General features: G+C 41.2%; 1 protein-coding gene and 1 long non-coding RNA gene across 2 annotated transcripts; both read left to right on the top strand.

Moving 5' to 3' along the window:
* The first annotated feature begins 25,465 nt into the window (after nt 1–25,465).
* On the top strand, nt 25,466–100,131 carry LOC141127596 (uncharacterized). The gene is made up of 6 exons (XM_073614206.1): nt 25,466–25,991; nt 27,671–27,732; nt 78,083–78,164; nt 94,914–95,597; nt 97,753–99,307; nt 99,987–100,131. Exons 1-6 carry the CDS (start codon nt 25,466–25,468, stop codon nt 100,129–100,131), a joined length of 3,054 nt encoding a protein of 1,017 aa, XP_073470307.1.
* An 83-nt stretch (nt 100,132–100,214) lies between these two features.
* LOC141130024 (uncharacterized) lies at nt 100,215–102,766 on the top strand. Its single transcript, XR_012241951.1, has 2 exons — nt 100,215–100,276; nt 101,943–102,766. It is a non-coding gene; the product is annotated as an uncharacterized lncRNA (long non-coding RNA).
* The last annotated feature ends 41,413 nt before the right edge of the window (nt 102,767–144,179 follow it).

Consider the following 144,179-nt stretch of genomic DNA (forward strand, 5'->3'; position numbering starts at 1 on the left):
CAAAAAATGTAATGTCATGGTCTGACCAGGGGCATGGGTGTATTGTAGCTTTAGAGGAGTTAGCTAATAGAATAGGCGTGCAGTAAATGTAATCTAATCTAGCGTAGACGTCATGGGGGTGTGAGTAATGTGTGTAAACTTTTGCACCTATATTATGCGCCCTCCAGGAGTCAATAAGTTGAAATTTATTAAGGGATCGGTTTAAAAATTTAGGGAAAGCTTTGGTGGATGGGGAGATTTTGCTTCTATCTAGAGCTGGGTGTGCTGTTAGATTAAAGTCACCACCTACAATCAGATGGGGAGAGCTAAGTTTTTCCAGAGATTCAAAAAAGCCCTGGAAAAAGGAAGAATGGGAATCATTAGGTGCGTAAATTGATGCAATAGTGATTTCTTTGTTATTTATCTGACCTTTTATAAAGATATAGCGGCTATCTAGATCTTTATAAATATGTTGTGAGTCAAAAATAATAGTGTTACGTATAAAGATAGCAACTCCACAGGTTTTATTGTGGTATGTAGTATAATAAAATTGATTGTATGTTTTATCAAAATAGTTTGGGTGTTTAGAGGAAGAGAAATTAGTTTCCTGTAATAGGATAATATCTGCGCCAATTCTTTTGTAGTGTTGGAAGGCCTTTTTCCTTTTGTGGGGTGTATTGAAGCCATGAACATTATGAGATATTACTTTAAGTACCAATGGTAATTTGTAGAGGGGTCTGCTTATGAAAAAAGACAATCCTAATTACACATAGTGGAATATAAATGAAAAGCATATGAGAGTATAAGGGAAGGTTAAAGCTTGGCACTCGAAATAGGAGTGGCACCTTATACCATATTAGTAGAAAAATTATAGTCAAATGTGTACCAAATTTAAAACATGAGTATTTGAAACAAAGAAGAATATAACATTGGATCATTAGATGAGATTGAACAGTCTTACTGTAACTTCCATTTTTAAATCTAAAAAAGGTATCGACCATAAAAGCAGAATTGGTAAATACTGTAATGAAAAATAACAAAAACAAAGGGACAAGAAATATCTTGTCACAAAATTTTAAACTTGAATCAGGAGGACAAATGTGTCCTGATCCTGCGAATGCCATCAAGTGTGCCATCCTCCAAATTAAGGATGCAGCAGTTAACCGCATGGGCAGGTGGGGAGACAATCCAGCGATGACGGACTTAGCAGGCTATTTGAGTAAACTGGAAAAAAAACATTTAAATACCAACCAGAGGGGTTAATGTAACAGCAGAGGTAAATACCATCTATCTTTGGGGGTTGAAAGACAAGGAGAATATATCTCATTTTTAACAGACCCCAAGTTCACCCATTTAAGAGTTACCATTTAAACACTGTTAAAAAACTCATTTTAGCCACATATATACCATTTAGTGATAAAAAAAAGGGGGGTTGGGGGGGAAAGGCAAAATTGGGGGGATAGGTGGGGGGGATGGGTGGAAGGGAGGGAGGGAAAAGGAAGGAGTAAGGGAAAGAGAGGGTTTGAGATAGAGTTGTGGAAAGTTTGTTCCTCCATTCAATTTTTAGGAATCTCGATGATGTCCAAGTTCCAAATGTGGGGGAAGTTCAAATGTTAGCAAAATGATGAGTAGGACTGTGCTCAAAATGATCCATTCAAATAGGGAATAGTAAAGAAGAACCAAAATTCAGTCCGGAAAGGACATCAAAACAAATGGAGCCTTGTGTGGAAAGTAACGTCAGTTAATTAAAGTGATCAAGTGGCTTGGTTCTGGAAAGGTTGTTGCCATCTTCTCTGTTCAGCTGTATTACGTCTGGAAGATGGAGTTGACCAGATTGGGGAGGGTCTTGGAGTGGATGGAAATCTGTTCGGTGGTTCTGGATCAAGTAGGCCCAGTTTGACTAGCAGTTCCTTGCCTTCAATTACATTATACACGGTGTATGTAGAGCCATTATGTGGGATTGTAAGCTTGAAAGGAAATCCCCATCTGTATCTTATGTGAGCTTTTTGGAGGATGTTTGTGACTTCCTTCATTCTGCGCCTTCTGTCCAGAGTGGCTAGGGAGATGTCAGGGTAGATTTGTAGCCTGTTGCCCTCAAAAGCAATGTTTGGGGAGGTTCTGGAAGCACGCATGATTTCCTCTTTGATAAGAAAATCCTTCATGCACATGATAATATCTCTAGGTGGTTTGTCAGGTGGGGGTTTGGGGCGCAGGGCTCTGTGTATACGGTCGAATGTGAATGCTGACATTGGTTTGTCGGGGAGAAGATTATGGAAGATCTTGGAAACCGCTTGTATCAGATCAGTGACTGTTTCAGGGACAACTCGCAGTCTGATATTGTGGCGTCTGTTCCTATTATCCAAATCTTCCACTTGTGCTTGCATAAAGGCAAAGCTATCAGCCAAAGATTCATAGTCTTTCTTAAATCGTTATGAGCAAGTGAAAGTTCATCGTGTTTGGTTTCTAATATGTCAGTGCGATTTCCTATGTTGGCTATTTCCTGAGATAGGGCCGTAGTGGCTTTATGCACTTCACTCTCTATTTTATTTACCAGCTTATCAAAAATTGTGGTAAGGCTGGCATCCAAATCAGCTTTAGATAATGGGGATGAGTACTCACAGTTCCCATTGTTGAGAGGGTGGATGGATGGATTAGAGAGCTGTTTCATTGCAGCCGCGTGTGTGCCGGCGCCAGTGCCATCTTGGGACATCTTCCTGGCCTGCTTGCCTGCAGCATTCAGAAGATAGTGGGTTAAGTGGTGTTGTGAACGGCAAAAATGCCCGGTTCTTCTTACCGGCATGCACGGAGGGTTCCCCGAGGGATATGGAGTATTTTCGGCGGCGTAGTGTTTGTCTGGCTCTGGTTATTCAGCCCGCTCTGGCCAGGTCAGACGGAGCTGTGATTACTCGCGTCCTTCCCGCATCGCGCCGCACATGCGCCCCCCAAATTCTTATCATTTCTTAACCTTGACTCCACCTATCAGTCACTATTACCCTGGTCATGTCATACTATCAATATAGTCAGTCCAAATATTTCATTAGTTTTAATTTTGTAGTCTTCCCACAAAGTTTGCTAAACCCAAAACCATTTCACTTTTTGTCCATCCCTGTACATACTATACTGCAGAATATTATACAATAACAGTCAGCATGGGTCTCTTCTGTCAGTCACTGCTATACTGTCTAAGTTAGTAGCCTACCTCTCCTATGTCTTAAAACATAAATTATAAAACATCATATTAAATAACTCTGCAAATATCAAGATAAATAACATAACGTATCTTATAAAGCATCAATAATATACATTCTTATCAAAAACGTCATACTCATTACATTACACCTCCCCACTTTTTTTTTTTTTCAAAAAAATGATACAGTAAAACTATTTGTTTATAATGATTGAACATTTACTCAAAGTGGAACTCTAACATTGACACCAGAAAAGATAGCGAAATTAGAGACTCCAATAACGCCAGAAGAACTGACATTAGCACTTAATTCGGCCAAACCTGGTAAAGCCCCTGGACCAGATGGTCTTACCCTTCCATATTACAAAACACTATTCCCATCTCTCAGCCATCACATGGTATCCTTCTTTAATGAAATAGGACGCAAGGCAGCCTTTGCAAATGACACCACGCGGGCACATATCACGGTCATACCCAAAGATGGCCAGGATCCCTTAGTCTGCAATAGTTATAGACCCATCTCCCTGTTAAACACAGACCTCAAGCTGTTTACTAAGATCCTAGCGACCCGCTTAGCCCATCATGTGCAGTCCCTAGTTCACTTAGATCAGGTGGGCTTTATTCCCACTAGGGAAGCTAGAGACAGTACCATTAAAGTACTAAACCTGATATATGTAGCCAACCAGACCCATACACCCTCAGTGTTTATAAACACTGACGCAGAAAAGGCATTTGATAGGGTCAATTGGAATATATGTTTGCAGTTCTCAGACATATAGGATTGGGAGAGAAGATGATGGGATGGATTACCCAAATATACAAGACCCCCACAGCTCAAGTCAAAGTGAACAGAATCCTATCAGACCCCTTCCAAATTACAAATGGGACAAGACAGGGGTGCCCGCTGTCCCCCCTTCTTTTCGCCCTCTCATTGGAACCATTTTTGTGCAAAATTAGAAATAACCCAGATATTCAGGGCCTAACGGTTGGGGATACCCAGTACAAGGTCTCAGCATACGCGGACGACATGATGTTTTCCCTTTCAAACCCAGCAATATCTCTCCCAAACCTCCTTAGGGAGTTTGAGGAATACGGTAATATATCCAATCTCAAAATTAATTATAACAAGTCGGAGGCCATGAGTATAGAGGTTTCGCAACTGACAATGCAAACACTTCACTCCAGTTTCAATTTTAAATGGACATCTACAGCTCTGACATACCTAGGTACCTTGGTCCCAGCGAACCTCAACCATATCTTTAATTTGAATTTCCCTCCCTTATTAACCAAAACACGAAATCTAATGACATCTTGGTGTAAAGGCCTTTATTCCTGGTTTGGTAGATGCAATCTTATCAAGATGTGCATCTTACCCAAATTCCTCTATCTGCTACAGGCACTCCCAATCGCGATCCCTACATCATTCTTTAGAAAAGTACACAGCCAATTCAACAAATTCATATGGGCAAACAAGAAGCCGAGACTATCTCGAACCCTTATCTCTCAACCCAAAGTCTCTGGAGGTCTGGCTATTCCAGATGTGAAAAAGTATTACCAAGAAGTACATCTTGGTAGAATTATAGATTGGTGCCATCATCAAGACCTTAAATTATGGACACATCTCGAACAAGCCCAAGTGCAGATACCCCTACGGGGAGCTGCTTGGTGCTATGAACACCTTCGGGCACAAGACAAAAGACACCCATTGATAGGGACGACGCTTCGTGTGGGGTCACAAACTTGCCTCTTGCAGTCATTATCCACGTATAATTCTCCGCTATATCCTATTATAGGAAATCCGCAATTTCCTCCAGGCTTGGACCCTCAGGTTAAGAACGCCTTAATTGGCTTAAAAGGTACACAAGCATGACACTTCCTAATAAATGATTCCTGGCCCTCCGTAGAGACACTAAGCAACCAAACGGGTCCCTTTAAGTTACCATTCTGGACAGCCGTACAGTTAAGAATTAATTTGTTTGCGTCTATACCTAACCCGCAAGGGTTCGCCAAACCTCTGACTGTGTTTGAAGACTACTGCTCTGAGGAGGGTGTACTTGCAAGAAGTCTGTCCGTAATGTATAACCTTTTAATCACCCCGACGGATGATACACATCTAACCTTCTTAAGTAAATGGGAGAAAGATCTGAACTGCACGTTCACTTCGAGCCAGGCTCAACGTATGGTAACTTTTGCATTAAAATCCTCTATCTGTACAAAAATACAGGAAACTAATTATAAACTCCTAACGAGGTGGTATTTAACCCCTCAAGCCCTACATACCTACTACCCAAACACCTCGGCACTTTGCTGGAGATGTCGGGTGGAGAGGGGTACGTTGTTACATGTATTTTGGTCCTGCTCGAAGTTATCACATTTCTGGTCCACTGACCGGGCAACCATCCAAATGTTCACGGAATACAACATCCCAAAGGACCCGGCCTTTTTCCTTTTACATGTAAATACAATATCAATTAAAAGATATAAAAAATCCATTGTACGCCACTTGGTTAATGCCACTAAATCATGCATCCCACTTCAATGGAAGAGTCAAATCCCACCAACGGTGGTGGGATGGGTTTGGTGGGTGGAGGAGATTAGTAGAATGGAAGACCTGGTGCTCACTGCGAGACACCATCAGGAAAAGTATAAAAAGACCTGGGCACTGTGGCATCAATTCATTCTGTCCTCAGAGGGCATCACCCTTAGAACTACCTGATAAGTTCAATTCTCCACTTACTACAGCATGCAGGGCCATCCTGAATCAACCAGTGTTCCCCCCCCCCCTTTTTCCCTTCCTTCCCTACAACTGCCCCATTTCCCTCCCTTCATCTTTTTCTTTCCTTCCTATCCCCCCTCCCCCTATGTATTGTCTATGGTCCTTCTGTTGCCCCTCCCCCCTTAGGCACTGAGGTGTAGCCTGGGTGGGATGAGAGGCGATTGGAGGTCGGTGGAAGGGAAGGATGATTGAGGATTCTCTTTGTTTACCTCTTACTGATGGAAATTATCTGATGTACACTAATAATTTTGAAATGTGCATGAACTTGCCTCCCCTTCCCTTCCTATGATGTGTTAACCGTGCCCCTCCCCCCTCCCCTCCTAGTCACTCCCATTGTGTGTATGTATTGTATTGTATTGTTTTGTTCAAGCCCATGTTGGGCATTCTAAAAAATAAATAAAATTTATATTTGAAAAAAAAAAAAAAAGTGGAACTCTACTCATAAAAATGTGATAAAATAAGGTTCATTTAGCAAGAAAAATACATTCCACATTAATTATTATGCTACCATTTTACTGAAGCCCAGAACTTTTGAGCAGCAGTAGAATTTCACGCTGTCAGCAGACTGGCCTCTAGATTTTATTCATTGCAAAAAAATAGAGCACAACTGAGCCTTTGTAGAGCAGGGTGGAACAGTGGATTTTAAACAGTATAGGCACTTATTTTTTACTGTGTTTCATAGCTACACCTGCAAAAGGGGTCAGCCTCAAGTAACCCAGCAGGAATTAATTTTCTGACCAAAGTTCCACTTTAAGGTGTTCACAATAATACTGCTTATAACATATATAACAAACAAAACAACAGTAAGTCTCTACATACAAAGTATCACATATAATTATTTAGCATTGTCCATTACTGAAATACTTCCAATGTCTTTGTCTGCAACAGTCTCTTGTATGTATTCCACTTGCACTTATGTGAATAACATTCATGCTAATCTCACTCAGACTTTGACTACTATAGAAACTGAAAATGTCACTGTCACAAATGTGTATTTAAATGGACACTTGAATTGTGAATTCTTCCACTTCCTTTTATGATCTTTAATGTACTTGCAGTCATCAAGGTTTACTGATATACATTCCTTTAGTGGCTTTGATTGGAACAAGAGATCACATCTAAAACAAGGATCTGTTTAGAAACAAAACTACACCAATTTGGTTAATTATTTTAAACACATGAACATTTTATCTCCCACTGTACAGCATGAAGTCTAAGCAACTATGATCTGCCTCTAGAACTCCTAAATTTAGTGACAAATCTATCCAAAGTTTCATATGGCCCAGTAAATTGTATTTAATTTGGTCTACAACAGCCCATACAACCTATCCACCAATGAATATGAGTGTGAACACAAGGTTCTATCGTCTATGCCAAGCATAGAGCAGAATGGAACTGATTTTTCATAAAAATTGGTACAGTGCTGTATACACTCCAATCCTGGGAAAAATTTCCCACATCAGTCACTTAGCTGTTGTCTCGTACATTTGCATGACCATTTGAAAAACTTTGATTTGCTTTAAAAAGGAACAGACATTTATTAAAGTATATCTATATCTACAGCTTTGTTCTTTCATTGCAAAATAGTCTATATTCAGGCACACAAAATAGACTTTGTAGAACTACATTTTGTGAAACTACATTGTGATTGTTCATAATTAAAAAGAAATCAAAATAAAATGACATGGTCACTTGCACAGTCTGTTAAATCTAAAGAGGTTAAGAAAATGTGCATTACTATGTCCCTTCCTTAAGAATAATTATATACACATTTTATTGTTAATTAGATCATATTAATGCAGAGTGACCCTAATCCAAAAACTGACTTTGCCACCTGTAGTAGCATAACTAGGAACTTGAATAATAAAAAAATCAAAAGGAGTGAAATTTTACAAAGTATAACTTTACATATAAAAACGTGCTGGCTGCTCCTGGAATAAAGAAACAAATTATTTCTTTAGGCAAACTAATAATCAGCCTGATGATTACTAAATATTGTAATCAGGTAGGACAAAATAGGTTATAGCCAATACCAATAAGGGACCTTGCTCACCAGAGCTTACAAGCTAAGATTAAAAATTAAGACTCTAATTATCTAATTCACCCCCCTGTATGTGCTACATATAGCACATATAATAAAATGGTAGCACTGTTACCATGCATCACTCTTCACTATTCTTTTTAGAAAATAAGAAACAAATATAAATTTGGAGTTCCCTTTTACCAAATAAATAAATCCCATTGCTATCTTTGTGAATACTACTAAATAGACAAATATATAAAGATGATAAATAAAGTGGAATACCGCGCTGTGAAAAATAAATAAATTGAGCTAAATACAAAATTAATTGAGCTAAATACAAATACCCAGAAAAAAGCTGCTGCTAAAAGTGAGATACAAACAACAATAAAATAAAATAAACCAGAACGAAGCAGCTCTAAACCCACCAAAATTAAGATTATACAGTGAAGACCAATATGGAAATAATGTAAAAATGATCAATACTTTAAATAGGAATTAAATTAAAATAAAACTAAAAAGTCCATCTTCTTAATTCCACAGTGCTAGTAGTAGAACCAAACTTGTGATGTAATCGAAAGTTCAATAATACCCTCCACCGCACCACCAGTGCTAAACACCCAAAATGCTCGCTTACCAGACAGGCAAGCAATAGAAGCTTGCGACCTATACCCGGCCAGGGCCTTTATCCGGTCAGGAGCCAAACAGATGGATACCAGGAAGAACCCTCAGGCTGATCTATAGACCAGGCAGGGACCGCCAAACTCATGGTTCACAGATACCAAGTGTGGGTAGATGTGGATAACGTTCAGATGTATCCCAAAATGAAAGAAGGGTACCATAGCGTAATACTGACAGACATATTTATTAAAAAATGAGAAAGCCACTTACAAGATTGTCGTATTTAACAGCAGATTAGCCGGCTCGTACAAATTGATAAACATGAAGTAAAAAATAAAAATAAATACATTTATGTAAAAAATTTTTATATAATAAAAACCATCAGTTAAAATATAAAAATATAAAAAAATTTTACATTTATTTATTTATTTATTTCAGGTACTTATATAGCGCCGTCAATTTACGCAGCGCTTTACATATATGCGTACAAATATTATATATTCACATCAGTCCCTATACCCTCAAGGAGCTTACAATCTAAGGTCCCTAACTCACATTCATACCTATACTAGGGCTGATTTAGACAGGATCCAATTAACCTACCAGCATGTCTTTGGAGTGTGGGAGGAAACCGGAGTACCCGGAGGAAACCCACGCAGACACAGGGAGAACATGCAAACTCCAGGCAGGTAGTGTCGTGGTCGGGATTCGAACCAGCGACCCTTCTTACTGCTAGGTGAGAGTGCTACCCACTGCGCCACTGTGCCGCCCATATAAATTTATTTATTTTTATTTTTTATTTCATGTTTATCAATTTGCCTGTTTTATTTTTAGGATATTGGTTTTTGATTAATCATAACCAAAGTTCTGTCTTTAGGCTATAATATTACCATCTTTAGATCTTTAGTTGCCACTCCCTGGTACAGAAGGTACACATGACCGATACCTGTAGGTTGTGGGCTTAGTGCTAATTTAAAAATTCATTTTTTTTTCTTTGGTTTTATTCATTTTGTCCAGTCCGCTGTATGGGATTATTTTTCCAGCAGTCAAAATGGCCGACAAGGACTTCCGCCAGATCTTGAGGTGGAACGCGGATGATTTCCAGATCTGGTCTCACATCGAGGCTTGGTTCTTCCTGTTTATCTATTTATATGCGACACGTCAGTGCATCGCCCGTGCCCCAGACGACGTCATTGTATGACGAAACACGCGTCGGGAGGAGCTGACGTGCTGACGTCTTGCGTGTGCCGTTCGAGGGACGGGTGTTTGTACGAGCCGGCTGGCTAATCTGCTTTTAAATACTACAATCTTGTAAGTGGCTTTCATATTTTTTAATAAATATGTCTGTCAGTATTACGCTATGGTACCCTTCTTTCATTTTGGGATACATCTGAACGTTATCCACATCTACCCACACTTGGTATCTGTGAACCACGAGTTTGGCGGTCCCTGCCTGGTCTATAGATCAGCCTGAGGGTTCTTCCTGGTATCCATCTGTTTGGCTCCTGACCGGATAAAGGCCCTGGCCGGGTATAGGTCGCAAGCTTCTATTGCTTGCCTGTCTATTAAGCGAGCATTTTGGGTGTTTAGCACTGGTGGTGCGGTGGAGGGTATTATTGAACTTTCGATTACATCACAAGTTTGGTTCTACTACTAGCACTGTGGAATTAAGAAGATGGACTTTTTAGTTTTATTTTAATTTAATTCCTATTTAAAGTATTGATCATTTTTACATTATTTCCATATTGGTCTTCACTGTATAATCTTAATTTTGATGGGTTTAGCGCTGCTTCGTTCTGGTTTATTTTAAATATATAAAGATGACAGTATACATAATACTGTACAATAAGATAGGGACATGACAAAATAAACAACAAAAGCTACAAGGGAGAATAAGCACCCTACTTACAAGAGTGATACACTAAAAATAAAATGCACCTTTCACTACTACAGCCCATAATATAAAAGAAAAATACCTACTATAATCTACAGTTTATATTCTAATAAAAAATCAACAAATGTTTAAGAATAAGAACATATTTTGAGATTTTATTTATTTATTTATTTTCTGGTCAGCTCATCCAGTTTCTGTCTAAAGGCACCAGACATAATTCCCCTAAACGTGCCCCTTTCATCTTAGTACAGAGTAATTTAATGTTTTTGCACATACGTGCAGACAGCTATTTCTAAAATGGTGGTTAAGCTTTCTACGCTCATACTGAAAGAAATACATTATCTTGTCTAACATGTAAAACCTACAACTGTAAAATCATATTAGGCATGACATTTATTATATTAGCAGCACTGAATTTATCTACAGATTCGAGCTATGCTGGGACTTGTGGTTCTACAACAGATAGTACTCAGAGAGCAGCTACAACAATGAGATATATACATAAATTTTATCTAAACACCCAATAAGGGGAGAGATCATTACAGACATCTGTATCATCAAAACGCCTAATATTCTTATAACTATAAACCTCAGTATTATTTATGTCACATTGAACCCTCTGCCTATTGCAGTATTTCAGCAAGAAAAAGGGGCCAACGACTATAAAACAAAACAAACCCTTTGTTTTCAGTTTAAGATTCTATGATTACCTACATAAATTATTTAAAACAAACAACTTTCTTTTTTTTTTTTCTACAGTTTAAATAACTTCTAACTCCTCAGCCCATTCATGGCGCTATCCAGCTGAGGTACATATTCAAAAGAATTTAAAAAAAAGATTGATGAATTGTGCCTTCCACACACACACTCACTCACTGCCAATAACATTTGGAACTTTGACGCTAAAGTCAATCGGTCACCATAGATGTATCAATCCCTAGCCTCTCCACGAAAGACACATACAATCATTCACTTAGGGATTCATTTCACACCTCATGCAAAAAAAAAAACACACACACATTTAACTCATATAAATATAAATCCTCCTATCAAATACTAATACCAAGTGTCACAAAATCAAAGATATGACACAGAAAGTTCTAATTGTATTTGTATGGAGGATACATACCATTTCCCTATTAATAATACACTATGCAGAATTCAGCATCAGTTGCATACTTCTTACAATTCACTCATAGAACTAACACACAGGGTCCTTCCACACCAACGTTTTTACGACCACTACAGACTTATTCTAACCTAATTTGGGAGATGATCAGTCTCCCTCACACATACAATATTCCCTAACAGTCTACAAAGATTACAAAGAAATTAACTTACATTTGTGAACATTCAATAACAAAATGTCATTATCTTCTGTTTTCTATATAGCAATACACAGTCACTCCACCTAGCAAAGTATGCATACACATGAACACAAATTCCTGACTATATATAAATATACAAATATTCACAGAATTATTAAAACTGACAGGTTAGTTAGTAATTACTTATGGACAGAAGTGCTCAGAGTAAAGCCAATAGGCACCGTACGTGCATACGTCTCCTTACCAAAGCGCTTGTCTCAAGACACAAAGAACCGCCAAGCCCTGCTTGCCACGGCGATCAGGAATGTCTCAACCTGATCTTAACTCAGTTAGTACACAGTTATAACAGATACATATAAACACATACACTTATAGCACAAAGACGATACATACCTTTTAACTTTGTTAACAAATGGAGCTCAAAAACCTTCACCTTATTTACCTGTCAAGACTTACATTTCCTGACATTTCTAAACTTATAAGTATTATTTTACACCACAAAGGTACCTTTTTCCACTAGTAGCTACATATCAGTACTGTTTTTGTTTTTTAACTTAGGCTTTCCAGGGATCTGATAACCCCAAAGCCTTCTCCTGATTGATTACCAATCCAGGAAACCAACATGCATGTTAATGCAGGTTCTCCAGGGGTCTTTAAGTCCCCAAAACCTCATCCAGACAAAATTTTGCAGTCAAGGTAAACAACATGCATGTTACGCAGGTTCTTCAGGGGTCTTTAAGTCCCCAAAACCTCATCCAGACTTAAATTCGCAGTCCAGGGAATCAACATGCATGTTAACATAGGTTCTCCAGGGGTCCTAAATCCCCAAAACCTCTTCCTGACTAATTTTTGCAGTCCAGGGAACCAACATGCATGTTAACATAGGTTCTCCAGGGGTCCTAAATCCCCAAAACCTCTTCCTGACTAATTTTTGCAGTCCTGGGAACCAACATGCATGTTAAACCTAGGTTTACATAGAGAGTAACTAACCCTCTACAGGGGTACCCCTTTGGAAAAGAAAGAATTGAAAGAAAAGAAAAAGAGAAAAAGAAAAAAAATATATAATAATACATTTTCTACCCAGGGTATCTCATCCTGTACAATGTACTTTAAGGCACCTACAGTTGAGAAAACCCAACCTGCCATCACAAAGATCTGCCTGGTGGACAGCGATACCCCAACAACAACTACCTGCCTCTCCTAGCGCTAGCAAAACACGGCACAACACAATGCAGAACTAATAATAGGTGTCTGCTAACCTGATATAAATTGCGCAAAATTGTGTTGAGCTCAGTGCCTCACCAGCATGGAGTTAGGCAAGATCAGAGTTGAGGTTATGCTGTCCCCGTACGGGCCACCAAATGAAGTAGAATAGTAAAGTATCGAACCAGGCAGAACTTCAACAATGCAGGTTTATTAACAGCTGATAACATACAGGTTTATGTTCAAAGTATTACAAGATACAGGTCTAATTTACACAGTTTCTTACAATGCAAGCATATTAGATATAGGTATTCTTATCCTCTAACCAAATTGAAACAATTGTGAATTGTTCTCACCTTGAACCAGAATGGGTCTTTTCTGCCAATTCTTGGGAACCCCTCACCTGATAGGGACCAGTCGATCGGCCAGTGGTCTGGTCCCCTCACAGAGTTCTGGGTTCCAGCTCGACCAAGTTCGTGAGGGAAATTCACCTCACAAGACCACATTCTGGAACAAGTTAAGAAGTCTTCTCTGACTCGTACGAGGAGACAAGTTATGGACAGATACTTGCCCATTGGTTCTGACCTCTATGACCCGTGCAATAGGGCAGCATACACAGAGTTCAGCCTTATGAGCTCCTATCTGACTTGTCTGTGTAACAATTGTAGAGCTTGCATTTATATACCCTTTTACAAGTCTTATCTCAACCATCTCTCTTACATATGATTGGTCGCTAAGATCTACGTCAGTGTAACTAACCATAAATCTGACACCTGTTCTACAACCAGATAAACTTAATTATTCCCAAAATTCCTATATGTTCATTAAAGTGATTTATAACTGGTTTTGTCCAATTAAAAACACCTGTGTAGAGACAGTCTGGCACCCAGCTGTGTTATCAAACTCTTCTCATCTTGATAAGATTTAACTAAGTTCAAGAATTACAGATTTATAACTTTTGGGAGAATGAACTTTCAATAACCCCACCAGATGTTTTATATGTTTCACTATATGCATGTATTTTAACAGTTTTAATGAGGGCACAAGCAGACTATTGTTTGACCCTGTCAAACTTAATTTAATGTGCTGTACATAACTTTAATTATTTCTAAACCACCTGTTTTCTTATCTTTATCTGTCTGATTTATTTGCATTTCAGACTTGAGACAATTCTATATAACTTGAATCTATTCTAATTAACTTTCACCCAGTAGACTATCTTAATACATTTTCGAGAACACCTGTGTCCAAGTACTTGTCATAAAGCAGAGGTCATTTAAAGTTCAATACTTAAAAATGAAGACTTTCTAAATCTATGGAAAATACAGTATACATTATTAAAGATTAATAATTGTTGCTTTACTTATTGAATAATATTGATAAAACCACTACTATATAATAATATGAATAATAATAATAATAATTATAAATAAAATATATGCATATCAATATGAATAATATGAAATACATTGGTTATATGAGATTCTACAACAGGTTGAAGGGCAAAGTAACAGACTGAACAAACACAAGTGGCTCCTACAGGGGTAGCACTACATGAATATCCATTAGCCTGAATTAATTTTGGCCAGAAAATTGCATGTGAGGGGGGCCAACCTGTCCTTATGTACCACCTAATATCTCTATTTTTATGTGGAATATCTCTGAAATTATGTGAGATCTAACGTTTAACCCACTTAATCTTACCGGATCTAACGAATATCCATTAGCCTGAATGATTTTTGGCCAGAAAATTGCATGTGGGGGGGCTAACCCGTCCTTATGTACCACCTAATATCTCTATTTTTATGTGGAATATCTCTGAAATTATGTGAGATCTAACATTAAAACCACTTGATCTTACTGGATCTAATGAATATCTATTAGCCTGAATGATTTTTAGTCAGAAAATTGCATGTGGTGAGCTAACCCATCCTTATATACCATCTAATATCTCTATTTGTATGTGGAATATCTCTGAAATTATGTGATATCTAACGTTAAATCCACTTGATCTTACTGGAACTAACAAATATCTATTAGTCTAGATGATTTTTTGCCAGAAAATTGCATGTGGGGGGGCTAACCCATCCTTATGTACCACCTAATATCTCTATTTTTATGTGTAATATCTCTGAAATTATGTGGGATCTAATGTTAAAACCACTTGATCCCCCCTCATTAATCACTTAAAAAGTCTCCAGTGGTTAAAACCACTTGATCTTACTGGATCTAACAAATAGCTTCCAAAATAGCTAAATGTTTGGTCAATTTTTTGATAAGGGGGGGCTGATGATGGGTTAGACCCCCCAGCAAATAACTGTTAATATTGCTTCTTCTGTGTGAGATCTAACACAAACAATGGTTGATCTAACCTAATCTAACAAAGATCTAACAAACTGAATAAGATTTTTTCAAAAATTTTGATATGGGGGGCTAACCCGGCAGAGGTGCAGTAGTCTCCTTCTCACCAAGCTTCTTGCTGATGGTCTTGTAGCCCATTCCGGCCTTGTGCAGATCTACAATCTTGTCCCTGACGTGCTTTTGGAAGCTCTTTAGTCTTGCCTATGATAGTGAGATTTGAATGGAAGAAAGAGATTCTGTGGACAGGTGTCTTTTATAGACATAACGAGTTGTTGTTAGGACCCCCTTCTAAATTGACAGGACGAATATGTGTACCACATGAGCACAAACTGTAGCCAGTCTGTGGGAGCCAGAATTAATGTTGGTTGGTAGGGGACCAAATACTTATTTTACTCACTAAACTGTAACTCAATTTATAACATTTATATCATGTTTTTTTCTGGATTTTTGGTTGATTATCTGTCCCTATCATTTAAAATACACATATGATAACAATTATAGACCCTTCATTTATTTGTAAGTGGGCAAACTTACAAAATCTGCAGGAGATCAAATAAATATTTTCCCCACTGTGTATGTGGTTACTATATCATCAGTGCAACCCAGAGGCCATAATACGTTTTTTTAAAATAAATACCTCAATCAGGAAAAACTACAATATGGGCACTAGGTAGCGCTGACAATATTGGAAACAAATATATTAGAGAAAATATTGCGATATCTAAGTCTATGAATGATTGTCACATCTGCACAACACATATTTTATACATATACCTTTAAAGTGGTCGTAAGGGGTTTTCTTTTAATTAAAATAATAAACATGGTATACTTACATGCTCTGTGCATATGTATTGCAGAGAGCGGCCCCAAACCTCCTCTTGTGGGTTGTCCCACCGGCGCTCTTGGCTCCTTATCTTCTCTGTGTGCCACCATAAGAAGCCGGTTCCTCTAAGAGGCAAACCTGCAGACTCACTCCCAAGCTGGGCTGTGTGCATCTATTGACACATACAAATTGGCCCACCCCCACCCACTCCTCACAGGACGTTATTGACAGCAGCAGGTGCCAATGGCTCCCACTGCTGTCCTTAAGTCTGTGAAGAGAAAAAGAGAGAGAGAAATACAAGTGCTGCTGCAGGCACAGCGCTGGATCGAGGTAAGTATAAACAAAGTGTATAAAAAACCAAAGGTTAACGCTGAAACCTAGTGATTAATTGATAGCTATAAAGGATTAACCCTTACAGACTAAAACAAATGAATACAAAAATAAACAAAAGAAACAGGGATTTTAACCTAGATTACCAAAAGCAGCCATCATCAAAAAGTCAGACACAAACTTCAGATATTAGTAATAAAAAATAATGCAGCGCTAAAGGTAACCAAAAAGTGAAAAGAAATTTTTTTTGTTTTGTGAACAAAAAATTATTATGAAAAATTTGTGAACTATAATGTCATAAATGATACCACATAAAAAAACATACCATAAAATTATTATACCACTGAAAGATTGTGCAAAGAATTGTGCATTCAAATAATGTATCAAACAAGCCAAAAAGTGATCATAAAAAAAGTCCCATCACAATTAGTGCAAATTTATATGTAAAGTTCATAAAAAAATATAATAAAAAATAATCCAAAGTCCGTGATGAAAAGATCCAATCTCCCAAGAGGTGAGTACACCCAAGTGAACGGTGATCTCCGTTCCCAGTGGATGCCTGTTAAGGGGAAACAAGTCGGGTGGAGCATGAGCCTGAGACATGAACAGCTGACTGATTCCTGGATAAACCGGTGGATTCCTCTCTGCTTTCAAGCACTGTGAGTTCACCTGCCGGCAGGCTAATGCACAAGCACTTCTGATCTCTATCATTTGAGATCCAACAGATCTGCCATACAGCTTTAGCCGCAGATCCAGTTGCTGATATAGGTTATTGGGAAACCTTTAATCTCCCATATGCCTGGTCAGACCGTTGTGGTCTTTTGAGTCGGTAAGGAGCCTCATATTCACTTGGGTGTACTCACCTCTTGGGAGATTGGATCTTTTCATCACGGACTTTGGATTATTTTTTATTATATTTTTTTATGAACTTTACATATAAATTTGCACTAATTGTGATGGGACTTTTTTTATGATCACTTTTTGGCTTGTTTGATACATTATTTGAATGCACAATTCTTTGCACAATCTTTCAGTGGTATAATAATTTTATGGTATGTTTTTTTATGTGGTATTATTTATGACATTATAGTTCACGAATTTTTCATAATAATTTTTTGTTCACAAAACAAAAAAAATTTCTTTTCACTTTTTGGTTACCTTTAGCGCTGCATTATTTTTTATTATAAGTATAAACAAAGGTGAGGGGGCGATACAAATATTGGTACATTTTTTACCTTAATGCAGGGAATGCATTAGGATAAAAAATGTCTAGCCTTTAGAACCACTTTAAGCGTCGGTAGGATTTATATCAGCTAGTCTGGGCTTCCAGTATGATAGCATCTTTAGACTCCAATTAGTTTTGTGGAAACTGGTGCATTTTTAGAATCTCCTCCTTACACAGGAGAAGAAAACATCAAGAAAATGTATTTATGACTTTTAAGTCATAAATTTACTAAGGAATGATAGTTGACCTTTTATAGTGTGAGTTGCACACATAAACAACAAAATGCTAACAAGAAATGCCTTTTCTCGCTTTAAGCTTCCCGCACATGAGCAGTTCAACAAAATATAAGCCATTATTAATAGATATCTTAAGATACGGTCCAAGTCTGACTATGAACATTTGTAGTGCCCCCCTTACTACCTAGTGGCTGTTAGGTGGCCAGTTGGGTTGTCATTTTCCCTCAGGATTAAATTTATTACTTTTAATGGGCTGTAATTAATTGGGCACCAATCATTTTTTAAACGGTTAACAGAGTTTATTAGATTTGAATTACTCTTAGGAGAGAGGGATTGTGCACAGAATATCAGAAAAGAACAGAGGGAGACTCTGAACCTAACCATGGCCATACAGAGAGAGCATTTTAAACCACACTGAACTCTGTATTTAGTCCTCCAGGGTAGACCCTCAGCAAAGGTAACACAAGCTTGTAGACCCCCTAAGCTCAGGCCTAGTTTCCTCTAAAAGCATGTATCTGCCTATGGCAACAGGTCTGGGAGATCAGAAAGAGTTGTCTTTCCATGCAAAACTTGGGAGGCTACAAGAAGGTTCCCCTAAATATTTATATCCTCCCCCAGCATGCATCACTGACGGTAAATCTACCAGTGGTTGCCAGAGATATATATATATTCATAACTGAGGCCACTGAATATTCTCCCACTATTGCCAGGGAGGGACACTCCGCAGCAGCAGGCTGAAACAAACAATGACCTGAGCTGAAAGAGGAAAACCAACAGAAAGCAGAACTGTCAGAGAAGTTCCCATAATAGACGCAGTGCTGGCCGCTCTGGTGCGTGCTGGTGTGCGGGCGAGTGCGCGTGGGTGTGCGCTCGCGGCGCTTGGCGCCAACTAGTCTATTTAAACTGACAGTGAACCTTGGATCGGTGCTGTCTGATCTGCAGCTCCCTGTGACCCCACTCCTGTTATCTGTTTGAACATTTGGGATATCAAAAGACTGAAAAAGTTTTGGGACTTTAAAGGCACAACTGTAGTGGACTACACAACGTATAAAAAAGAGTTGAATTTTATTGATAACATACAAAAAACAAAGAGGATAGACAGAACATCATTAAAACCACATCAGTTCTAGACATACAACGCATATCATGACACCATTGAGGATCCTATCCTGCAGTTTTGTGTGTATTCCTATATATTCGTATACAATTAGGTCATAATCCAAATAAAGGAAAAAGGTAAACTTCCCCTAAAGAGTTGGAATTGGGGGAGCACTGCAGGTCTGGTATTCCCAGAATGGTGTATTCTCCAATTGCTCTACATGTTTCACGTTGACAAGGAACGCTTCTTCAGGAGCTAGAGGTTCAAATAAGTGTGTAAAGGGAAAAATTGTTCACATAGACGAATTTAGGTCAGTAAGTCGCAAAAAGCGATCGAGGTAAGAATGTATTGGTAAAAATCAGGCGGGCAGCAAACGGACACCAGGGACTCCCAGATATATCACATCAAGTGGTTGTAGATAGGGAGAGCTCATATAGGCTACAGTTCCCACGATAAAAGTGATAAGAGACAGGAGGAGAATCCGGGAGTACACCGTTCTGCTGGACTGCTGCCTGTTGTATGTCTCTATCAGTCTTTTGATATCCCTAACTCAGTATCGGGGACGTTGGCACAAGTGACTTTTAAGTACCTACAGAGTCACCCTGTATATCAGGTACTTTAATACTAGGACCCTCCCTTTTGCTGTTTGAACATTTGATCTCCTGACTCTCCGGCTTGCCCTTTGGATTATCCTTTGTCTTCTGCCTGCACCTGACCTCGGCCTGCCTTTGACTCTGAACTCATCTGCTCCTCTGTACCTCGTTGCCTGCCTGTTGCCAACCCTGCCTGTGACCCGACCTGCCTGCTCTGCTCCTGCTCAGCATCTTCTGCCAGTGTACCTGCCTGCCTGTCTGCTGTCCAGTGGTCTCCAGACATCATGCACCTGGATCCAGAGCTGTCTCTTCTGCTACTACTTGCCAGGCTCTTGTACCACTCTCGTACCACTCTGCACTCCCATACCTCCTGCTCATACTACCAGGGGCGGCGAGTCAGACACGTAAGGGAGGCCTTCCTCTGCTCCATTGGGCTCAACGGCCAGGTACGTGAAAGTTTGAAAAGAACTATCAGTTCAGGCATAGGCTGACTACAACCAAGCAATAAAAGATCATTCTATTGCACATCGTATGTGATTCTTCCAAACTTTTATACGGTGTGACTAGAGATGGGAAGGCCTGGAAAAAAATGGAAAAATTGGGGAGGGGGTGTTTTTTCCCCATTTTATTTCAAACCATTTTTTGTTGTTTTGTTTTATTTTTTGGAAAAAGTGGGGGAAGAGAAAGAAGTGTGAGATGTGTTATTTTACAATAAATAAATAATAAGTAATATATCTATTACTATATAGCATGAAGACCGTAATGAAAGATTTCTGAGACTTTATGTAAAGTCTTAAATTATTGCAAGTTCTCTTAGCTGAAGAACAAAATCCTGGAATGTAGTTCAAGTAACTCTGTACTTCTTAAAGCAGTTCTCAAACAAGAGAAATTCGTATTTCTACCCCTAGGAGACACTGCAGGGGAAAGGCTCCTGTTTAGTTTGCTTGTGCACTCCATCTTGTACTTCCTACAGTTGGGTGATTGTTGAGATAGAGCAGATGATACTATCTGTCCTCTCAGGCCTTAATGGACAGGTAAGAGGGTACATTTGTCTGGCAACTTAGTTTATTTTTTTTAACTTTAAATGATCCCTATGTTCTTCACCGTCATAGGCTAAGGTTTACCTATAGTCTGGTCACTAAATTGCTTTTTATTTTCCTCCTTTCACTAAAATGGTGATACCAACATCTTTAAAGTTTGGAAACAATATTGTGACAAGAAATATGTCAGAGGTGCCCTAAAGGCATTAAAATACTTTATGGAATTAAATGATGGAAGTACAAGTAGCTTTTCCCTCCAGAATTCTCCTTCCAGACACACTCTTTCTGCTGCTTCTGGATCATCACAAAGTGTTTGTTCACCAGCAGTATGTTCAGTTTAGAAAAATGTTGCAAACCCCGGCCTCCCAAAAATGTACAATCCTTTCATTTATAGATAAAATGACACCTGAAAATCAGGAGAAAATTCATCAAGCTCTTGCAAGAGCAATATACTGTATGCTTCTGGATCACAATTGTAAATAACTGAAAATGCATATTGGCAGTAAGCTTTTAACCACTTGACGACCGCCTCACGCTGATATACGTCAGCAGAATGGCACGGGCAGGCAAAATCACGTACCTGGTACGTGATTGCCTTCCCGCAGGCGGGGGGTCTGATCGGACCCCCCCGGTGCCTGAGGCGGTCGCCGTTGGTCTGGCAGCAATCAGAGATGAGGGGGAGGCCATCCGATCGTGGCCCCCCTCGCGATCGCTTCCAGCCAATGAGATGCTATCCCCTGCCTCTGTGTAGTACACAGAGGCAGAGGATGTGATGTCATCTCTCCCCGGCTCGGCAGTTTCCGTTCCGGCGCCGAGGAGAGAAGACTTCCAAGTGAGTGCACAAACACAACACATCCCAGTAGAACACGCCAGGCACACATAACACCCCCCTTTACCCCCCGATCACCCCCTAATCACACACCCCCTGTCACACTGACACCAAGCAGTTTTTTTTTTTCTGATTACTGCATTGGTGTCAGTTTGTGACAGTTACTGTGTTAGGGCAGTTAGTATTGCAAAAGAATGGAGGGGACACTAGGGAGAAGAAAGTTGCTGCTCACCCCTTAAAGACTGGAACAGAAGATAGAAGGTTTCCCCACATTGGGGTTTTTAGGCAGCGCAATAATGGATATAGACTCAGTTGTATGAAAAAAGTATCACAATTTTTATTAAGTAATAATAGACCATCAAAGTTAAAAAACAGTGAGCTTCAGTGGGAATTATTTAAAAAGTGAGCTGAACATACACAAGCAGACATTTGTTCATAATCATAACTTTGAAACATGAACATTAAACCTGACGCGTTTCAACCCCTACAATTGGGGTCTTCTTCAGAGGATCAGTCTGCTGGGGAGAACATGAAAATGAAGTTGATATACATATACATGTTCCATTAATATAAATATAGTATGAACTACATTGACTATACGATATTTTAGTGCAGCATAGTTACCAAATATAGGTATGTTCAACAAAGAACACAGATTCCCACATGAAGATCCCTTTAAAAAGTAAGTTGCTTTGTCCTCTTCTCCAGTGGAGGGCTCCAACCACCCCTATCACCGCTGCGGCCCAGACCAGGATTGTGAGGTATAGCGTGGCTTACGAGAGATCACACTTTTAAGACGCCGCCCGTCAAAAAGGATGACCGGCCGGAAAACACCAGAACACCTGTGATGAAGGTTTGCAGGGAATAATCAGTAAGGACCCATATGGGAATAGTCACAGTTGATTGGTGGGCTGAGAGAGCCGCTATAAGATCAGAGGTATTGTGAATATGATATATAAGGCCCAAAACCAAGAAATGTTCTGAGCCGTAGCCCTCTGGTGCATGTTCAAATTGAAGAAGAGACGAACATGCACGAGGCAAGACTGCAAGGGATTAAGAAATATTGTGCAAGTGCTGGAAAAAAGATGGTGATGCCAAGGTGAAAAGGAGTGATGTAAAAAAGACTAAGGAGGTGAGAAGAGACATAGAGTCTGTGAGTGATGAAATGAACAACAAAAACAATAAGTGCAAGTGAAAGGGAGAGAGGGGGAGGGGGGGGAGGGAAGGAAGGAGGGGGGGGGGGGAGGAAGGGGGAAAAAGGGGTGGAGGGGAAAGGAGGAAAAGGGACAAAGAAGGGAAGAAAAGAAGGAGGAAGGAGAAAGAAAGGGAAAGGAAAGAAAGGAAGGAACCGTTAGGGGATGAAGGTGTAATTATTACCTCAAGGGGTGCTATATAGCTCATGTGGATGCATCGGATTGTCCCATGTGTCTAGACTGTTGTTTTATTGGCCAACCCGGGATTGGTCATAAGCTGTGTGAGACTCAGGTAATGGCAACCAAGCCTGAGTCAACCAGTCTAAGAATAAACAAAGTATATAATTATAAATATAAAGTATATGACCACATGTGTTGTCAGTGGTCAAAAAATATTTAGCAAGCCTAGTAATCAGTAAATCCCAACTATTTTGGGGTAATGCGATGCTATAACAACACATGGCTTGGAGGGTGTACTTACTGTGTGGTAGCTGAGTGTAGCAGCAAATGTGATAGCAAGCAGCAGAATGTGTTTGCAGTTAGCCAGATGGAGGAGGATTGAGGGAAAATATATCAGGTGTACCTTTATATACCAATAGTTGGAGGATGTATCCGCCCTGTATCCCTCCCCACAGGTGTATGTAATCCGCCGATAAACCAACGACGGGCGGTAAGGCGGCCAAACGTGGCAGCCCAGTGTGATCTCCCCGGCGTTCCGGAAGAGCGGAGCTCCGAAATCTCGTCATCCTCGCCGAAATCTCGCGATGTCTGTGACGTCACGTCGCTCGCGCGGGGCCCCGCGCATGCGCAGTGACGAAAGGCATCCGAGGATGTTCCGGAATGCCGCCGGCAAGGAAGGAAAGTCCCCAATGTGGCGCTCGGTGGCCAACCGAGCGCCCAAGGGGAAACATGGGGGGGGAGGGACCGCCAAAATGAAGGCAGGCCTGTCCCCTCCCCCTTACCTTGCCGGGAAGGCACGTCATAGGTCACTCCCGCCTCCGGGATAACAGCAGAGAGGGTGCCAGAGCTCCCCCAGTGGAGGGAGAAAGCAAATCTACAGAAAGGGGAAAAAAAAGGAGAAATTGAATAAATGTGAACCATGAGCATGTCAGTTCCCCATGGCTCAAAACTATCATTATTAATACATCTCTTAGAATTATTTACCCACGTGGAGAGCCTCAATAAAAAATGGGAGAAGATCAGTCATATGCATAGATATCTTCACACCATCAATTTAATAATGAAAAAGAACAGCAATATCAAAAATGATAACATATTGTAAAATAAAATAAAATAAAAGATACAAATGGATCAGCACAGGGGAAACGGGGAGAGGGTGACATGGAGGAGGGGGGGGGGGAGGGGGAGGAAGGGGGAAAGAGAAGGAGGGGGGAGGGGAAGGAAAACCGGGACATAGTCAATGATATCAGTTATTTTAATTCTTTTGGACTATATTGAATTATACTATAGCCCATCAGAGGAGGGGACAGGACTATTGTGTTTTGCCAGAAACAAAGCCTTTTAGAAATGGGGCAAACGAGATGGCCTCGTTCAATCCTGGGAACGAAGTGGAATTTAGTTTAAATATCCACCTCTGCTCGTGCTGCAATAGAATTTTATTCCAGTCGCCGCCTCGCACTGGTATATGAATTCGGTCGAGCGCGACGAAGGATATTTTAGGCATTCTATAGTTGTGAGTTTCCATCACATGTCGCCCAAGTGGCACATATGGGTTGCCAATTTGCATGTGGTAGATGTGTTTAGATATGCGCTGATGGAACTCTTGTTTGGTCTTTCCGACGTAGTGTGCTCCACATTCGCAGGACATGAGGTACACTATGCCACGTGTTTGGCAGTTGGTGAAGTGTGATGGTTTAAATGTTGTCCCATTTGGGAGGGTAAAGAGCTTTTCACGTCTTATGTAAGGGCAGCAGGAGCAGTGTCCACAAGGGAAAGTTCCCAGGATAGAGCAGTGCCCTCGTCGTTTTTGTGCAGTTTTGAACTCACTTTGAACCAATTCATCCTTTAGTGAGGTTGCTCGTCTAAAGGTAATTGAGGGAATATCTGCAATGAACCTACTAACTTTTGGATCATCTCGGAGTATGTGCCAATGCTTACGAATAATGTTTCTAATCTCGTTATGTTGTCTAGAAAAACGCAGGATCACTCTAGTGGAATCCATATCGGTGTTGCCCTTAGTTCTTTCCCCAAACAACAGGGTATGTCTGGATTGTGCCACTGCACGATTGTACGCTTTACGCAGAGTTGAGCGACTATAACCCCGTGCTAGTAATCTGGTTTGCAGTTTATATGCTTCCTGTTTGAAGAGAAACTCATCTGAGCAGTTCCTGCGTAAACGCAGGTACTGTCCGTATGGGATAGATCTCTTCAAAAATGTAGGATGAAAGCTATCCGCATGGAGGATGGTATTTCCTGCGGTGCTTTTACGAAATAAAGTGCTAGAGATGAAGTTCTCAGGGGTGCGTCTCAACTGTACGTCTAGGAAGTTTATTTGATCACGGTCATATGTCATAGTGAACTTCAGATTGCGTTCGTTCTGATTGATATGATCAAAGAACTTCAGTAGTGATTCTTCAGTTCCCTCCCAAACCAGGAGGATATCGTCGATGTAACGTCGCCACATACGTATACTACTTACGTATGTGGCTAAATCCTCATCTTCCAATCATATCATATCAATCAGAACGAACGCAATCTGAAGTTCACTATGACATATGACCGTGATCAAATAAACTTCCTAGACGTACAGTTGAGACGCACCCCTGAGAACTTCATCTCTAGCACTTTATTTCGTAAAAGCACCGCAGGAAATACCATCCTCCATGCGGATAGCTTTCATCCTACATTTTTGAAGAGATCTATCCCATACGGACAGTACCTGCGTTTACGCAGGAACTGCTCAGATGAGTTTCTCTTCAAACAGGAAGCATATAAACTGCAAACCAGATTACTAGCACGGGGTTATAGTCGCTCAACTCTGCGTAAAGCGTACAATCGTGCAGTGGCACAATCCAGACATACCCTGTTGTTTGGGGAAAGAACTAAGGGCAACACCGATATGGATTCCACTAGAGTGATCCTGCGTTTTTCTAGACAACATAACGAGATTAGAAACATTATTCGTAAGCATTGGCACATACTCCGAGATGATCCAAAAGTTAGTAGGTTCATTGCAGATATTCCCTCAATTACCTTTAGACGAGCAACCTCACTAAAGGATGAATTGGTTCAAAGTGAGTTCAAAACTGCACAAAAACGACGAGGGCACTGCTCTATCCTGGGAACTTTCCCTTGTGGACACTGCTCCTGCTGCCCTTACATAAGACGTGAAAAGCTCTTTACCCTCCCAAATGGGACAACATTTAAACCATCACACTTCACCAACTGCCAAACACGTGGCATAGTGTACCTCATGTCCTGCGAATGTGGAGCACACTACGTCGGAAAGACCAAACAAGAGTTCCATCAGCGCATATCTAAACACATCTACCACATGCAAATTGGCAACCCATATGTGCCACTTGGGCGACATGTGATGGAAACTCACAACTATAGAATGCCTAAAATATCCTTCGTCGCGCTCGACCGAATTCATATACCAGTGCGAGGCGGCGACTGGAATAAAATTCTATTGCAGCACGAGCAGAGGTGGATATTTAAACTAAATTCCACTTCGTTCCCAGGATTGAACGAGGCCATCTCGTTTGCCCCATTTCTAAAAGGCTTTGTTTCTGGCAAAACACAATAGTCCTGTCCCCTCCTCTGATGGGCTATAGTATAATTCAATATAGTCCAAAAGAATTAAGATAACTGATATCATTGACTATGTCCCGGTTTTCCTTCCCCTCCCCCTCCTTCTCTTTCCCCCTCCCTCCCCCCCCCCCCTCCTCCATGTCACCCTCTCCCCGTTTCCCCTGTGCTGATCCATTTATATCTTTTATTTTATTTTATTTTACAATATGTTATCATTTTTGATATTGCTGTTCTTTTTCATTATTAAATTGATGGTGTGAAGATATCTATGCATATGACTGATCTTCTCCCATTTTTTATTGAGGCTCTCCACGTGGGTAAATAATTCTAAGAGATGTATTAATAATGATAGTTTTGAGCCATGGGGAACTGACATGCTCATGGTTCACATTTATTCAATTTCTCCTTTTTTTTCCCCTTTCTGTAGATTTGCTTTCTCCCTCCACTGGGGGAGCTCTGGCACCCTCTCTGCTGTTATCCCGGAGGCGGGAGTGACCTATGACGTGCCTTCCCGGCAAGGTAAGGAGGAGGGGACAGGCCTGCCTTCATTTTGGCGGTCCCTCCCCCCCCATGTTTCCCCTTGGGCGCTCGGTTGGCCACCGAGCGCCACATTGGGGACTTTCCTTCCTTGCCGGCGGCATTCCGGAACATCCTCGGATGCCTTTCGTCACTGCGCATGCGCGGGGCCCCGCGCGAGCGACGTGACGTCACAGACATCGCGAGATTTCGGCGAGGATGACGAGATTTCGGAGCTCCGCTCTTCCGGAACGCCGGGGAGATCACACTGGGCTGCCACGTTTGGCCGCCTTACCGCCCGTCGTTGGTTTATCGGCGGATTACATACACCTGTGGGGAGGGATACAGGGCGGATACATCCTCCAACTATTGGTATATAAAGGTACACCTGATATATTTTCCCTCAATCCTCCTCCATCTGGCTAACTGCAAACACATTCTGCTGCTTGCTATCACATTTGCTGCTACACTCAGCTACCACACAGTAAGTACACCCTCCAAGCCATGTGTTGTTATAGCATCGCATTACCCGAAAATAGTTGGGATTTACTGATTACTAGGCTTGCTAAATATTTTTTGACCACTGACAACACATGTGGTCATATACTTTATATTTATAATTATATACTTTGTTTATTCTTAGACTGGTTGACTCAGGCTTGGTTGCCATTACCTGAGTCTCACACAGCTTATGACCAATCCCGGGTTGGCCAATAAAACAACAGTCTAGACACATGGGACAATCCGATGCATCCACATGAGCTATATAGCACCCCTTGAGGTAATAATTACACCTTCATCCCCTAACGGTTCCTTCCTTTCTTTCCTTTCCCTTTCTTTCTCCTTCCTCCTTCTTTTCTTCCCTTCTTTGTCCCTTTTCCCCCTTTCCCCTCCACCCCTTTTTCCCCCTTCCTCCCCCCCCTCCTTCCTTCCCTCCCCCCCCTCCCCCTCTCTCCCTTTCACTTGCACTTATTGTTTTTGTTGTTCATTTCATCACTCACAGACTCTATGTCGCTTCTCACCTCCTTAGTCTTTTTTACATCACTCCTTTTCACCTTGGCATCACCATCTTTTTTCCAGCACTTGCACAATATTTCTTAATCCCTTGCAGTCTTGCCTCGTGCATGTTCGTCTCTTCTTCAATTTGAACATGCACCAGAGGGCTACGGCTCAGAACATTTCTTGGTTTTGGGCCTTATATATCATATTCACAATACCTCTGATCTTATAGCGGCTCTCTCAGCCCACCGATCAACTGTGACTATTCCCATATGGGTCCTTACTGATTATTCCCTGCAAACCTTCATCACAGGTGTTCTGGTGTTTTCCGGCCGGTCATCCTTTTTGACGGGCGGCGTCTTAAAAGTGTGATCTCTCGTAAGCCACGCTATACCTCACAATCCTGGTCTGGGCCGCAGCGGTGATAGGGGTGGTTGGAGCCCTCCACTGGAGAAGAGGACAAAGCAACTTACTTTTTAAAGGGATCTTCATGTGGGAATCTGTGTTCTTTGTTGAACATACCTATATTTGGTAACTATGCTGCACTAAAATATCGTATAGTCAATGTAGTTCATACTATATTTATATTAATGGAACATGTATATGTATATCAACTTCATTTTCATGTTCTCCCCAGCAGACTGATCCTCTGAAGAAGACCCCAATTGTAGGGGTTGAAACGCGTCAGCTTTAATGTTCATGTTTCAAAGTTATGATTATGAACAAATGTCTGCTTGTGTATGTTCAGCTCACTTTTTAAATAATTCCCACTGAAGCTCACTGTTTTTTAACTTTGATGGTCTATTATTACTTAATAAAAATTGTGATACTTTTTTCATACAACTGAGTCTTTATCCATTATTGCGCTGCCTAAAAACCCCAATGTGGGGAAACCTTCTTTCTTCTAGGGCAGTTAGTATTAGCCCCCTGTAGGTCTAGGGTACCCCCCTAACCCCCCTAATAAAGTTTTAACCCCTTGATCACCCCCTGTCGCCAGTGTCGCTAAGTGATCATTTTTCTGATCGCTGTACTAGTGTCACTGGTGACGCTAGTTAGGGACGTAAATATTTAGGTTCACCGTCAGCGTTTTATAGCGACAGGGACCCCCATATACTATCTTATAAATGTTTTAACCCCTTGATTGCCCCCTAGTTAACCCTTTCACCACTGATCACCGTATAACCGTTACGGGTGACGCTGGTTAGTTCGTTTATTTTTTATAGTGTCAGGGCACCCGCCGTTTATTACCTAATAAAGGTTTAGCCCCCTGATCGCCTGGCGGTGATATGCGTCGCCCCAGGCAGCGTCAGATTAGTGCCAGTACCGCTAACACCCACGCACGCAGCATACGCCTCCCTTAGTGGTATAGTATCTGAACGCATCAATATCTGATCCGATCAGATCTATACTAGCGTCCCCAGCAGTTTAGGGTTCCCAAAAACGCAGTGTTAGCGGGATCAGCCCAGATACCTGCTAGCACCTGCGTTTTACCCCCTCCGCCCAGCCCAGCCCAGCCCACTCAAGTGCAGTATCGATCGATCACTGTCACTTACAAAACACTAAACGCATAACTGCAACGTTCGCAGAGTCAGGCCTGATCCCTGCGATCGCTAACAGTTTTTTTGGTAGCATTTTGGTGAACTGGTAAGCACCAGCCCCAAGCAGCGTCAGGTTAGCGCCAGTAGCGCTAACACCCACGCACGCACCGTACACCTCCCTTAGTGGTATAGTATCTGAACAGATCAATATCTGATCCGATCAGATCTATACTAGCGTCCCCAGCAGTTTAGGGTTCCCAAAAACGCAGTGTTAGCGTAATCAGCCCAGATACCTGCTAGCACCTGCGTTTTGCCCCTCCGCCCGGCCCAGCCCAGCCCACCCAAGTGCAGTATCGATCGATCACTGTCACTTACAAAACACTAAACGCATAACTGCAGCATTCGCAGAGTCAGGCCTGATCACTGCGATCGCTAACAGTTTTTTTGGTAGCATTTTGGTGAACTGGTAAGCACCAGCCCCAAGCAGTGTCAGGTTAGCGCCAGTACCGCTAACACCCATGCACGCAGCGTACACCTCCCTTAGTGGTATAGTATCTGAACGGATCAATATCTGATCCGATCAGATCTATACTAGCATCCCCAGCAGTTTAGGGTTCCCAAAAACGCAGTGTTAGCGGGATCAGCCCAGATACCTGCTAGCACCTGCGTTTTGCCCCTCCGCCCGGCCCAGCCCAGCCCACCCAAGTGCAGTATCGATCAATCACTGTCACTTACAAAACACTAAACGCATAACTGCAGCGTTCGCAGAGTCAGGCCTGATCCCTGCGATCGCTAACAGTTTTTTTGGTAGCGTTTTGGTGAACTAGCAAGCACCAGTGGCCTAGTACACCCCGGTCGTAGTCAAACCAGCACTGCAGTAACACTTGGTGACGTGGCTAGTCCCATAAGTGCAGTTCAAGCTGGTGAGGTGGCAAGCACAAGTAGTGTCCTGCTGCCACCAAGAAGAAGACCAACACAGGCCCGTCGTGCCCATAATGCCCTTCCTGCTGCATTCGCCAATCCTAATTGGGAACCCACCACTTCTGCAGCGCCCGTACTTCCCCCATTCACATCCCCAACCAAATGCAGTCGGCTGCATGAGAGGCATTTTCTTTATGTCCTCCCGAGTACCCCTACCCAGCAAACCCCCCAAAAAAGATGTTGTGTCTGCAGCAAGCGCGGATATAGGCGTGACACCCGCTATTATCGTCCCTCCTGTCCTGACAATCCTGGTCTTTGCATTGGTGAATGTTTTGAACGCTACCATTCACTAGTTGAGTATTAGCGTAGGGTACAGCATTGCACAGACTAGGCACACTTTCACAGGGTCTCCCAAGATGCCATCGAATTTTGAGAGACCCGAACCTGGAACCGGTTACAGTTATAAAAGTTAGTTACAAAAAAAAGTGTAAAAAAATATATATATATACAGTATATAATAAAAAAAAATAGTTGTCGTTTTATTGTTCTCTCTCTCTCTCTATTCTCTCTCTATTGTTCTGCTCTTTTTTACTGTATTCTATTCTGCAATGTTTTATTGTTATTATGTTTTATCATGTTTGCTTTTCAGATATGCAATTTTTTATACTTTACCGTTTACTGTGTTTTATTGTTAACCATTTTTTTGTTTTCAGGTACGCCATTCACGACTTTGAGTGGTTATACCAGAATGATGCCTGCAGGTTTAGGTATCATCTTGGTATCATTCTTTTCAGCCAGAGGTCGGCTTTCATGTAAAAGCAATCCTAGTGGCTAATTAGCCTCTAGACTGCTTTTACAAGCAGTGGGAGGGAATGCCCCCCCCCCACCGTCTTCCGTGTTTTTCTCTGGCTCTCCTGTCTCAACAGGGAACCTGAGAATGCAGCCGGTGATTCAGCCAGCTGACCATAGAGCTGATCAGAGACCAGAGTGGCACCAAACATCTCTATGGCCTAAGAAACCGGAAGCTACGAGCATTTCATGACTTAGATTTCGCCGGATGTAAACAGCGCCATTGGGAAATTGGGAAAGCATTTTATCACACCGATCTTGGTGTGGTCAGATGCTTTGAGGGCAGAGGAGAGATCTAGGGTCTAATAGACCCCAATTTTTTCAAAAAAGAGTACCTGTCACTACCTATTGCTATCATAGGGGATATTTACATTCCCTGAGATAACAATAAAAATGATTAAAAAAAAAAAATGAAAGGAACAGTTTAAAAATAAGATAAAAAAGCAAAAAAATAATAAAGAAAAAAAAAAAAGCACCCCTGTCCCCCCCTGCTCTCACGCAAAGGCGAACGCAAGCGTCGGTCTGGCGTCAAATGTAAACAGCAATTGCACCATGCATGTGAGGTGTCACCGCGAACGTCAGATCGAGGGCAGTAATTTTAGCAGTAGACCTCCTCTGTAAATCTAAAGTGGTAACCTGTAAAGGCTTTTAAAGGCTTTTAAAAATGTATTTAGTTTGTCGCCACTGCACGTTTGTGCGCAATTTTAAAGCATGTCATGTTTGGTATCCATGTACTCGGCCTAAGATCATCTTTTTTATTTCATCAAACATTTGGGCAATATAGTGTGTTTTAGTGCATTAAAATTTAAAAAAGTGTGTTTTTTCCCCAAAAAATGCGTTTGAAAAATCGCTGCGCAAATACTGTGTGAAAAAAAAAAATGAAACACCCACCATTTTAATCTGTAGAGCATTTGCTTTAAAAAAATATATAATGTTTTGGGGTTAAAAGTAATTTTCTTGCAAAAAAAAATAATTTTTTCATGTAAACAAAAAGTGTCAGAAAGGGCTTTGTCTTCAAGTGGTTAGAAGAGTGGGTGATGTGTGACATAAGCTTCTAAATGTTGTGCATAAAATGCCAGGACAGTTCAAAACCCCCCCAAATGACCCCATTTTGGAAAGTAGACACCCCAAGCTATTTGCTGAGAGTCATGTCGAGTCCATAGAATATTTTATATTGTGACACAAGTTGCGGGAAAGAGACTAATTTTTTTTTTGCACAAAGTTGTCACTAAATGATATATTGCTCAAACATGCCATGGGAATATGTGAAATTACACCCCAAAATACATTCTGTTGCTTCTCCTGAGTACGGGGATACCACATGTGTGAGACTTTTTGGGAGCCTAGCCGCGTACGGGACCCCGAAAACCAAGCACTGCCTTCAGGGTTTCTAAGGGCGTAAATTTTTTATTTCACTCTTCACTGCCTATCACAGTTTCGGAGGCCATGGAATGCCCAGGTGGCACAAACCCCCCCCAAATGACCCCATTTTGGAAAGTAGACACCCCAAGCTATTTGCTGAGAGGTATAGTGAGTATTTTGCAGATCTCACTTTTTGTCACTAAGTTTTTAAAATTGAAAAAAGAAAAAAAAATGTTTTTTCTTGTCTTTCTTCATTTTCAAAAACAAATGAGAGCTGCAAAATACTCACTATGCCTCTCAGCAAATAGCTTGGGGTGTCTACTTTCCAAAATGGGGTCATTTGGGGGGGTTGTGCCACCTGGGCATTCCATGGCCTCCAAAACTTTGTTAGGCAGTGAAGAGTGAAATCAAAAATTTACACCCTTAGAAATCCTGAAGGCAGTGATTGGTTTACGCAGATAGGCTCCCAAAAAGTCCCACACATGTGGTATCCCCATACTCAGGAGAAGCAGCTAAATGTATTTTGGGGTGCAATTCCACATATGCCCATGGCCTGTGTGGGCAATATATCATTTAGTGACAACTTTGTGCAAAAAAAAAAAAAGATTTGTCACATTCCCGCAACTTGTGTCAAAATATAAAATATTCCATGGACTCAACATGCCTCTCAGCAAATAGCTTGGGGTGTCTACTTTCCAAAATGGGGTCATTTGGGGGGGTTTTGTGCCATCTGGGCATTTTATGGCCCTCAAAACTGTGATAGGTAGTGAGGAGTGAAATCAAAAATTTACGCCCTTAGAAATCCTGAAGGCGGTGATTGGTTTTCGGGGCCCCGTATGCGGCTAGGCTCCCAAAAAGTCCCACACATGTGGTATCCCTGTACTCAGGAGAAGCAGCTGAATGTATTTTGGGGTGCAATTCCACATATGCCCATGGCCTGTGTGAGCAATATATCATTTAGTGACAACTTTTTGTAAATATTTTTTTTTTTTTGTCATTATTCAATCACTTGGGACAAAAAAAATAAATATTCAATGGGTTCAACATGCCTCTCAGCAATTTCCTTGGGGTGTCTACTTTCCAAAATGGGATCATTTGGGGGGGTTTTGTACTGCCCTGCCATTTTAGCACCTCAAGAAATGACATAGGCAGTCATAAACTAAAAGCTGTGTAAATTCCAGAAAATGTACCCTAGTTTGTAGACGCTATAACTTTTGCGCAAACCAATAAATATACGCTTATTGACACTTTTTTTACCAAAGACATGTGGCCGAATACATTTTGGCCTAAATGTATGACTAAAATTGAGTTTATTGGATTTTTTTATAACAAACAGTGGAAAACATCATTTTTTTTCAAAATTTTCGGTCTTTTTCCGTTTATAGCGCAAAAAATAAAAACGACAGAGGTGATCAAGTACCATCAAAAGAAAGCTCTATTTGTGGGAAGAAAGGGATGCAAATTTAGTTTGGGTACAGCATTGCATGACCGCGCAATTAGCAGTTAAAGCGACGCAGTGCCAAATTGGAAAAAGTCCTCTGGTCCTTAAGCAGCATAATGGTCCGGTCCTTAAGTGGTTAAATTATTATGAGGTAAAGGGGGGGAGGTTACCTATTCTCATGTATAGGGGAAATGTTCCTAACATATACAGTCCTTGTTATTACATTTGTAATAGAAAAATAACATTTTAAAAAACAAGTTTAGTTTATTTACTGAAAAATATATACTTTTACTGTATTTCACGCATAATGTTTTTTATATACACTGCATTTCACCATCCCAGTGTAACAAAACAACCTTCAATTTGGAAAACTACTCTAAACTTAGTTTTATTTTTTTATCTTTCCATAATTTCCATTTATTTCTGGAAATAGACATTTTGTTTTCCCACGGCTTAAAAATTTCCAGAAATCTCTAATAAATCTCTAATAAATCTGTTTTTTTTTATATTCATATGTTGGATTTATATCCCTGTTTTCCACCCCAGAAAGTCTGATGTTTTTTCTCCTTGGTTAAACTAGATGGATTTTGTGCCTTTTTTCAACCTGACTAACTATGTAACTATGTAACACAGGAAATTTGGGCCAAATGTGACATTTCCAACTTCATCAAAATATTTTTGGCCATAGGGGAGGGGGCAATGTTAACTGACAGGACTTCCTCAGCTTTTGTATAATCACCAAAAAAAATTCTGTTTTAAGGAACATATCTGCATATTGCAAGAAACATTTATTATATACAAATTCAATTTATTCATATTAATAAGCTTGAAATTTTCCACTAATCTGTCTTTACTGAAAAATGAATGTAATGATTTGGCATGGATTAGGGTTACGATCACAGTGGAACCACAGATTGCGAGTAACGCGGTTAACGAGCGTTTCGCAATATGAGCAATGTATTTTTGAAAATCGGAACTCGGTTTGCGAGTGTTGTCTCGCAAAACGAGCATGATTCAGGCCAAAGTGCTGTGCAGTACCGCTTTTGGCCTGAGGTGGGGGGGCCGGAGCCGAGCAGAGTCGAACGTCACGCTCGGAAATGCACGGAAAGGCCCGAGTACAGCACGGCTGACCTTGGCAAATCTCGGGTAGGAAGTCTTTCCGAGGTTTGCCGAGGTAAGCCGAAGTGTGCTCAGGCTTTTTTGGCCATTTCCGAGGCTCTCCGGCGCCCCCCGCCTCTGGCCGCATGCGGTATTGCATCCCATTGAAGTCAATGCAGAACAAATTATATTCGTTTCCATTGACTTCAATGGGAAAACTTGCTTTGATATGCGAGTACTTTGGATTCCGAGCATGGAACTCCTGGAACGGATTTTGCTCGTAATCCGAGGTTCCACTGTACTGCACTTTGTGTTCTCATCTTAGCTCTTGCACTAACTTACCTAATAAAACTGCCACCTTTATTTTTATAGATTACTTGATAATGAGAAGGTGAGCTGCCTTTAAATGCAGTGGAACGGATCTGCTGTGCATAAATTGTACCAAATATAAAATAGGAATCTATTGTACAGTACATATACATAACAGTACAAAACTCATTGGATCTTCTTAAATGGCATTGTATATGCATAGTTTACTCATTTTAATGCTCCTCATTTCCCCCAACCCTATTCTGGCAGCAGTGAATGGTGTGCACAAGTGAAGGCATAACATGCTTGTAATGACTATACTCAACTTAATTGTCATGCATGTGTGTCTTTAAGTACAACTAAAGGCAAAACCTTTTTTTTTTCTAGTTTTGGAAAGAGTGGAGATTGAACACCTGTTAGTTTTTATTGTTGTGCCCCCGTCAGGGAGATTCGCCCTCTCTATTTGTCCCGTTTACCATTATCATTGAAAGTAAATGAAAATCCCAAATTTTGGGTTGTCCCCGGAAAAGTAATAGAGGGGAAATCTTCCAATGGTAACATTAGTTCTGGTGATCTGAGGGTCCCCAAGGGAGTCCCTTAATTTGCAGGGATTTCTTCTCATGTCCTGTTTTGTTTATGGGACAGAGATCTCCCCAGTGGGGCACAGATGGCAAAAAATAAACTGACCGGGGTTATGACCTTCCCTTACTGTATCCGAAATGAAAAAATGTATTTGCCTATAGTTCTACTTTAAGGTATACAAAAAGAGAGTATCTTCCATCACGTGAGTTTCATGTTAGCAATAGTAATTCATTTTTTATATAACGCATAAAGTTGCTGCCATGATTTCAGAATTTAGTGGTAGTTCATGAATAGCATTAAGGTATTGGAGGTCCACTACATGTTGATAGTCTTGCGGTTTCTAAATTATAATGATGATAAATTACCTATAATTTCATGTTACATATTCTGTTGGGCCCATATTGGAGGCTTTCATGCTGTAAAAGCGTATTTTTATCTAATAAAATCACAAATATTTAAACAGTCTATGAACAAGTAGAAACTAACTAATTTTAGGACATTCAATTTTAATCGATATAGATTCAAATGGAATTCAAATCGAATTTGAATCAAATTCAATTAGAAAAAGGGTGGAAAAATCGAATTGAAAACTAAATGAAAACGAAACAAATAACAAATACGAATCATTCTAACATAACAACTGTAATTAAACTAAATTTTTAACCTAAAGTGGTTGTAAAGGCACAAGGCTTTTTACCATCATGCATTCTATGCATGAAGGTAAAACAACCTGTGTGCAGCAGCCCCCCTAATACTTACCTGAGCCCCCTCTCGATCCAGTGATGTCCAAGAGAGCCTTGCCTCTCCGGGTACTCACACTTCTGATTGGCTTTTGACAGCAGCAGAAGCCATTGTCAATCACAACCAGTGAGCCAATCAGGAGACGGAGGGGGCAGGGCTGAGCCACTGCTCCATGTGTGAATGGACACACAGAGCCAGGGGTTGGTAGTGTGCCTGCTTGGGTGTCCCCACAGCAAGTTGTTTGCTGTGGGGGCACCCGGCAGGAGAGAGGTGCCAGGAGCACCATTGTGGGACCCAAGGAGAGGAGGGTCTGGGATGCTCTGTGAAAAATCATTGCACAGAGCAGGTAAGTATGATATATTTTTTATTTAAAAAAAAAAAAGGCTTTAATATTGCTCTAATTAATCCAATTGAAACAAAACAAAACTTTTTTTTCATTCTGCACATATCTATATCCCATCACACACTGCCTTACTGCATCACAGAATAGATCGTGTTTTACCACTCTAGACTATACCTCACTCATTACTATAGCACCTCTTTTTTTATTTACACCCACTTCTTCCTTTAATGTGGCCATACACTGTAAAATCTGACTGTACAATCTCCTTTAGATCTACCATCTGTGCAAGGGCCTTTCTGATTTAATACAAATTGAATAGATTGTTCAGTTTGGTTATCCTATTCCATAGTTTTGGTAAATCTAAAATAAATTGTACAGAGATTGTACAATTAGATGGCATAATGTATGGCTAGGTTTATACAAGTACTAGGGAGGGAGTGGATAGAGACACAAAGCTGTCATCGTTCTTATGTAAACACACCAATTTCACTTTCAGGCCCCATTCACATCTAGCATAGTAGGAGCGCACATTCTTTTCCATGACACGCATAGGGCTTCCCTACACGCAACAAATAGGTCAAAGTAGCTCATGAACATTTTGGCGCGTTGCTGTTTGCACATTTTTTTCACACGTTTTGTTGCGTTTGTCACACATTTTTGCATGGGCCAAAATACATGTTTGAGTCCGCGTTTGGGGTGCCATTAGCAATTAATGGCACTGAAAAGCTTGACTAGTTCATTTTAGGTGTTTAAATGTGGCCATGCACTATACAATCCAGTTGTACAATCTCTGTACAATCTCTTTAGATTTACCAAAACAATATAAAAGAAGGACACACCTTTCTATCCAATCACTCTGTATCCAGTCAGAAGGGCCCTTGCATTACATAGTTGATGGTATATCTAAAGGAGATTGTACAATCAGATTGTATAGTGTATGCTGAGCTTTACAGACTTCCAAGGACACACTTCTCCTGTTTCAATACTACAGCTCTGCTCCACATAGGGCCCTTATGTGATCGCTCAACTCCTGCACACTCTGCCAAATGAATGATCTATGCAAGATGAAGGTAAGGTACAAAACAATCGATCAGCAGAGGAAGGCACTGCTATGTATTCAGGGGGGATGGTGCTCATTGATAATGTCTGCATTGGAGAAGCATATAACTACAGAGGTGGGCAGGAGCAATCTCCTGGAGGGGGGAGGCAGGTGCACAGTGTTTGTTAATGAGGCCAGCTACTAAAGGACATATACCAGGAAGTAATGGAGGAGTTTTCTATAGGAGACACTGGAGGCTGAGGAAAGCCTGCCCTATTGTTCTATGAATATGATGGGATTTCTGATTAAACATTATGATAATGACAAATTGAAAGTCGATAAGCAGATTCAAACGCTCTTGTCAAAAATAGTCATTTTCAGCTATGTGAAACAAAATAATGATCTTGGTATACATTTAGAATGGTATATTATAAATATTATCCACAAAAAAAGGGAAAAAACGTTGTGAGAGATCAACTGGCCTTTCAAATTGGAAAAGCATACAAGTGGGACAGCAGCCCAAATAGGAAATGGTTTAGACAGAGCCCAAATAATTACAATGTTAGAAACTTTGAGGCTGGTGATAACTCAGATACTGCTTTGTTCTTGCACCAGTCCATTGATGGTTAATGGCACTGTGGTAAAAGGTGGAGGGAATAGTAACAGATCTATACATACAGATAATGGTAAGCAAAAAAATATGTCACCCACTGATGACGAAGTCACTGAGATAATTAACAGTGGACAAGATACAGGTTTGGATGCAAATAATGAGACTAACAATAGTCTCAATGTTTATAAGCATTCACTTTATATTATGGCAGGGGCAATTCCCAAATATAGTTTAACACTATGAAACACAAAAGAACACAGGCACATGGGCTATACTCCACAGAAAGGTTCAATATGGACCGATATCTAACCAGAAAGCCTTGAATGTGAGCAGTGAAATGTAAATGATCAATATATCATCTTATGAGCTGTCTAATGTTGAAGTATAAGTTCTAGAATTAGGCTTCTGTCCATCTAAAAATGTTGATAATTTCCATCTTGCACAGGAAATTTTACTATTTGCGCACAGAAAATTGAGTACTGTCCGTGATACTTTTTTATTTGCACTAACATACAATTTTTCAGGACAAGCTTTCGGGGTATGTCCCCTTCTTCAAGGTCCAAGCAGTACTGCTTGGACCTTGAAAAAAGGGACATACCCCGAAAGCTTATCCTGAAAAAATTGTATGTTAGTGCAAATAAAAAAAGTATCACGAACAGTACCCAATTTTCTCTGTCACAACTGCACTAATACGGCTACAATCAAATCATCTATTTGCGCACAAATTTACCAGGTTGAACAACCATTTGAAATATTTACGGAGAAAGATTACATTTACCTGAGATTGGTGTCTGTTGAAATGCTCAAGTGTTTGAATAAGGGGGTTATAGAAACCAACTCCAAATTGTCTCTAGAAATCACAGGAAAATAAAATAGCCCAAAACACTAGTATTTTGATTGAAAATTACTTGAGGACACTTGTAGAAAGATTGCCATCTTGCATTATAAAGCGGGGGAATTCCAATGCGCTACCTTATACTAGAGGGAAATTTAAAAGTTTAAGCGTATATAAAGTAAATAAGATTTCCGCGCTCACAGACCTAAGGCTTGCAGCCTCCCCTTACTCACCCCCCACAGGGATGAGATAAGCAAGAAAAATGATATGTGAATAGGGGCAAATGGCGCTACCTAAATTGGATAAGTAAAGTTGTGTGTTAGCTAGGAAACTATATATCCTGTGTACTCTCCTCAAAGTAGGCTAAACAGTGCATTTGTTCAAAAAAATAAAAATAAAAATATAGAGTATACTTAAAAAATGTGTGTATGTGTGCCCAATGGGATTAGTATCCCATACCTATAAGTGCAGACAAATATATACAAGCATACAAAAGAAATATATGTATAAAACAAGTATGCAAACAATTCATCAGTGGTGGTGACACCAAATTGCAAATACTACATGTAGCACTAACACAGCCCCCCTAATGATGTATAAGGGGTTAACGTAGACCAAATCCTCCTTCCAACTGTTATACTAGCTGGAAATGACTATATAATCAGTCCACGGCCAGTGCCATATATTGGTTGAATATTCACACTATATCTCTGCTGTGCACAATATATAAAGCTGGTGAGGCAAACCCAGCCCTCTTCTTCACCATGAGAACAGACAATTGTAAATTGTGACAGCATATAAAAACCAAAATATGCCAAAGATATATCAAACGTGTCAAAAATTAAAATTGAAAAATGCAAAATAATTAGTGGAGTAATAAAAGACAGTGTTGTGAAAGTCCTAATTAACAATCAGTTCATTCAGGAGTTCCTGCGTAGAGTGACTTTAGTGATGGCAACGATAAATCTCCAGTGACTTAGGTGCTCCCCCTCAAGGGTCCCCACTCACCAGCTCCCCGCACCCCTGCAGGGGTAATAGGTATGTAATATCACCGGTGTTGTCTTGAAATCCAACGGAGTTGTTCCTAAAGGGCTTCTGCTCCGGGTGTGAGTGTCCTTCACGATTAGGTTTTTTCCTCATACAAAAGAAAACAGGGCTCCCATAGTGTGATACCGTATAAATTTTATTAAAAATATGCTAGGTCCAAGACCAAAAATAAAAAACAAATAAAAGATGAAATAAAGTTTAAAAACCAGTTAACCACTCCAAAAGGAGTGTAGGTATCACACTGCGCAAGCCCGGAGAAGAGCTCGTGGATGCGAACTGTCAGCTGAGCGGCGTGCAGTCGGCGAGAGTGTGGAACGCAGTTGGGGCGCACGCTGCTCAGCTGACAGTTCGCATCCACGAGCTCTTCTCCGGGCTTGATCTCCCTTGCGCAGTGTGATACTTACACTCCTTTTGGAGTGGTTAACTGGTTTTTAAACTTTATTTAATCTTTTATTTGTTTTTTATTTTTGGTCGTTGGACCTAGCATATTTTTAATAAAATTTATACGGTATCACACTATGGGAGCCCTGTTTTCTTTTGTATGAGGAGAAAACCTAATCGTGAAGGACACTCACACCCGGAGCAGAAGCCCTTTAGGAACAACTCCATTGGATTTCAAGACAACACCAGTGATATTACATACCTATTACCCCTGCAGGGGTGCGGGGAGCTGGTGAGTGGGGACCCTTGAGGGGGAGCACCTAAGTCACTGGAGATTTATCATTGCCATCACTAAAGTCACTCTACGCAGGAACTCCTGAATGAACTGATTGTTAATTAGGACTTTCACAACACTGACTTTTATTACTCCACTAATTATTTTGCATTTTTCAATTTTAATTTTTGACACGTTTGATATATCTTTGGCATATTTTGGTTTTTATATGCTGTCACAATTTACAATTGTCTGTTCTCATGGTGAAGAAGAGGGCTGGGTTTGCCTCACCAGCTTTATATATTGTGCACAGCGGAGATATAGTGTGAATATTCAACCAATATATGGCACTGGCCGTGGACTGATTATATAGTCATTTCCAGCTAGTATAACAGTTGGAAGGAGGATTTGGTCTACGTTAACCCCTTATACATCATTAGGGGGGCTGTGTTAGTGCTACATGTAGTATTTGCAATTTGGTGTCACCACCACTGATGAATTGTTTGCATACTTGTTTTATACATATATTTCTTTTGTATGCTTGTATATATTTGTCTGCACTTATAGGTATGGGATATTAATTCCATTGGGCACACATACACACATTTTTTAAGTATACTCTATATTTTTATTTTTTTGAACAAATGCACTGTTTAGCCTACTTTGAGGAGAGTACACAGGATATATAGTTTCCTAGCTAACACACAACATTACTTATCCAATTTAGGTAGCGCCATTTGCCCCTATTCACATATCATTTTTCTTAAAAGTTTAAGCAGCTACTCACATCTGTATAATGTATCCCCACAAGAAATAAACAATTCAAGTTACTAAGCGATGTGGCGCTTTGCCTGTACAAGCAAAGCTCCACATCACTTAGTAACTTTAGTCATCTTGCATTATATATATACTATACATTTACTTACAACAACTGATGGAATCTGTTTATGGGATGAGACACTTGGTGACAACTGATGTTGAGACGTTGTATTCTAGTATACCTTATGAAAAATACTTGGAGGTTGTGACAGCAAATGGAGATAGACTCACAGGCATGCAGTGCTTATATTGTTTGCCTTTTAAAGTTTATCCCAATGCATAATATTTTCATCTGTGATGGCTCCCACTACTTCTAGGTGCACGGAGCAGCTATGGGGACAACTTGTGCCCTATTGTGCGCTAACCTGTACCTGTGGGAGTGGGGGCATTGGCTTTTCTCTTTTGAGGACTTGCCAATGTGCCTGTGCCACATTTAGGCGAGGAACAGGTACATTAGAGATACCCTGATCCTTTGGGGGGGTCCACTGAATTTATTATTTGAATTTTTGGAACACCTAAAAAGCAATACCCCAGGGGACATACATGTGTGTATTATGTCCATACTCCCAGTGTATAGAGAAAGATAAGACAGTGGTTTTACCTAATGGAAAAAAATCTAATTATGAGGCATTTTGTGCATTTAAATATAATTGAGGTTATTTATCTTTTGAGATGTGGGTGTTTTTAAGAGTTCAGGGCTTACTACGCATGCACAATAGCGCGTTGCTGCAAGAGGAAATCCGTGCCAACTGAGCATGCGCCAAAGACGCCTCAGTGCACCAACCCACACCTGCGCAGAAGACCTGATGGAAAAAGGCAGGAAAATGCCCAGAAGGTGCACAGGAAGTGACCTCAACCTGATGGAAATAGGCGGGAAAATGGCCAGGAGGCGCACAGGAAGTGACCTCAACCTGATGGAAAAGACGGGAAAATGCCCATTAGGTGCACGGGAAGTGACCTCAACCTAATGCGAAAAAGGCGGGAAAATGCCCAGGAGGCGCACAGGAAGTGACCTCAAACTTCCCTATATAAGCCCAGCCCAGACACTGCCAAATTGCTGGATTATCTTCAGTCCCCCTTGTTCCTGTGCTAGTATGTGATCTGTCTGAACTTGTTGTGACCTGGAAACCTATTTGACTACTCTTGATTGCTGCTTGCCATTGACCTCGGATTTGTACCTTGACCATTCTACTTCTTTGCCTCTTTTGCCAGATTGAAACCGACTCCGGCTTGGATCTTGACCATTCTTCTTCTGATTAACCCTTTTATACTTCATGCCAAGCTCGGATCGGAATTTCGGCCCGTAAAAGACGAGAGAGATGAGAGTTTTTCGTTGGAAAATGCGACCGTGTGTATGCTCCATCGGACTTTTGCTGGCCAAATTCCAGCCAGCAAAAGACTGAGAGCATGTTTTCAATTTTTCGGTCGGGAAAAGTTCCTATCCGAAAATGCGATCGTCTGTGGAAATTCCGATGTGCAAAATTCCTATGCATGCTTGGAAACAATTCGACGCATGCTCTGAAGCATTGAACTTAATTTTCTCGGCTCGTCGTAGTGTTGTACGTCACCGCGTTCTTGATGGTCATAAGTTCAGTGAACTTTTGCGTGACCGTATGTATGCAAGGCAAACTTGAGCGGAATCCTGTCGGAAAAGCCGTCATATCTTTTTCCGACGAGAAGTCCGATCGTGTGTACGCGGCATAAGGCTTGCATGGTGCTCCGCACCCATACCACTCGGTGTCCACCAAGTCTCTGTCTCTATCTCCAGAGGCTTCAAGGACCTGAGGTGCAAGGGAGGCCTCCCCTCTAATTCAGTCTCACCTAAAGTACGTGGCCCACGTGACAGTGTTGCTGTTTCTATATCGGTAAAACAGAGACCACTATGGAAGTACATCTGTAATCATGCATTTGCAATTTATAATGGCATCATAAGTACCCCCGGGGGGGGGGGGGGCATTTTGCAACTTGCGTGTAAAAGGGCTTTCATTTGTTGCCCTTGATCAAATTCACCCCCGTACTCATCAGGAGTGATTTCATTAGGAAGATTTTACAAGTGGAGTTTAAATAGTGTTACCTGAGTACTATTTATAAACCAGGATTGAGCCTAGGTTCACATTGGTCTGATTTCACATGTCAAATCGCATGCCGAATCGGCTGCTATTGCCGACAATGGCAACGTCCGAATTGGTGTGGTGCCGATTCCCAAAAGTAGTTGCTGTATTACTTTTGGGGACTTCAGGGGGCAATTTGTATAGACATCTGTGCAGGAACCCACACAGATGTCTGTCAAATCGTCCTCGAAGTCGGACTGCATTGTACTGTAGGAGTTTTTATTTACCCATTCTCCTACTTAATAAAAACGTAGGTATTCAGCCGGTATTGACATAATAGATTTTTTATACAGTGAAGTTAATTTACTAAAACTGGAGAGTGAAAGATCTGGTGCAAAAGCTTCTTACTTCAGCTTGTTCAATTAAGCAATTAAGTTATGACAAAAAAAACTGGAAGATGATTGGTTTCTATGCACAGCTGCACCAAAATTTGCACTTTCCAGTCTTGGTAAATCAACCCTATTAGATCTATGAGTATTACTATGTATAGGTGATGATGTTCTACGAAATTATGTTTTTCTTATTATATAACATATTTTGTTTTTTGAGTATTGATGGTTTTGTATATATTGTATGTTACAGTGTATTTTGCACTATTATTTGATGGTTATCCCTATCCCCCTCCCCAGTGGAAGACGAGAGTGGTTACCTACATTTATACATAGAGATCTTGCTTTTAAGATTATTTTATCATTGAATCAATAGGGCTATTCTAAGTGTAGCATGCCAGTTTCTATATTGGGGATGATTGCTGTTAGCCAAGTTGTGGTGGCCTGTTCTCCCCAAAATAGCATTCTCATTTGATGTGCAATGCTCATTTGCGCATGCGTGCGTTATGCGCATAACATAATGTCATCATTATACTTGGCAGCACTACTAGGGAAGGTATTTGCTCACCTCCTCCCCATCCTCCATTGGTAAATGGCAGGGGGTTTGGGGTTTGTGAGAGGTATTTAAAGAGGTATCGGAAAGGAGGCTTGTCTCTTTGTTCTTATTTCTATTCTGTGGTTTGAAAAGGCCTCCTTTCTTCTCCTATCTTGTGACCCTTTCAATTACAGTTGTGATAAAGGGGAACTATCTACAAAATGTGTTGATCACAATTTGTTATTTGTGAAATGGGACACTCAGTATAATGAAAAATATGTGGTCTTTGGAGTGTATCGAAAAAATATTGTATTGTGCATCATATGCGATTCTTCTAAACTTTTATATGTAGTAATAGTAAACCTGGATTTTTTTATTCATGTGTTACATTTACAGTATATCTATGGGGCCATCCTAGAAAGTCCCTATTTCTTTTCCTGATGTCATTTGCTGGTTTGTGATGATGGCACTCTAAAGTAGGTTAGCCTATGTTTCTCTCCTCTACAGTTGTGAAACCATTGTACAGCCCAGCAGCACAAAAGTTAGAATAGGGACACTGTGGAATAGGACAGAGTCCCTATACATTTCTAATAGTCCAATGGATGTGTAATTTAATTACTGTTCTATGATCTGATCTCTGCACTGACATAGAAAATCATATAGCCTAAATGGTAAGAGCTTTCAGTGAAAAAGGATTATCCTTGCCTGGTTTTGGAACCCATTATGTCTGAATGCACTTTTAGTAAGTAGAGTGTAAAATGCCTTGAAAATCTGCCTTTTAACCTGCTTCTATGTTATACAGAATGAGCAGTACTTTACATGTTTTCATTTAACTAACTGAAGAGCCCAGACTTTCAATCTGTCCCCTACAATTTTGTTATAGTCATCGTGTGGTTAAAAATTACCATTCGCATTCAATATTTCTCTCTTGTCCTGATTTCTATAAGCAACCAGTTAGGTTAGATATGATATTTTTTTTACTTTCTGTGAGTTGAAATATACTTTGATTAAACCTTGCCCAATTAGTTACTTGACATTTCTCTTGCTTTTCTTTGCCTTGCTTAAATCTTGTTATCGTTTCACAGAGGATTGTTCATTTTGAGCTTCTATTTCTAACGTCTATGCCAAGTCTTATCAATATATATATTTTTTTCAATTTGAAATATTTCGAGGAGAGGCAATTTATGATTATAAGGTATTATGAAGTAAAATAAAATATGTAAGCAGCCACATTTCAAAAAATGCATTATTGATATGAGTTTAAATTAATTTATCTCAACTGAAAAAAAAAATAATCTTTTTGGTACACCATTATAAATTAGCCCATTTTTAGTGTTTCATTTACAATTCTCTTTTTTTTTGTTGCATGTCCTTGCTAGTTTTTTTTTTACATATTCATATACTGTACATCTTGTACATGTTCTTAGTAATAGGCTAATTTGAGCAAGTGTATGTCATTCATTTTTGTGAAATCCAAACTTATAACATCAAAAGCATTATCAGCTAGACCGTTGAAAAATATTTACTGAAGATCTCAATATTTAATTTGTCTTCTACAATTATCTAAAATGTATTTTGTACCCAATCCTGGGGAGGGGGCTTAATCCTAATATTTATTTAAAAAAAAAATAATTTATACATGTGTTGTTGGTATCTTTCTTTGTGCTAACTCTTCTTTTATCTAGTATGTATCTATATCCAAACTTTCTTTTAGTTATAGGTATAGTTTGGTATGGTTAAAATCCCTATCAGATTTTTTCTGCCTCTGTCCTGTCTGTGAAACACAGCAGGAATAGAAAGGAAATCTCTCCAAATCCCTTCCCACTTTTGTAACCAGAACAAGGGCAACATTTGGAGCTTTCCTCTAACCACCTCTTCTAGCTACATAGCATTTTGGATTTCTTATCATTTCCAATCCCAGTTACAGTGACAGCAGGGCAACTAGAGAGTGTTAGTCTCCCCATTATGGACACAGATAACAATTACAACCTGACAGTGGTTTCTAACCATTCCCCACTTTATTCTTTTTTGTATATTCTCTTTTTATTGGTATAGGTTATTCAAGTTAAACAGCCTTGTTAATTATTACATTTTTACAAAGTTGGTATCTCCGACTTACATTTTCAATACATTAATCTATATTAGACATAATATCCCTCTTCACAAAACCTGAAAAGAAAATTTCAAAGTTTAGTAGATAATTAAATAAATCCCATTACCACCCCTCCCTCCCCCCTTCTCTCTCTCTCTCTCTCTCTCTCTCTCTCCCTCCCCCCCCCCACCCCCCATGCATCCACCTTCATGACCCCTCTTAACACTCCACCATCATCATATATTCTGATGATTTTTTAAACTCTAGCCACCTCTCCAATACACTGTTATATGTTTTCATGGAGTCTTCACTTCTATATATTGTTTCTTCTATTGATCTCAACCAATCTATTTTTACTATCCATTCTTTCATTGAGGGGGGATCAGGAGTTCTCCACACTCTTGGGATCGGGCTTTTGGCTGCATTCAGAAGGTGGGGTACCAAGGTATTATTGTATTGAGCTACTGTTTTACAGTGACACCAGGGCAACTAGAGAGTGTTAGGGTCCCCATCATGGACACAGATAACAATTACAACCTGACAGTGGTTTCTAACCATTCCCCACTTTATTCTTAATACGGTCATACCACTGTTAAAAAGATTGGCAAATATAAAACACAGTATTGTGCGTCACAAATGTTCTTATTGCCTTACTTGCTTCAAGAATCCAAAGTAAATAAACTCCCATTTATTTCAATGAATACTAAACTAAAAGTACAGGAAGAAGAAGCCCATCTTCTCCATGTATTACATACTGTTTTCTGCAGCATGATGGCCTTAAAAATTTATTTGTGAAATGCTGTGGGGTGGTTTTCATAAATACTATGTTGTTAAACAGAGAACGGACAGAAGTAGCTCAATTTGGAATGCTCCCCTAATTAACAATATACCTTTTCCTTATGTAAGCAGTAAAGGGTGAACATTTCTTGCATATAGATATGCCTTCTATTTTCATCAGTATGTGCTGAAGGCACTACAGAATACAGACATCTTGCCATTTTTTTCTATTTGTTTAGAGCACTACAAATATCTATAATGCTTTTTATAATGATGTTGCTAAAAAAAAAAAAAATTGAATATGATTGATGGTTCATTTTTAGCTACAGTTACCCTGAAGCAACTTGCTATATCTGAAAATACCTGTAAACTTCTACAATTTTTTTTTCTTTTCTACTGTACTCATACGTAAGGAATGAACAAAGTCTTAATGTAGGTGCGTCAGACAAAAACATTTTTTTTGTAAGTGTTTCCTTGTAACTTAAGTGTTTTGTTAATCTTTTTTTTACAAAAATAAAAATGATATGTGTAAAATGTACAACAATTGGTCAATTACAAGTATAAATGGTGCAACAAATTATTACAGGCACCCTAATAGTGGTTCCCATTAAGAACCACTTACCTGACCTATAAATGGCACAATTTTGTTTTATGACCTGACTGTCTTTATCATGAGTACTGTAAAGATGACATTTGAGCAAACAGAAAATGTGATGTGAAAATACAGTGACATATTAACGTTTGTATTACAATAAAATGAAGTCAGTATTTGCATTTCTAGTGACTGGCAAATGTCATGGCTGACTTTTTTGGTTTAAACTACAGGATACTACAGTTGCTTTACAGCATGTTTACAGCATGCATTAGTACTGTTTTATTATCATTGAGTCTGTTTGGGATTACATGAAGAGATAGAAGCATTTGAGGCAGCCTACATTCACAGAAGATCTGTAGTTAGTTCACCAAGATGTTTGGAACAAACTACCTGCCGATTTCCTTTAAAAACTATGTGCTAGTGTAGAATGTGCGCAATTGAAAAAAAGAACGAATAACACTTCTATTTCTGAAATCATTTTTAATTTACAGCATTTGTCCACACCTGTCTAAAACTTTTGCACAGTACTGTACACCAAAGTCTCTGTTTTATTTTCTAAACTTTATTTTGTTTTAAAAGGACATCTGGAATATAACACTTATCATATGACTACATATTTTTTAATAACTGTATGTTTGAAACTAAGGACAGCAGTACACCGCCCAATATTTCTTAGTAAAGTAAGCTTTCTAGGAGTCAAAATAATATGTTACGACCAGCAGAAAATGATTATTATTAGTCAGGATTTACTGTATATAGTGCCAACAAACTATGCAGCACTTAACAAAATAAAGGGAGAAAATACAGTTACAATACCATTGAATAGAACAGAGCTAGGAGGATCATTCTTGTGAAGCTTACAATCTAAAGACTCTGAGGGTTTAACCACTTGACCACTGGGCACTTAAACACCCTTAATAACCAGACCGATTTTCAGCTTTTGGTGCTCTCACATTTTGAATGACAATTACTCATTTATGCAACACTGTATCTATATGAAATTTTTGTCCTTTTTTTCACACAAATAGAGCTTTCTTTTGGTGGTATTTAATCACCGCTGGGTTCTTTAATTTTTGCGCTATAAAAGAAAAAAGACCGAAAATCTGTAAAAAAAATGCATTTTTCTTTGTTTCTGTTATAAAATTTTGCAAATTAGTAATTTTTCTTCATATATTTTGGCCAAAATTTATACCGCTACATATCTTTGGTAAAAATAACCCAAATCGGTGGATATTATTTGGTCTTTGTGAAAGTTTTAGAGTCCAAAAACTATGGTGCCAATATCTGAAAATTGATCACACCTGAAGTACTGACAGCCTATCTAATTTCTTGAGAACCTAACACGCCAGAAAAGTACAAATACCCCCCAAATGACCCCTTTTTGGAAAGAAGACATACCAAGGTATTTAGAAAGATGCATGGTGAGTTTTTTGAAGTTGCCATTTTTTCCCCACAATTCTTTGCAAAATCAAGGTTCTTTTTTTTTTTTTCACAAAATTGTCATATTAGCAGGTTATTTCTCACACACAGCATATGCATACCACAAATTACACCCCAAAACACATTCTGCTATTACTCCCGTGTACGGCGATACCACATGTGTGAGACTTTTACACAGTGTGGCCACATACAGAGACCCAACATGCAGGGAGTACCTTCAGGCGTTCTGGAGCACCCAGGCCAATTATGACATTTCTCTCCTACATGTAAAAATCATCATTTATTTGTTAAAAAATTACATAGAACCCCAAAACATTATATATATTTTTTAGAAAAGACCCTAGAGAATACAATGGCGGTCATTGCAACTTTTTATCTCGCACGGTATTTGCGCAGCAATTTTTTGAATGCTTTTTTTAAAAAAACAAAACAGTTTTGTGCTTTAAAAAAAAACAAAACTGTAAAATTAGCCCAATGTTTTTGCATAATGTGAAAGATGAAGTTACGCTGAGTAAATAGATACCCAACATGTCACCTTTCAAAATTGCGCCAAACTTCGCTACTTAAAAATCCCCATAGGCGACGCTTTAAAATTTTTTACTGGTTACATATTTTGAGTTACAGAAGAGGTTTAGGGCCAAAATTATTGCTCTCACTCCACCGATCACAGCGATACCTCACATGTGTGGTTTGAACACTGTTTTCATATGTGGGCGGGACTTACGTATGCGTTCGCTTCTGCATGCGAGCACATGGGGACAGGGACGCTTTAAATTTTTTTTTTTTTATTGTTCATTTTAGTTTATTTATTTTAGTTTGATGCTTTTTTCCCCCCAAAAATTTTTTTGATCACTTTTATTCCTATTACAAGGAATGTAAACATCCCTTGTAATAGGAATATGGCAATGACAGGTCCTCTTTACAGTGAGATATGGGGTCAATAAGACCCCACATCTCACCTCAAGGCTGGGAAACCTGAAATAAAAAAAAGATCCTGGCTTCGATCGTAGTGGTGAGTCGGTAGAAGCAACGGAGGGTGGCGGGAGGGGGGGACGTCGCCTCCCGTAAGAACAATCAAGCAGTGGAACAGCCACTATGATCATTCTTATGGTGTAGGGAATCACTGGCTGAAAAAGCTGATATCTCAATGATGCCTGTAACTGCACCCATCATTCAGATATCCCCGCACAAAGTCAAGGACGTTGTATGATGGCCGGCGGGTGGGAAGTGGTTAAAACGCATTTTTTTTTTTTAACACAGTTGTCCATTTATACAATATTTCTAACACATAGCATGCACATACCAAAAATGACACCCCAAAATACAGGGGCGGACTGACAACTCATGGGGCCCCCGGGCAATAGGAGATCCTGGGGCCCCCTGTCCCAGCTCATGTGTTCCCACCCACACTCAAGCCACACCCACACAAATCCCCACCTACATTTTGCACTGCCCACACTACATGCGTTCGTCACAGAATTACATTAAAGAAAGTGCAACAACGGTAACTTTCCAAAACTAAAGTGATTGTAAAGGCTCGTTTTTTTTTTTTTTTTTTTAATAACAAACATGTCATACTTACCTTCACTGTGCAGCTCGTTTCGCACAGAGTGGCCACCAATGTAAGGAACATTCTTCCCACTGACCACCAATGTAAGGAACATTCTTCCCACTGACCACCAATGTAAGGAACATTCTTCCCACTGACCACCAATGTAAGGGGCATTCTTCTCACTGATCACTAATGTAAGGAGCATTCTTCTCACTGATCACCAATGTAAGGAACATTCTTCTCACTGATCACCAATGTAAGGAACATTCTTCTCACTGATCACCAATGTAAGGAACATTCTTCTCACTGACCACCAATGTAAGGAGCATTCTTCCCACTGACCACCAATGTAAGGAACATTCTTCCCACTGACCACCAATGTAAGGAACATTCTTCCCACTGACCACCAATGTAAGGGGCATTCTTCTCACTGATCACCAATGTAAGGAGCATTCTTCTCACTGATCACCAATGTAAGGAACATTCTTCTCACTGACCACCAATGTAAGGAACATTCTTCTCACTGACCACCAATGTAAGGAACATTCTTCTCACTGACCACCAATGTAAGGAACATTCTTCCCACTGACCACCAATGTAAGGAACATTCTTCTCACTGACCACCAATGTAAGGAACATTCTTCTCACTGACCACCAATGTAAGGAGCATTCTTCTCACTGACCACCAAAGTAAGGAACATTCTTCCCACTGATCACCAATGTAAGGAACATTCTTCCCACTGGCCACCAATGTAAGGAGCATTCTTCTCACTGATCACTAATGTAAGGAACATTCTTCTCACTGACCACCAATGTAAGGAACATTCTTCTCACTGACCACCAATGTAAGGAACATTCTTCCCACTGATCACCAATGTAAGGAACATTCTTCCCACTGACCACCAATGTAAGGGACATTCTTCCCACTGACCACCAATGTAAGGAACATTCTTCCCACTGACCACCAATGTAAGGAACATTCTTCCCACTGACCACCAATGTAAGGAACATTCTTTTCACTGATCAATAATGTAAGGAACATTCTTCTCACTGACCACAAGTGTATAGAAACATTCTTCTCACTGACCACCAATGTAAGGAACATTCTTCTCACTGACCACCAATGTAAGGGGCATTCTTCCCACTATTTATTTAATCCATATTGTGCACTATATTTGGCTGCTTCTGCTTGGCACACACGCACAATCACAATCACGCACATGATGATGAAGTCATCATCATGTGCGACTGTGCGTGTTTGCCAGGCCTAAGTAGAAGCAAACAGCCAATCAAATATAGTGCTTAATATGGATTCAATAAATATGCATAGCCATAGATATCATAAATGACTACAGGAGATGACCAAAGACTGCAAATGCAACTACAGGAAATAACCAGAGACTGCGAATGCGACTACAGGAAATAACCAGAGACTGCGAATGCGACTACAGGAGATAACCAGAGACCGGGGATGCGACTACAGGAAATAACCAGACTGCGAATGCGACTACAGGAAATAACCAGAGACTGGGGATGCGACTACAGGAAATAACCAGACTGCGAATGCGACTACAGGAAATAACCAGACTGCGAATGCGACTACAGGAGACAACCAGAGACTGGGGATGCGACTACTGGAGATAACCAGAGACTGCGAATGCGACTACAGGAAATAACCAGACTGCGAATGCGACTACAGGAGATGACCAGACTGCGAATGCAACTACAGGAAATAACCAGAGACTGCGAATGCGACTACAGGAAATAACCAGAGACTGCGAATGCGACTACAGGAAATAACCAGACTGCGAATGCGACTACAGGAAATAACCAGAGACTGCGAATGCGACTACAGGAAATAACCAGACTGCGAATGCGACTACAGGAAATAACCAGAGACTGGGGATGTGACTACAGGAAATAACCAGACACTGCAAATGCGACTACAGGAAATGACCAGAGACTGGGGATGCGACTACAGGAGATAACCAGACTGCGAATGCGACTACAGGAAATAACCAGAGACTGTGAATGCAACTACAGGAAATAACCAGACTGCAAATGCGACTACAGGAAATAACCAGAGACTGCGAATGCGACTACAGGAAATAACCAGACTGCGAATGCGACTACAGGAAATAACCAGAGACTGGGGATGTGACTACAGGAGATAACCAGACACTGCAAATGCGACTACAGGAAATGACCAGAGACTGTGAATGCAACTACAGGAAATAACCAGACTGCGAATGTGACTACAGGAAATAACCAGACTGCGAATGCGACAATAGGAGATGACCAGAGACTGGGGATGCGACTACAGGAGATAACCAGGCTGCAAATGCGACTACAGGAGATAACCAGACTGTGAATGCGACTACAGGAGATAACCAGAGACTGCGAATGCGACTACAGGAAATAACCAGACTGTGAATGCGACTACAGGAAATAACCAGACTGCGAATGTGACTACAGGAAATAACCAGAGACTGCGAATGCGACTACAGGAAATGACCAGACTGCGAATGCGACTACAGGAAATGACCAGACTGCGAATGCGACTACAGGAAATGACCAGACTGCGAATGCGACTACAGGAGATAACCAGACTGCGAATGCGACTACAGGAGATAACCAGAGACTGCGAATGCGACTACAGGAAATAACCAGACTGCGAATGTGACTACAGGAAATAACCACAGACTGGGGATGCGACTACAGGAGATAAGCAGAGACTGCGAATGCGACTACAGGAGATAACCAGAGACTGCAAATGCGACTACAGGAGATGACCAGAGACTGGGGATGCGACTACAGGAGATAACCAGACTGCGAATGCGACTACAGGAAATAACCAGAGACTGGGGATGCGACTACAGGAGATGACCAGAGACTGCGAATGCGACTACAGGAGATGACCAGAGACTGGGGATGCGACTACAGGAAATAACCAGAGACTGCGAATGCAACTACAGGAAATAACCAGACTGCGAATGCGACTACAGGAAATAACCAGAGACTGGGGATGCGACTACAGGAGATAACCAGAGACTGCGAATGCGACTACAGGAAATAACCAGACTGCGAATGCGACTACAGGAAATAACCAGACTGCGAATGTGACTACAGGAGATAACCAGAGACTGCGAATGCGACTACAGGAAATAACCAGACTGCGAATGTGACTACAGGAGATAACCAGAGACTGGGGATGCGACTACAGGAGATAACCAGACTGCGAATGCGACTACAGGAAATAACCAGAGACTGGGGATGCGACTACAGGAAATGACCAGACTGCGAATGCAACTACAGGAAATGACCAGACTGCGAATGCGACTACAGGAAATAACCAGAAACTGGGGATGCGACTACAGGAAATGAACAGACTGCGAATGCGACTACAGGAAATAACCAGACTGCGAATGCGACTACAGGAAATAACCAGAGACTGGGGATGCGACTACAGGAAATGACCAGACTGCGAATGCGACTACAGGAAATGACCAGACTGCGAATGTGACTACAGGAAATAACCAGAGACTGGGGATGCGACTACAGGAAATGACCAGACTGCGAATGCGACTACAGGAGATAACCAGAGACTGGGGATGCGACTATAGGAGATAACCAGAGACTGCAAATGCGACTACAGGAGATGACCAGAGACTGGGGATGCGACTACAGGAGATGACCAGAGACTGGGGATGCGACTACAGGAAATAACCAGAGACTGCGAATGCAACTACAGGAAATAACCAGACTGCAAATGCGACTACAGGAGATAACCAGAGACTGCGAATGCGACTACAGGAAATAACCAGACTGCGAATGCGACTACAGGAAATAACCAGACTGCGAATGCGACTACAGGAGATGACCAGAGACTGGGGATGCGACTACAGGAGATGACCAGAGACTGGGGATGCGACTACAGGAGATAACCAGACTGCGAATGCGACTACAGGAAATAACCAGAGACTGCGAATGCGACTACAGGAAATAACCAGACTGCGAATGCGACTACAGGAAATAACCAGACTGCGAATGTGACTACAGGAGATAACCAGAGACTGCGAATGCGACTACAGGAAATAACCAGAGACTGGGGATGCGACTATAGGAGATAACCAGAGACTGCAAATGCGACTACAGGAGATGACCAGAGACTGGGGATGCGACTACAGAAGATAACCAGAGACTGGGGATGCGACTACAGGAGATGACCAGAGACTGGGGATGCGACTACAGGAAATAACCAGAGACTGCGAATGCAACTACAGGAAATAACCAGACTGCGAATGCGACTACAGGAGATAACCAGAGACTGCGAATGCGACTACAGGAAATAACCAGACTGCGAATGCGACTACAGGAAATAACCAGACTGCGAATGCGACTACAGGAGATGACCAGAGACTGGGGATGCGACTACAGGAGATGACCAGAGACTGGGGATGCGACTACAGGAGATAACCAGACTGCGAATGCGACTACAGGAAATAACCAGAGACTGGGGATGCGGCTACAGGAAATGACCAGACTGCGAATGCGACTACAGGAAATGACCAGACTGCGAATGTGACTACAGGAAATAACCAGAGACTGGGGATGCGACTACAGGAAATGACCAGACTGCAAATGCGACTACAGGAAATAACCAGACTGCGAATGTGACTACAGGAGATAACCAGAGACTGGGGATGTGACTATAGGAGATAACCAGAGACTGCAAATGCCACTACAGAAGATGACCAGAGACTGGGGATGCGACTACAGGAGATAACCAGACTGCGAATGCGACTACAGGAAATAACCAGAGACTGGGGATGCGACTACAGGAAATGACCAGACTGCGAATGCGACTACAGGAAATGACCAGACTGCGAATGTGACTACAGGAGATAACCAGAGACTGGGGATGTGACTATAGGAGATAACCAGAGACTGCAAATGCGACTACAGAAGATGACCAGAGACTGGGGATGCGACTACAGGAGATAACCAGACTGCGAATGCGACTACAGGAAATAACCAGAGACTGGGGATGCGACTACAGGAAATGACCAGACTGCGAATGCGACTACAGGAAATGACCAGACTGCGAATGTGACTACAGGAGTTAACCAGAGACTGGGGATGTGACTATAGGAGATAACCAGAGACTGCAAATGCGACTACAGAAGATGACCAGAGACTGGGGATGCGACTACAGGAGATAACCAGACTGCGAATGCGACTACAGGAGATAACCAGAGACTGCGAATGCGACTACAGGAAATAACCAGACTGCGAATGCGACTACAGGAAATAACCAGACTGCGAATGTGACTACAGGAGATAACCAGAGACTGCGAATGCGACTACAGGAAATAACCAGAGACTGGGGATGCGACTATAGGAGATAACCAGAGACTGCAAATGCGACTACAGGAGATGACCAGAGACTGGGGATGCGACTACAGAAGATAACCAGAGACTGGGGATGCGACTACAGGAGATGACCAGAGACTGGGGATGCGACTACAGGAAATAACCAGAGACTGCAAATGCAACTACAGGAAATAACCAGACTGCGAATGCGACTACAGGAGATAACCAGAGACTGCGAATGCGACTACAGGAAATAACCAGACTGCGAATGCGACTACAGGAAATAACCAGACTGCGAATGCGACTACAGGAGATGACCAGAGACTGGGGATGCGACTACAGGAGATGACCAGAGACTGGGGATGCGACTACAGGAGATAACCAGACTGCGAATGCGACTACAGGAAATAACCAGAGACTGGGGATGCGACTACAGGAAATGACCAGACTGCGAATGCGACTACAGGAAATGACCAGACTGTGAATGTGACTACAGGAAATAACCAGAGACTGGGGATGCGACTACAGGAAATGACCAGACTGTGAATGCAACTACAGGAAATAACCAGACTGCGAATGTGACTACAGGAGATAACCAGAGACTGGGGATGCGACTATAGGAGATAACCAGAGACTGCAAATGCGACTACAGAAGATGACCAGAGACTGGGGATGCGACTACAGGAGATAACCAGACTGCGAATGCGACTACAGGAGATAACCAGAGACTGCGAATGCGACTACAGGAAATAACCAGACTGCGAATGCGACTACAGGAAATAACCAGACTGCGAATGTGACTACAGGAGATAACCAGAGACTGCGAATGCGACTACAGGAGATGACCAGAGACTGGGAATGCGACTACAGGAAATGACCAGACTGCGAATGCGACTACAGGAAATAACCAGAGACTGGGGATGCGACTACAGGAAATGACCAGACTGCGAATGCGACTACAGAAAATGACCAGACTGCGAATGCGACTACAGGAGATAACCAGAGACTGGGGATGCGACTACAGGAGATAACCAGAGACTGGGGATGCGACTACAGGAAATAACCAGAGACTGGGGATGCGACTATACGAGATAACCAGGTAGCCAGTTTTAAAATTTAAACTTTCAGCAATGCACAGCTATACAGGGGGCTAAACAACATTTCCAGGGATGGTTTAGGGAAAAAAAGGGGTCTACAGACCGTGTATATACAGTAGGCAGAAGGACCTACCTGACCAGTCGGGCTCACCTCCCGCTCTCAGAGGTCCAGGGGCGGAGCTTTCGTCGGTAGGGGGCGGAGCTCTCGTCGGTAGGGGGCGGAGCTCTCGTCGGTAGGGGCGGAGCTCTCGTCGGTAGGGGCGGTGATCTTTGTGGTCCAGAGCGGAGCTCTCAGAAGTGCAGGAGAGACGCTCTAATTAGGAACAGACTCAGACTACATGAGGAGGGGAGGGGCAGGGCAGGGTCAGAGCGTCAGTGGAGCTCCCTGCCCCGCCCTGCTGACAGAGCCTCTCTTTCTCTCCCTAAGCCGAGGTCTGCTCGGGCAGCAGGCTGGCCGCGGCGCCGGGAGCTGTTATAATCCGGGAGGACGGGTTTTCGTGCGGTGCGGCGGGCGGCTTTTTTCCGCTGCTGACTGAGCCGCTCATGGGGCCCCTCCTGACGTCGGGCCCTCGGTCGGCGACCGAGTGACCGAATGGTCAGTCCGCCCCTGCCAAAATAGATTCTCCTACTCCTCCTGAGTACGGCGATACCACATGTGTAAGACTTCCACAGCCTGGCCACATACACAGGCCGAGTATGGCCGAGTATGGCTGGGTATGGCTGAGCATGGCTGGGTATGGCTGGGCATGGCTGAGCATGGTAGGGTATGGCTGAGCATGGCAGGGTATGGCTGAGTATGGCTGGATATCACTGAGTATTGCCGAGTATGGCGGGGTATTGCCGGGTATTGCAGAGTATTGCGGGGTATTGCTGAGTATTGCCGAGTATTGCGGGGTATTGCAGAGTATTGCACACTATTGTGGGTTATTGCACAGTACTGTGGGGTATTGCAGAGTATTGCACAGTATTGTGGGGTATTGCAGAGTATTGCACAGCATTATGGGGTATTGCAGAGTATTGCACAGCATTGCAGGGTATTGCAGAGCATTGAGGGATGGCTGAGCATGGATGGATGGATGGCAGTTGTCACAGAGCAGCACTGTGGGCACTACAGATCCAGCCCACAGCGCTGCTGCCATCCGATCCCTCCCCCTCTCCACTCACAGTGTACCGATCGGTACAGAGGGGAGGAGAGGAACCGGCGTCATGACATGACGCCGGTATGTTTACATGTGATTGCTCCGTCATTTGACAGAGCGATCACATGGTAAACGGCCGCGATGATGCGGATGTCCTAGGGTGCGCGCCCCAGGGTGCGTGCCCCAGGGGGCGCGCAAGAGTGGAATTCTGGGAGCACATCACTGTACGCCCTCCCACAGTTAAGAAACCGCCCTGTAGCTGTCATTCAGCTATGGGCCAGTTGTTAAGTGTTTTTTTAAACAAGAGAAAAAAAAATTACATAATAGGATATCCAAAATTTGTTTTAATATGTGATAGCCAGAGTTGAGAGTATAAGCCTAGGAAAACTGATAGAAAAAACTAATGTCAAGGCCAACAAGAGTCATCTGAGCAAGAGATTAGAGCTAGAAAGACTCTCAGAAACGATGCCACTGAAGCAGTGAGGTAGCTGACACCAAACCACGTTTACTGCAAGGATCCATTGACCCAGCAAGCACTATTACTTATAAGTAGGGATGAGCTTCGAGTTCGAGTCGAACTCATGTTCGACTCGAACATCGGCTGTTCGCCAGTTCGCTGAACAGCGAACAATTTGGGGTGTTCGCGGCAAATTCGAAAGCCGCAGAACACCCTTTAAAAGTATATGGGAGAAATCAAAAGTGCTAATTTTAAAGGCTTATATGCATGGTATTGTCATAAAAATTGTTTGGGGACCTGGGTCCTGCCCCAGGGGACATGTATCAATGCAAAAAAAAGTGATTTTAATAATGCTTAAAGTCAAACAATAAAAGTGTAATATTCCTTTAAATTTCGTACCTGGGGGGTGTCTATAGTATGCCTGTAAAGGGGCGCATGTTTCCCGTGTTTAGAACAGTTTGACAGCAAAATGACATTTCAAAGGAAAAAAAGTCATTTAAAACTACTCACAGCTATTAATAAACACCTCACAGTTCCTTTTGAGGATGTCCCCTCTTTCAAGGAATCTGCTGATAGGCACTTTGAAGCCCTCTTAAAGGCTTCCTTGGAACTTGAAGGACTAGTCCAGCATCCAGAAATTGCTGTCATGTCTATTTGCCAGACTGTTGCTAACAGGACCAAACAAATGAATAGAGAACATAAACTTGTATTTGAGAACAGTATTGTTTTGTATGTACGTTCCAGTGAATTTCACCAAGTCTCTAGACTCTCATCTCTGTGCAAAAGTTTAAAATTTGTGGCTAAAAACATAAAGCCTAGTACACATGATCAAAAAATTGTACAAAAAATACCGCTTTTGAATAATCTGATTGTTAATAAACAGCTTTCGTTGGAAATTATCTGAAGGGACAAGGGACAAACACAAAAGATGTTTGTACGATTTTCGTTTAATCGGTATAGTTTTCGTCTGAAAATACAATACAATACAATACATTCCATCACTTCTGAATTTTTATTCTGTCAAGCGAGAATTTTTGTAAATTCAGTAACCTCTTCATTATCCATATGGAGACTAGCATGCAAAAAAAAACAGGTGATAATCTCATCATGTGTACCAGGCTTCAGTCACCTACTCCTTTCACTTTCCCTAGAAGTCAACCTCAAAACCAAGGTTTAGTACTTCCTTTTGTCACAAGACCTGGACTCCTAAGTCCACAAAGCCTGTCCAGGAGCCCTCCTTACAATGAAGGGAGTGGGGTGACATCAATTTGCATTTGCTTCAGTCTAGATCCAAAACTTCCAGGACTTTCTGGATCCAATCAGTCATTTCAGAGGAGTACATAAAAGAATTTCTATCTCTGCCCCCTCCTCATTTTCTACCCTCTAATCTGCCAGCATCATCTCAAAACATGCAGATTTATTGGCCGCCACGCACTTCAGTTATAAGTGATGATTGTCCATGTTCCCTCAGTGGAAAGGTTCCAAGATTCTTATTTAAACCTATTCACAGTTCCCAAATAAAATGTAGGGATCTGCCTCATTCTAGATTTTAAATCTGTAAACAGATATCTTTTGTGTACCAAAATTCTGGATGTAATCAGCAAGCTCTGTAATTTCTTCTCTTAGTCGAGTGGAATTTCACACATTAGTAGGCATACAAGATGCCTATCTACACATCCCAATCTTCCCCCCACATCAACACTAATTTGTAACACTGCCATTTGGGCACTCCTCTCCACTGCTCCTTGCTCTTCTGCGGACCCAGAGCATTTATGTCACAGGGTACTTAGACGGCCTTCTGCCACAACTAATCCTATTTTAAACAAAATTAGTCTGGCCTTATACCTTTGACCCTGACATTGAAACAAACCTAGATCAAACTATGATATAGCTTTCTTTTTCTTTTTTTTTCTTTTCTTTTTTCTTTTCTTTTCTTTTCCTTTTCTTTTTCTTTTCTTTTCTTTCCACCCTTTGGAGGGTACTTCAAACGCAAACACAGGTACACACATACACAGCACCATGGAAGAAGACTTCACTTCAGGGAGTCTGCATATGTGCGTCAGCAAGGGGTTAAATATATTTTTGAATAGCGCAGCGTAAGTACCTGGATTTGACCTGGCTTCAGTGTCTTGTGATCCCTGTACAGCAAAACTTGAGTGTGAGAGGAAGAAGTAATGCAAGTAGCCAATCAATATATGTACTGGCTAGTGAGGAGCCAAACATACCTGGGTTCAGTTTGAGCAGTGACAAACATGACTAACATTTAGGTGCTAAATCCAGACCTCAGTGGAGTCGATGGGCACTGAATGTTAAAAAACAGTTCTAGGGCATTTTATAGGCTAATAGGCAAGAGATCGTTAAACAAATGTTTGTGAGGGGCTGAGCATTATCATGAGGACATGTAGCAAAGGAAAAAAACTTTTTTTCTTTTAAGTTTAAATTTGCAGCAAAAGCTGGTTTTGTTCATTTATGTTTTAGCGGGCTATTCATTTTTATCTTTACTTTTGGCTGACGTTCTGTTTAATATTTATAATTTCAGTCTATATATTCCTGATATTTGGTTTGTTTTCTTAACAGCAATCCATCAGAATGGCGACTGTACTTTCATATTATTGGCTCCATTATTAGCTAATAATTACTTTATGAGCTGCATAGGCAATCCAATTACCAATGCTTGTTACGTTGAAAGAAGACCAAACCATGGAATACTTTTTTACATCTAGCAAACATGCCAGCTCTTTTCTATTGTACATGCAAATTACTAAAAAAAGCTGTCAGCAATAATTCAGTCACACATAATATTATATAATTTTTTCAAGAAGAAGCAATATTTTCCAAAATAGAACACCAAGCAGTTTTCTTTGGGGTGGGTAGACTAGTAATGATGAATTACGGTTATAGAAAAGAGTTAAGGGAAAGTACAGTGAAACCTTGGTTTGAGAGTGACTTGGTTTGAGAGCGTTCTGCAAGACAAGCAAAATTTTTAAATGAATTTTGTCTTGATATACAAGTAGCGTCATATCACAACTGTGTATAAAAGAGAAGCGAGGTGCCTCTAAGTGTAGCAATATGGTTACATTTAAAGAAGGTACAACATTTAGCAACTGACATGATTGATGATTAAAACAGGCGCATCTAAGTATGCAGGCATCCGGGGTAAAGCTGTTCACATAGACCATCCTCTGGACCGCCATTGATGTCATCTCTTCCACGATGCGCTCCACGAGTGCTTCAAGCCTCGCTTTCAGATCGTTCTACTGCAGGGTAGTCTTCCCGGTCACCATTGCAGACTGACAGCGGTGAGAGGATGGTCTATGTGGACAGCTTTACCCCAGATGCCTGCATACTTAGATGTGCCTCTTCTAATCATCAACCATGGGAGTTGCAAAATGTTGTACCTTCATTAAATTAACCATATTGCTACACTTATGCCCCGTACACACGGTCGGACTTTGTTCGGACATTCCGACAACAAAATCCTAGGATTTTTTCCAACGGATGTTGGCTCAAACTTGTCTTGCATACACACGGTCACACAAAGTTGTCGGAAAATCCGATCGTTCTAAACGTGGTGACGTAAAACACGTACGTCTGGACTATAAACGGGGCAGTGGCCAATAGCTTTCATCTCTTTATGTATTCTGAGCATGCGTGGCACGTTGTCTGTCGGATTTGTGTACACACGATCGGAATTTCCGACAACGGATTTTGTTGTCGGAAGATTTTATATCCTACTCTCAAACTTTGTGTGTCGGAAAATCCGATTGAAAATGTGTGATGGAGCCTACACACGGTCGGAATTTAGGACAACAAGGTCCTATCACACATTTTCCGTCGGAAAATCCGACCGTGTGTATGGGGCATTAGAGGCGCTTCTCTTCTCTTTTATACTCTGTTGCTCCTCTTGGATTTTGCTTCTAATCCCCTTGTGGAGGCTGCCATTTGTGGATGGACATTTTATGGTTACACAACCTATCACATTGCTATAGTCTTTTTATATGGACTATAAACTGAAGGATTTAGGAATAAATGGTTGTATAACGAATCATCTGAGTTTCCATTATTTCTTATCGGGAAATTTGCTTTTATATACAAGTGCTTTGGATTACAAGCATGTTTCTGGAACGAATTATGCTCGCAATCCAAGGATTTACTGTAGTTTAAAAGAATGTTAGAAGAATGAAGTCACCAGTAAGTGACAATTTCATGTGTGTTTTTTAACCACTTGCTGACCCCCTAACGCAGATATTATGCGGCAGAATGGCACGGGCAGGCAAAATCACGTACCTGGTACGTGATTGCTTGCCGCGGGCAGGGGGTCCGATCGGACACCTCCCCCGGTGCCCGAGGTGGTCGGCTTCTGTCTGGGAGCGTTCAGAGATGAGGGGGTTGCCATCCATTCGTGGCCCCCCCCTCGCGATCGCTCCCAGCCAATGAGATTCTTCCCCTGCCTCTGTATAGTACACAGAGGCAGAGGAAATTATGTCATCTCTCCTCGGCTCGGTATTTTCCATTCCGGCGCCGAGGAGAGAAGACATCCAAGTGAGTGCACAACACACACACAGTAGAACATGCCAGGCATACTTTACACCCCCCTTTACCCCCGACCCCCCGATCACTCCCTAATCACCCCTCCCCCATCTGTCACACTGACACCAAGCAGTTTTTTTTCTGATTACTGCATTGGTGTCAGTTTGTGACAGTTAGTGTGGTGGGGCAGTTAGTGTTAGCCCCCTTTAGGTCTAGGGTACCTCCCTAACCCCCACTAATAAAGTTTTAACCCCTTGATCACCCCCGTCGCCAGTGTCACTAAGCGATCATTTTTCTGATCGCTATATTAGTGTCACTGGCGACGCTAGTTAAGGAGGTAAATATTTAGGTTCGCCGTCAGCGTTTTATAGCGACAGGGACACCCATATACTACCTAATAAATGTTTTAACCCCTTGATTGCCCCCTAGTTAACCCTTTCACCAGTGATCACCGTATAACTGTTACGGGTGACGCTGGTTAGTTCGTTGATTTTTTATAGTGTCAGGGCACCCACCATTTATTACCTAATAAAGGTTTAGCCCCCTGATTGCCCGGCGGTGATATGCGTCGCCCCAGGCAGCGTCAGGTTAGCGCCAGTACCGCTAACACCCACGCATGCAGCATACGCCTCCGTTAGTGGTATAGTATCTAATATACTCAATATCAATATCTGATCCGATTAGACCTATACTAGCGTTCCCAGCCGTTTAGGGTTCCCAAAAACGCAGTGTTAGTGGGATCAGCCCAGATACCTGCTAGCACCTGCGTTTTGCCCCTCCGTCCGGCCCAGCCCAGCCCATCCAAGTGCAGTATCGATCGATCACTGTCACTTACAAAACACTTAACGCATAACTGCAGCGTTTGCAGAGTCAGGCCTAATCCCTGCAATCGCTAACAGTTTTTTTGGTAGCATTTTGGTGAACTGGCAAGCACCAGCCCCAAGCAGCGCAGGTTAGCGCCAGTACCGCTAACACCCACGCACGCACCGTACACCTCCCTTAGTGGTAAAGTATCTGAACGGATCAATATCTGATCCGATCAGATCTATACTAGCGTCCCCAGCAGTTTAGGGTTCCCAAAAACGCAGTGTTAGCGGGATCAACCCAGATACCCGCTAGCACCTGCGTTTTGCCCCTCCGCCCAGCCCAGCCCAGCCCACCCAAGTGCAGTATCGATCGATCACTGTCACTTACAAAACACTAAATGCATAACTGCAGCGTTCGCAGAGTCAGGCCTGATCCCTGCGATCGCTAACAGTTTTTTTGGTAGCGTTTTGGTGAACTGGTAAGCACCAGCCCCAGGCAGCGTCAGGTTAGCGCCAGTAGCGCTAACACCCACGCACGCACCGTACACCTCCCTTAGTGGTATAGTACCTGAACGGATCAATATCTGATCTGATCAGATCTATACTAGCGTCCCCAGCAGTTTGGGGTTCCCAAAAACACAGTGTTAGCGGGATCAGCCCAGATACCTGCTAGCACCTGCGTTTTGCCCCTCCACCCGGCTCAGCCCACCCAAGTGCAGTATCGATCGATCACTGACACTTACAAAACACTAAACGCATAACTGCAGCGTTCGCAGAGTCAGGCCTGATCCCTGTGATCGCTAACAGTTTTTTTGGTAGCGTTTTGGTGAACTGGCAAGCGCCAGCGGCCTAGTACACCCCGGTCGTAGTCAAACCAGCACTGCAGTAACACTTGGTGACGGGGCGAGTCCCATAAGTGCAGTTCAAGCTGGTGAGGTGGCAAGCACAAGTAGTGTCCCACTGCCACCAAGAAGAAGACAAACACAGGCCCGTCGTGCCCATAGTGCCCTTCCTGCTGCATTCGCTAATCCTAATTGGGAACCCACCTCTTCTGCAGCACCCGTACTTCCCCCATTCACATCCCCAACCAAATGCAGTCGGCTGCATGAGAGGCATTTTCTTTATGTCCTCCCGAGTACCCCTACCCAACGAACCCCCCAAAAAAAGATGTCGTGTCTGCAGCAAGCGTGGATATAGGCGTGACACCCGCTATTATTGTCCCTCCTGTCCTGACAATCCTGGTCTTTGCATTGGTGAATGTTTTGAACGCTACCATGCACTAGTTGAGTATTAGCGTAGGGTACAGCATTGCACAGACTAGGACACACTTTCACAGGGTCTCCCAAGATGCCATCGCATTTTGAGAGACCCGAACCTGGAACCGGTTACAGTTATAAAAGTTACAGTTACAAAAAAAAGTGTAAAAAAAAAAAAAAAACACAAACAAAAATAAAAAAAAATAAATAGTTGTCGTTTTATTGTTCTCTCTCTCTCTATTCTCTCTCTATTGTTCTGCTCTTTTTTACTGTATTCTATTCTGCAATGTTTTATTGTTATTATGTTTTATCATGTTTGCTTTTCAGGTATGCAATTTTTTATACTTTACCGTTTACTGTGCTTTATTGTTAACCATTTTTTTGTCGTCAGGTACGCCATTCACGACTTTGAGCGGTTATACCAGAATGATGCCTGCAGGTTTAGGTATCATCTTAGTATCATTCTTTTCAGCCATCGGTCGGCTTTCATGTAAAAGCAATCCTAGCGGCTAATTAGCCTCTAGACTGCTTTTACAAGCAGTGGGAGGGAATGCCCCCCCCACTGTCTTCCGTGTTTTTCTCTGGCTCTCCTGTCTCAACAGGGAACCTGAGAATGCAGCCGGTGATTTAGCCAGCTGACCATAGAGCTGATCAGAGACCGGAGTGGCTCCAAACATCTCTATGGCCTAAGAAACCGGAAGCTACGAGCATTTTATGACTTAGATTTCGCCGGATGTAAACAGCACCATTGGGAAAGCATTTTATCACACCGATCTTGGTGTGGTCAGATGCTTTGAGGGCAGAGGAGAGATCTAGGGTCTAATAGACCCCAATTTTTTCAAAAAAGAGTACCTGTCACTACCTATTGCTATCATAGGGGATATTTACATTCCCTGAAATAACAATAAAAATGATTTAAAAAAAATGAAAGGAACAGTTTAAAAATAAGATAAAAAAGCAAAAAAATTATAAAGAAAAAAAAATAAAAAAATTTAAAAAAAGCACCCCTGTCCCCCCCTGCTCTCGCGCTAAGGCAAACGCAAGCGTCTGGTGTCAAATGTAAACAGCAATTGCACCATGCATGTGAGGTATCACCGCAAAGGTCAGATCGGCAGTAATTTTAGCAGTAGACCTCCTCTGTAAATGTAAAGTGGTAACCTGTAAAGGCTTTTAAAGGCTTTTAAAAATGTATGTATTTTGTTGCCACTGCACGTTTGTGCGCAATTTTAAAGCATTTCATGTTTGGTATCCATGTACTCGGCCTAAGATCATCTTTTTTATTCTATCAAACATTTGGGCAATATAGTGTGTTTTAGTGCATTAAAATTTAAAAAAGTGTGTTTTTTCCCCCAAAAATGCGTTTGAAAAATCGCTGCGCAAATACTGTGTGAAAAAAAAAAAATGAAACACCCACCATTTTAATCTGTAGGGCATTTGCTTTAAAAAAATATATAATGTTTGGGGGTTCAAAGTAATTTTCTTGCAAAAAAAATAATTTTTTCATGTAAACAAAAAGTGTCAGAAAGGGCTTTGTCTTCAAGTGGTTAGAAGAGTGGGTGATGTGTGACATAAGCTTCTAAATGTTGTGCATAAAATGCCAGGACAGTTCAAAACCCCCCAAATGACCCCATTTTGGAAAGTAGACACCCAAAGCTATTTGCTGAGAGGTATAGTGAGTATTTTGCAGACCTCACTTTTTGTCACAAAGTTTTGAAAATTGAAAAAAGAAAAAAAACATTTTTTCTTGTCTTTCTTCATTTTCAAAAACAAATGAGAGCTGCAAAATACTCACCATGCCTCTCGGCAAATAGCTTGGGGTGTCTACTTTCCAAAATGGAGTCATTTGGGGGGGTTTGTGCCACCTGGGCATTCCATCGCCTCCGAAACTGTGATAGGCAGTGAAGAGTGAAATAAAAAATTTACACCCTAATGCCGCGTACACACGAGCGGATTTTCTGGCATACTTGGTCCGACGGTCTTCCCGCCGGACTGTCCGGCGGTAGCCGCCGGACTTTCTGAATGGACGGACTTGCCTACACACGACCGGACTTTCCGGAAAGCTAGGTCCACCCATCTTTCCGACGGACTTTCGCCGGAGTTACGGCGGACTTTCAGAATGAACGGATTTGCCCACACACGGATAAGTCCGTTCATTTTGAACGTGACTCGGGTACGACGGGACTAGAAAAGGAAGTCAATCTCACCGCTTTTATCGGCGAGATTGACACCTTGCAAGCCCCGTCGTGGGGCATACCAGGCCCTTAGGTCTGGCATGGATTTTAAGGGGTACCCCTACGCCAAAAAATCGGCATGGGGTCACCCCCAAAATCCATACCAGACCCCGATCCGAGCACGCAACCCGGCCAGTCAGGAAAAGGGGTGGGGACGAGCGAGCGCCCCCCCCTCCTGAACCATACCAGGCCGCATGCACTCAACATGGGGGGGTGGGTGCTTTAGGGGAGGGGGGGCCCCGCAGCACCTTGTCCCCGTGTTGATGAGGACAAGGGCCTCTTCCCGACAACCCTGGCCGTTGGTTGTCGGGGTCTGCGGGTGGGGTGCTTATCGGAATCCGGGAACCCCCTATAATAAGAGGGCCCCCAGATCCCGGCCCCCCACCCTATGTGAATGAGTATGGGGTACATGGTACCCCTACCCATTCACCTAGGGAAAAAAAACACACTACACAGGTTTTTGAAGTAATTTATTAGACAGCTCCGGGGAGTCTTCTTCCGACTTTGGGGGTCCCTCCGGTTCCTCTTCTCCCAGCGTCCGGTTGGTTCTTCTCCGCTCTCTCTGTCTTCTCCCGGTGTTCCAGTTCTTCGGCCTGGCTCCTCCGCTGTCTTTATGCCGCTCTCTTGCCAGCGGAGGTCCGGACTTCTGAGCTTCTTCTCTTCTTCCCATGTCGACACGACACTCTCTCCATCTGGAATGGTCTCTGAGAGCTCTGATGTGACTTATATAGGCGGAGACCCCGCCCCCTTATGCTGTCACAGTCCTGGGCATGCTGGGACTGTGATGGCATAAGGGGCGTGGTCACCGGGTGATGTTGACCACGCCCCTTATGCCGTCACAGTCCCAGCATGCCCATGGCAGTCCCCACCCCCTTTCCTGAACGGCCGGGCTGTGTGCTCGGATCGGGGTCTGGTATGGATTTTGGGGGGGACCCTACGACGATTTTTCGGCGTAGGGGGTTCCCCTTAAGATCCATACCAGACCTAAGGGCCTGGGATGCCCCACACTTGCCGCAATAGGAAATTTTGTTTTTCCTATTGCAGCGAGCACGAGATGCAGTACTCTGCCCTTGCGTCGTATCTGGTCCATCGGACCAGCATACAGATGCATGCAGACGAACGGGCTTTCCGTCAGGAACTGAGTCCGGCGGACTAAGATTTAAAGCATGCTTTAAATCTTGGTACGGCGGACTTCTGGGAAAAAAATGTCCGCCGGAGCCTACACACAGTCGGATTGTGCGGCGGACTCTGGTCCGCCAGGCCAAGTATGCCGGAAAGTCCGACTGTGTGTACGCGGCATAAGAAATCCTGAAGGCGGTGATTGGTTTTCGGGGCCCCGGACGCGGCTAGGCTCCCAAAAAGTCCCACACATGTGGTATCCCCATACTCAGGAGAAGCAGCTAAATGTATTTTGGGGTGCAATTCCACATATGCCCATGGCCTGTGTGAGCAATATATCATTTAGTGACAACTTTGTGCAAATAAAAAAAATTTGTCACTTTCCCACAACTTGTGTCAAAATATTCCATGGACTCAACATGCCTCAAAGCAAATAGCTTGGGGTGTCTACTTTCCAAAATGGGGTCATTTGGGGGGGGGGGGTTGTGCCATCTGGGCATTTTATGGCCTTCAAAACTGTGATAGGTAGTGAGGAGTAAAATCAAAAATTTACGCCCTTAGAAATCCTGAAGGCGGTGATTGGTTTTCGGGGCCCCGTACGTGGCTAGGCTCCCAAAAAGTCCCACACATTTGGTATCCCCGTACTCAGGAGAAGCAGCTGAATATATTTTGGGGTGCAATTCCACATATGCCCATGGCCTGTGTGAGCAATATATCATTAAGTGACAACTTTTTGTAATTTTGTTTTTTTTTTGACATGATTCAATCACTTGGGACAAAAAAAATTAATATTCAATGGGCTCAACATGCCTCTCAGCAATTTCCTTGGGGTGTCTACTTTCCAAAATGGGGTCATTTGGGGGGGGGGTTTGTACCGCCCTGCCATTTTAGCACCTCAAGAAATGACATAGGCAGTCATAAACTAAAAGCTGTGTAAATTCCAGAAAATGTACCCTAGTTTGTAGACGCTATAACTTTTGCGCAAACCAATAAATATATGCTTATTGACATTTTTTTTACCAAAGACATGTGGCCGAATACATTTTGGCATAAATGTATGACTAAAATTGAGGGGAGTTGGGGGGAGGGAACAACCCAATAGAAATGGGTTTAGAAAGGGGTTACTATGTGCAACAATGTAGTCATAGATGTTGGTTATTAAAATAAAGTCAATTTTATTCAATCATCTTAACATATATAAAATCGCATCAGTAATTCAATACTGTGAAAGATACAACTATAATGCAAATGCGGCCGCGGGTAACAAAACAAACAGGACAGACATAACATATAAAGCTACCCAATCTGGGCGTATTGCATTATACCCCTGTGACCTTGAAAAGCCGTCAATCAGCCAGAAAGTGGTGTGTAGTATCCACTAAGGTTAAGTATTCTTTGCTAATGAATTTTAAAGTACGGTCATACGTGGCATAATGCAATTTAGAGTGGAACGTCCAAGATGAAGCTACGTCAGTGAACCACGGCAAAACGCGTTGACGTCACTACGCTACCCAGTCTATGGGTTACGGGTATCGAGGAGTGTGTACGGCGGCTGACTGCAGCAGGAACTGTACGATCGGAGTGGGCTCCATGATCGACGGATACCAGATGGACACCATACTGACATAGGAATCTCTCAGCTACCGGGATCGCCGCAGCTGAATCTCCTAGGAGCCATCCTACCAGCGCTGACGGTCCTGCCCAGCAGCCACCTAAAGGACTCCCCATGTGGGACAGGGGATGTACTGGCACCCAAGCTTAGAGGATCCCAACAACAATGAGTTTCGCAGCTATGATGTAGAGGGTAACGTACAGCAATTTCTATAAGATTAAGTAACATAGCAACTTTACTGCAAGTAATAATACCACACCGCATAGCGCCACCATATCTAATTACATCTACCAATAAGTGCTGATTGCAAACCTACGATCCTATTTTCTGCTTGACATTTGCCTGAATCAGGAAGCTTCATAACCATGATAAGGATTGACTAATGACTTATTAACTGTTGCTCAGCTACTACCCATATACAGGAGTATTTGTTGTCTTCTTCCTTCACTTGATCCTGGAGTAATACCTAAATTCAAATCCCAATCCAACAGAAGTCAATAGGAATTGCATTCCGATCCCGGTCTAGCACAGGTGCCTCCCCCCATCACACCCTCCACTCTCAATTGCATTATGCCACGTATGACCATACTTTAAAATTCATTAGCAAAGAATACTTAACCTTAGTGGATACTACACACCACTTTCTGGCTGATTGACGGCTTTTCAAGGTCACCGGGGTATAATGCAATACGCCCAGATTGGGTAGCTTTATATGTTATGTCTGTCCTGTTTGTTTTGTTACCCGCGGCCGCATTTGCATTATAGTTGTGTCTTTCACAGTATTGAATTACTGATGCGATTTTATATATGTTAAGATGATTGAATAAAATTGACTTTATTTTAATAACCAACATCTATGACTACATTGTTGCACATAGTAACCCCTTTCTAAACCCATTTCTATTGGGTTGTTCCCTCCCCCCCAACTCCCCTCTTTTTACAGCGATTAATATGGTTACAGCAACAATACCCTAACGGGTCAAGTACAAACGTACGGGCACTTGCAATATTCGTGACCCAGTACTGGTGATACTCACGTCTCCCCCCTTCCCATACCCCCAATCCTTTCCCCTTCCCTAACTTTCTTGATGACTAAAATTGAGTTTATTTATTTTTTTTTATAACAAAAATTAGAAAATATCATTTTTTTTCAAAATTTTCGGTCTTTTTTCCGTTTGTAGCGCAAAAAATAAACACCACAGAGGTGATCAAATACCATCAAAAGAAAGCTCTAATTGTGGGAAGAAAAGGACGCAAATTTTGTTTGGGTACAGCATTGCATGACCGCGCAATTAGCAGTTAAAGCGATGCAGTGCCAAATTGTAAAAAGTGCTCTGGTCAGGAAGGGGGTAAATCCTTCTGGGGCTGAAGTGGTTAAAGACATAATGCCAGAGGCTTCAACAAACACCCATATGATGCAAGATTATTGGAAAGTACCACACCTTCTGAAGTGAGTTCAGGTTACCTTTAAAAGCCCTCAGAGCAATCCTGCAAGCTACACTAAACTACAGTGTACTACTATAACAGGACAAGGTAAGTCTGTGGAAGGATGCTAGCTCTTTGATATGAAGACTCTGCTTGATCATGATTTCTTTAAAAGAATATTTCTTATGTGCATATTGTTTGCAAGACTTTTCATTGTAAAGTTTAGCAAGGATGTTCCTACTTTATAGAAAGAATAATTAGTATATAAAATATATAATTCTAATTCATAATATTCATTCTGAAATGTTCCTCTCGCATAAATGCCTGTTGTTCGTTAATACCTACTGTGTAATAACATAATATGATAATTGATTAATGTTGGCATTGTGTAGATACTAAACAATATGATGATAATTATAAAAATATTGGTTATCAATACAAAACTTTAATGCATACCTGCATTCATATAGCACTGACATATAAATCAGTGCTTTACAGACATTTTACATTTTGAACTATATAAATTAGCTCCTGGGTATGAAGGCGCTTACAATCTAGTATCATTTTCACACCACTTATACAGTCCTATGCACGTTTTGGGGTCTGTTGGGTTGGACACCAGCAAACTTAATAGGGTTGATTTACTAAATCCAGGGAGGGCAAAATATGGTCCTGCTGTGCATGGTAGTCAGTCATCTTCTAACTTCAGCTTGTTCAATTAAGTTCAGTTGTTCCGTTAAACTTGAAGCTAATTGGTTTTTATGCAGAGCTGCACCATATTTTGCACTCTACAGTTATAGTAAATCAATCCCGGTGTGTTTTTAGGTGGGAACTGGAGTACCTGGTGAAAGCCTATGCAAGCATGGCAAGAACATGCAAACTGCACGTACATAGCTTCCCCTGCGGGATTTAAATGCCAAGGGGCAATGCTTGTTACTTGTTTAGCAAGTGTATTCTAGGTATAAGTGAAAAGTTAGTGATAAAGTGTCCTTCACGCTAAATGGATAATAAAGTGTAAAACAATAATATAAAAGAATTGTAGCAAAATCTAGGTGTTCACAACAACACAATGTGATAATAATATAAAAAGAAGTGATTTTGCGCAATATTCTGGTGTGTAAAAAATATATTTAGTCCTAATGGTGTGCGTACAGTGCGCTAAGGGTAAAAAATTATAGATAACATTCTAGTGAACTATGTGATATGTGAACACTCACTACAGGGACATAATAGTCTCACATAAATAGTAAATGCTAAAAATCATCACATAGTTAAGATTATAAAAGCTAAAATATGTGCAAAAAATTTATAAATATCATATGTGATAATAAAAAAGCAGTGAAGAAAAAAATCAAAAACAATCAAAGTGGATAAAAATATATATAGTGTGAATGATGGAAAATAATTTAGTCCATAGAATACAATCAATAATGCATAAAAAGTCTCTTCTGTGTGGGGTTGAAATAATTGAAGATCATCTATTGAGTGACTGGCTAGTGATGTAATATGGTTAAATAGCACATACAGATTCCATATAATAACTTCTAAGTGTGGTCTCACAGAACTCTCACCTTCAAGCTGGTAAATATTAGCATTGAGGATTAAGAATATGTTGATGTAATTGTTGATAGATTCTGTCAGTGAAGCCCGTGGGTCTCTCCCTTAAATTCCTTCATCGATATCTCCTGCAAATGCTCCGAATTTGCCACTCAATAAAGATTTGATCGCCAAAGACCCCAGGATGACAGCTGTGCCTGAGCCTCCATCCTGGGGTCTTTGGCGATCTGACAGAACCCATCAACTTGGCTTCACTGACAGAACCCATCAACAATTACATCAACATATTCTTAATCCTCAATGCTAATATTTACCAGCTTGAAGGTGAGAGTTCTATGAGACCACACTTAGAAGTCATTATATGGAATCTGTATGGGTTATTTAACCATATTACATCACTAGCCAGTCACTCAATAGATGATCTTCAATTATTTAAACCCCACACAGAAGAGACTTTTTATGCATTATTGATTGTATTCTATGGACTAAATTATTTTCCATCATTCACACTATATATATATATATATATTTTTATCCACTTTGATTGTTTTTTATTTTTTTTCTTCACTGCTTTTTTATTATCACCTATGATATTTATTAATTTTTTGCACATATTTTAGCTTTTATAATCTTAACTATGTGATGATTTTTAGCATTTACTATTTATGTGAGACTATTATGTCCCTGTAGTGAGTGTTCACATATAACATAGTTCACTAGATTGTTATCTATAATTTTTACCCTTAGCGCACTGTACGCACACCATTAGGACTAATTATATTTTTTACACACCAGAATATTGCGCAAAATCACTTCTTTTTATATAACTGAAAAGTTGTAAAGTTTAAAATAATAATTTAACGGTCACAAGCATCATAGTCATTAAGACCCCTTTCACCCTGGGGCGCTTTTCAGGTGTTTTAGTGCTAAAAATAGCGCATGTAGAGCGCCTGAAAAGTGCCTCTCAAGCCACCCCAGTGTGAAAGCCCGAGTGCTTTCACACTGGGGCGCTGCGCTTGCAGGATGGGAAAAAAAGTCCTGCAAGCAGCATCTTTGGGGCGGTGGGGGAGTGGTGTATACACCGCTCCTCCACCGCGCCTGCTCATTGAAATGAATGGGCAGTGCTGTCTAAGCGCCTGCAAAGTGCTTCGGCAGCGCTGCAACACGGGTGCTATTAACCTTTTCCTCAGCCGCTAGCGGGGGTTAAAAGTGTCCCGCTAGCGGACGAAAAGTGCTGCATTAACAATGGTAAAGCCCCACTAATACTAGCAGCGCTTTACCGCTAACACTGACACCGTCCCAGTGTGAAAGGGGTCTAAGACATGTTGGTTTAAATAAAAACTTGTAACCTGAACTTGGTCCCAATGACTAGGTGAAAGCAATCGCAAATAATTTTCTTACATGTGGGCAGAGATCCAATAGTTCATAGCTGCACACAGAAAGAAAAGACTCAGGGTTTTGAAACATTTTTATATTTCATTATAAATTTACATAACTTCAATGCACTTATACACATTTTTCTAATTGTGCTGGAGCATTTTGATACCATCTAGGAAAAAATCCTCCTCTTGACCCTCAAACCACTCCACAACAACATCTATTACTATATGATTACTTTCAAAACTCCTTCCTAACAAGTGATCTTTTAATCTTTGGAAGAGTCAGTAGTCACTAGGGACAAAAGTGTTAAAAAATATACAAAAAAAATGTGTAGAGCTATAAACCCTGAAAATCAAGTAAATGGTGTTTAGACAAAATTCAAAGTGTATAACATGCAATTAAGTGTTAGCATAGAGAACTATGATGTACTCTATAAGGTACAAATACTGTGTACATACTATAAATAAAGTGATAAAAAAACACAATGCAATATTAGTATAAACTATATATGATACACTGTGTACATATATAACATGCAAAATAAAAATTGAAAATAAGTATAAATAAAGCAAAGTCCAAAAAGTCCAAATGGGATTGACACCACCCAGAACTCTTATGATGAAAGTCCATCAATGTTGTTGGAAAAATAGGAATGGAAGTGAAAAAGCCACCACCAAGGGTCTTAGGGGGCTTACCAAAGGTAAATGGCTAGGAAGGACCTATGTCAACCTGGACACTAAGACTGAGAGACCAACTGGATCAAATAGGTAAGCAGAGGTTTGGAAGCAGCAAAGGTGAGCAGGAAAGCTGTTGGTGGTCCAGGAACCGTCACCGAAGGCATCAAAAGGCTTACCAGAGGTTGTTGACTTGAGAGGACTTACGTCATTCAAGTCAAAAAGGCTTAATGACCGACTGGTCGGAATGATACATCTCCTCAGATATCCTCAATGACTTCCAAAACCAAGATGGCAATCCGGCTTCCACAATTATCCACACAGTATAAAAATAATATTCCAATAGAAGGCCACAAACGAAAATTCGTATATCATCCGGGAAATAGGTAAAAAGACTCACATAGCATAATAACATAAACACTGGTTTATTTTAAAATGATCAAAAATAGACTCACATATTAGAAGATCATCAAAGGCACAAAATTCAAATAGCGGTAATTGTGAAGTGGACCCTTCACAATTACCGCTATTTGAATTTTGTGCCTTTGATGATCTTCTAATATGTGAGTCTATTTTTGATAATTTTAAAATAAACCAGTGTTTACGTTATTACACTATGTGAGTCTTTTTACCCATTTCTCGCATGATATACCAATTTTCATTTGTGGCGTTCTATTGGAATATATTTTTTATACCGTGTGGATAACTGTGGAAGCCGGATTGCCATCTTAGTTTTGCAAGTCATTGAGGATATCTGAGATGTATCATTCCGACCAGTCGGTCATTAAACCTTTTCGACTTGCATGACGTAAGTCCTCTCAAGTCAACAACCTCTGGTAAGCCTCTCGTTGCTTTCGGTGACGTCTCCTGAACCACCAACAGCTTTCCTGCTCACCTTTGCTGCTTCCAAACCTCTGCTTACCTATTTGATCCAGTTGGTCTCTCAGTCTTAGCGTCCAGGTTGACATAGGTCCTTCCTAGCCATTTACCTTTGCTAAGCCCCCTAAGACCCTTGGTGGTGGCTTTTTCACTTCCATTCCTATTTTTCCAACAACATTGGTGGACTTTCGTCATAAGAGTTCTGGGTGGTGTCAGTCTCATTTGGACTTTTTGGGCTTTGCTTTATTTATATTTATTTTCAATTTTTATTTTACATATTATATATGTACACAGTGTATCATATTTAGTTTATACTAATATTGCATTGTGTTTTTTTTTTTCACTTTATTTATAGTATGTACACAGTATTTGTACCTTATAGAGTACATCATAGTTCTCTATGCTAACACCTAATTGTATGTTCGGGGTTTATAGCGCTACACATTTTTTTTTGTATATTTTTTAACACTTGGGTCTATAGGTGTGTTGGCTGCTATTTACTTCCAATTTTCTACGCAGCACTGTACTACTTTTATGTCACTAGGGACAACCAAAGGCATCCACAGTGGAGTCCTAGTTAAATAGAATCACCCCTGATTGTTCCCTGCAAAAGAGCTACAAGCAGAAGACACCTGAAACTTGTCAGGTAAGCATTAAAAACAACATAATATTGCATAATATCGCCACCCTAATCAAATCACACTCTTTTCATTTTGGGCTATGGACTTTTGGATTCTCCGTTATACTGTCTAAAGACATGTTCAGCAAAACAGGTATAGCATGCAAGTGTATTTTTTTCACTAGAAATTTGCTATAAGGTGTACCTTAAAAAGCTCAGCTTAAACATGACATACAAATAATATTACTAAAATATTGTTCTCTTCTACGCATTGAATAGAATCCTATTAGGAACAGAATGAAGCTTGGAATTGGACTAGTGATTTTTGTCTTCTGCATCAAACAGAGCTTTTCCCAAACATGTATGTAAATCTTTGTTCTGTTATACTTTATATTTCTTTACTTTAGATTAATAGCACTTGCCACTTGTATTGCGCTTACCTCAGTTCTATTTAGGTTGTCCTAAACTACAGTGACTGCCTTGTCTTTATCTTTTGACTATTTGTTCAAGGATTGTTCTTTCTAATAGGTCATGGTTGAAATTATGAAACTCATGCAGAATAAAAAAAAGGCTTTCTGTAGTTTTTTTACGAAGTATATGGATCTATTCTTAAAATGTATTTATATTGCACAGCCATGTACATTTTACCTGTTCTATGTGCATTACACATAGAATTTCTGAGCAATGAACTTCATATGCATATCATACATTTTCCATCCAAGCAAGCCTTTAGTAACATTTATAGTAAGGCTACAAAAACATTTTTCTAGAATATTTTTAAAACTCACCAGTTGTCGATAATATTTTCAAGACTTCAACATACTAAAAAACAAAGCTTTGCTTTATGTTCAAGTTTTAACTTAAGCCGCGTACACACCTTCAGACTTTCCGACGGGAAATGTGTAATGACAGGCTGTTGGCGGTAAGTGCGACCGTGTGTATGCTCCATTGGACAATTGTTGTCGGATTTTCCGCGGACAAATGTTGGCTAGCAGGCTTTAAAATTTTCCGCGGACAAATTCGTGTTGTCGATTTTCCAAGCGTGTGTACACAAGTCCGTTGGACAAAAGTCCAAAGTACAAACACGCATGCTCGGAAGCAAGGACGAGCCAGAAGCGGTTGGTCTTGTAAACTGGCGTTCATAATGGAGAATTGACATTCGTGACGTGGCTAATTATGAAATCTCAAAAATGCAGCCCATATTCTCTTCTTCTTTAATGGGATAATCATGAAGCTGCTTTGCTGGTGTTACTGATGGAGTTATTACAAACAAATTTTCAAAGGCTTTTTTTTCTAGTGATATCAAGAATAATATTATTATGCTTTTTTTTGTATTTGGGCAAGTTACCATAACACCATTATCCCATAGTTTTTAAGATCAAAGATACAACTATGTTGGTGACCCTTGTCAATTTTACATTGTATTTTTTTTAAATGTAACTGCCTACTCCCAAACTGTCATTTGAAGTAAAACACATAGCCAAGTATTAGTCTCCACATTTTTTTAATTGTGCGTTAAAAAAAGAAAACAAATAAAATTAGACATGCTATCTGCCAATAGAACTTAACAAAAAAGTGCATTCTATGCATCCAAAAATATAGAAAATATACCAAATCAATCATTAGTCAACCAAAAAAATAATGTCAAAGCAATAACTCCAAGGCCAATAATAAAAAACACGTTATCTCCTCTGATTACGCAACATGTCTGGTTGACGAACGGCCATTCAGAAACGAACTGAAAAGCATGAAATGAAAAGTGCAAAATGAAAAGCGCAAATCAACACTCACCAAACTTCAACTAACATGAAATTAGCAGGAGCCCAAAGGGTGGCGCTAAAGAGCTGAAAAGCAACATAGTACGTCATAACGTTCGTAATTGTTGGCCAACAATTGTGTGGCCGTGTGTATGCAAGACAAGTTTGGGCCAACGCCCTTAGGACAAAAGTCCATGGTTTTGTTGGCCAACAATCAGATCGTGTGTATGAGGCTTAAGTGTTTGAATAGAAAGATGTCATTTCTAAACTGAATTGCAGCCTTAATATGGACAAACTGATCCACCAAATTAAAACGATCATTTAAATTGTTTAAATGTTAACTATAGTCACATTTTTTTAATGAATTTTGTCAATTTTTTTTTTCAACACTTTGTCATATTCGAGGAATTTCCATTCAGACAGTAGGGAAAAAGGAAATCAATCAAAAGTGAGGTAAATCCCCTCATTGACAGTTATCACCAGAAGTGACAGTCCCTGTTGGTAGAGTTCCCTATTTCTCTTATGTTGACAACTCAAAATTTGAAATTTTCCTCACTTTCAATCCTGGTGACAATTGTCCCCCCAGTACAAATAAAGTGAGTAAGTCGCCCAAGCAGGAACACCGACAGCAATAACAACCTGACAGAGGTTTTAACCCCTCATCATTCTATCTAAAAGAAAATTTTTTTTTGGCTCTAGTAAAACTTTAAGCCTGGGTCAGATACATACATGGATGAATCTGTAATCACCAATGTGCACAAATTAGGATCACAGCTTCTGCACTGTGGCTGCGAGTTGTAAACCAGTGAGTCTGCCTCACACTGATGATGTTCTTCTATGAGATAGCATGTGGCAGACCTATTCATTTGTCTCTATTTTGAAGATTGAGGCACAGGGCCCAAGTACAAGGGTGCAGCAGCCATTTTTCAGGGCGGCACATGTACTTATAGCTTCTTGTAATAGCGTCTTCTAATCAACCTATTTCTAAATATGTAAATTAATCAGAACTTGAGAAAGTTAATCCATTGGGGTGTAGGTCATTTTCTTTGCAAAACTGGTTCAGGAGATAACTTTGAGTAAATCATGCACCTGATGTGTTGCAAAGTTGGCTCCCAATCCACCACATTGCATGCAGTCATTCATCCTCCCTGTGATCATTTTTAGCTAGATATAACAGACTTTTTAGAAACCCTCCCAGGAACTGGTACATCAATCTGCATGATCCAGATTTGAGATTAAAACCAAATAATAAATGCCCTGCATATTTTTATAGATATGTTAAAAATGTAATTGGTATTTAGGAATTAGTTGACACAATTAATTTGTTGACATCGTGTGCTAAATTATAATAATAACTATTAATATTATTATTGTAAAATTTTGTTTTCTGAAGCTTTTGGAGCTTTTCATTGATAATGCATTTTTATTTATATATATATATATATATATATATATATATATATATATATATTATCAATCAAATTCTGTCAATCTGATTTTCTGGCATATTTTATAGTGATAGTAATTCGGATTAATAGAAATAGAATTCCATCTCAGTCAAGGAACTGCCAGTGCCAATTATAGAATACAATACATTTTACTTTATCATTTTGGGTCTATCAACCTAAAGTAATAAAGGTGCCTGAGGATAGTGTGAAAAAAATGCCTTGTACTTTTCTATTGTTGGCATGGTCCTGTACTGTCATTCATATTATTTTGTCAAGGATTTTCAGAAAGTTCCCAAATATAAATATGCAATCACAAAAAATGAAATGAAAAAGTAGAGTAGATGTAAGGTTAAAAAACTGTATTCGCACAAGGTTAATTTAAAGTACAGCTAAGGGAAAAACTTTTTTTTAGTTTTGGATGGAGTGGAGGGGGATTAGAACCCTTACCAGTTTTTATTGCTGTCCGTGCCCCTATTAGGGAGATTCACCCTCTCTATTTGCGCTGTTTAATATTATTGAAAGTGAAAGCAAAAGAAAATGCCAAATTTTGGGTTGTCCCCAGAAAAGTAATAGAGGAGAAATCTTCCAATGGGGTCACTAGTTCAGGGGACCTGGGGGTCCCCAAGAAATTCCCTTAATTTGCAGGGATTTCTTCTCACTTTCTGTTTAGCTATAGGACAGAAAGTGAAGAGGAATCTCCGCAATGGGAAACAGATAACAAAAAAAAATCTGACGGGTTATAACCCTCCCTTGATATGCAAAAGGCAATCAGCGCAAACTTAGGTTAAAGCGGAGTTCCACACAAAAATGGAACTTCCGCTTTTCGGAACCCTCCCCCCCCTCTGGTGTCACATTTGGCACCTTTCAGGGGGGAGGGGGGTGCAGATACCTGTCTAAGACAGGTATTTGCACCCACTTCCGGCATAGACTCCCATGGGAGTCTACGCCTCTTCCCGTCCCCACCGCGCTGTCTCCTGGGAACACACAGCTCCCAGGAGAGAGCGGGGACCACTTGGGACGCGCAGCGCGACTCGCGCATGCGCAGTAGGGAACCGGGAAGTGAAGCCGCAACGCTTCACTTCCTAATTCCCTTACCTAGGATGGCGGCGGCAGCTTCCGAGAACCGAGCGGGTTCTCGGCGTCGCCTGCCGACATCGCTGGACCCTGGGACAGGTAAGTGGCCATGTATTAAAAGTCAGCAGCTGGATTATTTGTAGCTGCTGGCTTTTAATATTTTTTTTTTTTGGCGGTGTGGGTGGACCCCCGCTTTAAGATGGTATATGCAAGCTGGACACTATAAGGATTCACCAACCTCTATAACAAATAAAAAACAGTAATGCTAGTGCAGCGCAAAAGGCAAGTAAAGGAAGAAAACAAAAGTCCATATGCTAAAACATATAATCAATTCCTCTTGATGGAGGGAGGCTGATCCATAACGCATCAATAATCGTGGATTAAAACATGGGAATGCGCTTACCAGAACAGGTGGACCTCTTCATTACAGGAGGTCATAAAAGCCTGGGTTATATATGGACTTGGTGAATGCTGTACAGCTAGGCTGGATCTCATCAGCGGTTGTCAGCCATTCAGATATCCCGGGATAAATCCATAAACTTCCTCTGCCGCCAAATCCATTAATGTTTTTTATAACCCTCCCTTACTTTATCCAAAATACAAATAAAAGTTTTTCCAGTTTAATTAGACTAGCTGCTACTGGCTAAACCATGACCTTAGTAAATAAAAACCAACACATAAAGTTCCACATATGTGGTTTATTTGTACCAAAGCTGTATTGCATTTTACCCTCTGCAGACGTACACCTCTCAAATGTGACAATAATGATAAGGTGAAGTTCACTCCTCTCATTCAGCAATGCATGCTCAAGAGCTAGAACAGTTTATTACATAGAAAACAAATTTAAAAATGTTGGCTGTACATAAGATACGCAGATATAGTTACACATCCAAACAGCAGATGGAAAAAATGGTCACTCTACAATAATGAGTGACTTATCCCGACATGTTTCGCCTGTTACGGCTTCCTCAGGGGATGCTTTTTTGTTAGATGTGATACAGCATAAAGCAAAATACAGTTAGAAACAGTACAAAATTAATGATACAATACAGTACAAAAGAATACATATGCCATTGATCACCCCATCCGATATCCATCGATCGCCCAAGAGGATGTATTACCTGCGACTCGATGTTAAGCCGGGTGGAAAAACAGACACTGGATGACATGCAAAGCAACTTGGGATCTGACTTGTCAGACCTCAAGTTGCCCCAAGTCGCAGGACATAAGAAATTCCATTGAAGTGAATGAGAGCTGTCTTAATGTACACTACTGAAGTTGCTCCGACTTCAGAAAAGGTTCCTATACTACTTCAAGGCGACTTCTAGGCAACTTGTACCCATAGATTTTAATGGAAGTTGCCTCCAAGTCAGATCTCCATCTATATTGAAGCGACTTTACAGGAAAAGAAATTAGTTTACCCAGGCAAACCCCTCCTTCCCAGAGAGCTGATTATTCTGTGATTGGCCACAGCCAAAGTCGCCTGTCCTGGAGGCAACTTTAAGTCGTGTTGTATATTGCTTAAAGTAGCACTGAAGTCGCCTCCAAATCGCCTTGCAAAGTCGCGCTGTAAGTCGTGTGAACCGGCACTAAAGGAGACCTTATCAGTGTGGTAAAAAAAATAAGTATGCAGCACCCTGTGAAATAAGCAGCCTAAAGCATATCTAAACAAAAAAAAAAAAAATATTGCAGCTCACAAGTCCGTAGATGAGGTAATTGTTAGTTTTCTTTTTTCAGGCTTTATCCATTTTAATTTCACCTGGAATCTTGTGCACAACGTACTTCCTGTCTTAATGGCTATGCTCCTTTACATTGCATTTGTGAAGGGAGTCATGGCTGCCACCCAGGCTGGGTTTCAAATGCTTTTGCCTTTTATCATCCCCATTACATGGGGGGGGGGGGTGATTAGTAGTTTACAGAAGAAAAACAGGATTATTTTATGCTTCCAGTTCAGCTCAAAGGACACGACAATGTATTTTTTGTACTTGCTGAAAAGCATGTTAAGCCTGAAAAGGAAACAAATGCAGCCACCACATATAAGGACTTGTATGCTGCAATATATTACAATTTTGTTCTGGGGTTTAGTTATTCTTTAAGCCTTTTGCTGCCAGTGCCAGAGCTGTTTGTGCATTTTTCACATGTTAGCATGCACACCGGAGGCTTGAAGATTGCTTAAAACCACCAAATATTTGATATTTTCTGAAAGCAGAAACCCTCATAGCACTTACAAATTTATGCACATGATATTAGTGCAAGTTATTTTAGTGCCCCCCCAACACAGTATATCATTTTTGGTAAAATATAAAAGATGAGATTTGCATCGAGTAAAGATTTCCTAAACCTATCCAGCCTTAAAATTATGCGCACCTGTGAAATGCAACAAACGTTAGTACCCAAAGTTGTCCATAGGCAATGCTTTAAAAACTTTTGAAATTCTTCTTTTTCATTGTCTGTTAATTTTTTTTATGTGATTTTGTTGTTATCACATAGGGGTTGACAAAGTCCTTATGTAATTACATAATGGACAAGAGAGATTCTCTTCAATGACACTTGTTTGATGGGGCTACATGACTGTTAAAATTGCGCAAAGAGAAGGCAGCACTTTCCTGGCAATTTATAGCCACCAAAAATAACATCGGAAAGCAGAGACTCAGCTTTCCACATTTACCCACTCTCCGCTGCTGGCAATGAAAGCCTTATGACATTGGCACCAAAGGTTTAATACTTAATTCTTCACTTTCTTGAAGAGTTCCGGGTACCCTACTATCTGACGTGTCAGACATGGTATGTCTAATAGTAACCCCCCCCCCCCACTGGGCACTGTGGTCTCTCCCACCATTTATTTTATTACAGTGAGGAAAATGCTATCCAACACATCTGGAAGTGTCAGATAATAGCAGCATCTAGAGTGATGAATATTAGGCAACTTCTTTCATAGGGTGCTGCATGCTTAATTTATTTTTAATGAAGTGACAGGGTCTCTTTAACACTCTGAAGTACAAACATACAATGGTAAGGCAGCTTAATGTCACTGCAGATTATTCTGTTAATTATAGGGGTTGATTTACTAAATGAGTAGAAATTTTCACTTGGAAAAGTTAATGCTCACTTAGTTTAATGAAAAACACAGTTAACACAGTGAAACTGTTCCAATTTCAATCATCAAAGAAGGAGAATCCACTATTATGGAGTCTGGTGTTTGCCTGCCAGCATCCCCAGTTTAGTAGAACAAAATAGATATAACCCCCATAGGAATCAGGATTTTATAGGCAAGCAACACACCAATATGTATAAAAGTTAACAATTTATTGAAAAAAATTTAAAACCAAAAAGCATTAATAAAAGAAAACATGATTGTTTTACATTAACATAAAAAATACTGGATTTGTGCAAGCAAAAATCCAGTATTTTTTTTTTTTTGGACAAAAGAAGGTTTATTTATAAAAAATGTGCTCCTCCTGCCAGAGGAAGGTGGACAAAATCGAGTCTAATATCATAGAAAAATGCTCACACGGCCAATCAGATTGAGAGGCAAGGAAGTCCAAGTGCGGAGCCTAGTCTCCATGTGAGTTATAATTGGAGTGATGTTAAGGGATTCATAAGTAGACAGATCTGCATTTATTTGGATCCCGAGATACTTAAATGTGGGCTGAATGACCAGTTTGGAGCAAGTTAGATATGTGTAATCGAGGTTAGGGTCAATGGGAAACGCAACAGATTTTTCCCAACCGGCCCGTAGCCCAGAGACCTTCCCGAATTCCTCCACGACCCCCATTAATAACACAAAGGACTGCTCTGAGCCATCTAGCTAAATTAATGTGTCCTCAGCATAGAGAGAGATCTTTTTCATTTGCTCACCATAGCATATGCTACCCACCGTCGCCGACTGTCGCACTGCCAGAGCAAGAGGCTCTATGGCCAGTGCAAACAGAAGCGGCGAGAGTGGGCACCCCTGTCTCATTCCCCTCTATAAAGAAAAAACATCAGATATGTCCTTGTTGGTGCATGCCCTGGCCCTAGGGTTAGTGTAGAGCAGGCAAACCCAATTGATGTAGTGAAGGCTAAAACCCATCTGATGCATGGTTTCCCAAAGGAAAGACCAGTTAACGGTGTCAAAAGCCCTCAGCACATCCAAGGATAACACAAGTCTGCTTTTTTGGTCAGTGGCTGCCCTGTGAACATGTAAATAAAGACACCGAATGTTATTGTATGTGCTCTTACCAGGCATGAACCTTGTTTGGTTCTGATGCACAAGGTGAAGAATAACCTTCTGCAGTCTTACAGCTAGGAGTTTGGCCAGCACTTTAACATCACTATTCGATAGGGAGATTGGAAGATAGGACCCGCATAATATTTTGTCTTTGTCAGTTTTGGGGAGTACAATGATCAAAGCTTCGCACATAGCGGCGGGAAGCTCCCCTTCCTCCAATGCAGCTTCAAACAGAGAATGTTGTTTTTTTGCAAGGTCTTCCACATAGTGCTTGTACCACTCTGTGGGTAGACCGTCTAACCCCGGAGTCTTGTTTGGAGGGCGAGAATATATGCCCTCTGTAATTTCTTCAATCGTTAGGGGTTTATCCAAAATAAGTCTGTGGGAGTCCTCCAATTTGGGAAATTGGATGGATTCAATGAAGCCTACCAACTCAAGCTCGGCAGGGGGCGTCGGAGCCGAGTATAAGTGTTCATAAAAGGACCTAAACGTCTGGTTAATGGTTGAAGGATCTGATGAGACTGATCCATCATGGAGTCTAATAGACATGTGCAATTTGTTTCGTTCCGAATTCGTTTTTTAACAAATTTTGACAAATTCATTCATTCAGAAATATCCGAATTAACAAAAGCCTGTTTAACTAATTTTTCCGAATATTCGTAAATTCGAATATTCGAAAATGTGTAAATTCGTACATTCGTACATTTGTAAATTTGTACACTTGTAAATTCGTACATTCGTACGTTCGTACATTCGTAAATTGGTGAATTCGTAAATTCGTACATTCGTACATTCGTAAATTTGTAAATTCGAAAATTCGGAAATCTGAAATAATAATTAACTAATAATAACTTAACTATTACTAACTATTAAATTATAGGTATTGTAATTTCGTTTCAAATTTGGCTGCTAGTGAATGTAACACATACAAATTTATCCGAAGTTACGAATTATCCGAAATAACTAATGCCGTATCCAAACAAATGGAACGTAATGAATTAATAATAATAAATAACAATAATAATAATAAAAACGTTTTATTATTATTATTTATCATTAATTTGTTCCGTTCCATTTGTTTAGATGCAGCATTTGTTATTTCGGATAATTCGTAACTTTGGATAAATTCGTATTTGTTACATTCACTAACAGGCAAATTTGAAAGGAAATTACAATACCTATAATTTAATAGTTAGTTACTATTTCAGATTTTCGAATTTTCGGGTTTTTGGATTTTCACACTTTGAATTTACAAATCTCTGAATTTTCTAATTTACAAATGTACAAATTTATGAACATGCGAATTTTCTAATTTACAAATTTACGAATGTATGAATGTTCGAATGTACGAATGTACGAATGTTCGAATGTACGAATGTTCAAATGCACAAATTTATTTATTTATTTATCATAACGAATGTCCAAACGAAAAAAAAAATAAACGAATGAAACGAAAACGAACAAATTTTTTTGGCAGTGCACATGTCTAGAGTCTAATTTGTGATATAGACCTATCAGTGTATGCTGCACGAGAAAGATATGCCAACAATTTGCCATTCTTTCCACTGTGTTCATGTAACCTAGCTAAAAACTAGTTGTTGTTTTTGAGTGGTATCCACCCTTTGGAGATCAAGGGCTTTATGTGCCCCCACCAATATCCAATGGGAATCTGGAGTGGGGAGTGCGGTATATTGGGCCCTAGCTGTTCTAAGGAGGACTCCAAAGTACGGAGGATAGCCTGGGTGGATTTCCAATGTTTGGCGATATTGTAGATGTAAGAGCCCCGCACAGTCGCCTTAAAGGCATCCCAAGTGGGGCTCATGGGGGAGGACCCCACATTGTCCCTCCAGTAATGGGACATATCCTGGTGTATGGGGTACTGCAGATTAGGAGTGGTTATCCAGAGTGGACTGAGCTTCCACAGCCAAAATGAGAGCCCATGCCTCAAGCAGTTCTACTTAAAGGGCAGAGTGGTCTGATATCGTTTGCGCTATATATGAGACTGCGAGAATAGATTGGCTAGATCCAATGTCACCAAGGCGTAATCTAGCCTGGAAAGAGCACGGTAGGTCTGGGATTGACACGAGTACACCCTAGCCAGGGTATTCCTCTGTCGCCATAGGTCAACATACCCAAAGGAAGCACTCCACTGACCAAACAACTTAGATTCATAGTGAAGAGGCTTCAAGCGGTCCAGACTTGCATCAAGCACCGAGTCAAACCCTTCAACGATGAGGGTTGCAATTTTTGGTAAGGTTAACAAGTGAAAACTTAATTCTGTGAAGACCGCAGCCGTAACAGGGGGGCTACATATACCACTACTAGTAGTAAAGGCACCGCATATACTGTACAGAGGAAAAATATATTGACCCTTTGGATCCAAAACAACCCTCTCACAGGAGAAGGGTAGTCCTTTGCGTATTAAAACTGACACACCCAGGGCATAGTTAGAATAGGTGGCATGATATCCGCACAGTACCCAATGTTTTATGAGAGCAAGGACCTTGGACCCCATTAAGTGTGTCTCCTGCAGGCACAGAATATGTGGTTTATGTACCTTGAGGAAATCAAACAACGAGGCCCTTTTAAACTTGGAATTTAACCCCCGCACATTCCAGGACATGCGTGTGACCTTAGACATGATGGCATAAGGAAAATTATATTAAACCTTAGAACATTAAGGGCTAGCAGCCCCTTGTACTGACCATAGGCCCCCACACAGCTGCAATCACACTGGGAGGAGGAGGCAAGGCAAAAGGGAATCACACACAAACATACAACACACATACCAGCAAACATATCAGCAAATACTTAAGCAATTTGAAAGGAGGACATTTGAAATAAATGCCTCTACCCGAGTTTGACCCCTGCCCGCCTCCAAAAAACAAGGAGCGAGCCTAAACCCCTAATAGCTAATAAAGAAAGGGGACTTGGCCTATACAGCCGAAGTGATCAAAAACAAAATAGAGCATTCACTGGGGTTTGAAAGAAATGCACCTGATATTGGACCCGCGATGTGGCAGGAAATAACATCGAGTATTGAATGGCTTTTCCTGCAGCAGCTGCTTGACATGTTGGTATTTGGCACTTGATGCACGAACGGCAGGGGAGTAATCAGGTAAGAGGGACACCATCGCGTTGTTGATCTTGAGGCTCCCTTTCAGGCAAGCAGCGTGTAGGATGGTGTCCCTGCCCCGGTAGTTTAGTAGATGGATAACCATGGTGCGGGGAGGATTACCTTCAGGGAGCAGTCTGCTAGAAACTCTATGGGCGCTTTCCAGGACAAAGCAGGAGGACAGGCAGTCTTTCCCAAATTCCTGGGTAAACCAGCATTCCAGGAAGGACACTGGGTCAGACCCCTCGACCCGCTCAGGGAGGCCCACCAGTCGCAGATTGTTTCTGCGCAGACAGCTTTCCAAATCGTCCACCTTATCTTCCAGTGATCTGATTTTGGTGCCACAGGTTTTAAGAGCAGGCATGACAGCGTGGGAAGTGTCCTCCAGATCACTAATGCGCCACTCCGTGTCAGAGACCCAATCCCGGATCTTGTGCATGTCCTAGCGCATTATTGTTACGTCTAGTTTAAGTTCTTCCACCTTGCCCATAAGATCTGAATGATTTACCTTGATAATTTTAAGAACATCCAGCAGAGTAGGCTCTTCTTCCATGCCATCCTCACTGGGGGAGGTCTGGGATAGTAGCGCTGGTGGAATGGCCCCAAGAGAGGGTGGTGGAGAGGGGTCCGGCTCTTCTCCAAACAATTCTGGCGTGGATGCAAGGGATACATGTGGAGCGGCGGCCATCTTGTCCAGAGCATGTGGTGAGATTCATTTTGGCCGGGGGCTGCTTCTTCTTGCGATTTCCCATCCACTAAATGCACAGAAGGGAGCAGGGGGCCTTCATCAAGCAGCCAGGTAGGAAATCAGCCGAGACACAAAGGCAGGTACATAGGATTAAGCAGAGGTGATCATGGAGCTGCTAAGAAAGTGTCAGCTCACATGCCGCGTTAGGCCACCCCCTTCCTGGTAAACATTTCACTTCACACTCTTCTTGGTTGTTAAGAAGTCAGCACCTACTGGCATCCCAATAACCAGTCATTCATCCTTGTCTGGCATATTCAGTTGTCAGTTGACAATTCCCAGCTGACAGGTGAATGTAAGTAAAAGGATAGTGTAAAAACAATTTCATCTTTCAAATCTGAGTTGGTTTTTAATCACTTGCCATTCACTAATAGTATATTTTTTGCTAGCAAAGGCAGCTGCAGGCACTGCAATGTACTGGTACATTACAGTGCAAATGCACAATGGTGCGATCCTATGACCATTGTGTCTGCTCGGCACCATGTACCATGCATGATTGGTCATAGCAATCACATTATTACAATGTAAACAAAACAGTCATGAATGGCTTTCATTCTTGACTATTTTGCTTAAAATTGGGATTCTGTGATTGCCCCACAGCTATCACATAGTACTTGGGCCAATCACAGCACCCTGTACCATGTGGTAAGCTGTAGCCAATCACGGATCACAATAGTAAGCAAGTTGTCATGATTTAAAACCATTCATGACAGGTAGAAATTATTGCTTATAACAGTGATCATCAGTGATAAAAAATCCCCGATTACCCCCCACAGTGGGAGACCCCTTCACTTTGTGTAGGAGATGTCATTTGGTGGTAGTCAAGCGACAGGTTTGGATGTGTGGGAGAGTGGCGCCATCAGCACGTTGCTTGTGCTGATATTAGTAATAGCACACGTCGATCAGCGGGTGCAGACGGCCATCCATTGGACGAGGAGGAAGGCTCTGTCTATATAAACAAAGCTCTGTCTATATAGACAAAACAGAGTGCTTTATTGTGAGCAGGGATATGCTGTTTTTCCTTTCCCTGCCAAAAGGGGGATAAAAATAAGCACATCCCTTAGTAAATCACCTTGCAGTGCACACATAAACACTGGTTAGTCACACATTTAACCCTTTGATCGCCCTAGATGTTTAACCCCTTCTCAGCCAGTGTCATTAGTACAGTGACGATGTATATTTTTAGCACTGATCACTGTATTAGTGTTACTTGTTCCTGTAAAGTGTCAGTTAGTGTCAGATTGTCCACTGCATTATCGCAGTCACACTACAAGTCGCTAATCACTGCCATTATTAGTATAAATAAATAAATAAAACTTCCAGTATATCTGCCATAGTTTGTAGACACTACAACTTTTGCGCAAACCAATCAATATACGCTTATTGGGGATTATTTTTTACCAAAAATATGTAGCAGAATACATATTGGCCTAAATTTGAGGAAATTTGATTTTTTTTCTATATATTTTTTTTAGATGTGTTTTATAGCAGGAAGTAAAAAATATTATTTTTTTCACAATTATTGCCCTTTTTTGTTTATATAAAAAAAACCCAGTGGTGCTTAACTACCACCAAAAGAAAGCTCTCTTTGTAAGAAAAATTATTTAAATTTAATTTATGTACAGCATTACATGACTGCATAATTGTCAGTTAAAATAACGCAGTGCCGTATAGCAAAACATGGCTTGGTCATGAAGGAGGTAAATCTTCCGGAGGTCAAGTGGTTAAAGTATTACTAAACCAACAACAGTAAAAATCAGTCTGTATATGCAGTAAAGCATGCTTGTTATACTCACTGTGGAGCCTAAGGGGTTAATCCTTCGCATTGTGTCAAAAGGCTGTTTGATCCTGTCTTCTCCGATCCTCCCCTTCTTCCACTGTCTCCAATCTATCTGCTGATAGAACAGAACCTTGGGGGCAGGCTGCACATACTCAGATAGGTATGTATTGCTAAAGAGTTTTTTTTTCTTGAAAGAGTACATGTGATCAGTACAGGGCCAATCAGCACCGTCCAGACAGAGGGTCGGGGTCCTGCAGCTTCAAAGGACAATCAGGGGAGAATGAAAACTCCTCCCACAAGCTTAAACCAGACACTGATAGAAGTCACAAGACTGCTCTAACTGCTAATTAGAAAAAAGTATTTAGCAGTTTATATTTATTAAAATAATTGCATTTCCATGTCCTGTGTCCTGTGGGAGACCAGATATAGTGAATGCAGGGTCCTGGGTTTAGTAACACTTTAAGTAGAAATTCTACAAGTTTCCTGGGCATGCGTTTTTTATTTGCTTTTTTATTTATGTTGTGGACATTTCAGACAACTGTAATTGAGTAGCACTTTTTTAAGCTTTCTATCAATGTTGGGAGTTTTGACACCCCTGGTCCAAAGATTACTGTGATCCTCCCTACATTACCCTTTATTCAGTTGTTGAAAATGTCCAACGCATGGTGTTCATCACAGACACTATTGTTTTTATAAATCAATATTAGCAATCTGTGTTAGCAATATGGCTAGCATCAGAGGTGTAATTAGAACCTTCAGAGCCCCAATGCAAGAAACCCCCTGACCAGGGCCCTTCCCACTGATCCCGGGGCCCTTTACTCCCATTGTGGGACCCTTTATTATGGTCCCACAGGGGCCAACTTCCTGCTGTCTTGTGGTTCCCCCACTGTGGCAGAATGCCAGAGCCCAGTCCAGCCCAGTTTGTGACCCTGGTAGTTCTGCCACTGGTGTCAATGGTATTTTATTTTTGTTGTTTTATTTTTGTATTTTTTTTCCCATTTATGTTTTTTATTATTTTTATAATTAAATTATTATTATCTTTTACGTATTTTTTAGGACCCCCATTGGGGGGGCTTTGGTAAAATATCAGGGGTCTAAACCAGACCCCAGCTATGAATAAATAAGAAAAAAAAGCATCGATGAGTACCGATCACTGACTCTATTCATTAAGACAAGGAAAGGGCCAGTAAAGTACATATTTACTGACTCCTTCCCCACTCCCCCATCCTGACAGACACAGCAGCAGGCGGGAGGTGGGAGAGGGAAACCCAGCAGTGCTGCGGGGGGGGGGGCAAGGGGGGCCAGGGAAGCACACAGGAGCCCAGGAAAGCAGGACAGAGATAGGGAGGTGTCGGGACCAGCATGTGGAGGAACTGATACCCTCCACTGAATGTCTGCGGGAGAAGGAGGAGGAGAAGCAGGCATAAAGCAGCTACATGGAGGGGCCCCCTGGAGCATGGGGTCAGGTCGCAATGGCGACCCCTGCAACTCCTGTACATATGCCCCTAGCTAGCATTATGTAACAGTCAGTGTAACACTGACTCTCTAGAGAGTTTCTGAGTTGGGTTTTCCTGACGCTTCCAGTGGTGCCCTGTCCAGTTTGGACAATACCAAAGTTCACACAACATCTACCACCAATGTCAAACACTGACACTTGCAATGTCAAGGCATGATAGATATCAATACAACTATCAATTCTCTTTAAAAGAGAACTCTGTGAGAGGTAGCAAATAGTATGGCATATCTACCACATTAAGGCCCTAAACCGCTTGCCAGTAGACAACCAATGTACAATCATGCTCTCTCAGGGACCCCTAAATCTTTATGAAGAGCTCACTTTCAAAGTGAGAACATTTATATTCCATGGTAATGGAATGGGCATAGTGATCCTAAACTAACACTGTTAGTGGCATTCAGATCCTCAGAATAGCAACATGTTGGAAAAATATAAAATTGGCCAGAGGCCTCTCACCACTGGTGATGGGTAAGTGTCCTCCAATCAGAAGTCCATTTCTGGGAGGGCCAGGTGAGAAGTCACACAATACTCTGGGGCTCCTCTCTCAAGCCTGCCCCATCTCCCTCTATGGAAATTGCAGTCCTTGTCCCTGGCACGCCATTGTGGATCTCTCTCAGTGCAGATGCCTGGGTCTCTGTATTTAGCAGTACAGCAGGCAAATCTCTCCCTCTATAAAGCACAGCAGCACAAGGCTGCCTCTCCTGGTTGCAGTTTCACAGCACAGTTCTCTAGGTTCCACTGCTCACACCACACAGCAAATGCGTCTCTGACCCTGCAAATCTTTCTGGTGCCTAGTGGGAACACAAATGACCTTTGTGAGGTGCAGGAGGCTGGCTCTTGGTCCTAGCAAACAGGACACTCCTTTACCCTGCACATACAGCTTTCAAGTGTGGGCTCCCCTCACAGTCAATCTAGCGGGTAAGGCTAAAATCCAGCCCCAGAAAGACAGCCAATCCCAGTCCTCCCCAATCTCCAACAAAATGCCAACCACCCTACCTGTACGAAGGACACATCTTCCTCTCTTCTGGTGCTGTTGCAGAACTAAAGTCCAAGGAAGCTGGCGGGGCTACATGAGGAACACTTTAATGTGCAATAATTTGAGCTTGTGCAAAGTTATTGCTCAGCAGCACGTTGTTATTGATTTTTCAGTATGTTTGGCTCTATGCCTCACAACAGTTACCTTAAACAAGTTTTTTTTTTTTTTTAGAATTTCTTGTAGTTTTTTTTGCCTAGAAATCATGGCAGTAACAGAATTGTCAGCCTGATGTGGGAACTCCTTCGGTTAGCCATTAGGTCACACTTTAATTTTTTTGTTGTGATTTGATTATTTTTTTTTATATGTTTTATTTGTCTACTTCGATACAAACATCTATTTCACTGGATTTAAAAGTAAGAATCAAAAGTAAATACAAATCTGCAATACAGTAGATGTTATCTAATATGGGATATCTTTTTTTCTTTACAGCTGCCACAAAATGCAGTTATTGCAACAGTAAAGCTGAGTGCACAAAAACGGATGATTATGTAACATGCGCATGCAGTTCTGGATATGTTGGAAATGGTTTTAACTGTACACCTATGGTGTATTGTAATGATACCTGCTGCCTGCCAGGATACACCTGGAGTAACAAGACAAAAATGTGTGTGGATATTAATGAATGCCAGACCAATATAGACATATGTGCCAGTAACTGCATTAATAAAAATGGCATCTACCTGTGTACTTACAAAGCAAATGTTCCTTGCCCAACCAATCCTTGTGAGGATGGAAAGGACTGTGTAAAAATTGATGGAAAGTTACAATGTGTTGATCCATGTAGTTCTTCTAAAACCTTAAATGCAACCATCAGACTGTACACGATTAATACCACTGGGATAATCCAGACTGATCGCTATAACTATGGGTGGTTTAAATATACAGATGGTTTTAGAATGAGAGAATTAAATGCTGGATACCTGAAATGTGGATCTCTTGAACCTTTTTCTCTTGGCGTGACACATAAAAATATTTCACAAAAAATAACAACGGTTCCTCTTCTGATTAATTCAAAAACCCCAACCCAGGGCCCGAACATTCAAGCAAAAGATTGCGGAGGATTCTATGCTTACAAGTTTACAGGAAGCTCACAGTATACGGTCTATTGTACAGGTGAGTGGTTTGCTATAAAAAAACCAAAAAAAAAACCTTTCCAAAATGCGGTCTTGTGCACATACATGCGTTTAAAAATGCACTTTAAACATATTATGAAAGACTTTTGAGTACTATGACTAAAAGTGACTTTTGCAGGGTACAGTAGACTGGTGTCTTTAGCAGAGTTCACGCTCCATTGCATAGTGTAGCCTAGATGCAGCCAGTTATAATCCATCTTTTTTTTTTTTGTTTCTTTTTTTGCATCAGAAAGGTATGACAAAAGCAGGCCATAGAATTTACAATGCATTTTTACATGAGTTTGTGATGCATTTTCCAACTATAAAAACAAATATACTTTATCAAAGTGCCAATTGCTGGTCAATGACGACAATGTACAAACTTGCCATAATGTGATCCATGTTTCTTAACAGAACCTGAAAGAATGCATTCTCATATTGACATTTTCTTGCTTTAGCATCTAATACCTGCACAAGCCAAACCATAATTAGGTAGTAGTAATTAAAGTGTTAGTTCACCCAGTATTTTTATATGAGTTCTTGATAGACACTGATGTCATTCTCATTTCTTAAAGCCCTTAAAACCCAACCCACCCCAGAACAAGTCAGCTCTTTTCCTTCATGTGTCCTCCTCAAAGTTTTCTAGCAATACTGTATTTTATGGAAAATCTGGGTTCTTCGCTTAAGGCTAATCAATATGTGTTTAGTATGAGAAGATGAGTAATATATTTGGAATCCAGGATGAGGACATTTCTCTACAATGATCCTGTACTCATGCAGGGCAAGGCAGCAGAATCACTTGTTTGGTAATATTCCCAGTTGTACATGTTTATCTTCCCTTTGTTTGCTGCGAGTGGAGAGAAATACCCAAGGAAGAAATACCTATTACTTCCAAATATGGGAAGCATGTGGCTCAATCATTTTCCTCCTACAAGGCTGCGCAGGTACTTGGCCGCTCAGACATCCAACGTTGTTATGTAGGGATGGGGGCAGAGTTATCAGACCTCCGTAAGCTCCAAGTCACACTTTATAGCTTACAAAATGTTTCCTTTCTTTATTTCGGGTGGCCAAGTGGAGTAGCTAGGGTAGAGGAGGAAGAGGGGTAGGTAAATGTATGCAACTGGGGAGAAGGACAGTTATTTAAAAGCAAATCTGTTGCTCTGCCCTACATAGGGAAATCAATTATTTATTTTAATAAGTTAGATTGCAATGACATCAACAAAAACTTTAGATATAAGTTGCTGTGTGTTCTCAGTCTCTAAAGTATGTGTGTAGAGTTAAAGCAATATGTAGACTACTATTGTCATTGGATTAGCCAAGTAGTTAGGATTTTCCAGATAGTAAACATTTACAACCTCCAGAATTCCTCAGTAAAGGTTCCCTTAAAGGGATATTTTCATTGAAAAAATATTGTGACTGCCATTGTTGGCCCTCTTTTGAAGATGCTAGCTGCCTAGCTGTGTCTGACTTTAATACATTTGATTCACTGACTCAGAACAAGTATGTCTTCAATAAGTGTTATGCCGTGTACATACGAGCAGACTTTCGAGGGACTGAACTCCGAAGGACTTTTCGACGGACTTTCGATGGAGTTCCAACTAAACGGACTTGCCTACACACGATCACACCAAAGTCCGACGGATTCAAACGTGATGACGTACGACCGGGCTAGAATAAGGAAGTTCATAGCCAGTAGCCAATAGCTGCCCTTGCATCCCTTTTTGTCCATCGGACTAGCATACAGACGAACAGATTTTTCGACCGGACTCGAGTACGTCGGAAAGATTTGAAACATGTTCTATTTCTAAAGTCCGTCTGATTTTTCGACAGCAAAGGTCCGATGAAGCCCACACACGATCGAATTGTCCCGCGGATTCGTTCCGTCGGACCTTTGCTGTCAAAGTCCGCTCATGTGTACACGGCATTAGAATTCCTGATCTTTATACCTTTTCCAGGCCAGAGACCCTTTGAAACCAGTGCATGAAAATGGCAGCCAGAGAACTAATATTCCTAAAAAAGAGGTCCGCAGTGGCAGCCCCAACATACTATACTTAGGGGTTAATTACTAGGATATGCTGAACTATCAAGTGAAGTCAAATTACAAGTATTTACTGCATTGCTTATGTTAAACAAGTAACATTTTTTTTCTGTTTCAGAACCAGTACCTGCTACAACAACCACAACTCCAACCACAACTCCAACCACAACTCCAACCACAACCCCAACCACAACCCCAACCACAACCCCAACCACAACTCCAATCACAACTCCAACCACAACCCCAACCACAACCCCAACCACAACCCCAACCACAACTCCAACCACAATTCCAACCACAATCCCAACCACAATTCCAACCACAATTCCAACCACAATTGAAACCACAATTGAAACCACAATTGAACCCACCACAATTCCAACCACAATTCCAACCACAATTGAAACCACAATTCCAACCACAATTCCAACCACAATTCCAACCACAATTCCAACCACAATTGAAACCACAATTGAAACCACAATTCCAACCACAATTGAAACTACAATTGAAACCACAATTCCAACCACAATTCCAACCACAATTCCAACCACAATTGAAACCACAATTCCAACCACAATTCCAACCACAATTCCAACCACAATTGAAACCACAATTCCAACCACAATTCCAACCACAATTCAAACCACAATTCAAACCACAATTCAAACCACAATTCAAACCACAATTCCAACCACAATTGAACCCACCACAATTCCAACCACAATTCCAACCACAATTGAAACCACAATTCCAACCACAATTCCAACCACAATTGAAACCACAATTGAAACCACAATTCCAACCACAATTCCAACCACAATTGAAACCACAATTCCAACCACAATTCCAACCACAATTCCAACCACAATTGAAACCACAATTCCAACCACAATTCCAACCACAATTGAAACCACAATTCCAACCACAATTGAAACCACAATTCCAACCACAATTCCAACCACAATTGAAACCATAATTCCAACCACTATTGAAACCACAATTCCAACCACAATTCCAACCACAATTGAAACTACAATTGAAACCACAATTCCAACCACAATTCCAACCACAATTGAAACCACAATTCCAACCACAATTGAAACCACAATTCCAACCACAATTGAAACCACAATTGATACAACAATTCCAACCACAATTCCAACCACAATTCCAACCACAATTGAAACCACAATTGAACCCACAATTGAACCCACAATTGAACCCACAATTCCAACCACAATTCCAACCACAATTCCAACCACAATTGAAACCACAATTGAAACCACAATTCCAACCACAATTGAAACCACAATTCCAACCACAATTGAAACCACAATTCCAACCACAACTTCCACACCTGAGGCATCCTCAACCCTTCATAGCACCTCACCCACAACAAGTGCTCCTACTAGTGACACACAAACTACCCCTATATCACCTGACGCCCCTCAAAACATCAAACTAACAATATCTATCTTTAGCAACTCTGGGCTTATAAAGTTTCTATACATTCCTCTATATAATTCCTCTAGTAATACACCTCTTCGTGTGGTTCTGGAAGCACAAGACAGCCATTCGAGAAAGCATGTCATACTGGTTAATTCCTGGTTTGCCTTTGGAAATGGCACATCTGAAGACCAAACTTTCCTCGACAACTATAAAATCAAAAAGTAGGTTGCATACTGCAACATTATATACTGAGGTAGAGGCATGCCATAAGCCATCTATATATTTATTACAAAATGAGTCATTGGCATAGTATTAAGGATTGTAATAGAACTGGGACCAACCTAAGAACTAAAATTCTGAGCGATTTTGTTAACTCTTGAAGAAGTTTGCTTTCCCCTAGGAAAACAGTTAAACTACTTATAATCTAATTTTTCATTTTTAGAGCACAGCTGTCTGTCTTTAAGCTAAGTAGCAGTAGAGGAGATGTGCAGTGAATACAATGGAGGTGTATAGCAAACCAGAGAAAGTCCAAATTAGAGTTTACACAATGAAAATGCCAAAATAGATGGCGTTTCTATTTCCTAATTAACTCTATTAGAAGGACAACTAAAAATCAAATTTTACCAACATCTACTGTATGCACATCCTGCACTTGGCCACAATGCATTGCTAAGGCCAGTATTATCTATAAAATTTATGATCTGGTACCACAGGCTGAATCAAGTAAAGCATGGTTACACACAAAAGACTACTTTTGTGCTTTATATACTGGAGCTGCTTTTCTCCCCTGGCTGCCATTAGTTCAGTGTCATATACATTTTTCTTGACTTGACTAAATAAAGTGTTCTCATTTTCGCAATGACATCACAGTTTACCTTTTAACCTGTTCCTTTTTGACAGCTGCCTGCTGGAGAACAATGCTTGTTTCCAAGAAATTCCTAAAACTGATCCACCCCCTTTCAGGGCATTCACAAATTCAAATAATGGAGCTTCTGGTAGCAGTTGTCAGAGCAAGGCAAGTAAAACAGGATTAGATGATACGTAGCACTGCACCATTATCCTAATAAGAATCATGTTTTCCCTACTGTATTTAAGATTCTTATGAAATACTCTTTTTATCTGTTTTTCAGTGCCAAGATGGCAAACATTGGATCTGTAATTAAGTAACTATTACACACATGGCTTTACAAGTAAGTTCCAACATATTCTTCAGAGCTCCTGCAAAAATACGCACAGGGAGCACACAATCTGACAGCGACATAGATAGATGATAGATAGAAAAGTAGATAGATAGAAGGTAACATGTTCTTTTCAATCAGGTATTATTAAAGTGATTGTAAATGATTACCTTGTAAAACAGCCCATTCAGTGGCTTCTCCCTCCCACCCCCCTCTTATACTTACCTGAGCCTGATATCGATCCAGCGATGTGCATGAGTGCAGCTGCTCTGCTGGCTCTCTCCCTCCTAATTGGCTCAGGCACAGCAGTGGGAGCCATTGGCTCCTGCTGCTGTCAATCACAGCCAGATAGGAGGGAGCGGGTCAATGGACACACAGAGCAGGGCTCGGGAGCGAGCATGCACAAATGCCCCCAGAGCAAGCAGCTTGCTATGGGGGCACTCAGCTGGGGGGGGGGGGGAGCGCAGAGTGCTGGCAGTGGGGACCTGAGAAGTTGCAGTTGCTGTGTACGTTTGTTATTTTTTTCTCCTTTAGTGTTACTTTAGTATCACTTTAACCTCTTCCTGCAGATGCTACGCATATATGCGGCCCTATGTAAAAGAGGAAGAGTAAAAGAGAAAGAGGTTTACTCTTAGCTGGAGCTTCCTTCCCTTTCTGCTTCCTTCCTCTTGGTCTACGCAGAGCGGTCACAAATCTGAGGACAGCAGTCGCAGGTGGTCCCGTACATTTCTTTACTGTACCCCCAATTACCATGGACCAGTGACATTCTATGGATCACCTTTTATTTCCATCTCCTCAATTACAGCAGTCACGTGACCCAAATGCCCGCCTCCACCTCCCGCTATTTAGAAGCTCTTAGCAGATTTCAGACCAGAATATATGCTGATGTGAAATGGTATTTTTACATTTTCAAATATAAATATTCGAAGGGTTAAAGATTGCCAAATATCAGCACGGATACAAACACAAATTATTGCATTTGTGTGAGTGATTATTGCAGCAACAGCTTGTGTTTTTTTTAAGCTTTAATAGGCATTTCATGTTTAGCTTGTTATTTTGGCTAGAGATCTGCTTTAAATGCTAAAACAGATGTTTGCATACTTATTCTCATGGCCCCTTCCCCAGAATTTTTGAAAGCTTGTAGGCAGCTTATAAGCCTATTTGTACGCTTTCAGTAACAGCGACTGAAGTTTAGATGTAAAGCTAAAGTTTAAACAGATCTCTACAGCTTTAGTCACATCACTTACCTGCAATGAAGTATGCCCTATATTGTACAGGCAGCTAGATGCTGGATCAGCATTTTTTTTAGATATAAGGAGATGAGGTACATGACTGGCAAAACAACAATTATAGGCATTCAATAACAGTGAATGAAATTCAGGCTTAACATGTTGTCATCAGAACAATAGGTAAGAAAAAATCCTCCAATGGAGACACCTGTTTCTGTGACAATTCTCTAAAATGGGAATTCCATTCATTTTGGAGAGATTTCTTCTCATTTCCTGTTGAGTCTCTAGGACAGGAAGTAAAAGAATATTCCCCAAGCTGAACACAGACAGCAAGAGATAACTTGGTAGGAGTTTTGTCTAAAACAAAAAACAAAAAATGAATGCATTTAGTATTATTAGTATTGTGATCAAACATTTCACTCTTAACAGTTTTCTCTTTATTCCTCCAGGTGATCTGTCTAATAAACTCTTAAGGAGATATTAGGCAAGCTTACAGGAAAATTAAATGAATACAATAAATTAAATAATTGCTATAACACCTGTTTGGGACTTTTTGCATATATATTAAGTATTGACATGATTGTATTCATGTTATACATTTATGTAAATTGTATGTCATTTATGTTATTATTTATTCCCATTTGACTTTGTAATTCCTTGATTTCTATTTAAATTGCTTGTGATTGTTCATTTTATTTACCGTGTAATTCTATTAGCCATAGATGGAACTATCTATCTATCTGTAGCCATTTCTGCTCTCACAATTGGCTTCTGTTGAACAGGAAATGTTGAAAAATTGTCATTCATTGTCGGAATACAATAGCATAGCGGGTAGGATTCCTTCATCCACCCCGTTTGTGTGGATAAGGGAATCTGTTGTTTTTTTAGTTATTTTTGATCATTATTATCTGTGGGCACGTGATGAACTATTGGCATAGAGATGTGCTTTTGGTAAAATTCAGGAGAACACAGTATTTTCCCAAGGCTTTTTTTGTAACCAAAGCATAGCTGTATAACCTTTGATGGTTTAAAATGACAGTACAATAAATGTAATAGGGGTTGCATAGTTGAAATCAAGTACTACCAATCAAATATATTTGGGGTTCTTATTTTTAATCATTTGATTGCTTATGTATACAAGCATGATTTAAGAGATACTGTACATTGTTTACAAGCCCTTATGTACCGATATCAATTGATTGAAAATGTTGATATCTGCATATAACTGTGAGGTTTAGTAAAAAAAAAGGAAATAAAGTTCTTTATCATTTAATTCATGTGTATATTTTAATGCTATTCATTAAGTTTGCCACCATATTTTACACTGATTGTTATCTGCAGACCAAAATCCTAGTCGGAGCAGAAGGAAGTAAAGGGAGCTCCTTCATTCTCCTCTTTAATCTTAATAAAAGTAAAACCTTTTCTAAGAGACAAAAGTTTGTTAGAGTGTGGGCCTAATAGAGAGGGAAACCCATGTTCCACACACTCCACACCCAGGGGACATCAGCCCGGCATAAATTAGAAAAGGAAAAGTATTGTAGAAGATGGGCTTTTAAATAGTAGTCTCCATGGTTGAGATAAAACATATACTGTATGTACACCAATCATAATTATAAAGATAAAAAAGTTTCTTTATTGATACCTAGTGTGATATGATATCACATGCCTTGACTGGGATCTGCCACAGATCTCTTACAAGTCACGTGATATGATATCTGTTACTTTTGTGATATGTTCTCTACATATATTTGGGTTTTGGGTGTCCTTTTTGCCTCTTTTTTTTTAACACTAGATGTATCAATAAATAAACTTTGATGAAAGATAGTGAGGTGCTGTTAATTTAAAGTAGTCTGATTCCTATATATAAAATGCAGTCCTGTGCTATTTAGTGATAATAGATGTGTTCCCGTTTCTAAACAATTGTGCAATGGTTGATCAGCCTAATTGACCACTACCATTAATAAACATAAAATCATAAACAATTCTTAAAATTAAAGTGACTTCAGTGCATAAATAATCCAAAATTCATATGTGTCAGGTCTGGACAGCTGGTGATTATCACAGTGTTAAAGGGTGCTTTGTAGTGCAAACAGCCAAAATCTCTCTTAAAAATAGTAGATCAACCCAACTTGGTAACTGGTGCTTAACATTCAAATTTAAAGTGATAATAGTACTTAAAAATTCAACGTTCCAATTCTGATTTTTTTTAATGAGATCCCTTCAAGACTGCCTATGCTGATGCTGAGTGACTATCCTGTTATGCTGAGTCACAATCCTCTTCCTCCTCAATTTTCATGCTGATAGCTTGTAAGAACATTTTTGGTTCTGGGTAACGCCACCAGTGGCCAAGGCCCAATTTCTCTGCCCCTGTTTAACAGGGGCGTATAATTACAATTTTTGATGCAATACTTTGCAGCAGGGCTCATTCCTGCGCTCCAACTATAGCATTTGTGAGGGGTTGCAGTGTTGGGGCACCAGTGCCTAAGGCCCAATTTTCCTGCCCCTGTTCAACAGGGACATGTAATTACAATTCTTGATCTAATATTTCACAGCAGGGCCCATTCCTGCGCCCACCAAGAGTAACTGTGAGGGCTTACAGTGTTGTGGCACCAGCACCACCACCACCAAAGACCCAATTTTTCTGCCCATGTTCATCAGGTGGATGTAATTACAATTCTTGATAAAATATTTCACAGCAGGGCCCATTAAAGCGCCCACCAAGAGTAACTGTGAGGACTTACAGTGTTGTGGCACCAGCACCACCACCACCAAAGGCCCAATTTTTGTACCACTGTTCAACAATGGCATGTAATTACAATTCTTGATCTAATTATTCATAGCAGGGCCCGTTCCTGCGCCCACCAAGAGTAACTGTGAGGGCTTACAGTGTTGTGGCAACACCAACACCTAAGGCCCCAATTTCTGCAGAGTATATAGGGCAGGCCCCTACTTTCAAACATCCAACTTACAAACGACTCCTACTTGCAAATGGAAGGAGACAACAGGAAGTGAGATGAAATCTACCCCTAGGAAGGGAAATTCTCTCCTGTAAGAGTTAATATGGGAAAAATGTGTCTCCTCTTCACTGATGCTTTATCACCAATCCTTATTTCACTAAGAACCCCAAATTTTCAAAAAATATTTGTCATTGGGACAGAAAGTGAGGTGAAATCTTCTGGAGAGGTGCACAAACAGCAAAACAAATGTTACAGGGGTGATAACCCTTCCCTATGTTTTCCAAAAAGCTTAAAAATAGATTTTTTGGCTGGAGCTACACTTTAAAAATGTACCAGTTCAAAATTACAAACAGATTCTACTTAACAACAAACCTAAAGTCCCTGTCTTGTTTGCACTGCCTGTATACTGCTGTTCAGAGTATATAGGGCCTGGGGGCCCCAAGCCTTTCCTTTTTTTAATGTGGGTGCGGGGGTTCCCCTTAATATCCATACAAGACCCAAAGGACCTGGTAATGGACTGGGGGGTGGGGGGTTTTCATTCATATTGCCAGGACCCGACATTACATTAAAGCCGCAAGCAGTTTTAAATGACTTTTATTCCTTTAAAAATGTCATTTTGTGCAGGGACTGTTCTAAGCACGGGAAACATTCACCACTTTACAGGCATACTATAGACACCCCCCAGGTATGATATTTAAAGGAATATTTTACTTTTTTTTTCACTTTAAGCCTCATTAAAATCACTGCTCCTGAAAAAACGGCCATTTTAAAAAATTTTTTGCATTGATACATGTCCCTTGGGGCAGGACCCGGGTCCCCAAACCCTTTTTAGGACAATAACTTGCATATTAGCCTTTAAAATTAGCACTTTTGATTTTGAACGTTTGAGTCCCATAGACTTTAATGGGGTTCTAAAGTTTGTGCAAACTTTTGGTCCGTTCGCAGGTTCTGGTGTGAACCGAAGCGGGGGGTGTTCGGCTCATCCCTAGTGACCACAAACCTAAAATCTTGCCCAAGATATGTATCTAAATTGTGCAGTGATGCCTGAAAGGCTCTAGGTTCCAAGGTAAGTCCAAACACTAGCAAGATCTGGACATTTTCACTTGTTAAAAATTCTATATTGTGCGAAGTGTGAAACAGAAGAAATCACAAAAGAGCACAAGAATAAGAACCAAATGCATGTGCCAATAAGATTGGTCAGACAAATACAGTCTAGGATACCCAATACAATTTAGCATCAGCATAATTGACAGGCAAACTGAGCTCTAATAGATATGGTGATTCATGGTATAGGGTATATTTAACTAATCTCAACATTTCTTACTCCCAGATAATTTTTTGGGTGTGTCATCAGCACTCTCTCAGCTTTTTAAAAAGGCAAATTTTATTGATCAAATTTGTTATGACAAGCACATTTTCATAACCACCACAAAGGCACTTTTCATCAGGCAATGGTGACAGAAATAATCACATAAACCAGACTTTAAATAGGACCCAGAATTACACAATGGACCAATCCACTCTTACTTTACCCCCAAGTAAATAAATGAGCCAATTATATTGGAATGTTTGATATCAAACAATCTAAGCAGTCTGATTATTGGGACACATAATGACACAATTATATATTGATTTTAAACCAAAAACACCAGAATAAGTACATACAAGTTCCTACCAGAACTGATATGCCCTGTACACACGGTCGGACATTGATCGGACATTCCGACAACAAAATCCATGGATTTTTTCAGACGGATGTTGGCTCAAACTTGTCTTGCATACACACGGCCACACAAAGTTGTTGGAAAATCCGATCATTCTGATCGCGGTGACGTAAAACACGTACGTCGGGACTATAAATGGGGCAGTAGCCAATAGCTTTCATCTCTTAATTTATTCTGAGCATGCGTGGCACTTTGTGCGTCGGATTTGTGTATACATGATCAGAATTTCCGACAATGGATTTTGTTATCAGAAAATTTTATAGCAAGCTCTCAAACTTTGTGTGTCGGAAATTCCTATGGAAAATGTGTGATAGAGCCTACACACAGTCGGAATTTCCGACAACAAGGTCCTATCACACATTTTCCATCGGAAAATCCTATCGTGTGTACAGGGCAATAGGGTGAAGCCCAATGCCTGTTAGTATTAGGATAGTGTGTATTCCCAGATTTGTGAATGGTCTTCACATCCATAGTCCTTCAGCCTTGGATTATTACCCTGAATGTCTGGTTTGTTGGGAGAGTTAATAACAAAGATGAAACCAAGATAAGAAATAGTGTAGCAATAGGCAGCTCTGCACCTTGTACATATGGGTACCAGGCAAAATCAATGGGCCAAAATCTTAGATGGACAGCCAGGTTGAAGCCATACTTCAGTTAATATTTTTAAGCCGTTGGAGCAGCCTTTCTCAACTTTCTCAACACAGAGGAACCCGTAAAATAAATTTCCACGCGCAGGGAACCTCTGCTAAAAATGACTATGTCTACAACTCAAAATACATATGTACACATACTATATCTACAACTCATGATACATAGTGTTGTATTCAGTGGGAAGAATGCTCCTTACACTTGTGGTCATTGGGAAGAATTACCCCCTTACAGATGGTGTCAGTGGGAACTTATCTGAGAGACAGAAATTGCTCAATGCTCAAGGAACCCTTAGCAACCTCTGAAGGAACCCTATTTGAGAAACCCTGAGTTACAGCAACAGTTTTTTCCTTTTGTGAAGGTTTTACATAAATAAATAATAGCTGAACCTTTTTGAGCACCCCTGCTAGTGTTAAATGATTTGTCTTATTCCTGTAACATTCTGCCGTGGAGTTTTTTCCTTAAAAAAAAAAAACATACTTACTGGCCAGATCACCAGATGAAAATAGAAAAAAGCCTAAAAACAGAAAACTAATGCAGCCATCACATCTAAGAAATGGTGAGCTTCAATATAATAAATGTTTGTTTTTGGGTTTACACCACTTTAACCACTTGACAACTGGGCACTTAAACCCCCTTCCTAACCAGACCAATTTTCAGCTTTTGGTGCTCTCACATTTTGAATGACAATTACTCAGCCATGCAACACTGTATCTATATGAAATTTTTGTCCTTTTTTTCACACAAATGGAGCTTTCTTTTGGTGGTATTTAATCACCGCTGGGTTCTTTATTTTTTGCGCCGTAAAAGAAAAAAGACCGAAAAATCTGTAAAAAAATGCATTTTTCTTCATTTCTGTTATAATATTTTGCAAATTAGTAATTTTTCTTCATATATTTTGGCCAAAATTTATACCGCTACATATCTTTGGTAAAATTAACCCAAATCGGTGGATATTATTTGGTCTTTGTGAAAGTTATAGAGTCCAAAAGCTATGGTGCGAATATCTGAAAATTGATCACACCTGAAGTACTGACGGCCTATCTAATTTCTTGAGACCCTAACATTCCAGAAAAGTACAAATACCCCCCAAATGATACCTTTTTGGAAAGAAGACATTCCAAGGTATTTAGAAAGATGCATGGTGAGATTTTTGAAGTTGTCATTTTTTCCCACAATTCTTTGCAAAATCAAGGTTTTTTTTTTACTTTTTTTTTTTCCCACAAAATTGTCATATTAGCAGGTTATTTCTCACACACCACATATGCATACCACACATTACACCCCAAAACACATTCTGCTATTACTCCCGAGTACGGCGATACCACATGTGTGAGACTTTTACACAGCGTGGCCACATACAGAGGCCCAACATGCAGGGGAGCACCTTCAGGCGTTCTGTAGCTCCCAGGCCAATTCTGACATTTCTCTCCTACATGTAAAAATCATCATTTATTTGCTAGAAAATTACATAGAACCCCAAAACATTATATATGTTTTTTTAGCAAAGACCCTAGAGAATACAATGGCGGTCGTTGCAACTTTTTATCTCGCACGGTATTTGCGCAGCAATTTTTTTAACGCGTTTTTTTTGAGAAAAAAACTGTTTTGTGCTTTACAAAAACCAAAACAGTAAAGTTAGCCTAATGTTTTTGCATAATGTGAAAGATGAAGTTATACTGAGTAAATAGATACCCAACATGTCACCTTTCAAAATTGCACGCGCTTGTGGAATGGCGCCAAACTTTGCTACTCAAAAATCCCCATAGGCGACGCTTTAATATTTTTTACTGGTTACATGTTTTGAGTTACAGAGGAGGTCTAGGGCCAAAATGATTACTCTCGCTCTACCGATCGCAGCGATACCTCACATGTGTGGTTTGAACACAGTTTTCATATGTGGGCGGGACTTACATATGCGTTCGCTTCTGCATGCGAGCACGCAGGGACAGGGGCGCTTTAAAATTTTTTTATTTTTTTTTATTGTTCATTTTACTTTATTTATTTTAGTTTGATGCTTTTTTCCAAAAAAAAAAATTTTTGACCACTTTTATTCCTATTACAAGGAATATAAACATCCTTGTAATAGGAATATGGCATGACAGGTCCTCTTTACAGTGAGATATGGGGTCAATAAGACCCCACATCTCACCTCTAGGCTGGGAAGCCTGAAATAAAAAAAAAAAAAAAAAAAAACGATCCTGGCTTCGATCGTAGCGGTGAGTCGGTAGAAGCGCGGGAGGGGGGGACATCCCCTCTCGCCTCCCGTAAGAACGATCAAGCAGTGGAACAGCTGCTATGATCATTCTCATGGTGTAGGGAATCGCTGGCTGAAAAAGCCGATATCTGAATGATGCCTGTAGCTGCAACCATCATTCAGATATCTCCGCACAAAGTCAAGGACGTTGTATGACGGCCGGTGGGCGGGAAGTGGTTAAAACGCATTTTTTTTTAACACAAAGTTGTCCATTTATACAATATTTCTACCACATAACATGTACATACCAAAAATGACACCCCAAAATAGATTCCCCTGCTCCTCCTGAGTACGGCGATACCACATGTGTGAGACTTCCACAGCCTGGCCACATACAGAGGCCGAGTACAGCTGAGCATGGCTCGGTATGGAGGGGTATTGAGGAGTATGGCGGGGTATGGCGGGGTATTGCGGAGTATGGCGGGGTATTGCGGAGTATGGCGGGGTATGGCGGGGTATTGCGGAGTATGGCGGGGTATTGCAGAGCATGGCAGAGTATGGCGGAGTATGGCGGAGTATTGCGGGGTATTGCAGGGTATTGCAGGGTATGGCAGAGTATAACAGAGTATGGCGGGGTATTGCGGGGTATTGCGGAGTATGGCGGGGTATTGCGGAGTATGGCGGGGTATGGCGGGGCATGGCAGAGTATGGCGGGGGCATGGCAGAGTATGGCGGGGGCATGGCAGGGTATTGCGGGGGAATTGCAGAGTATGGCGGGGGAATTGCAGAGTATGGCGGGGGCATTGCAGAGTATTGCGGGGGAATTGCAGAGTATGGCAGGGGCATTGCAGAGTATTGTGGGGGCATTGCAGAGTATTGCACAGCATTGCAGAGTATTGTGGGGGTATTGCAGAGTATTATGGGGGTATTGCAGAGTATTGTGGGGGTATTGCAGAGTACTGCACAGCATTGCAGAGTATTGTGGGGGTGTTGCAGAGTATTGCACAGCATTGCAGAGTATTGTGGGGGTGTTGCAGAGTATTGCACAGCATTGCAGAGTATTGTGGGGGTATTGCAGAGTATTGCACAGCATTGCAGAGTATTGTGGGGGTATTGCAGAGTATTGCACAGCACTGCAGAGTATTGTGGGGGTATTGCAGAGTATTGTGGGGGTGTTGCAGAGTATTGCTCAGCATTGCAGAGTAGTGGGGATGGCTGAGCATGGATGGATGGATGCCTGGATGTCTCTGTGCAGCGCTGTGGGCACTACACATACAGCCCACAGCACTGCAGACATCCCTCCACCCCCCTCCCCGCTCACTGTGTACCGATCGGTACACAGGAGGGGAGGAGAGGAACCGGCGTCATCAGATGACGCCGGTCTGTTTACATGTGATTGCGCCGTCATTTGACGGCGCGATCACATGGTAAACGGCCGCGATCAGCGGCCATTTACCGGGATCCGTGATGCGCCGGGTCCCCCGGACCCGGCGGTCACAGATGTGTTCGGGTGCGCGCCCCAGGGGACGCGCGAGAGGGGAATTCTGGGAGGACGTCATAGTACGTCCACCCAGAGTTATCCAACCGCCCTGCAGCCGTCATTCGGCTATGGGCCGGTTGGTAAGTGGTTAAACACCAAATTTACTTATTTTTTAAATTTTTTGCGCAGAACTAATGGGTACCCTTTGATCTTCACCTAAAATCAGTTAAAGCAATCTTAAAATTGAAAAAAGTTTTCAAATTGTAGTATAGGACACCAAAACGGATCTATTCCTTCAGGGTGAGGGCACCCCCTTTAAAGTGAAGGTAAACTGGTACTAAACAGGGACTCCTCAACAGAAGTTTAGTCCTGAATGCACAGAAAAAAAATTCTCCCAAATGAGGCCAAAGAAAGTTTCTAAGCCCAGAAAGCTGTTACTCACTGTGCCCTGAATACTGTGTTGCCACCTGCAGTATAAGTCAGTTTTTATACTTAAATTGCCTATGTCCTGGATCCTTAGATGAGCTCTCTGAAAAAATTCAGGAGGCTAGGCCAGTGGTTCTCCAGCCAAAGCAGAAGCCAGTACCCCAAAAATGATTCTTTCAGCTGCAGGTAAACTCCCAGGGATGCCACAGCCCCCAGGCTGGGCCTTACTCCCCCAGGAACAAGAGAGTTCTGGGTCCCAGCCTATTTATACCCCTTTCAGCCCCCTGCTGGTCACTCACTCCACTGACCAGTGATTGGCTGAAGAGACATTAATATGCAGGCCAGGGTCTGTGTTCTCCCACCCACGATATTCTATAACACACTGGGATGCAAGGGAAAGTAACCAAGCCTGCACCAACAGAACCCAGAACAGACACTATTAAACAATTGTTGCTCTCCCTGGCTACAGGGAGGCTAAAAGCAAAATTTGAACACTAGTAGCCTACTAGGGTGCTGCATTAGTACATACATAGTTACATTGTTAATCTTGTTGAAAAAAAGACACAAGTCCATCCACTTCAACCAACATATAAAAAAAGAAAACCAACACACACAAATAGAAAATCTCCATATACACTATCCAGAGGAATGAACAAAAAAACACCAAGTATGATCCAATTTTCTCCAGTGGGGTAAAAAAATTCCTTCCTGATCCCCCAAGAGGCAATCAAATATTCCCTGGATCAACTTTACCTATAAATATTAGTATCCAGTTATATTATGTGTATTTAGGAAAGAGTCCAGGCTTTTCTTAAAACAATCTACTGAGCTGGCCAGTACCATAGAGGGAGTCTATTCCAGATTTTCACAGCTCCTACCGTGAAGAAGCCTTTCTGTGTTTTGAGATTAAATCTCTTTTCCTCCAGGCGCAAAGAGTGCCCCCTTGTCCTCTGTGATGACCTTAAAGTGAAAAACTTTACACCAAGTTCACTATATGGACCACTTATGTATTTATACACGTTGATCATATCTCCCCTTATTCTCCTGTTTGCAAGAGAGAATAAATTCAGTTTAGCTAATCTTTCCTCATAGCTTAGCTCCTCCATGGCTCCTATCAGTTTGGTTGCCCTTCTGTGCACTTTCTCCAGTTCCCCAATATCTTTTTTGTGAACTAGTGCCCAAAACAGAACTGCATATTCCAGATGAGGTCTTACTAATGATTTGTACAGGGGTAAAATGATCTCTCTCTCTCTGGAGTCCATACCTATCTTAATACTAGAAAGGACTTTTCTTGCATTGGAAACCGTAGTTTGGCACTGCATGCCATTATTAAGCTTATGATCAACCAGAACACCCAGATCCTTTTCCACCATTGATTCTCCCAGTTGTACTCCCCCTTAGTATGTATGATGCATGCATATTTTTAGTCCCCAAGTGCATAACTTTACATTTATCAACATTAAACCTCATTTAGCACATAGTTGCCCAATTAAACAGTGCATTGAGGCTGGCTTGTAAGTTGGAGACATCCTGTAAAGATGTTATTCCACTGCAAAACTTGGTGTCATCTGTAAAGACTGAAATGGTGCTTTTAACCAAATGGCCCTATATAATACATAAATATATTGAAGTAAGGGTCTCAAAACTGAACCTCAGGGTACACCAGTAATACTGGTGTACCCCGAGGTTCAGTTTTGGGACCCTTATGATCAAATTTTTTCTTTAAAAGGACAGTGTAAAAATAAAAATTAAGAAGTAAAATAAATAAGAAAAATAAAATTCGAAGCACCCCGTCCCTCCAAGCTCGCGCGCAGAAGCAGACGCATACGTAAGTCGTGCCCACATAAGGAAACGGTGTTCAAACCACACATGTGAGGTATCGCAGCAATCGTTAGCATGAGAGCAATAATTCTAGTACAGGACCTCCTCTGTAACTCAAAACTGGTAACCTGTAGAAAATTTTAAGCGTCGCCTATGGAGATTTTTAGGTGCCAGTTTGTTTGCCATTCCACGAGCGGGGTGAAATTTTAAAGCATGACATGTTAGGTATTAATTTACTCGGCATAACATCATCTTTCACGTTATAGAAAAAAATTGGGCTTATTTTTTTAATTTAAAAAAGTATATTTTTTTCCAAAAAAATTGCATTTGTAGACCTCTGTGCAAATATGGTGTGACATAAAGTATTGCAATGACCGCCATTTTCTGAAAAAAATATATATATAATTTTTCGGGGTTCTAAGTAATTTTCTAGCAAAAAAAAAAAAAAGATTTTAACTTGTAAACAACAGTTATCAAAAATAGACCTGGTCCTTAAGTGGTTAATTTGCTATCAGTATCTGTGTATAAATAGTCAATGAGTTTGTTAACTCTCACGTGGATGCACTGAGCATGCTAAATACTGAGCCATGGGAGCAGAAAAGAACTGTCAAATGACCGGCGTAACAAGGTAATGGAACTTTATAAAGATGGAAAAGTATAAAAAAATATCCAAAGCCTTAAATATGCCAGTCATTGCTGATCAATCACTTATTAAGAAGTGGAAGAATTATTCGGGATACAAAGACAACCCCACGACTAACCTCAGGAGAAATACAGACTGCTCTGTGTCAGAAACCATTAAATCAGACCGAGATAAAAGTACAGTTAAATCACACTTGTTTAATAATAAAAGTAAATAAACAAACATAGTCAAAACATAGCCAAAGTTCAGTAACCGGAACAGATAGTCAGACAAGCCAAACATCAGTGAGCCAGAGATGAGCGTAGTAAAACATCAAGCTGGATCTAGAGCCAGAAGGGATGTCAGCCAAGCAAGTCCTTAACAGGAATGCAGGAGATAGTCCCTGTGATGTTGACCAAGGCAAAAGCAGAGATCCTCTGGGCTGGATGGCTTAAGTAGGCAAGACTGATGAGCAGGATATCATCAACAGCTGAGTAACTGTGGAGAGATAAGAGCTGGCAATTAGCTGACAGCTGAGCGGCCAGCTCAGAGAAGGAAGGGCTGAGCCCAGCCCTGACAGTACCCAGTCCTCAATGACCCCTCCCCCTCGGAGGACCACCAGGCTTGGATTGAAAACGTCTATGGAAATCACGGAGGAGGACAGGGGCATGTACATCTGAGCGTTCCTCCGGACCGTACCCTTTCCAATGCACCAGGAACTGTATGCCCCCAGGGAACCTAAGGGAGTCAGCAATGGACTGTATTTCATACTCCTCATGGTTCTCAACCTATACAAGGTGAGGACGTGGCACTGAGGTGGTAAAGCTGTTGCAGACCAAACGTTTTAATAAGGAGACATGAAATACATTTGAAATGCACATATTAGAAGGAAGGTCTAATGCGTAAGCCACTGGATTAATCTTGGGAAGAATACGGAAAGGCCCAATAAACCGAGGTGCGAACTTCAGTGAGGGAACACGAAGTTGGAGGTTGCAAGATGACAGCCAGACCCTGTCCCCAACCTGGTAGGAAGGCACAGGCAAGCGTCTGCGGTCAGCATGGAGTCTGTACCTATCATTAGCATGTCCCAAAGCCTCCTGGACTTGTGCCCAAGTGGAACGAAGACCACGGAGATGCTCCTCTAATGCAGGAATGCCCCGCGGAACAAATGAGTCAGGCAACATGAAAGGTTGGAAACCATAATTCGCCACGGGGACAATCAGGAAGCAGAATTCAAGGCACTATTGTGAGCAAACTCTGCCCACGGTAAGAGGTCTGACCAGTTGTTATGATGGTCAGAAATATAGCAACGTAGGAATTGCTCCAAGTACTGATTGGCTCGTTCTGCGGCCCCATTAGACTGCGGGTGATACGCAGAGGAGAAAGCAAGCTTAATTCCCAACTGTGCACAAAAGGCTCGCAGAACCGGGACACAAACTGACTACCCCTTCCGAGACAATCACCTTGGGTAGCTCATGTAATCGAAAGACCTCCCGAGCAAAAATGGAAGCCAGTTCCTTAAAAGTGGGCAACTTCTTTAGTGGAATACAATGACACGTCTTTGAGAACCAATCAACCACCATAAGGATAACTGTGTTGCCCTGGGAGTTGGGTAACTCCACAATGAAATCCATACACAGGTGAGTCCAGGGCCTCTTTCCATTGGGTATGGGTTGTAGAGGCCCACTGGAAGGTGTCGTGGAGTCTTTCTCTGAGCACACACGGAACAGGCAGCTACGAAGGCGGTTACCTATCAGCACTAGGCCACCAGAATTGTTGGAAAATGGCCCAAAAGAGTTGATTCTTCCCATGGTGGCCAGCAGCTTTGGGAGAATGGTAAGTCTGGATCACGGCAGTACGGAGACTCTCTGGGACAAAACAGCATTCACAAGGTTTCTCAGGAGGAGCATGGACCCTAGCAGCAAGAATTTTGTCACCCAAAGGAGAAGTGAGACTGGTGCGAACCGTAGCCAGAATACGGTCAGGAGGAATCACATGAATCAGAACCGACTCCAACTTGGAAGTGGAGGAAAATTGTCGAGACAAGGTGTCAGCCCTTACATTCTTAGTACAAGTGAGAGTGAGTACGGGTAAGAATGAGACAATGTAATTGAAAGTTGACAAGAAAAGAGCCCATTGCTCTGGGAGAGAGGCGTGAGATTTCAGACAAGAATGTGAGATTTTTATGGTCAGTAAGAATGAGTGTAGTATTAACCACTTCAGCCCCGGACGAATTTGCCCCCTTCCTGACTAGAGCACTTTTTGCGATTCGGCACTGCGTCGCTTTAACTGACAATTGTGCAGTCGTGCGACATGGCTCCCAAACAAAATTGATGTCCATTTTTCCCCACAAATGGAGCTTTCTTTTGGTGGTATTTGATCACCTCTGCAGTTTTTATTTTTTGCGCTATAGACAAAAAAAAAGCGACAATTTTGAAAAAAAATCAATATTTTTTACTTTTTTGCTATAAAAAATATCCCCAAAAAATATATAAAAAACCTTTTTTTCCTCAATTTAGGCTGATATGTATTCTTCTACATATTTTTGGTAAAAAAAATTGCAATAAGCGTTAATTGATTGGTTTGCGCAAAAGTTATAGCGTCTAGAAAATAGGGGATAGTTTTATGACATTTTTATTCATATTTTTTTTTCTTACTAGTAATGGCAGCGATCAGCAATTTTTATCGTGCCTGCGACATTATGGCGGACACATCAGACACTTTTGGCGCTATTTTGGAACCATTCACATTTATACAGCGATCAGTGCGATTAAAAATGCACTGATTACTGTGTAAATGTGACTGGCAGTGAAGGGGTTAACCAGGAGGGGGCGCTGCAGGGGTTAAGTGTGTCCTAGGGAGTGATTCTAACTGTGGGGGGTGGGATATGTGTGACATGACACTGACCACCACTCCCGATTACAGGGAGCTGTGATCAGTGTCCTGTCACTAGGCAGAACAGGGAAATGCTTGTTTACCTCAGCATTTCCCCATTCTTCCTCTCCGTGAGATGATCGCAGGTATCCCATCAGACATTGAATACACGGGACCCTCGGGCGGAATCACGTAGCCCGTGGTGGGTGCACACGCGCCCGCTATCCGGACCTCGCGAGATCACGTACAGTTACGTAATTTCGCACAGCAGAGTATAACTGCGGCGGCTGGTCCGCAAGCGGTTAAAGACAACTTTAATGACACAGTATAAGGTCACACTTACAAGGAACAGGAAATAAAAGGCTCATGTGTGTGTTAATGATCCATGATGAAGTCCTCAGATCCGGATCCGCTTTTGCTGCAGAGATGTAGGGCTGCAAACCGTTGTAGCTCGGCCTAGAGCATATCCTGTGGCCGTCAGGAAGAGGCTGGGGTCGGCGTGGAACGCAGGTGACGTCACGGGTCATGCAATCACTTCCGGGGGAGGACTTCCACACAAAAGAGAGAAGAAGCTAGATTGGCTACGTGCTCGGAGCTACTGCTCCTTAATTATACAAATATCTAAATTTATATAAAAGAGTGGCATTTAAAATCATGGGATAAATCAATCAGTAAATTAGTAAATGATAAAATAATGAATAATTAATGGTTACCAATTAATACTTAATAATTACTAAAAACCACACTAATAAAAGAGTGACATTTAAAATCATGGGAAAAATCAATCAATAAATTAGTAAATGATTAAATAATGAATATTTAATGGTTAACGATTAATAATTAGCAATTAATAAGAACGGCACTAATAACCATAAAAAATGTAAGCACTTTGTGGGAAGAACGTAATCCTATTTTAAAAAGAGGTTTATCATGCGTGTAGGGAAGGCAAAAAGGCATGTTAATCATATGTGTGTGTGCCCATGCACATTTGTGCATAGTATGCATACAAACACGCATAGCTGTACCTGCAAGCGAAAACTTAGGATGCCATCAAGCACATAAGCAATAGATGGTGCGGGTATAATTGCCCAGAAAATAGATATATCTAGCACAGTATATATGTATTGCCCTAGCATGAATCTAAGAGTTACACATATATACAGTATATATATATACATACATTTATATATATATATATATATATATATATATATATATATATATATATATATACACACATATATATATGCATGCGCATTAGCAAGAGCAGAATGATGAGTAATTAAAAATATGATTAAAAATGTTAATTAAAAAAGGTTTAAGAAAAATGATGATGAAGGAAAATGACAACATGCATAATTGGTAGACATGTGCACACTGAAATATTTTATTTTGGAATTTCGTTTTCGTCCGAAAAATACATTTATTTAGTTACTCCCGAAAAGGCCGAATCTGTCATTGAGGGCTTATGGTGTCTGTCGAATGTTCTAAGAAGATTACACGGAGCAACTAAACTGTACGACGCTGCAATCGTACATTTTTGGTCGAATGTTCCGCCTACAAGCTATAGTAGAATTCTAATGTTGTATGACACTAGTAATAATTATATTTATTAATTATTATTACTAGTCAACCAACATTAGAATTCTTCTATAAATGTAATTGCGAATCTTTTCTCTCTATATCGAATAATCTTGGACTAATAGAGTTAGGTTAGGCACATTCGACCTTTTTTGCTATTGTCTCTATAATGTCGAATCTTTTCTCTCTAAGTCGAATCTTTTCTCTCTATGTAGAATAATGTTGGACTAATAGAGCTAAGGTTAGGCACATTCGACCACAAGTTCGATGGACACAGATCGCTATTGTCAGCGTCATGTCGAATCTCCTATCTATACCGAACTGTTGACGCAACGAAAACGAAAATAAAGCATTTGTTTATGTCGGATCTTTCGGTTTTCGGATTCTGCACGTTCGTTATCGTTTATTAAAACAATAAGGAAAATACCCGAAATTCGGACGAAAATGCATTTGGATAAAAACGAATGCACATATCCAATAATTGGATGTATGTAATAAATGATCAGTATATGTAGAGATATACGTATACATTTACATACATGTACACATACGTATCTAAAATATCGGAGCAGAGCATATTAAAGGAAAGGATTTTTCTCCAAGGAATTGCAAGCCTTAAAGCTATTGTACTTACTATCCTTAAATCTATTGTACTTACTATGGCTGTGAAAAATAGGGGATATCTGTAAAGCAGAAGGGGGGGTGGAAAACAAAGAGAGTTTAGTTGGTTGAGTGCATACACATAGATGTATTAGTATACATATATGCATAGGTGGATGAATGGTAAACGCACATGCACAAAAGTGCACATACCCATAGGTCCACATATGTGTACACATGCACATACAATGACAAAAGATGAAAAAATGCACAAGACTACATCTGTTGGGGTAATCTCGTGAGGAGATGAGGTAGCTCATAGCAATGTATGCACCTCAATATCCTCGTTTAACCCCCCTGGCGTTAGAGTGCCCAAAGAGTAGATCCAATATGTTTCTTGTTGGCATAAGCGTTTATAATGCTCGGCCGCAGTATATGTTGCTGGGATGGATTCAATTACCCACACACGGAGACCAACTGTAGATAGGTTGTGGTGTGTTAGGAAGTGTTTAGGGACGCTGTGATGATCACGGCCTTTTTCGATAAAGCGCCTATATTCGCCAAAGTGTGCCCTAAGTGCTCTGATGGTTCCGCCAACGTAAAATAGTCCACAAGGACAGGTAAGACAGTATATGACAAAGTCTGTTGAACACTTGTAGAATTCTTTTAGAGTATAGTTTTTCCCTTTGACATTAAAGGTTTTTTGGCCATGATGTACAAACTGGCAAGTCAAACTGAGGGTTTTTTTGCATTGGTACATCCCTCTGAGGGGTATTGATGAGGTAGGTTGAACAGGCTTGGTTTTACTGGGTGCAATTTGGCTCTTTATATTTCTAGAATTCCTATATGCCACTTTTGGTTTAGAATCGACTGTGTTCTTTAAATGGGGATCTTCTAGAAGGATAGACCAGTGTGCGGCTAGAATTTTTTCCATTTTTCTATATTTGTCATGAAATTGTGTGATAAAACGTGTTGGTTGTTTAATGGCAGATGATGGGTTACTGGAACCTGTGGGTAAGTTACGGTAGTTGTTGAAGGCCGCATCTATAAGTGGGATAGGATATCCTTTGTCTAGAAATTTGTTAGAAAGAAGTTGGCCATGGATATCATAGTCCAAATCTCTAGTACAGTTTCTCCATAAATGGCAAAACTCACTGCGGAGGATATTACTGACCGATCTGGGGTGGTGGCAGCTGTCATAGTGTATGAAGGAATTGCCTGCAGTGGGTTTAATGAAATTTTTTGCATATATAATTCCATTGTCATGGCAGAGTTCAAGGTCTAAAAATGCCAGAGTATTGGGGTCAGCCACATAGGTGAAGGATAGACCCAAAGTGTTACGGCTACAATACTGTACAAAAGCAACAATGTCATCAAAAGTACCATCCCAAATGATTACTATATCATCGATATATCGACCGTAGTACATCACATGGGTGGCAAAGGGGTGGTCAGCTGCAAGATACGTATTTTACCAGAATCCCATCGTGAGGTTGGCATAGCTGGGAGCAAAGTTGGCCCCCATAGCTGTGCCATTGATCTGTAGGTAGTGTGTGCCCTCTGACTCAAAATAATTATGCTTAAGGCAAAAGACCAAAGCTTCAAGAATAAAGTTGGCTTGCCGAGGATTAGTAAGGGAATCACTGGCCAAGAAATGTTCAAAGGCCCGTACTCCTACATCATGAGGAATTGATGTATATAATGATGACACAATCAAGGGAGAGCCACCAGTAGTTCTGTTCCCATGTGTAAGGCTTAAGCATATCAAGTAAGTGGGGTCTGTCACGTATATATGAGGGGAGGTTTTGTGCCAAAGGTTGGAGGAATTGGTCGATATAAATAGAGAAGCCACTGGTAACGCTGTCCATGGCTGCTACTATTGGATGGCCCGGGGGATTGGTAAGGTCTTTATGAATTTTTGGTAAGTGGTAAAAATATGGGACTTTATAGAAATTTTTCTTGAAAAAAGAGGCTTCTGATTTGGAAATGATTTCATCTGTGAGGGCTTGATTGACAAGTATAGTGGCTTCGAAAGCAAACTGGGATGTAGGGTCACTAGGGAGAGTGGAATAGGTATTAGTGTCAGAGAGAAGTCTACGTGATTTGAGGGTATAATCAACCCTCTCCCGAATCACTATACTACCCCCTTTATCCGCAGGTTTGATGAAAATGGACTCGTTCTGGGTCACCTGTTCAAGTGCTTTGTGTTCTAGTGGAGAAATGTTAGAATTGATGTAAGTATGCTTGGGATCGGCTTTGCTCATTTTGATGAGGTCGGATTATACGACCTGGTAAAAGGTCTGTAGGGACATTTATTGTGTGTGGGATTAAAGATTGATTTAAGACGTAGTGCAGTGTATCTAACTGGGGGTGACGTGGGGCAATGTTATGTAAGCCATTCTAGATCTGCGTTGTAATTCTTGGCATATAGTTCCTCTAGTTGAGCAAGTACAGGTTGGTTGGTATCATTGAGTGAGACATTATCTGTAACAGATGGTGTCTGATTGGTAACCTCAGAGGTAGATGCCTGTTTGGAGGATTGTATGTTAAAATATCTCTCGACCGTAAGGTCTCTAATAAATTTATTAAGATCTTTGAATAGTGTGAAAGGATCGGGTTGCATAGTGAGGGCAAAACTTAGTCTCTTTCTGAGGAGGAAGGTATCGTATGCAGTTAGTTGAGTGCATGAAATGTAAATTTTGATAGTTTCCGCATCTCTCCTAGTCTTCCTTCCTCTTCTCCCCCTTCGTCCTCTTCTCCGTGTTTTCTTTTGGAGAGGATCGTCGGGGGGGGGGGGGCTAGATCATAAAAAAAAGGTTGTCTACGTTTAGAGCCAAGGCGTTACTGGTGGCTCTTAGGGGATTTGGGTTTATACAGTTGGGTAAGAGGTAGATTTTCTATCCAGGCTAGTGGTTGCTGTTCATTAGTGGATTCAGGGTGATTACCTGATGTATTTTGTAGATCATTGAGGGGATCCTGTTCTTGGGTACTGGAGGCTCTTAGGGGATTTGGGTTTATACAGTTGAGTAAGAGGTAGATTTTCTATCCAGGCTATTGGTTGCTGTTCATTAGTGGAATCAAGGTGATTACCTGATGTATTTTGTAGATCATTGAGGGGATCCTGTTCTTGGGTAGGAACAGGTAGTTGAGTGTATTGGGAAACATCCTTGGGATCTATTGCTTGGGCAGAAGCAGATGGTTGTGTAGGATTGTCATTATTGTAGGGTTTCTGTACCTGAATGAGACTCGTATGAGCTTTTTTGGGTTTGTTCCTGGAACGTTTGGGCTTGGGTGTAAATGGCTTGGGTCCAACTTGAGGTTGAGGAGTATGCCAAGGCAACTGCCAAGGTCTAGGTGTATACTTGGATGGATGTGGTGACATGGGTTTGGGTGCCAGACTGGGTCTGAAGTTGTTCCCATGTGGCTGGACATAAGTAACCAGTTGAATGGTAATTGGGAAATAGCGTCACAGATAGTTTTGCAAAGAGTAATAATCTTATCTTTAAGGGCCTCTGTTGGGTGGTGACACCCATCCATTTTACAGTGCAAAATTTGGATATGTGCATCCATTCGGTATGAAGATCTGGATCGAGGAAAGCACACTGTTTGAGGACTCTAATTTACTGATTGATTTTTCCCATGATATTAACCACATGCCGACCGGGCCATAGCCGAAAGACGGCCACAGCGCGGTCGTGTTATCCTGGGTGGACGTCCCTGGGACGTCCTCCCAAAATACTGCTCTCGCGCGCCCCCTAGGGCGCGCACCCGAAAACTTCCGTGACCGCCGGGTCCAGAGGATCACGGCGAACGGCCGCTAATCGCGGCTGTTTACCATGTGATCGTTCCGTCAAATGACAGAGCAATCACATGTAAACAAACCGGCGTTTGTACCGATCGGTACAGAGGGGGAGGAGCGAGGGAGGGATCGGATGGTAGCAGCGTTGTGGGCTGCATCTGTAGTGCCCACAACGCTGCTCTGTGACAAATACAGTCACATCCATCCATTCATCCCTCCATGCTCAGCCATCCCTCCATAATATAATACCCTGCAATGCTCTGCCATACCCCACAATACTCTGCCATACCCCACAATATTCTGCCATACCCCACAATACTCTGCCATACCCCACAATACCCCGCAATACCCCACAATACTCTGCCATACCCCACAATACTCTGCCATACCCCACAATACCCCGCAATACCCCACAATACTCTGTGAAGTAGAATAGTAAAGTATCGAACCAGGCAGAACTTCAGCAATGCAGGTTTATTAACAGCTGATAACATACAGGTTTATGTTCAAAGTATTACAATATACAGGTCTAATTTATACAGTTTCTTACAATGCATGCATATTAGATATAAATATTCTTATCCTCTAACCCAATTGAAACAATTGTGAATTGTTCTCACCTTGAACCAGAATGGGTCTTTACTGCCAATTCTTGGGAACCTGTCACCTGATAGGGACCAGCTAATTGGCCGGTGGTCTGGTCCCCTCACAGAGTTCTGAGTTCCAGCTCGACTAAGTTTGTGAGGGAAATTCACCTGAGACCACATTCTGGAACAAGTCAAGAAGTCTTCTCTGACTCATACGAGGAGACAAGTTATGGACAGATACTTGCCCATTGGTTCTGACCTCTGTGACCCGTGCAATAGGACAGCATACACAGAGTTCAGCCTTATGAGCTCCTATCTGACTTGTCCGAGGGGACAAGTTAGGACAGATACTTGCCCATTGGTTCTGACCTCTATGACCCGTGCAATAGGGCAGCATACATAGAGTTCAGCCTTATGAGCTCCTATCTGACTTGTCCGAGGGGACAAGTTAGGACATATACTTGCCCATTGGTTCTGACCTCTATGACCCGTGCAATAGGGCAGCATACATAGAGTTCAGCCTTATGAGCTCCTATCTGACTTGTCTGTCTAACAATTGTAGAGCTTGCATTTATATACTCTTTTACAAGTCTTATCTCAACTATCTGTCTTACATATGATTGGTCACTAAGATCTACGTCAAAGTAACCAACCATAAATCTGACACTTGTTCTACAACCAGATAAACTTAATTATTCCCAAAATTCCTATATGTTCATTAAAGTGATTTATAACTGTTTTTGTCCAATTAAAAACACCTGTATAGAGACAGTCTGGCACCCAGCTGTGTTATCAAACTCTCCTTATCTTGATACTAGCTTCAAGGATTTGCAGATTTACGACTGAGACAATGAACTTTCAATAACCCCACCAGATGTGTTATATGTCTCACTATATGTATGTATTTTAACAGTTTTAATGAGGGCACAAGCAGACCTTTGTTTGACCTTGTCAAACTTAATTTAATGTACTGTACATAACTTTAATTATTTCTAAACCACCTGTTTTCATATCTTTATCTGTCTGATTTATATGCATTTCAGACTTGAGACAATTCTATATTACTTGAATCTATCCTAATGAACTTTCACCCAGTAAACTATCTTAATACATTTTCGAGAACACCTGTATACAAGTACTTGTCATAAAGCAGAGGTCATCTAAAGTTCAACACTTATAAATGAAGACTTTCTAAATCTATGGAAAACACAGTATACATTATTAAAGATTAATAATTGTTGCTTTACTTATTGAATAATAATATTGATAAAACCACTACTATATAATAATATGAATAATAATAATAATAATAATAATTATCAATAAAATATATGCAAATCAATATATATATATATATGAAATACATTGGCTAATATGAGATTCCACAACATTTGCCATACCCCACAATACCCCGCAATACCCCACAATACTCTGCAATACCCCACAATACTCTGCAATACCCCACAATACTCTGCAAAACACACAATGCTCTGCAATACTCTGTACTACTCCGCAACACCCCCACAATACTCTGCAATACCCCGCAATACTCTGCAATACCCCACAATACTCTGCAACACCCCACAATATTCTGCAATACTCCACAATACTCTGCAATACCCTGCAATACCCGCAATACTCTTCAATACCCTGCAACACCCCGCAATACTCTGCACTACTCCGCAACACCCCGCAATACTCTGCACTGCTCCGCAACACCCCGCAATACTCTGCAGTACTCTGTACTACTCCGCAACACCCTGCAATACTCTGCAACACCCCGCAATACCCAGTCATACCCAGTCATACTCTGCAATACCCAGCCATACTCTGCAATACCCAGCCATACCCAGTCATACTCGGCGATACCCTGCCATGCGCAGCCATACACAGCCATACCCAGCCATGCGCAGCCATACCCTGCCATACCCAGCCATGCGCAGCCATACCCTGCCATGCGCAGCCATACGCAGCCATGCTCAGCCATGCTCGGCCATATTCAGCTGTACTCGGCCTCTGTATGTGGCCAGGCTGTGGAAGTCTCACACATGTGGTATCGCTGTACACAGGAGGAGTAGGAGAATCTATTTTGGGGTGTCATTTTTGGTATGTACATGCTATGTGTTAGAAATATTGTATAAATGGACAACTTTGTGTTAAAAAAAAAATGTGTTTTAACCACTTCCCGCCCGCTGGCTGTCATACAATGTCCTTGATTTTGTACGGGGATATCTGAATGATGGGTGCAGCTACAGGCATCATTCAGATATCAGCTTTTTCAGCCGGCGATTCCCTACACCATAGGAATGATCATAGCGGCTGTTCCACTGCTTGATCATTCTTATGGGAGGCGAGAGGGGACCTCCCCCCCTTCCAGCCGCCCTCCGGTGCTTCTACCGTCTCACCGCTACGATCAAAGCCAGGATCATTTTTTTTTTTTTTTATTTCAGGCTTCCCAGCCTAGAGGTGATATGTGGGGTCTTATTGACCCCATATCTCACTGTAAAGAGGACCTGTCATGCCATATTCCTATTACAAGGGATGTTTACCTTCCTTGTAATAGGAATAGAAGTGATCAAAAAAAATTTTTTTGGGAAAAAAGTGTCAAACTAAAATAAATAAAGTAAAATGAAAAAAAAAAAAAAAAAAAAATTTAAAGCGCCCCTGTCCATGTGCTCGCATGCAGAAGCGAATGCACACGTAAGTCCCGCCCACATATGAAAACGGTGTTCAAACCACACATGTGAGGTATCGGTGCGAACGTTTGAGCGAGAGAAATAATTTTGGCCCTAGACCCCCTCTGTAACTCAAAACATGTAACCAGTAAAAAATGTTAAAGCGTCGCCTAAGGGGATTTTTAAGTAGCGAAGTTTGGCGCCATTCCACGAGCGTGTGTGATTTTGAAGGGTGACATGTTAGGTATCTATTTACTCGGTGTAACTTCATCTTTCACATTATGCAAAAACATTGGGCCAACTTTACTGTTTTTGTTTTTTTTTAAAGCACAAAACTGTTTTTTTCCCAAAAAAAAGCGTTCAAAGAATTGCTGCGCAAATACCGTGCAAGATAAAAAGTTGCAACAACCGCCATTGTATTCTCTAGGGTCTTTGCTAAAAAAACATATATAATGTTTTGGGGTTCTATGTAATTTTCTAGCAAATAAATGATGATTTTTACATGTAGGAGAGAAATGTCAGAATTGGCCTGGGTGCTCCTAGAATGCCTGATGGTGCTCCGTGCATGTTGGGCCTCTGTATGTGGCCACGCTGTGTAAAAGTCTCACACATGTGGTATCGCTATACTCTGGAGTAATAGCAGAATGTGTTTTGGGGTGTAATTTGTGGTATACATATATGTGGTATGCGGTGTGTGAGAAATAACCTGCTAATATGACATTTTTGTGGAAAAAAAAAAAGAAAAAAAAAATCTTGATTTTGCAAAGAATCGTGGGAAAAAATGACAACTTCAAAAAACTCACCATGCCTCTTACTAAATACCTTGGAATGTCTTCTTTCCAAAAAGGGGTCATTTGGGGGGTATTTGTTCTTTTCTGGCATGTTAGGGTCTCAAGAATATAGATAGGCCGTCAGTAATTCAGGTGTGATCAATTTTCAGATATTGGCACCATAGCTTTTGGACTCTATAACTTTCACAAAGACCAAATAATTTACACCGATTTGTACTTATTTTTACCAAAGATATGTAGCAGTATAAATTGTGGCCAAAATTTATGAAGAAAAATTACTAAATTTGCTAAATTTTATAACAGAAACAAAGAAAATTGTATTTTTTTACCGAATTTTCAGTCTTTTTTCTTTTATAGCACAAAAAATAAAAAACCCAGTGGTGATTAAACACCACCAAAAGAAAGCTCTATTTGTGTGAAAAAAAGAACAAAAATTTCATATGGGTACAGTGTTGCATGCCTGAGTAATTGTCATTCAAAATGTGAGAGCACCGAAAGCTGAAAATTGGTCTGGTTAGGAAGGGGGTTTAAGTGCCCAGTTGTCAAGTGGTTAAATGTCACTCTTTTATATAAATTTAGATATTTGATATAATTGTATAAATTATTTTTCCCTTTATTGCACACCGTTCAGTCCAATGTCAGCGCTGTGCTCTTTTTGGCCAACTCTAGGACCTGTTGTCCCATGGTGCCGGCATATAAATAGCACATTTCTCACACCTTAATCTCAGGCCAATTAAAGGAGCAGTAGCTCCTAGCGCGTAGCCAATCCAGCTTCTTCTCTCTTTTGTGTGGAAGTCCTCCCCCAGAAGTGCTCCCGGAAGTGGTTGCGTGATCCGTGACGTCACGTGCGTTCCAGACCGGCCCCGCCTCTTCCTGACAGCCACAGGATATGCTCTAGGCCGAGCTACAATGGTTTGCAGCCCTACATCTCTGCAGGAAAAGCGGATCTGGATCTGAGGACTTCACCATGGATCATTAACACACAGATGAGCCTTTTATTTCCTGTTTCCTGTAAGTGTGACCTTATACTGTGTCATTAAAGTTGTCTTTAATACTACACTCAGGTGGCGTTTCCTTCTCTACCTTCTTGTAATTGCACTCCACAGGTGACAATTTCTTGGAAAAGTAGCCACAAGGATGCAAAGTGCTCTCAGAGGTAGGACGTTGAGACAAAAGGGCGCCAACACCAGTCTCAGAAGCATCAACCACAAGGATAAAAGGTAATATAGGATCAGGATGTGCCAACACAGAAGCAGAAACAAAGGCAGCCTTGAGACTCTCAAAGGCCTTAACGGTCTGTGGAGACCAACTCTGTGGGTTACCGTCCTTTCTGGTCATATCAGCTAGGGGCTTGACCAGAGATGAGAAGTTACGAAAAAACTTCCGATAATGTTTGGCAAAGCCCAGGAAACGCTGCAGAGGACGTAAACCTAGCCACTGTAGGACTGCTGAAAGTTTCTCTGGGTCCATCAAAAAACCAGCAGTGGAAATGACATAACCCAGGAATTTAACCTGTTCACGATGGAACTCGCACTTCTCCAATTTACAATACAAGAGATTGTTCTCTCTTAGTTTCTGAAGCACACGACAGACATCTGTGTGGTGGCTCTCAAGGGACTTGGAAAATATGAGGATATCATCGAGATAAACCCACACATAACTGCAACAAATCTCAGAGGACATCATTAATAAATTCCTGGAAAACTGCCTGGGCGTTACAAAGGCCAAAAGGCATTACAAGGTACTCACAATGGCCTGTTCTGGTATTAAACGCAGTCTTCTACTCGTCGCCCTCCTTAATCCTCACGAGATTGTATGCCCCTCTCAAATCAAGCTTTGTGAAAACCTTTGCTCCCTTGAGGCGGTCAAATAACTCCGTAATCAACAAGATCAAATAAGCATTCTTAATCGTGAAACGATTGAGAACCCCCATCATCTCTACAAGGTCTTAGTTTACCACTCTTCTTCACGAAGAAGAAACCAGCACCAGCAGGGGACGAGGATTTGTGGATGAAACCTCGAGAAAGTGCGTCTGCAACATACTCCTCCATGGCATTATCCTCCAAGACCGACAATGGGTAAACCCGGCCACGAGAGGGGTATGGCACCAGGTTGAAGGTCAATTGAGCAATCATACGACCGGTGTGGAGGCAAACTACCGGCTTGACTTTTGTTTTTCACAGGACCCTGGCATCCTTCTGGAAGCATGTCTTACTGCATTGTGGCAACCAGGAGAGAACCTCAGCACGGAGCCAATCAAAAGAGCAGTTGTGCCTCTGTAACCAAGGATAACCAATAACCAGCGGAAACTTAGGTGAGGAAATAACTTGGAATTGGATTATCTCATGGTGAAGAGCCCCTACGGCCATGGACAATGGAACCGTCTCATGAGTCACATGGGCAGGCTGTAGGGGTCTCCCATCAAGAGCCTCAATGGCAAGAGGAGTGTCACGCAGCTGCAGCAGAATCAAGTGCTTCGATACAAAGGCAGCATCAGTGAACAGGCCTGCAGCCCTAGGGTTGATCAGAGCCTGTATCTCGACGGATGACTCAGCCCAAGAAAGGGTGACCGAAACCAGGGGCTTAACCTTCTGGATAACTGGGGACGAAACAATGCCACCTAAGGTCTGTCCATGACAGGACCTCAAGGTTCGGGCGTTCCCTGGACAGGTAGGACAAGACTTTTAATAGTGACCAGCCTGGCCACAATAAAGGAACAATCTCTCCCTCCTGCTAAAGGTCCCCTCATCCGCAGAGAGACGTGTGAAGCCCAAGTGCATGGGTTCATCTTCACTGACTGACTCGGTACCAGGAGGCAAGGAAGATGAGGAAGGCATGGGTGGGACTGCAAAGCTCAGAGGCAAACATACAGGAGGCTTCTGAAAGCGCTCCTTAAAAGAAAGTCTTTCTCTGAGTCTGGAGTCAATGAGGATGGCAAACGTGATCAACTTCTCCAGCTCAGTAGGTATATCTCAGGCTGCTATCTCATCCTTGATGGAATCCGAGAGACCATGAGAAAAAGCAGCCATGAGGGCCTCATTGTTCCAAGCAACCTCTGGTGCCAGAGTACAGAATTCAATGGCGTAGTTGGCAACAGTTCTCGTACTCTGTTTGATGGATATGAGGCACTTGGCAGCAGAAGCGGAGTGTGCGGGAGCGTCAAATACCCTTTTAAAGGAGTCCATAAACTCAGGGTAACTCAAGACAACAGGTTTTTGCGTCTCCGGTAGAGGGTTTGCCCAGACCAAGGCTCTCTCAGAAAGCAAAGATATCACAAAACCTACTTTGCTTCTGTCCGTGAAAAATGCCTGGGGCAGCATCTCAAAGCATATCTCAACCTGGTTGAGAAACCCTCCGCATTGGACTGGATTGCCCCCAAATCACTGGGGAAGCGGAGCAGATGCCATGGCAAACTGATCCATGCGATGATCTTGCTCATCCAATCTGGAAAAAGTATTACCAACAAGTGGATTGACTGTATCTTCTGAATTCATGGCCTTCTCCTACTGTCAGAGACCATGAAATCAGACCGAGACAGAAGCACAGTTAAACCACACTTGTTTAATAATAAAAGTAAATAGAACAAACATAGTCAAAACATAGCCAAAGTTTGGTAACTGGAACGGATAGTCAGACAAGCCAAATGTCAGGGAGCTGGAGATGAGCATAGTAAAACAGCAAGCAGGATCTGGAGCCAGAAGGGATGTCAGCCAAGCAAGTCTTTAATAGGTATACAGGAGATAGTCTCTGTGATGTTGACCAAGGCGAAGGCAGAAATCCTCTGGGCTTAAGTAGGCAGGACTGACGAGCAGGATATCATCAACAGCTGAGTAACTGTGGAGAGATAGGAGCTGCCAATTAGCCGACAGGTGAGCGGCCAGCTCAGAGAAGGAGGGGCTGGAAAAAGAGCCTGTGTTTCTCTTGAGGTTACTTGTGGGTTTTTGTTTGTATCCTGAACAATTCTTCTGGCAGTTGTGGCTGCAATCTTTCTTGGTCAACCTGACATTGGCTTGGTATCAAGAGATCTCTGAATTTTCCATTTCTTAAAGTATTACTAAACCCACAACAGTAAAATGAGTCTGTATATGCAGTAAAGCATCATACTTGTTATACTCACTCTGGTACCTAAGGGGTTAATCATGCGCATTGTGTAAAAAAGCTGTTTGATCCTGTCTTATTTGATACCCCCTTCATTCACTGTCCCCAATCCATCTTCTGATAGAACAAGCCTTGGTGGCACTCTGCACATGCTCAGTTTGGTGTGTGTTGCTAGAGAGTTGTTTTTTTTTTCTTAGGAGGGTGCATGTGATCGACACAGGGTCAATCAGTCTGTCCAGACAGAGGATCAAGGGTCCTGCAGCCTCATAGGAAAATCACAGGAGAATGAAAACTCCTCCTACACTTCTATATATTGCTGATGATTAAAGGTATTTAGCAGTTTATATTTACTAAAATAATTGCATTTCCATGTTCTGCGTACTGTGGGAGACCAGATATAGTGAATGCAAGTTCCTGGGTTTAGTAACACTTTAATAAGTGATTGAATAGTACTAACTGGCATACTCACGGCTTTGGATATCTTTTTATAACTCTTTTCATCATTATAAAGTTCCATTACCTTGTTACTCAGGTCTTTTGACAGTTCTGTTCTGCTCCCCGTGGCTCAGTATCTAGCCTGCTTAGTGCCTCCACATGAGAGCTAACAAACCCATTGGCTATTTATACACAGACATTCATTGCAATGTAAAAAGCCACAGATGTGGGAAATTAAACTTTAATTTCCATTTTAACCCGTGTGTGTCACCTTGTGTGTCTGTACCATGGCCAAACATTCCAGGATATGTAAACTTTTGATCAGGGCTATTTGAGTGGTCTATGTTTTCATTATGATTCAAAAATGAGCCAAACAACTATATGACAATAAATGATCACTATCCCTAAATAAAAGAAAGTTTTTTGGCATAATCAGTCATATTTCTAATATAAATGTCAAATGTTCATGATTCCTGCCCGGGTATACAAACTTTTGAGCTTGTATACCTCAGAACAATGTACAGTAGCTGTATTATTCAACTAAATAATAAAGATCATCCAAGGATGGACTTACCTTGGTAATTTGTCTTGTCTACAGCATTTGTCGTTGAAGGAAGTTTCTATTAATAGGAGCAACAAAATCTCTCACATTGGCAAAGCTGATAGTCACTTCAAATAACTACTCTTGTATTCTCTGAAATAAATAAAGCAAATAATTTGATTGATAGCTATGACCAACAAGTCCTCTTTTGTTCCAGTGTTATTTTCTAACCATGTTAAGTAAGGGGGGTATATACCGCGCTATTAGTGAAAAGTGAATAAATACTCCTGTGAGCAGAAGCTGCAACACAAAAAACATGCGATAACCATGCAAAATAAAAATATGTGCTACTTAAAAAATAAATCTTAAATTGATATGTGTGCTCAAAATCCTATACACAATTGACATACATTCACAGTGAACAATGAAATTAAAAAACTATATCAATCAACGTGAGTAAATCAAAACTACAATTACAAAAACTTCACATAAGAAATTCATATAGTGCAAAAAAATATATAAAAATAAATAAAATAATATATGCAAAGTCCACAAAATAAGACACTGAGTCCAGATCCAAAGTGAAGAAAAGAACCCTGAAGATGAAAACTGAAGATTGAAGACTGAAGGTTGATTCCACCACCACCAGGGGGATAAGGGATAGGAGGTCCATCTTATCTGGTAAGGGTCTCCATTATCATTTGGTTTGTACCCCAAGGAGAGGTCTATCCCTTATCCCCCTGGTGGAGGTAGAATCGACCTTCAGTCTCCAATCTTCAGTTTTCATCTTCAGGGTTTTTTTCTTTTCTTCACTTTGGATCTGGACTCAGTGTCTTATTTTGTGGAGTTTGCGTATATTATTTTATTTATTTTTATATTTTTTTTGCACATTTTTATTTTCTAACCAGTTCATAAATCAGCACAGCAACCCTAACATTAGAAAATACAGTACCTAACTGCAGAATCAGTAACCTTGTTAAAGCAGGTGATGTTTTTTTGGAAGCCAGAAGTACAAAGGAATGGGAGAGGCAATGAAAGGTGTATTAATTTTATGGCTTTGCAATGCAAGAGCTAAGGCTTTACTGAGTGATTGTGTGATACCTTTATCTTTTTTTTTTTTCTTTTTTTTATACTTTTTAATGAACCTGTGTAATTAATGTGTGTCCTGGATTAAAGGGATGATGTGGCAACCCTATATACAACCCCTTTAGCTAAGGACTTCCAAAAATATAAGGAGGGTTCCATAGGTTGTTTCCATTTTAAAATAATTGCTTTTCGAGCGTAGAACAATAATAACCCTAGTAGGGTTCTGGTTGTCCTGCGATGTGCCAAGGGAACCACCAAGCCCAGTAAACAGACCAAGACTGTTTGGGGGATTGTGATAGTGGTTAGATAAGTTATGAACTGAATAACTGTACGCCAGAAAGATTGCAAATTGGGGTAGGACCATAGCATATGATGGAAATCTGCATCATTGCTGGCACACTTCCAACATTGGCCAGAGGCCCCGAGATAGATTTTACTTAATTTAAGGGAAGTTAAATAAATGCGATGGAGCAACTTATACTAAATAAGATGGCCTCAAACTGCAATTCATTGTAAAAAGGGGTACTCCCAGACATCCTCCCAGTCCTCTGTGTACAGTTCTGGATAATCTTCCTGCCATGCAGAGTATAAACCCTCCAGACCAAAAAGGACTGATGGAAGAAGTGCCTTATTGATATTGGATAGGGGCTTGTCCAGCTGGTCATCTCGTAATAGAGATTCCATGTTTGATTGAAGGATGGTTAGGGGTTGCGAACCAAATTGAGTAGAAAAAGCATGCCTGAGTTGAAGAAATAAAAAAAAATCTTTTTGATAAATCATGCCTTTGTTTTAAGGTGTCGAAGGCTAATAATTTCCTCCCCTCACAAATATCTGCAATATTTGTAATACCCTTAATTGCCCATATTTCTGGGTCTGGGATAGATTGAAATTTTGGCACGCAAGAATTGTGCCATAAGGGAGTGGCAGGGGATAATCTGTTGGGATCCTCATGACGCCCACAAACTTGCAACTGCCATGCCCGTATCACCACCTTCATGGAGAGTGTAAAAGGAATCGAGCCCCGAAGACCTTGATATAATGCATTTTTTTAATGATTCATAGGACCCAAGTTAAGCGGCTTCTAGGGCAACAGAGGAATTTGTATCTTCTGAAGTGATCCAGTTGTGGGCATGGGAAAGGAGAGCTGCTAAATAGTGTTTGTGCAGATCCAGACAAGCTAGACCTTTCTGTGTTCAGGGCCTCCTCAGAATCGCTTTGTTTAACCTGGGGGGACGAGCCCTCCACAAGAAAGGGGAGATAATGGCATTGAATTGTTTAAAAATGTTTTAGTTATCCAGATTGGGGCATGGCATAGTATATATAGAAAAACAGGGAGAATTTTCATTTTTAAAAGATTTATCCTGCCAATTATAGAAATAGGGAAATTGTCCCAAGCTTTCAATTTGACTTTTAGCATGGTAAGAAGAGTATGGAGGTTCAATTTATTGTAATCCCCAGGTAGCGAATTGAGGTGACCCAGGACAATGGTATTGCAGGATCTGCGACCTGACTTGCCCAGATATCTATTGGTAGGATTTGTGATTTTCTGATACCTTTATCTTGATTTATATAATTATATATCAATGTACTGTACATGTTAAGAGATTTTACCCTACAGTATTTTCCAGTGCTGGAACATCATTTCAGTATTAATGAATACCTGAAAATGATTTAAAAATATTGTCATCTATTTTACTACTATGCCCTGTCTACCCTATCTTTTCATCACAATCTCTAAGGATTGCAGTTGATTCATCTTTCTGGCTCATTTTTGAACACACATTTTTGATGCGTTTTGCTTTTTCTTTGGTTAATTGGGAAGTATGACAATTCTGTTCATGTAGTGTGACTTTGATGCAACTTTGATGCAACTCTGAACTCTCTGGTACTTAAGTAGCATCAAAATTGCATCAAAGTTGCTTCAAAGTAGTGCAGAAACCTTTATGTGTCCAAAGTCGCATGTTAGGGTTAGGGTTAAGGGTTAGGGTAAAGGCTGAGGTTTTGGGTTAAATGTTAGTGTTAGGGTTAAATGTTAGGGTTAAGGGTTAGAGTTAGGGTTAGAGTTAGCGGTAATCATTAGAGTTAGGGTTTGAATTAGAGTTAGGGTTAGCTGTAATTGTTAGGGTTAGCTTTCTAACCCTAACAGTTACCGCTAACCCTAACAATTACTGCTAACTCTGTTAGATTGTAAAGAGAACTCTCCCCTTAGATCTTCAAAGGATTTAAGTATACGGTTTTCGTATAACTGAGCTAGAGTTGTTATTCCTAATTTCCCCCATCTCTGAGGGCCAAAATTTGAGGACGTCTATCATTTTCCCATATGGGGGTGTATCTAGTAGGATAAGAGACATCCAGTATTTTTTTAACTGTATCCCATATTTTACATATTAACATGCAGGTAGGCATATCGGCACGCGAGACACCCCCTCTTGCACCATCTAGGACATAGAGTGGTAACTGACCCTTAAATGCATAAGAAAATAATCGCTGAGCAGGAAAAAGTGTCTGCCCAGACTCCCAACCAACGAGGTGCTATAGTTGGAATGCAAAAAAGTATAACCTTGGATTAGGAACTGCCAGACCGCACGCATTTTTGGGGTGTTGTAGGATCTCCAATTTAATGCGAGGGGTTTTGTTCCACCATATTAATCGCCTAAATATGGTATTAATCTTAATAAAGATCCTTATGGATATCCAGATCGGGACATTGTGTAAAAAATAAAGAAGCTGAGGCATCCATATCATCTTAATTACATTGATACGACCTATTAACGATAGGGGGAGCTTGTTCCAGGTTTTACTTTGATTTTGGAATCTAGAAAGTAATTGAAGTATATTATTTACAATATATGACTGTGGGGAGTCAGACATAGTTATATCCAAATATTTTATAGAAGAAACAACTTTAAGATGAGAAAGTATAGATGGCAATGAATCTGGAAGGGGATCCAGAGGCATTAGCATGGATTTCTCCCAGTTTATGCCCGGAAAACCTGCCAAACTCCATAATATATTTAATTATCGCCGGCAAGGATGAGCAGGTATTGGTCAAGAAAAGAAGAAGATCATCTGCGTATACTGATATCTTTTCTTCCATATCTCCCCTAATCAAGCCAGTAACATCAGAAGAGGCCGGCATAAGACATGCCAAGGGCTCTATAGCCAGGGCAAAAAGCAGGGGGGGCAGTGGACACCCCTGCCTAGTGCCCTGGAAGAGTCTAAAACTGGGAGATTGAAGGCCATTGACCCTAACCGATGCCACCAGAGAGGACTATAACAGACGCACCCACTGGCAGAAGCCAGAGCCAAGCCCAAATTTTTCGAGGATGGCCCATAGGTATGGCCATTCGACAGCCTTGATTGCGTCTAGCGCCAAAAAGGCACGATTTGAGTGGCCCGGAGCCAGAACCTGCATATTTAAATATGCGCGTCTGATATTGAATGCGGTTGACTTATTGGGCATGAATCCTACCTAATCTGAATGGATAATATGTGAGGCACGCCACCCCAGAGTCTAAGTTTTAACTTGACCATCAAGCCAGTCCTGTGCTTCCTGAGGTGTTTGAAATATTTGTACATTGCCCCGTGATGTCAGAGGGGGGCGAGGTCACCCGGATACGTAACGGGTGACCCCGCCCTCCTCTGACACCATGGAGAAAACCACAGGGAAGTCCCTGTGAAGTCCCCGTGCGCCAGAGGAGGGCGGGGTCACTGGGTGGCCCTGCCCTCAGTTATATAAGAACTGTAAGAAGAACAGAAGTGTCACACAGCGGGAACCTCCCATGGATGCGGATTGTCCGAAGAACGAAGCAGAGAAGAGAAAGCCGGAGGAAGACGCGGACGAGAAGACCGAAGGAAGAAGCAGAGGATCGGAGGAAGAAGAGGAAGAAGCGGGGGGAAGAACAAGATGGAGGAAGAAAACCAAATGAAGACCAGAAGAAGATGGAAGAAGCAGGGAGAGAAGAAGACATTAATAAAGGAATTGTCAAAAACTGTCTCTTGTCTTTTTTAACATTTTTGACACTTTTTTTGTGAAATTGTAGGGGTACATTTGTACCCCATTACCATTTCACACAGGGGGGACTGGGATCTGGGGGTCCCCTTGTTAAAGGGGGCTTCCAGATTCCGATAAACCCCCCGCCCGCATACCCCCACAACCACCGGGCAAGGGTTGTGAGGATGAGGCCCTTGTCCCCATCAACATGGGGACATCCTCCCCATGTTGAAGGCAGGTGGCCTAGTACGGTTCAGGAGGGGGGGACACTCTCTCATCCCCCCCTCTTTTCCTGCAGCCTGCCAGGTTGCGTGCTCAGATAAGGGTCTGGTATGGATTTTTAGGGGGGCCCCCACACCATTTTTTTTTCATTTTGGCACGGGGTTCTCCTTAAAATCCATACCAGACCTGAAGGGCCTGGTATGGAATTTGGGGGGACCCCCACGCATTTTTTTTTTTAAATCTTGGTTCGGGGTTCCCCTTAATATTCATACCAGACCCAAAGGGCCTGGTAATGCACTGTGGGGGAATCCCAGGCCATTTTTTTCAATGACTTTTATGAGTATTGCAGAGACCCGACAATTCTTTATAGCTGCCGACGCTACCGCTAGTACTTTTAAATGACTTTTTTTTCCTTTAGAAATGTCATTTTGCTCTTGGACTGTTGTAAACACAGGAAACATGCACCACTTTACAGGCATACTATAGACACCCCCCCAGGTACGAAATTTAAAGTAATATTTCACTTTTATTGTTTCACTTTAAGGATTATTAAAATCACTGCTCTCGAAAAAACGGGCATTTTTAAAACTTTTTTTGCATTGATACATGTCCCCTGGGGCAGGACCCAGGTCCCCAAACACCTTTTATGACAATAACTTGCATATTAACCCTCAAAATTAGCACTTTTGATTTTTCACGCTCGTGTCCCATAGACTTTAACGGTGTTCGCATGTTTGAACACATTTTTTGCCTGTTCGCATGCTCTGCTGCGAACAGAACAGGGGGGTGTTCGGCCCATCCCTAGTCATTACCCTCGGCATTCTCTGGTATACCCAGTACCCTGACATTATTAGAACGTAAACGATTCTCGATGTCTTCAACTTTGGAAATAGTAGTGATAAGGTTGGAAATAATAGGTTGGAGTTCTACTTAAGTTGTTTTTCATTTTTCTGTATAATGTGTGCGTGTCAGTTGTAAGACGTAGCTTAAGTTTTTCCAGATGTGTAAGTCTAGCGTCATGTATGTTGAAATTATACTGCTTGTTACCTTATATGGAAATTTGCTCAAACTGATGCTTCTGTAACCAGTCTATAAAAAGCCCCAATAAAGAGCCGACAGGTTCAGTTGACAGTACGGGACCTTTAAGGCTCGGATCTGATATACAGAAACCTATATTCTGTGTCTTACTTCTTTGAGAGCTAAATTTGGCAAAGCAATATAAACTAGAAGCAGTTAAGTTGAAAATTGCAACTAACATTCTGGCGCCCGGAAGTAGGGACGCACCGATGATACTTCAAGAGGTGGATGAATTGGACTGACGGAACAAAAGGACAGGCATTCCGGGAACCACAGATTGAAAACCTGCGCAGGTAAGAAAAAGCTTTATTTTTCTTATATTCTGTGCTCCCCTGATTTGTGCCTATCTGTTCTGTCAGTTACGGTTCTCCTGGTTTTAAAACACCAGCCTCTGTAGTGGTGAGTCTAGAATTACTGCATATTTTGGTTTATATTGCTGGAATTATTTGTTGTTTGTTGTTTGTCTGTCTTGTTGAGAAAGTGAATGAGCCTTGCCAAGGTTGGTATGAATTGAAAGAATATCATCCCAATGAGCAGCGGAATGCGCCTTTACCTCATATGATGAGATGTGGGGGTCTGACGCTTAAGTTTGATATTCAATTTAATTCATAAACCATAGACGGGTTGAAAGTATAAGCCCTGTCTGCTCCATAAAGCAGGGATAAGAGTGTATGAGAGGGATCCCAGATACAGGGGGAATGAGGTCTCCATAAGCCCGGAGATCTAGTCGGATACCTGGTCACTTAAAGGAATGCTTGTATATGTTGTAGCTGCCATTCTGGTCATAATATTTGTGAGTTGGCTAGCATATAAAGTAATTCGATTTCAGAAATCTCATCCGGAGAGGTTTTTAGTATTCTGGCACCCTAGGAGGAAGGCAACGAGGAACTAGTGTAGCTTTTTTAGTATTTTGTACTGTACACTAAGTGTCCCACACGCTACCTAGGCACGGACTGTCAGAATGGGCCAGCAGAACACGAAACCCCGTCAGGGAATTGTGGTGCATTATACGGTGCCACAGATAATTAAGAACATCTATGGGAAAGATGAAGCATAGGACTTAAAGGATGTCCTTCGTAAATTTAAGGTGAAAGGAGCAGCGGGTTTAGACCCGGATGTATGGAGTGAAATAAAAAGGGACAGACAAGGAGAGGTGTTAGAGAAGCAATGGATGCGTCAGGTTCAATGCTTAATTAAGGTCTCAAATAGAGCGAAAGAAGAGGGGTGGAAATATAATCCAGATTGTGATGGTTGGGATATGAAAGATAGAAGAACAAAAAATGTTGAAATTTTAAATAATCTTAGTTCAACCATCCCACCCCCATATACTGACATAGAGCAAAATTTGCATAAGCCAGGGTTATATCCTGTACTTGAGGGGAGAGGATGGGTTTGTCAGGTTTGTGGAACACAGAATCCAGAATGGGCAATAGAATGTGTGCATTGTGGGGCACAAAAACCTCATTCAGAAACTGTAGCCCCCGTACGCACTGATACACGCATTGTACAGGTAAATAATCCAGAATTTGGACAAGTAGCCCATCCAAACGCCCCACCTACTATTACTTGTAGGATGCAAATAAGGACTTGGAAGCCTTGGTCAGCAGACAATCTTATGGCATTAATACAGAGCGCCCCAGACCCGGTAGCAAAGCCAGCTGCGTTTTTTTTGTGACACAGTTAATGAATACACATGAAGCAACCTGGCAGGATGGGGAGGATTTATGCAGACATAAAATGACTCTGACCCTGTTTAACCAGTTTATGACCGACCTGCAGACCGAGCTGAGGGGGATGGCAATCTAGAGGCAGGACACGTCAGACACATAGACTCAAGGGCCCCTTTTATTGTTAGATTAGAAGCTTTCTGTCAGGCAAAACAACAGGAGAGGGGGTCAATATCACCCATGAAACAAATACCAGGACAGACTGTATCAGAATTTTACTTATCTATGGAAAGTATGATGGCAGATGAGGGATTGGATTTGGCTCTGCCAGTCACGATCCGAGCCTTCAATAGACAGTTTATGGAAGGATTAAATCCACAGATAAGTGAAAGACTGAAAGCCTGCACACCAGAGTGGAGGGCAATTAGAGATAGAGGGTCGTTGTTACAGAAGGCACAAGGCATAGAGGCGGACTTAGCAGAAACCAAAGGGAGGAAACATCATGCAATCAATGCGATTGTGGGTCCCCAAGAGCAAGGTAGAGGTTCCTCTCGCAAACCCCTTACCTGTTACTACTGTAACAAGATTGGTCACATCAGACGCCACTGCAGGAAAAGAATAAGAGATGAAGGTGTTGATTCTCCAGTTAATCAGAGAAGAAACCAGCCCAGGGGCAACAACAATAATGGTGACATAAGGCGACAGGGAGATGATCCACGGGCATGACTTGCCCCGGTTTTAGAAAGATCCAAAACAAAGATGCTTAAGACCACTATAACGGTTGGTAATAAGAAAATTTCTTGTTTAGTTGACACAGGAGCTTCACGCTCGTTACTTTCTGATTCTGAACTACTCCCTGAGCAAGAATCACCTGACACTATATTGATAACTGGATATGATGGCATTTTAGCCGACGCCCCGCTGACAAAACCTCTAAAAGTTAAAATAGGGAACCACATGTTCCTTTCACGTTTTCTGGTATCTAGAGGAGCCCCCACTAATTTGCTAGGAGCTGACATTTTGCAGAAAATAGGAGCTAACATTACCTATCACCCAGATGGTACTGTCACCTTAGCTATAGGGGATAATCAAGAACACATGGAGATGTGTAACCTGATACAATACCTGGAGGAGGAATCGGAACTGTCTGGTCCATCTCCTCCAGATTTGGATCAGATCTTGTCATCCCTTCCGGAAGAACTATGGGAGAAACATCCAGCTGATGTTGGACTTTTGCCCATACCTCCGGTTATCCTACAGCTGATTCCAGGAGCAGTGCTTCCCCAACAAAAACAGTATCCACTCAGTGCACCCCAAGAGGCGGCCATAGAAATGCAGGTCCAATCCTTGTTAAAAAGTGGAGCTCTAAAAGAGGTAAAATCACCGGCGAATACTCCTTTGTATCCGGTTAAAAAGAAAACAGTAGCCGGTAGTCCGGTTAAGTACAGAATGGTCCAAGACCTCAGAGCAGTCAACAAAATACTAGCCCCGATGACACCTTTAGTACCCAATCCACATACGTTATTGTCACAAATACCATCAACCAGTATGTACTTTATGGTTATAGATTTGGCCAACGCTTTCTTTTCCGTCCCGCTTGCGGAAGAATGCCAACCGTGGTTCGCATTTTCCCTCAAAAATCGACAACTAACCTGGACACGCCTACCTCAGGGTATGGCGCATTCACCTACCTTGTATTCGCAAGCATTGCAAACGGTGTTGGGAGAATGGGTACCACCAGATTCCTGTGTGTTGTTACAATATGTGGATGATTTATTGTTATGCTGCCCGGACAAGGAAACTTGTTTGGCTACCACCCTTAATTTGTTGCGATTTTTGGCAGAAAAAGGTTGCAAGGTTAATAAGAAAAAGTTGCAAGTGTGTCGGAAAAAAGTTATCTTTTTGGGACATTGTATATCACGGGGTATAAGACATCTCACTGAGGAGAGGGTTCAAGTGATAAAGGGAATGTTACCCCCATGGAATTTCAAACAATTGCGTATGTTTTTAGGTATTGTGTCATATTGTAGACAATGGATACCACATGCTAGCGCTTTGATGCAGCCATTATACGATTGTTTGAAAATTGTACCGTATATGCTTACAGAAGTAGCTTATGAGTCGTTTGTCACTTTGAAAAGGTTGTTGATTTCTGCCCCGGCTATCGATGTTACAGATTACACCAAGACATTTTATTTGTACATTGCTGAGATCACTGGACACGCCACAGGTGTTTTGACACAGGCACATGTAAAACAAAGACCCGTTGCTTACTTTTCAGCAGCATTAGATCCAGTGTCCAGAGGTTCACCGTCCTGTGTATGGGCGATAGCAGCGGTGTCGATAATCCTAGATAAGTCATCAGAGATTGTTCTAGACAATCCAGTTGTAGTGCACACTACACATGATATACATGCAATCTTGTCTCAAGTTTAGCCCAAACACATTTCAATGGCTAGGCAATTAAGGTTACAGTGTACTTTACTTTTACCTCCAAATGTCACTTTTCAGCACTGTACAACTTTAAATTTGGCCACCTTTTTGCCTCTTCAGTCACCAGATTTGGCAAGGGGGAATAATAGTGCTAATAAGGAAGAAGAAGAGGAAGAAAAAAAAAATTCTCGAGAACCTCTGATAAGAGAGGACATTCTAAAAACAATGGACTTTTTAGTTTTTTTGACTACTGATGAAATAATTTATCCATCAGATATGTTGCAGTTTTTATATATCATTTTTATGTGACAGGACATGTTTATTATATCAAGATGAGATATTTTTTACACATCATTTTTTTACACTCATATATAGTGTATTTTTAGAGTTGAAAGGGTTAAACATCCCTACAATAGAGTAATTCTAGTTAGAAGGAACATCTGGTGTTAATTAAGACAGAGTACATTTTTCTTAAAGGTACATGTTACAGATACACCAATTTTAAATGCTGAGCACACTTTGAACATAGATGGTAGTAGGTTTGCTGATGACAAGGGTAAATATCACACAGGGTATGCTGTAGTGGCTGATACACAGGTAATTGAAACACAGCCCTTACCAGCCCATATGTCAACACAAGAAGCAGAATTAAAAGCTTTAGAACAAGCCCTAGAATACTTAAAAGGACGAGAAGGGAATATTTATACTGACTCTGCCTACGCTTATGGTGTAGCGCATGATTATGGCCACATATGGAAAAGGGATTAAGAGAGTTCTGAACAATCTTCAAAAGGTTAAACAAGTGTCCATTATGAAGATAGCGGCACACACGAGCGCAAAAACAATTGAGGCAAAAGGAAATGCATTTGCAGATTTGACTGCAAAACAGGCAGCTCTAGGGGAAGGAAGCCCTGAGACTTTAGCAGCGGTAGAGGTGAGTATCCCAGAACCAACATGGCAGCAGTTGAGTAAATTACAGGAGCAAGCAGGGGAGAGCGAGAAAGATAAGTGGGTCAGAATGGGAGCAGCACCAGACCTTGACAATGTATGGAGGGAAGGAGGTAAAGTATGCCTACCTGCCTCTCTGTACCCAGCAATGGCAGCGGCAGTTCACCTACCCACACACGTCAGTTCCAATTCCATGTATAGGATTGTGAACTAAGGATGGCTCGCCCCTGGATTCAGTAGTACTGCGAGAAACTACTGTGCAGCCTGCCAAATCTGTCTCCTGAATAACCCAGGATAGAGAGTAAAAACCCCACGAAAAACACCAGGTTCTGGCCCAATTCCCCTTTCAGAGACTGCAAATTGACTACATACAAATGCCTAAGAGCGGCCCCTTTGAATTTATCCTCGTGTGTATCGATTTATTCTCAGGTTGGCCCGAAAGCTATCCAGTAAAATCAGCCACAGCAAAAGCCAAGAAACTGATCACTGAGTTAATACCTAGGTTTGGTCTTCCTGAAACAATAGAATCAGATAGGGGGATACACTTTACAGGAGAAATCATGCAGAATGTGATGACCATGTTAGGGGTTCAACAAAGTTTCCACACCCCTTACCATCCACAGAGTTCAGGATCAGTGGAAAGAGTAAATGGGACAATAAATTTGAAAATACAAAAAGCCATGCAAGAGTTAAACAAACCCATATGAAATACTTTTTGGGAATGCACCTAGATTAGGTCTATACTTTCCACAGAGTATGCAATTGCAATGTGATAGTTTGACTGCATATGTGATACAATTACAACAACGTCTAACTAAGATCCACAAAAGTGTGTATTCTTCTCTTCCAGACCCTAACTCAATAGCAGGTACACATACACTGCTACCAGGAGATTATGTATATGTTAAGAAACACACAAGAAAGACATTGGAACCTAGATTTGAAGGTCATTATCAAGTGCTTTTGACCACAGCCACTTCAGTGAAATTGGAAGGAAAAGCAGCCTGGATCCACGCATCACACTGCAAAAAGAGTCTTGAACCGAGAGAAACAGAATGAGGATCCTTCTAACTATGATAATAATGCTTGAATGTTTTCAAATGTTTGTTTATATATGGACTCCGGGTATCAATGTAACAGTTCATGAAAATAGTACTGATCTTAGATGGGTAAATCAGGATAAGAGTATAACACAATATCATTACTACGAATGGTATTTTGTACCAGTAAGGAAATGGGAAAACACAACAGGAGGATATATATACAATGGCAACATTATGGTTTCAATATAAAAATAGAAGACGCTCTACCCACCATCTTCGAATCCTGTGTATTAATTCCTATTCCTAGGTCTTGCATAAATGTTTCGGTATCACAACAGAAAACAAAAATCAAAATTAATG

Source organism: Aquarana catesbeiana, linkage group LG02 (genome assembly GCF_042186555.1).
Source record: "Aquarana catesbeiana isolate 2022-GZ linkage group LG02, ASM4218655v1, whole genome shotgun sequence".
NCBI lineage: Eukaryota > Metazoa > Chordata > Amphibia > Anura > Ranidae > Aquarana > Aquarana catesbeiana.

What these genes read in the sequence shown, in the direction of transcription:
- LOC141127596 (XM_073614206.1), top strand. Translation starts at nt 25,466, where the DNA reads ATGACATATGACCGTGATCAAATAAACTTCCTAGACGTACAGTTGAGA. An exon ending in CAGCTTATGACCAATCCCGG is followed by an intron (nt 27,733 to 78,082) that starts GTTGGCCAATAA and finishes CGCATTGAATAG; the next exon opens with AATCCTATTAGGAACAGAAT. An exon ending in GACAACTATAAAATCAAAAA is followed by an intron (nt 99,308 to 99,986) that starts GTAGGTTGCATA and finishes CCTTTTTGACAG; the next exon opens with CTGCCTGCTGGAGAACAATG.